We start from the raw sequence: 144179 nt of genomic DNA, 5'->3' as shown, positions 1-144179 counted from the left end.
AGGGGTGATAACCTCATTCCTTAAGTCTTTATAAAGAGTGCAAGCCAGAAGGGCGTACGCCACCAATTCAGTACTGCCATCTCCACAGGGACATAAGCGCTTTTTGTGGAATGATCCCAGAATGTCCCTATTTCGCCCGCTAGTACTGAATTTGGGCAAGAGGATGAACCGGTGTCTGTCCTGACCGACTGCGGTTGCAAATGCCTGTGGCTGTGAAGGAGCAACCCGTTTCCTCTCTGTGGCCTCTTTGGTTGTTGTTTTTTAAATGCTTTCTTACATGCTCTGTTACTTCCGGGCCACTGTGGAATGCAACCTGAAAATATTTAAGCTGAAGCGTATTCATCCCGAGGTATGACTGTAAATATTATTTTTTTTAAAAGAGAGAGAGATGCATTATAAGTAAAAGGACACATTCTGCTCATGTAAATACACCAGGCAGGCCCCACAAATAACCCAGAGATGCATATTAAATAAAAGGACACATTCTATTCATGTAAAAACACGCTGATTCCCAGACCGTCCGTGGGCCGGATTGAGAAGGCGATTGGGCTGGAACCAGCCCCTGGGCTTTAGTTTGCCTACCCATGCTCTAGACGGTCCAGAAGGATGTTATGGTCGATGGTATCAAAGGCCGCTGAGAGATCCAGCAGAACTTATACTGTAAATCTATACTGTCTTCCACTTCTCTAGAAGGTTGAGGATGAGGGGGGACAGTCTCCACCATACCTCCTCAGCCCAGTCCCTGACACCTTGTCTCAACAGGTTTTTGGGAACAACTGATTTTAATGAAAGGGCTGGTACCATGCTGTTTTTATCATAATGATGGCTTTAATAGATTTTATATCTGTATATCGTTTCGATCCTATCAATGCCCAATTGTTTTCTAATTATTGCTTTACAGTGGTACCTCGGGTTACATACGCTTCAGGTTACAGACGCTTCAGGTTACAGACTCTGCTAACCCAGAAATAGTGCTTCAGGTTAAGAACTTTGCTTCAGGATGAGAACAGAAATTGTGCTCCAGCGGCGCGGTGGCAGCAGAAGGCCCCATTAGCTAAAGTGGTACCTCAGGTTAAGAACAGTTTCAGGTTAAGAACGGACCTCCGGAATGGATCGCCGTATTTTTCACTCTATAAGACGCACCAGACCACAAGACGCACCTAGTTTTTGGAGGAGGAAAACAAGAAAAAAAATATTCTGAATCTCAGAAGCCAGAACAGCAAGAAGGATCACAGCACAGTGAAAGCAGCAACCCCTCCTGCTGTTGTGGCTTCTGGGATAGCTGTGCAGCCTGCATTCGCTCCATAAGACGCACACACATTTCCCCTTACTTTTTAGGAGGGAAAAAGTGAGTCTTATAGAGCAAAAAATACGGTAAGTACTTAACCCGAGGTACCACTGTATTGTGATTTTAGCTGCTCTTGTTTTTATCTGTAAGCCGTCAAGGGACAATGTGGGGTATAAATAAATATACAACAACAACAACAACAACAACAACAACAACAACAACAACAACAGCAACACAATTCTAAGCAAACCAAATGTTCCTCCAAACCTAGCTGCACCCCTGTGGTATTTATCCTTCTCCAGCCCCGAACCCCAGAGTTAACCTGCCGCTGGTGTTTTTTGTTGCTCTTTTTAGCTCATGAACTTTATTCAGCAGCAGTCCTTGCTTTTGCAGCTCTGGCCCTGAGACAGCATGGGGGAGTTGCTATCTCTTATCCCCAGTCCAGGGGTCTGTTTCAAATGCAGCTACATTGATAAACGGCACTCTAATTTTGCTCCATAGCAGGTGCGAGATTAAGCAATAGGCTGAGAGCTGCTGCTGCGGCTGCCTGCCTTGGAGCTGGAGTTACAGTCCTGAGGACTTTTCTAAAAGAATTCTGAATTGGTGCGATAGCATCCCTGCACAGGTGGGACAAAGGAAGGGGGGGTGTCGTGAGAGAGAACTGTGCAGCAGCCAGCTTCCAGGGACTGAAGCGGCACTAAGGATACAAGAATAGAAGAAGATGGATGTCCAACTAGGTAAAGGTAAAGGGACCCCTGACCATTAGGTCCAGTCGTGACCGACTCTGGGGTTGCGGCGCTCATCTCGCTTTATTGGCCGAGGGAGCCGGCATACAGCTTCCAGGTCATGTGGCCAGCATGACTAAGCCGCATCTGGCGAACCAGAGCAGCACATGGAAACACCGTTTACCTTCCCGCTGGAGCGGTACCTATTTATCTACTTGCACTTTGGCGTGCTTTCGAACTGCTAAGTTGGCAGGAGCAGGGACTGAGCAACGGGAGCTCACCCTGTCGAGGGGATTCGAACCACCAACCTTCTGATTGGCAAGTCCTATGCTCTGTGGTTTAACCCACAGCGCATGTCCAACTAGCCATTTGCAAAAAACAACAACACCTTTGTCCAAAAAAGCTCCACAACTCTTGTGTCCGGATTATTCCTTTTTAAAAGCCATCTGCTCTGCATGAAGCAGGCATTTTTCTTGGGAGAAAAGCAATGACAAACCTAGACAGCATCTTAAAAAGCAGAGACATCACCTTGCCAACAAAGGTCCATATAGTTGAAGCTATGGTTTTCCCAGTAGTGATGTATGGAAGTGAGAGCTGGACCATAAAGAAGGCTGATCGCCGAAGAATGGATGCTTTTGAATTATGGTGCTGGAGGAGACTCTGGAGAGTCCCATGGACTGCAAGAAGATCAAACCTCTCCATTCTGAAGGAAATCAGCCCTGAGTGCTCATTGGAAGGACAGATCCTGAAGCTGAGGCTCCAATACTTTGGCCACCTCAAGAGAAGAGAAGACTCCCTGGAAAAGACCCTGATGTTGGGAAAGATGGAGGGCACAAGGAGAAGGGGACGACAGAGGACGAGATGGTTGGACAGTGTTCTCGAAGCTACCAACATGAGTTTGACCAAACTGCGGGAGGCAGTGGAAGACAGGAGTACCTGGCGTGCTCTGGTCCAGGGGGTCACGAAGAGTCGGACACGACCAAACGACTAAACAACAACAAAGCTCTGCATGAAGATGTACAAATGATCCTTGCTGTCTAACCTCTCCATAAACAAAACACAGCATATACTGAATAAACGGCCGCCCTTGTCAAATCTCCCTGCAGTATTTGTGCAGACAAGTCAACACGAATGATCAAGAAAGCAAACAATTTGGAAAGGGCCTGCATTTTACAACTGAATGTGTGTGTGGGGGGGAAAGCTAAACCCTTCCCCATTTTTCCTGCCTGCGCCCTGACGCTTGGAGCACTTTCTGCTCAGCCCAGCTCTGATGGGAAGTGGCTCTGAGGTTATTCATGCTGCAAGTTGCAGGAAGTGGAGAGCTCAGTTCCTCTCCCCAATAGGCACCACTGCTCCACTGGGTTAGGATGGAGAAACACAGTTTCCCCCAGGCTTTGTGGTCAAGGTACAACTAAGGGCAGGGGTGGAATTCAATTCAGCTCACATTCAAAGGAAAATACATGAATCGAAACACAGCCACTCTTCCCAATTCGGGAGTCCCTGAATTTTGCAGTGCCCTTCGCCTGCCCTCTGATAGGTACAAAAAATGGAACTGCTAGGGTAAATTGTGCATAGAAATGTGAATATTAATAGTAACATATAATAACAATTTATTATTTATACCCTGCCCATCTGGCTGGGCTTCCCCAGCCACTCTGGGCGGCTTCGAACAAAATATTAAAATACAATAATGCATCAAACATTAAAAACTTCCCTAAACAGGGCTGCCTTCAGATGTCTTCTAAAAGTCTGGTAGTTGTTGTTCTCTTTGACATCTGGTGGGAGGGCGTTCCACAGGGTGGGTGCCACCACTGAGAAGACCCTCTGCCTGGTTCCCTGTAACTTGGCTTCTCACAATGAGGGAACCGCCAGAAGGCCCTCAGTGCTGGACCTCAGTGTCTAGGTAGAACGGTGGTTAGTGAAAATAATCAAAATAATTAGTGAAAATAACACGCAGAAATGCATTATATAAGGAGAAGTAGCTTTGCAAAAATGTGCATATCAAGTGGAATTGCGTATATTAGCAGAAATTCGCACTAAAATGCTAATGAATTCTCATTCGGTTTTTTAAATAAAGGTTATTGCAAATCACTGCATAAACATAATGCAAGTGGCAAAATGAGAAAATGAAACCAAAACTGACAGATTTGCCCCACTTTAAATACAGCCAAATGGTAGTCGAAGTTGCCCACCTGTGAAATGATGCTTCTCTCCCACAAACTTAGTTTCTGAAGTAAAATTCGAATGGGACTGCAATGTCACAAACATAGGCAATTCCTAGAAATCTGCTGCCTGTTGAGCAGGTGAGATAAGACCTGGGTGCTGAGCCTCTCCTCCCTTGGTCTCCTTCTTGCAAGAGGCCAGGCCCGTCACTTCCCAGAAAGAAAGGCTGCCCCACATAAGAGCCACCAGAGAACAAGGCAGACATATGAATAAATGAACATTTAGGTCCTGTCTGCACCATACTCTGAAAACACATGGCTTCATACACTGAATCCTGGGAACTGTGGTTTGTTCAGCAAACCGGGAATTCTAGCTCTATGGGAATAAACTGCATTTCCCAGCAGGGCCTTCTTAAGCATATCCGGTGCCGTGGTGCAAAGATCCCTCCAGCGCCCCCCCCCTTTCCCAGAGTTGTCAACCTTTTTAGGGCTGGAGGAGGCGGGCAGTGGCTGTAGGGCAGCTCCTCTGGGGGGGGGGAGGTGGAGGCTGGACGCAGTGCCTCCCGGCTCAGCTGGACGCTTCGTGCTACAGTGGCCATGGCAGGCAGCACACCGAGTAAGCGAACCTGCGCCGAGCGAGCGAGGGTGCGTACACTGCTCCTGCTGAGTGCCGGCTTAGTTTTTCCCCTTTTAGCCTTCTGGCGCCCTGCAGAATTCGGCGCCTGCAGGCTAAAATGGAAAAAACCCTAGCTGACGCTCAGCGGGAGCGGCACACGCATCCTCGCTCACTCAGCGCGCTCGTTCGGTATTCCCTGGCGCCCTCATGAACTTGGCGCCCTGGTACCCAGCGCCACTAGCCTCTATGGGTAAGACGGACCTGTTTCCCAGTACAGTGGTACCTCGCAAGACGAATGCCTCGCTAGATGAAAAACTCGCAAGACGAAAGGGTTTTTGGTTTTTTGAGTTGCTTTGCAAGACGAATTTCCCTATGGGCTTGCTTTGCAAGACGGAAACGTCTTGCAAGTTTGTTTTCAATGCATTCCTATGGGAAACCGTGCTTCGCAAGACGAAAAATTCGCAAGACGAAAAAACTCGCAGAACGAATTAATTTCATCTTGCGAGGCACCACTGTATTCTTTGTGGGAAGGAATGTGCCTTAAATGCATGGTCTGAATGCAACCCCAGTTGCATCTGCTTCGGTCCTGGGCCTTACTGGCGAAGGAGAGAGGGGAGGAAATCTGGGTGCATGAGCAACAACTGTTTCTAGGCTGGGTTTTGAATCATAACGAAAGCATATTGGGCTTCTTGGGAGTGTCACCCAGCTGCAAGAAATTCCTCTCCTCCAGCCCCCTTTGATGGGTCCCCAGCCCTCTTTGTGTTACACTCGGCTAAGGACCACATGCCCTTCTGAAGTGCGGCCATGCTTGAATTACTTCATCTGCGTATAAATTTCATAGTTATTTGAAACACATGCAAAACGCAGATACCAATGTACTCTAAAATTGATTAAATATCTGCCTCATTAAAGTATAAAACCTGCAGCGTAAGAGGCCCCTCTGGAGTCTTCACTTTGCATTAAGGCTGCTAACCTTTGCCAGCAAAATACTATTCTCATTTTGGCCGGGGTTTAAGGGTGCCACATCCGCACTCTAACAGCTGCCTCTTTCCATGAGAAATGGGCGCACAAAAAGCTCGCAGAGAGAGGCCACGACAATACTTTGGCTCGCCTTTGAGTAGAGCAGGGGGTGAGGGAGGTTTCTTCAATCCAAGGGCCATTTTACCTTCTGGGCAGCATCCCGAGAACCATGTGCCTAGAATAGGCAGGATTAGAGGCAAAAGTGGGCAGAGGGTATTTTAGGGACGTGGGTGGTACTGTGGTCTAAACCAGTGTTTCCCAACCTTGTGCCTCCAGATGTTTTTGGCCTACAACTCCCATCATCCCTGACTAGCAAGACCAGTGGCAAGGGATGATGGGAATTGTAGGCCAAAAACAGCTGGAGGCACAAGGTTGGGAAACACTGGTCTAAACCACTGAGCCTCTTGGCCTTGCCGATCAGAAGGTCGGCAGTTCGAATCCCTGCGACGGGGTGAGCTCCCGTTGCTCTGTCCCAGCTCCTGCCAACCTAGCAGTTCAAAAGCACACCAGTGCAAGTAGATAAATAGGTACCACTGCGACGGGGAGGTAAATGGCATTTCTGTGTGATGTTCTGGTTTTGGTGTTCCGTTGTGCTGCCCTTGCAGCTGCGGCTGAACCTGGAGCACAAACTCTGGTTCCAGAGCAACCAGCTCTCTCTTTCAGAAACAGGACTCAGGGATCCTCAATTAAGGTTCTGTACGCCAATCCATAGCCTCTTCCTGGCCCTGACGTAAACAATGCCACGGTTTTATTTTGTATTTCTGGAGGGGGAAATGCAAACGTAGAGAAAAGCACATTTTGCTTTCATGATTCTTATTAATCTAATGTTCTTATTGGCATACCACGATGGTCCGTGAGAAATTTAGAGATGTGGTCAGTGGCCCCCCCAAATCTTTGGGGTGGTGTGAAAACGGAACTGAAATGAAAATATCTGGCAAACCCCCAATCTGAGTGTACCTAAACTCTTCTCTGGAAACTGAAATGAGTTCTAAATTAACTTCCCCCGGTCAAATGCCAATTTTCCTGGAGCCCGATTCCCCCAATAAAGCAAAGCAAAGCACTCAGGAAGTAAAGATGGAGAGCAAAAGGAAAGCTGCAAAATTAAATGGCTATTCCTTTGCATGTGGAATTTGGTGCAAAATACTTCCCTATAAATAGTTGTCCATAAACACAACTGCAGCAAACGTATTTGGTAAATGCCGGGGTCAAAGGTCTTCAATGTTTATAGCCTTGTAAACTCAAAGGCAAGTGAATTTATTGCTCGAATGAGTTTCTGAGTATTGGCCACCATAAAAACCCTCCACTCCAGGTACGAGAGGCCTCATCAATTCTCTCCGCAGCTATTGCAGGCTTGGGGAGCCACCATTTGCTCAGAAATTCAAGCAGCTATCTAGCCAGGTTTGCCATTTTGAATCCATCCTGGGCTGCCTGCTCAGTCATTGGCCATTTCCTGGGTAGAGATGCACCACTAGGTGAGCAGCTATAGGGTTTCCCTTGGATCTGGTCCTATAGCTACAAACCCACAAAGAACCTTCCGTCAGCCATGGCTGATACAATCATAGCTGTGACTCCTCCAGGATAGAGATAGACCTCAGTTCTTCATGCCCTGACAACATCTGGTTTGGACTACTGTAATGTGTCAAACATGGGGCTGTCCTTGGAGACCACTCAAAAGTTCAACAAGTACAAAACACAGTGTCTAGATGCCCAGGGTCAGCAGAAGACCTTTTGCTGCTAGAAGTGAAGGAGAAGGAGGTGTCTCTTCCCATTGCACACACAGAAGCCAACAGTAGTGGCAGCTGAATCTTGTTCCAAGCCATAGGAACCAACTCTAGGAGCTGAGGTCCCTTTAGCCACCTGCAATAAATTATTTGAGGGGCCCACAAAGTTGGTGGGCATTGCCATTCAAATGTTTTGCATGAGCCACATCTTGCAATTGATTGTACAGGGTGGGGCTTATCCTCCAATATTTTACTCAAGCGGGTACCCCTGTTCTAAACTAGCAATTGGGTAGCATCTTTCCCTGCACCTAAGAGAGCAGACCAGCTTAGGGTTGCCCAAGATAGTCTATGTAGTATACAAGGTAAGGGATGTGGGTGGCACTGTGGTCTAAACCATGAAGCCTTGCCGATCAGAAGGTTGGCGGTTTGAATCCCTCAACAGAATGAGCTACCATTGCTCTGTCCCAGCTTTTGCCAACCTAGCAGTTCGAAAGCATGCCAGTGCAAGTAAATAAATAGGTACCACTCCGGCGGGAAGGTAAATGGCGTTTCCATGCACTCTGGTTTCTGTCAAAGTGTCCCATTGTGCCAGAAGCAGTTTAGTCCTGCTGGTCACATGACCCGGAAAGCTGCCTGTGGACAAACACTGGCTCCCTTGGCCTGAAAGTGAGGTGAGCACCACAACCCCATAGTCGCATTTGACTGGACTTAACCGTCCAGGGGTCCTTTACCTTATTTCTTATTTCTTTACCTATGTAGTATATACAGCTCTGTCCTCCAACAAGGGGGAACAGCTGAGGGAGAGCTCAGGAAAAACCATGGGCATCATCCGTCAGAGAAGGGCAGGACATACTGCTAAATGTGGATGTCAAAGTTATGATGGGCATGCTTTTAATTCAACGGGCAGAGAGAAGAGAAAGGACCAACTTTCCCATTCCATTCAGTCATTTGCTTTCTATGATCAACTGAAGTTTCTGCATCCATTTTTACAGAATCTTCTCACTGGGTTCTGAGGCTACCTGTAAGCAATTTATTTGGTTATTTCTTGAGAATGTCTCAAGAGTCTACTTCTGAGGAGGACCATATTGCTCAAAATGTGTAAGGCATTCCTTTTTTGCTTTTACCAGCACCTCAGACCCCCTCTGTGTGTGTTGTTCCATAAATTTTTGGACATGTTTTAATTGTTGTAACCCATCTTGGGACCTTAGGGTGAAGGGCAGGTAATAATGATGAACCCTTTTCCTGATGTTTAGTCAGAATCTCCTTTCTTGTTCAAAACATCTGGAAAGCATCAGGCTGGGGAAGGCTGTTCTAGAACACTCAGCACTCCACTTGCCATCAAACACTGGAACTATTGGGATTTACTTTCCAGTAAAACCATCACTGAGCAAAACCCAGCTACTGTGAATCATAGCAGGGCCTGCTCAGTGATGGCACCTTGTGCTCCCACAATAAGGTAGGTTGTAAACTGCCCAGTGATCACTGGATGAAGGGTGGTACATAGATTTAATTAATAAATATTAATAATAAGCTCAACTGGGCAGCAGGGGTCAGCAAACCTTTTCAGCAGGGGGCCAGTCCACTGCCCCTTAGACCTTGTGGGGGGCTGGACTATATTTTTTGGGGAAATGAATGAATTCCTATGCCCCACAAATAACCCAGAGATGCATTTTAAATAAAAGGACACATTCTACTCATGTAAAAACACGCTGATTCCCGGACCGCCTGCGGGCCGGATTTAGAAGGCGATTGGGCCGGATCTGGCCCCTGGGCCTTAGTTTGCCTACCCTTGGGCTAGAGCATGGTGCTGATAACGCCAAGGTTGCAGGTTCGACCCACATAATGGACAGCTGTATATTCCTGGATTGCAAGGGGTTGGACTAGATGATCCTTAGGGTCTCTTCCAAATCTGTGATTCTCTGGATAAGGCAAGCTCTGATTTAGGCTGGTTATCCATTCCTGCTAAAAACATTCCCCTTCTGCCAGGCATTTTGAGTCAGGATTATTGCCACATCCACGGAAGCGGGGCAGATCCATGCTTTTCCTTTGTGAAATTGTGCACGTTGTGATCCTGTACGGTTTTTGCGATTGTTTCTCATGGTTTTTTACCCATTCTGTGTGCCGCGGCCCACGCTGGAATTGTTTTTACAGCATAGGAAGGGATATAAATCTGGGAAATAAATATAGGCTGTTTTGACACGGATCAGGAATGTAGTTCACGGGGAGTTTTTCGGCTATTTTATGGGCAGACTCCCACCTCGCCTGCCCTTCTTCATGTGCTGGTCTGCATGCTTGATTGAACTGAAATCAGGTATTCCACAGGCGACGGCAGCCAACATCTCAAAACATTTTAGGACTTTCTTTCCTTTTTTTTTTTAAGGGCATGAAAAATCAACCTTATAAATCAAATTCACAACACTGTAGATTTCAGGCGGCTTTGTGACACCTCCTGGAGAATATCGGTACCGCAAACGGACATGTACGATCTCATCTCCTCACAAAGAAACGTTTGAGACCTACTGGAGCAAAATCTAATCTTTCCTCCGGTATTTTAATAGGAGGGCAAAGAATGCGTTTCCTGCTTTAATCCAGACAGAATTTTGAATAAGTCTCTGTGTGGAGAAATTAATCCCTGTCACTTTTGGTTGTCTTTGCATTTTAAATCGCCGCCGATAATGCACCGAGTTCCAAGGCGCACCAGATAATAGAACTTTGAGGTGGATTCCCAACTCCCCCTTCCCCCCTCCCACATCAGCCCCCCCCCCAATTGCGTCAGCACGGCATGTTGCGAAGGATTATCAGTGGGGTGGGGTGCACTCACAGTTTGCAAAAGATGCCAGCAGGCTTAGTGCCCTGCGCAAAACAATGGTTTATTCCAATACGGGGATGGCGAACCCATGGCTTTCGCAAATCCCATCATCCCTGACCATTATCCATGATGGCCAAGGTTGATAGGAAATGGAGTCCACCTTCTGAAGGGCCAGAGCTCCCCCATGCCAGCTCTAATGGACAGCTGACTGGGTGCAGCCTCACCCCAGCCTAATGGGAAGAGGAATTCGGTGAGGAAGAGTAGACATTGCCGTTGCTTGCTTAACCTAGGGAACTTGGTCTTGTAGGAGACCGTGGGGCCCACAGTCTTGGAGGGTTTCAAAAGAAGATTAGGCAAATTCATGGAGAAGAGGGCTACCAACGGCCATGATGGCTCTGCCTCCACAGTCAGAGGCAGCAATAATAATAATAATAATAATAATAATAATAATAATAATAATAATAATTTATACCCCACCCATCTGGCTGGGCTTCCCCAGCCACTCTGGGTGGCTTCCAACAAAATATTAAAATACAGTACAGTGGTACCTCAGGTTACAGGCGCTTCAGGTTACAGACTCCGCTGACCCAGAAATAGTACCTCGGGTTAAGAACTTTGCTTCAGGATGAGAACAGAAATTGCGCGGCGGCAGCAGCGGGAAGCCCCATTAGCTAAAGTGGTACCTCAGGTTAAGAACAGTTTCAGGTTAAGAACAGACCTCCGGAACGAATTAAGTTCTTAACCTGAGGTACCACTGTAATGCATCAAACATTAAAAGCTTCCCTAAACAGGGCTGCCTTCAGATGTCTTCTAAAAGTCTGGTAGTTGTTCTCTTTGACATCTGGTGGGAGGGTGTTCCACAGGGCAGGCGCCACCACCGAGAAGGCCCTCTGCCTGGTTCCCTGTAACTTGGCTTCTTGCAGTGAGGGAACCGCCAGAAGGCCCTCGGTGCTGGACCTCAGTGTCCGGGCAGAACAATGGGGGTGGAGACGCTCCTTCAGGTATACTGGATTGAGGTTTCTGAATCCTAGTTGCTGGAAACCTCAGGAGGGGGGAGATGCTCTTGTGCTCTTGTGCTGTGCCTCAGGAGGGGGGAGATCCTGTTTGCTGGCTTCCCAAAGGCATCTGGTCGGCCACTGCGAGAACAGGATGCTGGACCAGATTGGCCCCTGACCTGATCCGGAAGGCCCTCCACCTGTCCCACCAGGATCTGAAGCACAACTGGCAGGAACTTCTCTGTGGTGGCTCCTCATCTTGTCTCTAATGACCCTTCTCTGTCAAAAGGATGCTTTCTTTTATTTAGCCAGGGCTATGGTCCACAAGTAGTAGTTTCCCAGTAGTGATGTATGGAAGTGAAAGCTGGACCATAAAGAAGGCTGATCGCTGAAGAACTGATGCTTTTGAATTCTGGTGCTGGAGGAGACTCTGGAGAGTCCCATGGACTGCAAGAAGATCAAACCTCTCCATTCTGAAGGAAATCAGCCCTGAGTGCTCACTGGAAGGACAGATCCTGAAGCTGAGGCTTCAGTACTTTGGCCCCTTCATGAGAAGAGAAGACTCCCTGGAAAAGACCCTGATGTTGGGAAAGATGGAGGGCACAAGGAGAAGGGGACGACAGAGGACGAGGTGGTGGGACAGTGTTCTCGAAGCTACCAGCATGAGTTTGACCAAACTGCGGGAGGCAGTGGAAGACAGAAGTGCCTGGCGTGCTCTTCTCCGAAGAGTTGGACACGACTAAACAACAACAACATGGTCCACAAATTGACTTGTAAATATGTAGACGTGGTTTTAGCTGGCTATCTGTACTGAGTTCATACAGTAGCAACTCACCACTGGGGCAGAGCTTCCTGGCAGGTGATTCGCTGTTGCTTACAGGGCAAGGCAAGTGGGCAGGTTGGCGTGGTTCCAACGCATCAGCAGAGCCAATCTGGTGTTTCTGCTGTCGTGTTTGCACAACACCGACCTCCTCCCCACCTCCCAAGCAGTTACTGTTGCAGCTCCACCTCACCTGGTGAGCCATTTCTGAGTTTATAGTGAAATATACTCCGAGTCGAGAGTGGATTTCATGCTCTTTATTCAGCTCATAGTGGTGAGGAGGAATGAAAGTTCCCCCAAAATATCTGCTTTATATACATTATTTACACAATAGGCCCCACGTGATTGACTAATTCCGGGATTCTCCTGTAGGCCAATCAGGTTGCGGATTCACTTCCACCTGGAGCTGGATTGGGTGGCTCCTGCGGACCAATCATACTGCTGCATTGTTCTAAGACCAATCAGACTGCTGCATTCTGAATCCTATTGTTCTAGGACCAATCAGACTGCTGCATTTTGGATCCTATTCAACTCAGTACATAACAATAGGATGTTTTAGCTGCATTATAATTAATTATAATTATAATTGTTATGCAGCAATAAAACTGCTAGCACATTTGCAAAGCTAAGCAGGGTCCGGTATGGTTTACAACTGGATGGGGGACCGCGTGTTGAGATTCCTGCATAGCTGGGGGTTGGAAGAGATGACCTTCAGACTCTACGATTCTATTATTATTACCTGTCCTTCACCAGTAGGCCCCAGGGCAGGTCCCAACATATTAAAATCAGTTTAAACTTGATTACAGTCACATCTCAGGTGTCAAAGGCCAGGGCAAAAAGGTGGGTCTTCTGCAAAAGTTATATGGTGAAGAAGGCAGATGGGCATCTATGAGGAGTGAAGCCCACAATGTGGGAGCTGCTACCAAGGAGACCCTGTCTTGGGTCACCACCCCTGGACTTCTCTTTGCAGACTTGGGAGGATCTGTAACTAACCTGAGCACCTTTAATTGGGGCTGGATATGGACTGGCAACTGATATGTGCTTTCTTGCTATACCATTCGGTGGGGAAGTGGGGTACAAATTTAAGTATGCAAATATATGACCCCACCAGGCCAAATTCTTTGTGACTGCCATAAAACTTAGAGAACAAGCCGTGCTACCTTAATGACTGGGACGCGGGTAGCACTGTGGGTTAAGCCACTGAGCCTAGGGCTTGCAGATCAGAAGGTTGGCGGTTCGAATCCCCGCGATGGGGTGAGCTCCCGTTGCTCGGTCCCAGCTCCTGCCAGCCTAGCAGTTCGAAAGCACAGAGTGCAAGTAGATAAATAGGTACCGCTCCGGGGGGAAGGTAAATGGCGTTTCCGTGCACTGCTCTGGTTCGCCAGAAGCAGCTTAGTCATGCTGGCCACATGACCCGGAAGCTGTACGCCGGCTCCCTCGGCCAATAAAGCGAGATGAGCGCTGCAACCCCAGAGTCGGTCATGACTGGACCTAATGGTCAGGGGTCCCTTTACCTTTACCATAATGACTAACGCTTTAAATGACAAATTTAGGTTATATTTTAGTGATTAAGATTTAACTGATATGTTTTTAACTGCTGTTATATCTGTATTGTCCCTGTTATGCCCTATTGCAACTTTAAATGTATCCCTATCGTGTGTTATGACTTCCCTGATATCGTATGTGAGCTGGAACTGGTCTGTGACCGAAATAATAAATCGACGACCCCACCAGCGCCCCCTCTCATGCGCTGTTTGAACCGGGATGGTTCCAAACGGTGCCACCAATTGCGGCCGTCGTCGTCTCTGCTTCCCATTAAAGCTGGTGCAGCCTCCACAAAACGAAACATACAATATTGCCTTATTAGTAGATCTTCTATTATTCCTCTGGTCAGTGCATCTCTCTCCACAGGTCTAAGCGTTCCCTCTGGATGCAAGCGAAGAGGTAATAAACATATTTGTTTCATTACAACGTCTTTTAAAATCATATATATATATATATATATGCCAGAAAAACACCACTCAACCAACTGTAAGCTGACCTCCAGCCAAAGTACACATTAATTATCCAGCTTAAGTCGGGCGGATGCTCAAGGGAAGGGGAGATAAAGTTACCCCCAGCTGAATACTTTGTAGTTAGCACAAATGTAATATAAAGCGAACCAGAGTTTGTCAAGTGTCTGTCTGGATTTTCAGTTTTCATTAGTGCCCTAATTAAAACCACATTTCTCGACTATATTACCTATAACAAGAAAGGAATGAGAAATGAGGTTGTCAAGGTCAGCCTCTCCCTGCTCTTAACGCTGAGGATCTGCAGGCCACGGAGCTGGATTTTGGTGTAAACCAGAGCAGGAGGGGTGGAATGTCATGTTGCAGCCGAAACCTTTCTGCGGGCGAAGAGGCGAGCCCATGAGATCACTTCCTCCTCATCGCCAACAGAAGGCGTTCATCGGGACGGTGCTTCTGAGACAGGGAGGTGGGCAAGGGTGGTGGCGGGCAGAAATGACAGGCACCCTGGGCCTGTGTCTCGTGACCCCCGTAGACTCAAAAACGGGGAGCAGGCCAGGCGTAATTTGGGCTGTGCCTCACTACGGGTTAGTCCTAGGACCAGGGCCGGATTTAGGTTTGATGAGGCCCTAAGCTACTGAATGGGATGCGGGTGGCACTGTGGGCTAAACCACAGAGCCTAGGACTTGCCGATCAGAAGGTTGGTGGTTTGAATCCCCGCGACGGGGTGAGCTCCCTTTACCTTTAAGCTACTGAATGTAATGGGGCCCTTGATATGTCCAGCTGTCAACAAAATTTTTTTGTGTGTTTAATATATGCTATATGGTAATTTATGGACCTAATAGGTATCTATAGCCATTTGCACATAACAGTCTGTGCAGAATGTAGGCACCCTATATATAGAAATGAGCAAACCTGTTCTTTGTGTTGAATATATGCTATATGGTAATTTATGGACCTAATAGGTATCTCAAGCCATTTGCACATGTGGCCATGCAACCAGTCCATGCAGAATGTAGGCACCCTATATCTGGAAAGGAGCAAACCAGTGATATTTGAGGGAGCAGGCTAGCAGGCGGGGCCCATGACTTACATCATAGGAGCCTACACAACACAAAACACTGTTGCTGTATGTAGGTTTCATTTTATTTGTTTTTAATCCTATATTTTGGAAATGTACACCCAGGCTTTTTTCCCCTTTAATTTTCTTGGGGGCCCCCAAGAGAGTGGGGCCCTAAGCTATAGCTTGTTTAGCTTATACGCAAATCCGGCACAGGTATTATGGCAGGGTGCCAGACAGATACAATGAGAGAGAGAGAGCTGCCATTTGGGTGCTAACCTCAGGCGGCAGAAGCGCTCAGCAAAGACTCTCTGGTGAAGATCTTCATTGTGGTTCTTCAACGCCTCTTGCCTACTTCTCCCTTTGGCTGGAGAATGAGAGATGTTACGTACTGAAGTTCTCACCCAGGGCCAGCAGGGGGATACTGTAGATAGTTTTCACTCAGGTCCACATATGCAAATAAGGGATTGAAAGTGACGTTCAGTGATTGGATAGTTACAGAAAGTGGTTACTGTTGCATTGTAGTACAGCTCTATATAAGCAGGCTGGCTGAACCCTTCAGTTCTGTTCTGTTCTGGCCTGTGAATAAATAAGAGCTGTTTGAAGAATCGCTGTGTCGTCTGATATGTTTGCCCACAACTTAACAAGAGGCAAGGACCCTGCTTTGCATATAGAACCACAGGTATACAGAGCTGGAAGGGACACAAAGCACCATTTGGTCCAACCCCTTGGAATGCAAGAATCATATGACTGGGGAAGGGTAAGCCATCCCATCTACTTAGGTATGGTCCCAGTAGACCTGAAGGAGCATCTCCACCCCCCATCATCCAACCCAGACACTGAGGTCCAGCTCTGAGGGCCTTCTGGCAGTTCCCTCCTTGTGAGAAGCCAAGTTACAGGGAACCAGGCAGAGGGCCTTCTCGGTGGTGGTGCCCGCCCTGTGGAACGCTATCCCATCCAATGTCAAGGAGATAAAGAACTGCTAAACTTTTAGAAGACATATGAAGGTAGCCCTGTTTAGGGAAATTTTTAATGCTTAATTTATTTATTTATTTATTTATTTATTTATTTATTTTTATTATTATTATCATTCTATTGGAAGCTGCCCAGAGTGGCTGGGGAAACCTAGCCAGATGGTTGGGGTATAAATAATAATAATAATAATAATAATAATAATAATAATAATAATATTAAAACAGACTCTAGAACAAGGGTGTGGTGTTGTGTGTGATTCATCTCTTTTACATTTTCATTCTTAGCAGGTACAGCAAATTATCCCAACCCGCAGACATCTGTATGTGTTTGCAAGGCACTAGGATTTGATGCATTTTTTAAAAAAACAGGACAATGTTTTGTTTGCAAAAAAAAAAAGCCATGAAATGGGAACCATAAAAAAAAAGTATTCCTTTTTTAAAAAGAAAAGAAACCCAGGCAAATGTTTCTTTTTACAAATGGTGGCTTGCTTTTAGAAAGTGTCAAGGGCAAGGTGGGAAGAGAATGTCCCGTGTGTCCCTCTCTGCTTGAACCTCCTGGACGTTGGTTGTTACCGGCTCTCGGGCGAAGGGGGTGCTGGGCTGGGGAACCGGGTTTCTCTCCCAAATGTCCTTTTGGCAGGCAAGAGGCCCTCCGTCCCAGCCGGCTCCAAGACCACCACAAGAGACAGCCGTGTGGCCTCAGGTGCCAGCAGGAAGCTCTCGGGGGCCCAGATGTTCTTCCTGGGGGGGGGGAGAGAAAGAGCAGGAGGCTGTGGCATCTGGAAGCGTCAGCTGCCAAGTGGGGGCTCCTCATCTGCCGCTCGCAGGTGCTGCAGTTGCTGCTGGCACGCGAGGAGAGCGGAGCGAACCTGACACCCCGGGAGGATGTGTTTTCGGCTTAGCACAGCACAGGCCGCCCAGAGGCAGGGGCTGCTTCGAAGCATCCCAGATGTTCCTGCCGGCCCTTCGGTCCAGGGTCTGATGAATGCCTTAGGGCTGCGGAAATCCACAAGTCTCTCTCTCTGTGTATGAATGAATGAATTTATTAATACGGTCACAGACCAGCGTCAACACACACAATATCATAGATCATAAAAAAAATCAGAAATACAAGGGACAATATGAATATAACAAGGATTTAAATATAGAAAATTAAAATTAATTATTAGCGTGCCCCCTGTAATTAACATTTAGGGGTTTGGTCATTATGGGATACCACTTGCTTCCTGCGATTGATTGCAGACGCACAGAATTTAGCTACATTTAATGTAGTCTTGGGATTCTTGTCCTCTAGCAGTAGTTTTAAACTATGGTATTCCGATTCTTTCCTGGACTTTTGCAAAACAGGTGTAATAAAAGTCAAACGTATATCCTCATAAAGACGACAACGTAATAGTACATGGGAAGCAGTTTCAACTTCCAACGAGCCACAAGGTTTACCCTCAAATCTGCCCTGAAGTAAGGCAGAAGGGAGAACGTTAAATCTGGCGAGGGTAAAAGACCGTCTGTATTTGGGTACCTGAAGACCTGACAGATAATTAGCTGGTGAGAAACCTCTCCCTCTCTGTGTATGTGTATGTGTATGTGTCTGTTTCTCTCCCTCCCTCCCTCCCTCCCTCCCTCCCTCCCTCTCTCTCTCTCTCTCTCTCTCTCTCTCTCTCTCTCTTGCACAGGGGCTCTCGAGATCCCTTTGCCTCTCAGATCTTTCGTAGCCAGGGCCGGATTTAGGTTTGATGAGGCCCTCAGCTCCTGAAGGTCATGGGGCCCTTGCTATGTCCAGCTGTCCTTTGCCAGCAACAAATTGTCGCTGTTTATTGTGTTGAATATATGCAATATGGTAAAACCTAAAGGTAAAGCGACCCCTGACCATTAGGTCCAGTAGTGGCCGACTCTGGGGTTGCGGCGCTCATCTCGCTTTATTGGCCGAGGGAGCCGGCGTACAGCTTCCGGGTCATGTGGCCAGCAGGACTGAGCCGCTTCTGGCGAACCAGAGCAGCGCACGGAAACGCTGCTTACCTTCCCGCCGGAGCGGTACCTATTTATCTACTTGCACTTTGACATGCTTTCGAACTGCTAGGTTGGCAGGAGCTGGGACCGAGCAACGGGAGCTCACCCCGTCGTGGGGATTCGAACCACCGACCTTCTGATCGGCAAGTCCTAGGCTCTGTAGTTTAACCCACAGCTCCACCCGCATCCCTTTAGATACCTATTAGGTAAAACCTAATAGGTATCTAAAGCCAACTGCACATGTTGCCGTGCAACCAGTCCATGCAGAATGTAGGCACCCTATATATAGACGGCTTTATAGGTCAAAACCAGCACTTTGATTTGGACCTGGAAGCTAACTGGTAGCCAGTGCAATCGGACCAGGATCAGTGTAATATGCTCAAACTGTCTTGCTCCAACGAGCAATTTGGTCGCTAATTTCTCCTCTATTTATCTGTCTGTCTATCTATCTATCTATCTATCTATCTATCTATCTATCTATCTATCATCTCTATCTATTTGACCAGAGTGGCTGAGGCAACCCAGTCAGATGGGTGGGGTATTATTATTATTATTATTACTTCCCCACCCGTCATCTGGCTGGGTTATCCCAGCCACATGACAGGGACTCAAGTCAACTTGCAGCCAAATTTTAATTTCATTCCGTTTATCTGTGGAAGGCGCTGTACACGATCCCTTCCCTTGCACGTTTTTCCTCTACAGCCATTCTGTGAGGCAGGATCAGTGGAAAGGTTGCCATCGGCTCAAGGTGACAGGTGTCGACGTGTGTATAATGTCGATGTGCTGCGAGATCCAACAAGGGAGAAGCTTTGTGATGTAGAACGGGATGACCCTTTTAAATCAGAGAAATATTGGAGGGTTTGGAATGCTGTCTGCACAGGCCTCGATGCCCACTAGGGCCAAGGGACTGCCACCTATAGCCCTGGGATGGGCAGCCCTCTGGATCTGCCAGGCTTGGTGCAAATGGTAAGCGAATCGCCTCCTTCGGCTCACACAATTCTGGACTCCCAGGAGTGCCCTAATGAACATTCAGAGGGTGCAGCCTTCGAGTCTAGATTACAGTACTGCCACCCACAGCCCTGGCACAGCCTAGTCACATCATACATGCATGGAGGGGACACATACAGTGTTTTCTGTAACGTGGACCCAAAATTCTGCCATTCTTCTGCCATCCGGAAAGCAAATTTGGGATGAGTATTGAAAGCCAACAGCTCCCCCTGCTGGCTATTTTCAATATTATTGAATATTACTCTATTTGTGATAGGTAAAGGTAAAGGGACCCCTGACCATTAGGTCCAGTCGTGGCTGACTCTGGGGTTGTGGCGCTCATCTCGCTTTATTGGCCAAGGGAGCAGGCGTCCAGCTTCCAGGTCATGTGGCCAGCATGACTAAGCCACTTCTGGTGAACCAGAGCAGTGCACCGAAATGCCGTTTACCTTCCCGCCGGAGCGGTACCTATTTATCTACTTGCACTTTGATGTGCCTTTGAACTGCTAGGTTGGCAGGAGCTGGGGCCAAGCAACGGGAGCTCACTCCGTCGCGGGGATTCGAACCACCGACCTTCTGATCGGCAAGTCCTAGGCTCTGTGGTTTAACCCACAGCGCCACCCGCGTCCCCTATTTGTGATAAGTTGTCTATTTTCAAGTTATGTTTTTATGATGACATGTTCGTACTGGATCAGATTGTTAGAAGGTCTACGGTCTTCATTGTTTCTGCAGCTTATAAACTACCCTGTGTATGGTAATATAGAAAGGTAACCTACAAATTAAAAGTGAAATGAAATGAAGAGGAATCACAATTAATCTATGATTCTATGAGAGTTTAGTATTCCTCCCCCGCACAGATTTTTAATGGTCCGCCTTGCACTCACCCAGCTAATTTAGACTAATGGTCCTAGTTTCTTAAGAGCGCTTTTGCACTGCAAAGGACTGAGCAGATCACCCAGCAAAGAGCATTTCTTTACGGAATTGCAATATTTGTGGATGAACCCGCTTCCTCTCACATCCTTCGTCCTCTAGCTTACAGGAAGAGGAAAGCGCACGATGCGGGTGATGCGAGACCCGTCGACCGGCCGCTCATCTCCAAAGACCGAGGAAATCCCCATGTCTAAACATGGATCGTTAAACTGTAACATCTGGAAGGCAGGCGAGCTGTCCGCTGCAGAAGATCTCATCAAAGGACCTCGGATAACGTGCAAATGTGTCCCTGAGGGCCCTCTGGCCTTCCAGCTCCTGCGCCGCGAGACGCGTGATTTAGAGAGACGATAGCGCAGCCTCCCTCCATCTGCGGGGCTGACAAGGAGGCCTTGGGAGAGCATTAATGCAGAATTAACACACAGAGGCAAATGCAAAGTGAAGGGTTTGTCCCGGCCAGCACGTGTGAGGCCGCTGATGTATCAGTTTGGGAAGTTACAGTCCAAGTGGGGCCATGCATCAAATCCAGGGCAAAATTTAACACAGTGTTCCTCAAACTCAGGTCTCCAGCTGCTTTGGGACTACAACTCCCATCATCCCTAGCTAGCAGGTCCTGCGGTCAGGGGTGATAGGAATTGTAGTCCCAAAACAGCTGGAGACCCAAGTTTGGGAAAACCCATGCAGTTTCGATGTAATGTATCCATTCTTCCTCCTCTCCAAAGTAGATCCATTCAAATTGATGACCAACTTAGGTCCACTAATTTCAGTGTTGATGCTTTTGAATTCTGGTGCTGGAGGAGACTCTTGAGAGTCCCATGGACTGCAAGAAGATCAAACCTATCAATTCTGAAGGAAATCAGCCCTGAGTGCTCACTGGAAGGACAGATCCTGAAGCTTAGGCTCCAAGACTTTGGCCACCTCACGAGAAGAGAAGACTCCCTGGAAAAGACCCTGATGTTGGGAAAGATGGAGGGCACAAGGAGAAGGGGACGACAGAGGACGAGATGGTGGGACAGTGTTCTCGAAGCTACGAACATGCGTTTGACCAAACTGCGGGAGGCAGTGGAAGACAGGAGTGCCTGGCGTGCTCTGGTTCAGGGGGTCACAAAGAGTTGGACATGACTAAACAACTAAACAACAACAATTTCAGTGGGTCTACCTTAAGAACAAAGTAGTACTCTGAATACAATACAAATATGCATTGACAAATAGCAATGACTGATGTCTGACATTGGCATTTTCTGTGGAGGGCACTGACTGTGACAAAATGTGTTGCTACAGAGCAAAATGGTTGTCTGGTTGCTCCTCAATGATAAACATTTGAATTTGAGCTGCAGAAAGGGTGCTTTCCAATAAGTTCAAATCTCCCACTTCTTTTTGAAATCCACATATTGGCATAAACCCTAAGAAATTGTCTTTTGTTTCCGGTGCCTTTGCAAAAGACAATAGAATTCCTCCACCCACCCCCAATTTTTTTTGTTATAAATCTTTTAAATAAAGAAAATAAAAGCACACAGGGGTGGGTCCCGTTCAATCAGGAATCACATGGTGACTGGTATGATGTCACAATACTGCAATTGACATGCTGATGTCACAGGAGGTCAGAGAATAGAAGCATGCAAGTCAACACAAGTGACCAGATACTGGACTCAGCTAGGCTAGTGAAGAAAAAGCGTTTTATATGCATTATAACAATGTGACAGCAGAGGGTGCTGTGGAGTTCCATCTTCGGCCAATGTGATTTCCCACTGAGGTTTATAATGCGTTTTCCTGAAACGCTTTTTTGATGTGTCTAGATCCAGCCTTGACTGAGGATGCTGTCATCGAAGGCTACCGAGGACATGTTAAAAGAATAACAATCTTTTTTTCTTGAGTACACAAAAAGGAACCTAAGAAGAGTTTTCCTGGATGAGGCCAATGGCCCATCTAGTCCACCATTCTGTTCTCACAGTGGCCAACCAGATGCCTGGAGAAAACCCACAAGCAGGTTTCGAACACAAGAGCATCTCTCCCCTTCTGTGGTTTCCAGCATCTGGTACTCAGAAGCATTGTTGCCTCCAACAATGTGCCGGTGTGATGTAGTGGTTAAGAGCAGTGCACTCGTAATCTGGTGAACCAGGTTCGCTTCCCCGCTCCTCCACATGCAGCTGCTGGGTGACCTTGGGCCAGTCACACTTCTCTGAAGTCTCTCAGCCCCACTCACCTCACAGAGTGTTTGTTGTGGGGGAGGAAGGGAAAGGAGAATGTTAGCCACTTTGAGACTCCTTCGGGTAGTGATAAAGCGGGATATCAAATCCAAACTCTTCTTCTTCTTCTTCCAACCATGGAAGCAGAGGATAGCAATCGTGGCTGGTAGCCATCGATAGCCCTCTCCTCCATGACTTTTTCTAATCCTTTAAAGACATCTAAGCTGGTGGCCGTCACTGCCATGTCCTCCAACATTTCTCAGTAGAAATTTGGGACGTGTGTCAGCCTCCCCTGCCACAGCCCCTGCCTGGCAGCTGCCCACTCTCTTCCAGTGCTGGATTTACATATAAGCAAAAGAAGTAATTATTATTATTATTATTATTATTATTATTATTATTATTATTATTAATTTATACCCTGGCCATCTGGCTGGGTTTCCCCAGCCACTCTGGGCGGCTTCCAACAGAATATTAAAATACAATAATCTATTAAACATTAAAAGCTTCCCTAAACAGGGCTGCCTTTAGATGTCTTCTAAAAGTCTGGTAGTTGTTTTTCTCCTTGACATCTGTAGCTCAGGGCCCCACTCTCTTGGGCCCCCCCCAAAAAAAATTAAAGGAAAAAGACCTGGATGTACATTTCCAAACTATAAGATTAAAAAAGAAATAAAATAAAACCTACCTACAGCAACAGTGTTTTGTGTTGTGTCGGCTCCTATGATGTAAGTCATGGGCCCCGCCTGCTAGCCTGCTCCCTCAAATATCACTGGTTTGCTCCTTTCTATATATAGGGTGCCTACATTCTGCATGGACTGGTTGCATGGCCGCATGTGCAAATGGCTTGAGATACCTATTAGGTCCATAATTCCAGGTGGAAAAATCGAAATTAGAGACAGAACTGTTGGAACCTAAGACCAAGGTACTTTCGAGAATGTATAACTTGCTGCTTAAATGGAACACTCAAGATGAGACAGTTAAATCAGCCATGATAAAATGGGCTCAGGATATTGGGTATAACATTATGTTTGAAGACTGGGAAAGGTTATGGACCACTGGAATGAAATTCACGGCATGTAATGCCCTGAAAGAAAATATTATGAAAATGATATATAGGTGGTACATGACCCCAGTCAAACTTGCTAAGATATATCATCTGTCTGATAACAAATGTTGGAAATGTAAGGAGGCTGAAGGGACATTCTTCCACCTCTGGTGGACCTGTCCAAAAGTGAAGGCTTTCTGGGAAATGATTTATAATGAGCTAAAAAAGGTATTTAGGTATACCTTTCCCAAGAAACCAGAGGCCTTCCTCCTGGGCATTGTCGGCCAGAAGGTGTTAAAGAAGGATAGAATTTTTTTTATGTATGCAACTACAGCAGCAAGAATTCTTATCGCAAAACATTGGAAGATACAAGATCTACCCACGCTGGAAGAGTGGCAGACGCAATTGATGGACTATATGGAACTGGCTGAAATGACTGGCAGAATCCGAGATTTGGGAGAAGAAACAGCGGAAGAGGACTGGGAAAAAATTAAGGACTATTTACAAAAATATTATAAGTTGTATGAATGTTAAAAACTGCACGATTTGGAAGTTTTAGCTTCAGCAATTAGATTTCTGAAACAGGAAATTAAGTTACAAGTAAGAAAAGGTTGAAATTTAAAGTATTACTATGGTCGACTTAAGGTACAAGTAATTGACAAAAAGTATTTTAAATTTAAAAATATAATATTTGAAAGGTACAAAATAAGATGTGAAAAAAGGTAATAACTTGCTGACATTTTTTATTGTAAAAAATGCATGGTAGGGGAGATGTGAGGAAGTCCGGTTGGTTATGTAAAAATGTTTTTTGAAAATTGGATTTTTTTCTCTTTTTTTTCTTTGTTTCTTTTATTTTCTATCTATGGCTTTTATATCTTTGTTTGTGTATCTGAAAATGTAATAAAATATTATTAAAAAAAAGAGAGAGATACCTATTAGGTCCATAAATTACCATATTGCATATATTCAACAGAAAAAACAGTGACAATTTGTTGTTGACAAAGGACAGCTGGACATATCAAGGGCCCCATGACCTTCAGTAGCTTAGGGCCTCATCAAACCTAAATCCAGCCCTGGCTCTCTTCCTTCCTTGCGCCCTTCCTTCGCCTATGACACACGTCATGCCGCCATGACAGAGGTGGCAGCTTTGGTGGCATAGCTGTCAACTTTCAGATTTGAAAATAAGGGATCAGCAGCCTCATCTGACCCGGGGACAGTCTACGGGATATCTAACAATCCAGGATAGCAGCGGGAAGCAGCGGGAAATGGCGCAGGAATGAGGGAATTTCCCACAAAAAAGAGGGAAGGCTGACAGCTGTGTTTGGTGGCGGCTGAGAGGGGCGGCAAGAGCCTTACTCATGTCCGCTGCCCCTGCTCCGGCGGGAAAATGCCTTCCCTGTGCACAAGAGTTCCGCTTCGCACAAGCGCTGGCTCATGCTCCTCCCGTGTCTGGTGGCAGCGGCACTGGATGGGGAGAACGGGACATTCCCAGATTAAATCAGAAGCCGGGGGAAGCTTGTCTCGCAGTTTGTATGTCAATTTCTCCAATTCTACAGAGTCCATCAGTTTCCCTTGCCACTGTTCTTTTCTCGGGATTTCCTCATTCTTCCATCCTTGTGCTATTAAGACTCTTGCTGCCATTGTCACATACATAAATAGATTCTTTATTTTCCTTCACAGGTCTTTTCCTACAATCCCTAACAAAAATGCTTCTGGTTTGTTTTTTTTACAAATGTTAATTTAAACATTTTCTTCAAATCATTATATATCATTTCCCAAAATTTTTAATTTCTCTACATTCCCACATATATGGTAAAAAGTCCCTTCTTTTTCTTTACACTTCCAGCATACATTTGACCCGGTTTTGTACATTTTTGCAATCTGTACTGGTGTTTATATACCATCTAGACATCATTTTCATATGATTTTCTTTCAAAAGAGAACAGTCTGTAAATTTTAAATCTACTCTCCACAATTTTCCCCAGTCTTCAAATTGTATATTATGTCCTGAGTTGGACTCCTTGGCAGGTTTTGAATAAACATACACAAATTTATTGTTTGTTAACATAATGGTTGGATAGTGTTCTCGAAGCTACAAACATGAGCCTGACCAAACTGCGGGAGGCGGTGGAAGACAGGAGTGCCTGGCGTGCTCTGGTCCATGGGGTCACGAAGAGTCGGACACGACTAAAAGACTAAACAACAACAACAACATAATAGGCAGGCAATTTAAGGATCTTTACAATTTTACAATATGCAGAGAATAACCTGTGTTGGAAAACCAGAGAGAGGAGCTGAGGGAAGTCCTGGGGGAGGGAGGGAGGGATCTTCTGGGGAGGGGGGAGGGGAAAATGGGGGGGATGAAGATGATAGTTTTTGATAATTTGTTATGTTAAAATTCTTAATGTTGTTGTTGTTTAGTCGTTTAGTCGTGTCCGACTCTTCGTGACCCCATGGACCAGAGCACGCCAGGCACTCCTGTCTTCCACTGCCTCCCGCAGTTTGGTCAAACTCATGCTGGTAGCTTTGAGAACACTGTCCCACCATCTCGTCCTCTGTCGTCCCCTTCTCCTTGTGCCCCCCATCTTTCCCAACATCAGGGTCTTTTCCAGGGAGTCTTCTCTTCTCTTGAGGTGGCCAAAGTCTTGGAGCCTCAGCTTCAGGATCTGTCCTTCCAGTGAGCACTCAGGGCTGATTTCCTTCAGAATGGAGAGGTTTGATCTTCTTGCTGTCCATGGGACTCTCATTCTTAATAAAATAATAAAATAATTCTTAGTAAAAACTATTTTTTTTAAAAAAAAAAGAAGCCAGGGAAAGCTTCTGTAATTCCACGAATGTCCCGGGAAAGCAGGGACACTTGACGGCTATGCACTGCCTCCTGGAAGAGCAAGGTGTTTTTTAGGCCCTGTCAGAAAAGCTCACAGGAATCATCCCGTTAATTCCGCCTCCCTCCTGGCGCTTAAGAGAACTCCCTACCCTGAAGATGCGGCCTCTGCGTCTTATTTGCGTCTCTCCATCTGCTTTCTCTCTCTTTGTGTGTGAGCGCACGTTCGGCGGCCCCCCAACTGCGCTCTTGAACCTTGGCGCCCGGCCAGCGCAGGGGCCCCCCCGCCCACTTTTTCACGTCTCGCTTCCAATTTCCATCTTATTAAAGACATGTCCTAACTTCAATGTGTGTAACATAAACAGTATCGCAAAGAGGAAGAATTAAAGCAGGCTGTCCCTGAGTGTAGCTGCGAGGGCTGGCGGAGGACGGGGGAGAGAGAGGAATTTCACCGCATGCTTATTTCATCTTGAGGGGGCGAGGAAAGGGGGGCTCCAGCACAAGATGAACCCCATGTTGCTTTTTCCACAACGCATTTCGGACCCCTTGGCCCGAGCCCCTCAGGAGTTTCCGCCCGTGTTGTTCTTCTCGGCGAATTTGTGATATCGTACCCCACTCCCGCCTATCTCCCGTAATCCTCTCTGTCAAGCCCGCCGCGTCCATCACGAGAGAAATTTGGAGCGGTGCTGTGGCGGACATCTGGAGAAGGTTCGTTTGCTTGAAAGCGTGAGCCTCTCTCTCCTTAATGCACCCCTGAGAAAGGGCCTGACGGGCCGCATACTTCTGCAAACCGTTCCCAGAAAGACCTAATTTCCTGGCGTCCCATGTGGTGTCAATAACAGAGCCCTGAGATGTAGCAGGCACTTATGAAATATTAAATCTCCATTCGGGCTTTGCCCAAATTCAGACCACCTGTGAGCAAGTGGCTCGCTGCAAGGAGGACTCCAAACGTCGGAAACTTGGGGCATATGCGACCGATAAGGCATAATCAATATCTTTCGGAGAGTTTGGCACAAGAAAAGTCTTGACAGTAGTGTGTCAGGAATCTGGGGTAGGGGAGTGGCTGTGGAGCCCACGATTTGGTAGGGGGAGGTTTCAGACACATTGCTCCATTATTATAAATCTTTTAAGGATTCAAACAGTATCGGGTCATGGAGATTATTAAATTTACTGTCCTTGGCTGCAAAGAGGTCTTTATTATTCATCCATCCGTCGAGGAGGGGACCAGAGATGGCTGACGTTTCGTGACATTTGAATTAGATCATGTTGGCCCATGCCAATGAAAACAGCCTCTCAGTGTTTTAATGTCATGATTTAATTCCTTCATTGATACTGGGAGGCAAAGGCGAGGGACCCAGTGGAAAGGCTTCAGTCAGGGCTGGGGGGGGGGTACCTTAAATCACTCAGCTCCACACCCACCCACACCCCGTCGGAGGGCAATATCACAGGACCATCACGTCTCCAGTAGGGGGGTTCTACACGCAGCAATGTTTTTACGTTGCCAGATCTCCGCTGTTTTTCTTTCTTTCTTTCTTTCTTTCTTTCTTTCTTTCTTTCTTTCTTTCTTTCTTTCTTTCTTTCTTTTAATGAAGTACAATAAATTTGGGCGCCAGCCTAAGCAAACAGAGAAACATCTGGGATCTTTTCTGCTGGCAATTGCTGGTGGACGTTTGACCTCAGAGTGGATTCCAAGATCCGAGTGTTAATTAGGGGCGCTGTTTTACGGCTTGCCAATGTTTGGACATCTGGGGAAGGGCACTTCCTGGAAGGTGGAGGAATTGATGCCGTGGTTGGGGAAAAGCTTAAGTACCTGAGAAACGTTAGGGTGGAATTCTGCTTAGCTGCAAAGCTCACAAACGATTAAGGGACGTTGTTTCCCAGCCAGCATTGCAATGAAAGAGATCAGACCAAGCTCAGATCAGCGGTCTGTCTCCGCCAGCATTCCGGTGTGCCTTTCTTTTAATATGCCGTATTTTTCGCTCCATAAGACACACTTTTTTCCTCCTATAAAGTAAGGGGAAATGTATGTGCGTCTTATGGAGTGAATGTGTGGTCCCTGGAGCCAAATTGCCCAGGGGCGAAAAGCAGATCATGCTTTTTTTATATTTAGAAAGAGGGAAGGAGGTGTTGAAACGAAGCTGCTGAGCAGCTGATTGGCAAGCGGTCGGGAGGGAGATAAGAGACGCTAGCGATAAAGGAGGCTGCCTGGGAGGGGGGAGATAAAGACAGCGAGGAGAGGAGAGCAGACAGGAATACTAAAACAAGCAATGAGGAGAGAAATTAGAAGGAGCAAAAACCTGCTCCAGCTAAGGAAAAGACGCTATTTTTGCAAAAATGTTCCCTAACCTAATGCATTTTTCATGTTGTGTTCATGCTGTTGTTGTTTAGTCGTTTAGTCGTGTCCGACTCTTCGTGACCCCCTGGACCAGAGCATGCCAGGCACTCCTGTCTTCCACTGCCTCCCACAGTTTGGTCAAACTCATGCTGGTAGCTTCGAGAACACTGTCCAACCATCTCGTCCTCTGTCGTCCCCTTCTCCCTTTCCCAACATCAGGGTCTTTTCCAGGGATTCTTCTCTTCTCATGAGGTGGCCAAAGTATTGGAGCCTCAACTTCAGGATCTGTCCTGCAGCTTCAGGATCTGTCCTGCAGTCCTCAGGGCTGATTTCCTTCAGAATGGATAGGTTTGAACTTCTTGCAGTCCATGAGACTCTCAAGAGTCTCCTCCAGCAGCATAATTCAAAAGCATCAATTCTTCGGTGATCAGTGTTCATGCTAGTGGCGTAGCATGGGGGTGGGTGCAGGGGTGGTTGTTCCAGGCACAATTTTCTTAGAGGTGCAAAATTTCAACACCAGGTGCTGCCTCAATACAGCTGGGTGCTTCTGTCGCTGGGCTTCATTGAAAACGGCTTCTCCGTGCGAACCAGGCAGTGACCTCTCTGGACAACGGAACGGCTCTTCTTTATCTTATCTCTGCGGCTGAGATCTCCTGGGTGTTGTGGATGCCATTAGGCAGTTGAATGCGCATCTGTACTCTATTTATTTGTTTCCCTCCCCTCTGTTTAGCCCTGGGTGCTGGCAACCCACGCTATGTCACTGGTTCATGCTGCAAAATTACCTTATGCTTGTTTTTGCACACATTTTTGGGTTGGAGGGTGTATCGTGAAATCTGGGAATGATGTTCCCGCTGTCAATGTAGGGCAAATTTGCATCAAGCCCACCCTGAACCCCTCCACCAACCCCACTTGAACTGGGAAGACACTTAAGGGGCAAGGGAACCCTGCTTTTCATAGTCCCAAATATTCCTGCTTTGTTGCACTGTAGCGCTGGAGTTCCCCTCCAGGTGGCAGTAACATGATGGTGTTTGGGAAGAACAGCATCCCCCAACATCACCATGTAGCAAAACAACATATGTGGGCTCTCCAGTAGAAATCCATCACCTGCTCACTATTACAGTAGTACCTCGAGTTACATACGCTTCAGGTTACAGAGTCCACTAACCCAGAAATAGTACCTCAGGTTAAGAACTTTGCTTCAGGATGAGAACAGTAATCGTACTCCGGCGGCATGGCAGCAGCGGGAGGCCCCATTAGCTAAAGTGGTACCTCAGGTTAAGAACAGTTTCAGGTTAAGAACGGACCTCCGGAACGAATTAAGTACTTAACCCGAGGTACCACTGTATTGCAGGGACGCGGGTGGCGCTGTGGTCTAAACCACAGAGCCCAGGGCTTGCCAATCAGAATGTCGGCGGTTCAAGTCCCCGCAACGGGGTGAGCGCCCATTGCTCGGTCCCAGCTCCTGCCAACCCAGAAGTTCGAAAGCACTCTTAAGTACAAGTAGATAAATAGGAACCGTTCTGGCGGGAAGGTAAACGGCATTTCCGTGTGCTGCTCTAGTTCGGCAGAAGCGGCTTAGTCATGCTGGCCACATGACCCGGAAGCTGTACGCTGGCTCCCTCGGCCAACAAAGCGAGATGAGCGCCGCAACCCCAGAGTCGGCCACGACTGGACCTAATGGTCAGGGGTCCCTTTGCCTTTACCTTTACCTTTACCACTGTATTGCACTCAGTGACATGTTGCAGAAGATACCTGCAGAAAAAACCACTCATCTGAAAACTTTTTCTATTATTCAATTAACACCATATAATTAACAAATTGTCAGCAAAACAATTACAATCTATAAAACACTGTTAATAAGCCAGCGACAAGAAACAACAACAACCACAGACTAAACATCACAGTTGCAGCATAAGGCATAATAATAATAATAATAATAATAATAATAATAATAATAATAATTTATTATTTGTACCCCACCCATCTGGCTGGGTTTCCCCAGCCACTCTGGGCGGCTTCCAAGGCATGGTTAACAAATCATCAATAAAACATTTATAATCTAGAAAACCATATGAACAGAATAGCAACTGAAAAATGAGCTGAACATTGTTTTGGTGTTCATATACTCTCTCTCTCTCCTCCCTTTTTGTAAAGAGAAATGTGTGGACATTGGTATAAGCCAGATATGGGGAATCGGTGGCCTTCCAGGCGCTGGTAAACTAAAACTCCCATCATCCCCGACCATCGGGAATGCTAGCTGGGGCTGATGAGGTTCAAGATATGGAGTGTCAGAACTAATAATAATAATAATTTATTATTTATACCCCGCCCATCTGGCTGGGCTTCCCCAGCCACTCTGGGCGGCTTCCAAAAAAATATTAAAATACTGTAATACATCAAAAATTAAAAGCTTCCCTAAACAGGGCTGCCTTCAGATGTCTTCTAAAAGTCTGGTAGTTGTTGTTCTCTTTGACATCTGGTGGGAGGGCGTCCCACAGGGCGGGCACCACTACCGAGAAGGCCCTCTGCCTGGTTCCCTGTAACTTGGCTTCTCGCAGTGAGGGAACTGCCAGAAGGCCCTCGGAGCTGGACCTCAGCATCTGGGCAGGACGCTGGGGGTGGAGACGCTCCTTCACATATACTGGACCGAGGCTGTTTAGGGCTTTAAAGGTCAGCACCAACACTTTGAATTGGGCTCGGAAACGTCCTGGGAGCCAATGTAGGTCTTTCAGGACCGGTGTTATATGGTCTTGGCGGCTGCTCCCAGTCACCAGTCTAGCTGCCGTGTTCTGGATTAGTTGTAGTTTCCGGGTCACCTTCAAAGGTAGCCCCACATAGAGTGCATTGCAGTAGTCCAAGCGGGAGATAACCAGAGCATGCACCAGTCTGGTGAGGCAGTCCGTGGGCAGGGAGGGTCTCAGCCTGTGTACCAGATGGAGTTGGTAGACAGCTGCCCTGGACACAGATTTGACCTGCACCTCCATGGACAGCTGTGAGTCCAGAATGACTCCCAGGCTGCGTACCTGGTCCTTCAGGGACACAGTTACCCCATTCAGGACCCTGTCCCTCAAAAACAGTACTTCTGTCTTGTCAGGATTCAACCTCAGGCATCGGTGTGTATATCCAAGGACACAGGGCTGTTGTGCAGGTCTGAGGCAATAATCTCCAGGTCTTAATGGTGTCAACAATCCCTCTTCGATTCCAGGGCCGTCATTGGTCAGGTTGCTTTAGTAAAGTATGACACCATCGCCACCCATATCACAATGGAAGCCCCGGCTGTGTTTGCTTTCCACTCGGGCTGCAGTCCTGTGCACGTTTACTTGGGAGTAAGCCCCCTTCAACTCAGTGGGACTTACTTCCGAGTAAACATGCACGGGCTTGCCCTGTTACTTGGCTCCGAGTTCCTGGCAAAGCTGTGAGACAGCCCTTTGGCCTGTGAACTGGTGTGATAGTTGACTGACGTCGTCCATCATGGATGTATCTGGTGACTTAAAGACAATGAGAGGTAGGTGAGGCAGTCATTCTGAATTAGCCTCCCCTGAGCTGTTTTGGCCAAGAATTCACATCATTCCTACTTATCACATCTTGATCCTTGAGGAATAGCAGTGTCCACTTTGACAATCAGGAACTATTTTCTTTAAAAAAAACACAACCCCACGCTTTACTTACCATATTTTTCGCTCCATAGGGCGCACCAGACTACAGGGCGCACCTAGCTTTTGGGGGGGGGGAATAAAGAAAAAAAATCCCCCCCAGCCCCCAAAGAGCAAAGAAGCCAAGACAGCGAGCCGGATCCATCTTGAGGAACAGGAGCTTGTTGCATTCATGGTTCTTCAAAACCAGCAGATCAGATACGCACACCCATCAGTGACAACCAGTACAATGACCCGTGTTGCCTTTCAGAAATTTACAACTACATCTGCTGCAGCGCTGAGCAAAATGCCGACCTGGCTGCCCAAAGTCTCATCCAGTGGGCCGGACCACCGAACATTGATGCGGCCATCCATGTGTTAGTGGAGATGCTGAAGGAGGTAGGAACAGAATTGACATCATATTTGGGTTGTATCAAAGCCCTACTCAGAGCAGATGCGCCAAAGGTAGCAGGGCGTGTCGAATTTTTAAACTTCCAAATTCCCAAAATGAGTGGTGCTTATAACGCGACATGGGAATTCAAAATATATTTTGGTTACATTAATATAATTTAGTTTTGCTTGGTAAGTAAAACATGTGTAAAATTGCACAGCATCGTTTAAAAATGATTGCAGAGTACTTGCAGTTATTATTGATATTATTATTTAGCATAACCTTCCAGTAGGCAAAATTAAAATTCTTTGGTTTTCCGAAAGCAGTTTTTTGCTTCTTCATCAAACTTCATTCACTGAGAGCCAGTGTGGTGTAGTGGTTAAGAGCGGTGGACTCGTAATCTGGGGAACCGGGTTCGCGTCTCTGCTCCTCCACCTGCAGCTGCTGGGTGACCTTGGGCCAGTCACACTTCTCTGAAGTCTCTCAGCCCCACTCACCTCACAGAGTGTTTGTTGTGGGGGAGGAAGGGAAAGGAGAATGTTAGCCGCTTTGAGACTCCTTAAAGGGAGTGAAAGGCGGGATATCAAATCCAAACTCTTCTTCTCACCAAGCTAAATATTGTCCAGTCCATAGACTCACCAAGCTAAATATTGTCCATAGACTCACCAAGCTAAATATTGTCCAGTCACAAAAATAATAGCAGATTTGAATTCCTCACGCACAAAAAAATATTTTAAAGACCCCTCACATATGCAATTTGCAAAAATTATGTTTCGCCGCCTTAAATGACATGCTCTACTAAGGCAGTCAATTCCAATAATGTCAATGAGAACATTTGAAGTAGGAGGAATGTTGACTGTAACTCTTTAATCTGAATATCTCCACAAGAATTTTCAGGGACCTTTCTGGTTAGTTAAGAGTGACTGTTGTACAAAATCCTGTTTCTTAGAGTAGGACTGCACATCTCAAAGAAGAGAGAGTTGCCCTTGTAAATGACAGCCTTGTGTCTGACTCCCTATCCCATCTAGTTAGGGCTACATTTGAGACCTTTTAGTTTCTTCTTCTTCTTCTTTGGCGATCCCTCTTAGCTGAGTAAGATTGTCTTCCATGAACACGGTCTTAGCGGTGTGTCCGTAAGTGACTGTGGAGGCCAATTCTGGATCCACACATCCTTCCACAGTGGGGACATAGGTTCCTGGGCGGGAGTTGATCACGGTGAGGGTTTGCCAAGCGTGCCTTCCTCTTAGCACATTTCTCCCTTGCGTCCTGAGTTCGAGTGTCTTCAAAGCCCATGACACCTTTGGTAAAGGCTGTTCTCCAACTGGAGCACTCGCAGGCCAGTGTTTCCCAATTGTCGGTGTTTATATTACTTTTTTTTTTTAGATTTGACATGAGAAAGGCTTTAGACCTCTATTGTTGACCACCAGCATTACGCTTTCCATTCTTAAATTTGGAATAAAGTAGTTGCTTTGGAAGACGATCATCAGGCATCCGCAAAACATGACCAGTCCAACGAAGTTGATGTTGAAGAACCCTTGCTTCAACACTGGTGATCTTTGCTTCTTCTAGTATTCTGGCATTAGTTCGCCTGTCTTCCCAAGTGATGTGTAAAAATTTTCGGAGACATAGTTGATGGAATCTTTTAAGAAAAGGTGACTAAGGCAATGGAAGAAAGGCCAGCCATGACTTAGTTGTAGTTCTTCCAACTTAGATCATTCTTTGGGGGTGCTGAAGAAAAAATTAAGTGGCCAGCTCAGGTCATTGTCTTATACAGAAGCTTGTCTGTATAACCTCCCCCCTTAGATCCCAACCCTCACTGGGCACAGAAGGCCAAGAACTGGGCAGCATAATCCAGACTGACCGCCACAAACCCACAAGACTTTCTGCTTCCTTAGAAAGATGCGTCTGGGAGAATCGTCCAGCAAGCCAATGATGTCCTCCTATCTCTGGCAAGCTCTCTTTTCAATGACGTGATGTACAGACTTCAACAGAATGTCAAGACTGGGATCCTCCCTCACCACATGGTCTTCAGGACCCTGGGCAACCTGGCCTCGCGCTACGGTAGGGCTCCCTCCAGTTCTTCACTGTTGCATGTTCTCCCATTGAAGGGAAAAAGGGCTTGATTCCCATCTCAGATAGGATGCAATTTACATATGGGGTGTGGGGGGAAACACTGAGAACTAGTGATTTTTTTTGGTAATAATATGTTATTCTTCTTTCCGTATAGAAAATCGCATTTGTTACTCAACAATTATATTCCAGTTCAACAAAGCTAGTGACTTCCCACTTGCCCGTCATCGCTGTTTATAACTCAAAATACATACAATTGCATTTTAGGGTTCCATCTTAATTTTTTTCTGCTGTTTTCTTACACTTTAAACCCTGCTGTGGTCTTCGCATATGGGGAATAACTTTTTATGTAGTCAGGAAAAGAGTTTCCAGTCTTCTTTAAAAGATTCTAAATTTGATAATACAAAAACCAAAAAATATAAGCCAGAAACAATGGAAATGTTTAAATGATTATTTATGTAGACAGAGATTAAATGTAAGGTATTGGTTGTGTTTAGAATAGATTTATGAAAGATTTAGAAAACTTATTGATTAGAATATTTGTGTGAGATAGTATGGGAAAAATACGGAATAAAAGACACAATCTTGCTTAAAATGTATATAGGAAGTGCAGTGTAAGCGATGGAAGTCAATCAATGAAATTTTATTATTCATTTCATATTGAGATATTTGTAGAATAAATTTGGAAGAAATTCTTCCAACTTTTCTTCTTCCTTTTTCCTCTTTATTTTTTCTTCTTTTTTCTTTTCTTCTTTTTAATCTTTTGTTCTTTTGTTCTTTTTATATATGTGTGTGCTCATCTGAAATATGTATTTATTTGCAATATGTTGCTCATATTTTGTAATAATGATGTTAAATAAATTAAATATTTTTTTTTAATAAATTTGTATATTCTATCAGCTCCATCAATTTCACCCTCTCTGCATCTTCCAAGATTTCCATCAACCATTCTTCCTTTGGAAAGAATGCTTCCTAGCACGAAGGATTTTGGCCTCTTGGGAAAAGTCACTTTAAATATTTTCCAAATTTTCTAAATCGTCAAAAAGATTTTTCTTTTATTTTCCTGAGGACTAGTGACTTGACAAAGCTGGTTCTGCTTAATTTCACCCAGGGCACGCTAGGGGATCTAACCTCAGGAAGGGCCACACTGCAACAGAAGATTGTGTGTTTGCATACCAGAACCAGCTGAAGTTCAGTCCCATATAAAAGCATCTCCAACAGAAGGGCAGCCCAGAGTTCGTGATCCTAAATTGTAATAAATCATTACCGTCCTCTAACGAAAGGTTGCTTGTGTCTCTTCACTCAGCACTCAGGTGTATCCCATTTTTGTCTCTGACCTGTCTGTATTTAAGGGTGATGATTAAGTGGCCCATGACGAGCCACATGAAAGAAGCAATATGTTATGGTGAGTGATACTTTTTCTTTTTTGGGCGGGGGGAGGGGATGGAATATCATCATCTTCCATTCCAGTATAAGCCCCTACAACTGCTAACTGTTCCTTAAAGACCATCATCTGTGCCGTTCTCTGTGCGCCCCTTCCAAGAGAAGTTTGGAAGGCAATGAGACAATGGGGCCTATTTGGTGGTGGCCCCCTGATTGTAGAATGCTCTTCACAAGGCGGTTCGCCTGGCACCATTGTGGTCCTCCTTCCAGTGCCAGACTGTGGGGGAAATTCCGCTTTGTTCAAGACAGAAGTACTGTTTTAGGGGGACAGGGGTCGGGTGGGTGTGGAGGACTCCCTGGTCCTGAATGGGGCAACTGTGCCCCTGAAGGACCAGGTGTGCAGCCTGAGAGTCATTTTGGACTCACAGCTGTCCATGGAGGCACAGGTCAATTCTGTGTCCAGGGCGGCTTTCTACCAACTCCATCTCGTACGCAGGATGAGACCCTCCCTGCCCGCAGACTGTCTCGCCAGAGTGGTGCATGCTCTAGTTATCTCCCGCTTGGACTACTGCAATGTGCTCTATGTGGGGCTACCTTTGAAGGTGACCCAGAAACTGCAACAAATCCAGAATGCGGCAGCTAGACTGGTGACTGGGAGAGGCCGCCAAGACCATATAACACCGGTCTTGGTATGATGGACTATGCGGAACTTGATAAACTAACAGGAAGGATCCGGAATTGACGTGACCAGAAGACTGGAGGAAATTTACAGAATATATGCAAAAAATAAGTGATAATCAGATAACGTTTGTAAGCTTTAATGAAGTTCTGTGAAAAGAAAAGTTAGGAATATGGGTAAAAATAAGATAAATTGAAAAATATTAGTGTAATTTTAATTTAAGAAATGTGGATAAAGTAAGTAACTTGAGGGATTTGCAGGTGGGCTGAGGGAAGTCAACAAGGAGAAATTGGAGGTAAATAAGATGTTTTGATTGTATAATTTTGTATAGGAAAATGAATAAAAAATATTATATATATATATATATATATGCAGGTTTTGGTGTCCTCGGGTATCTTCCCGTGTAAAAGTTGGGGTGTCTAGGCGACGTTTCGACGAGGTCTCACTCGTCATCTTCAGGCTGGTGCTTTCGGCTTCTTGTTACTGGAACAGAGCAGGATCTCAGTGTTTGAGTTCCTATAAATACTGTTGAGGAGGTGTGGCCTCCAATGTTCTGGGCAGAGAGGAAGTTCCCAGGCTAGTGTGCCTTTTCTTCTTTTGTTCCTTAATTGCTTGAGGGATATCTTGAGTGATTTCTTGAGTGATATCCTGAGTACCACTTAGGTGGGTCATTAGGTGTGGATTAGTTGCTAAAGCCTTTGTGTCTTGACCTCTTGAACTTTGTGAAGAGTTTTTCTGAGAGGATGGGTGTACTACATTTAGTTGTGCTCTGGCTTGGCTTCGTGTATAGGGGCGAGCTGTGGTTTTGTGGCCTGTGCCAGCCAGATCTGTGTAGGGATTGCAGGGGGGTGCAGCATCCGGAGGTGCCACCATGGTTTGGCTACTGGATGGTGTCTGTAATTTATCTGTGGAGAGGGTCTGGGTTTGGGTCTGGTGTGGTTGATTGGTGATGGCGTTCTGTGTGCCTCTGGATCTGGTGTCAGTTTTTGTGGGGAGGGCTAATTTCCAGATGTCTGGCAAGCGGGATGTGTCGTCACGCTTGTTCATGTTGTGAGGGTGTTTCTCTATCTCGATGGCTTCCATGATTATTCTTTTGTGGTGATGTTCCATGTTAGAGAGCAATTTGGAATCTGCAAAATTAATTTCGTGTCCTGTTTCTTTCATGTGTTGGAAGAGAGAGGAAGTTTTTTCTTCTTTTTTGACGGCATTCTTGTGTTCTGCGATGCGTGCATTTATTCGTCTGTTTGTTTGTCCAATGTACGTGGCTGGGCAGACTTTGCAGGGTATTTCATAGACCCCTTGGTTTTCCAACTGGATTTTATCCTTGGGGTTTCTGAGGATATTGGCTATTTTTTGGTTGGCGCAAAAGGCTGTTTTGATATTGTGTTTATGGAGGATTTTGCTAATTTTGTCTGTAGTGCCCTTAGCTTCGTAACCCTGTTTTGCTGGTATCCATTGGCAATTAGCGGTTGGTGTGTGGCGATAGTGTGTCTACCGGAAAAAACCACACACCAACCGCTACTTACATGCACAATCACACCACCACCCTGCACAAATAAACTCCGTAGCCAAGACTCTCATCTCCAGAACCAAACGCCTGGCTGACAAAGACCACTTGACAACTGAGTTACAGAATCTCTCAAATGTGTTAATTGCCAATGGATACCAGCAAAACAGGGTTACGAAGCTAATCCAAAAAGAAACACCCCCCAAAAACCAAGACACAGAAGAAAACAATGGCATGGCCCTCCTTCCTTATATCAAGGGCACTACAGACAAAATTAGCAAAATCCTCCATAAACACAATATCAAAACAGCCTTTTGCGCCAACCAAAAAATAGCCAATATCCTCAGAAACCCCAAGGATAAAATCCAGTTGGAAAACCAAGGGGTCTATGAAATACCCTGCAAAGTCTGCCCAGCCACGTACATTGGACAAACAAACAGACGAATAAATGCACGCATCGCAGAACACAAGAATGCCGTCAAAAAAGAAGAAAAAACTTCCTCTCTCTTCCAACACATGAAAGAAACAGGACACGAAATTAATTTTGCAGATTCCAAATTGCTCTCTAACATGGAACATCACCACAAAAGAATAATCATGGAAGCCATCGAGATAGAGAAACACCCTCACAACATGAACAAGCGTGACGACACATCCCGCTTGCCAGACATCTGGAAATTAGCCCTCCCCACAAAAACTGACACCAGATCCAGAGGCACACAGAACGCCATCACCAATCAACCACACCAGACCCAAACCCAGACCCTCTCCACAGATAAATTACAGACACCATCCAGTAGCCAAACCATGGTGGCACCTCCGGATGCTGCACCCCCCTGCAATCCCTACACAGATCTGGCTGGCACAGGCCACAAAACCACAGCTCGCCCCTATACACGAAGCCAAGCCAGAGCACAACTAAATGTAGTACACCCATCCTCTCAGAAAAACTCTTCACAAAGTTCAAGAGGTCAAGACACAAAGGCTTTAGCAACTAATCCACACCTAATGACCCACCTAAGTGGTACTCAGGATATCACTCAAGAAATCACTCAAGATATCCCTCAAGCAATTTAGGAACAAAAGAAGAAAAGGCACACTAGCCTGGGAACTTCCTCTCTGCCCAGAACATTGGAGGCCACACCTCCTCAACAGTATTTATAGGAACTCAAACACTGAGATCCTGCTCTGTTCCAGTAACAAGAAGCCGAAAGCACCAGCCTGAAGATGACGAGTGAGACCTCGTCGAAACGTCGCCTAGACACCCCAACTTTTACACGGGAAGATACCCGAGGACACCAAAACCTGCATTCCTGTACCCGTGAAAATCTACGAAAGCATATATATATATATATATATATATATATATATATATATATATATATATAAAAATAACACCGGTCTTGGAAAACCTACACTGGCTCCCAGTACATTTCTGAGCACAATTCAAAGTGCTGGTGCTGGCCTTTAAAGCCCTAAACGGCCTCGGTCCAGTACTGTATACCTGAAGGAGCATCTCCATCCCCATCGTTCTGCCCGGACACTGAGGTCCAGCTCCGAGGGCCTTCTGGCAGTTCCCTCACTGCAAGAAGCCAAGTTACAGGGAACCAGGCAGAGGGCCTTCTCGGTAGTGGTGCCCACCCTGTGGAACGCCCTCCCACCAGATGTCAAAGAGAAAAACAACTACCAGACTTTTGAAGACATCTGAAGGAAGCCGTGTCTAGCGAAGCTTTTAATGTTTGATGCATTACTGTATTTTAATATTTGGTAGGAAGCTGCCCAGCGTGGGCGGGGTATAGATAGTAAGTTATTATTGTTGCTGTTGTTGTTGTTTGCCCTCTCCCCAACCACCTTCGGCCAGCCGAGCACGTCACCATTTTTCATCCAACTACAGCCCATGAAATACAACTGACTCAACCCATTTTTCTTTTTCCTGTACATGTCAGAACCCTCCTTGTACCTTATACAGAGTTGCTTTTCACTTTAACAGTCAGCCATTAGTTTCCCATTTAACTGGTTCTTGCCAATCTTGCGATGAGGTCCCATTGCTGTGCCCGTGACACTTTTCTGAGTAATAACAGGCCTAACAGTATTTCCACCGCAAGACAAATACAGTGGTACCTCAGGTTACATATGCTTCAGGTTACGTACGCTTTAGGTTACAGACTCCGCTAACCCAGAAATAGTGCTTCAGGTTAAGAACTTTGCTTTAGGATGAGAACAGAACAGAAATCGGTGGCACGGCAGCAGCAGGAGGCCCCATTAGCTAAAGTGGTGCTTCAGGTTAAGAACAGTTTCAGGTTAAGAATGGACCTCTGGAATGAATTAAGTACTTAACCCGAGCTACCACTGTATTTTTTTAACCCCACTCCAAGGAATTGGGACAGAGCGAAGGGTCAGTCTTCCATTGTGGCCAAGTGTGGACCCACAACCTCCGACTTTCGGTTGCTTCAGTGCCAAGCCATCACTTCTCAGACGCTCTCTCTCTCTCTTTTTCAACTCATTCAGTTATGGAACATTTCTGTGCGGCAATAAACTATTACTACAAAAACTGGAGAGCGTGTTCGTTCCCAAGAGAGACAGAAGCTCAGCTTTGCAGCCCCGTCATTCCCATCTATCAACGCTTGGCTGGCGATTGGCTGAATGACGAGGAACCGAAGGTGAGAGCCAGGAAAGTTTCATCTTATCACATCCGCTCCCAAAGCAGGGAGTAGCTCCCCTTCTGGGCCGCTGGGATTAGCTTGGAGGGAGGGGGGCGCTAAGTGGCTAGGGGGCAGCAGGGGGCGCTGGAGGTATAAATGAACTGTCAGACTTTGCAAAGCTGGTACCTCTGGGTCAAGTTCATCAATTCTGTTGAATTAATTGTTTTTAATACTCGATTGGGAGCCGCCCAGAGTTCCTGGGGAAACTCAGCCAGATGGGCAGAGCATAAATAATAAAAAAAGGTAAAGGTAAAGGGACCCCTGACCATTAGGTCCAGTCGTGGCCGACTTTGGGGTTGCAGCGCTCATCTCACTTTATTGGCCGAGGGAGCCGGCGTACAGCTTCTGGGTCATGTGGCCAGCAGGACTAAGCCGCTTCTGGTGAACCAGAGCAGCGCACGGAAACACTGTTTACCTTCCCGCTAGAGTGGTACCTATTTATCTACTTGCACTTTGACGTGCGTTCGAACTGCTAGGTTGGCAGGAGCAGGGACCGAGCAACGGGAGCTCACCCCTTCGTGGGGATTCGAACCGCCGACCTTCTGATCAGCAAGTCCTAGGCTCTGTGGTTTAACCCACAGCGCCACCCGTGTCCCACATACATAAATTATTATTATTTATTAAACTAAATCGTCGCCATTGGGTTTTGAATAAATGTGTACATCGCCCTTCATGCATGGATCTCAGGGCAGTTCGCAACATTGCAATACAAGACAGCTGCTCCAGACAGACCTGGTGGTCGATGGTTATCGGAAGCCACTGAGAAGTTGAGGAGAATTAACAGGGACACATTGCCCTATGTTTCTCCTGAAAAAGGTGGTCATACACAGTGATCAAAAGCAGTTTCTGTGCCAAAATCGGGCCCAAACCCCCATACGATATGGATCTAGAAAATCAATTTCTTCCAACAGCACCCCGATCTGGTGTGTGACCACCCATTGGAGAACCTTTGCACCGGTTTGAAAGCAGCTCTCAGCTCCACGGAAAATCTTTCCATGTGTGTCCTTTTGCAGGTGAAGGAAGCCTTGATGAAAGCTCAGTGGCCTATGCTAGGAGCTCTGGTCCGCTGCAGAGCAAAGCAAGATGAGATCATCAGGAAGATCCCGCAAGTCCTCCGAGACAGCAAGATTTTGGATTCTTTCCTCATTGCCAAAGTAAAGGGAGATTTATATACAGTGGTACCTCACAAGACGAATGCCTCGCAAGACGAAAAACCCGCTAGACGAAAGGGTTTTCCGTTTTTTTAGTTGCTTCACAAGACGATTTTCCCTATGGGCTTGCTTCACAAGACGGAAACGTCTTGCGAGTCTTGCGATTTTTTTTCCGCTTCCCCCCCCCTTTTTTCTAAGCCGCTAAGCTGCTAATAGCCTTTTAGCCGCTAAGCTGATAAGCCTTTAATAGCCGCTAAGCCGCTAATAGGATTGCTTCGCAAGACGAAAAAACCGCTAGACGAAGAGACTCGCGGAACGGATTATTTTCGTCTTGCGAGGCACCACTGTGTGTGTGTGTGTGTGTGTGTGTGTGTGTGTGTGTATATAACACACAACCAATTTTATAAGTTGTGTGTCTTTGCTTTTCAATTTGTGTTATTTTCTGCACTGTGGCTTGCTGTTGTTATTATCAGTTACATTTTAGAACTTATTTATTGTAATTGCTAAGAGTGAATTTCTGTTATTATTATTTGCTGATGTGTAATTTTATTGCGCACTATTGTATCCTAATGGATTATTGAGTACTACTGTAATGGGATGATGAGCTACTTGTGCGTAAAATGCAAGTCCCTCAGAGTTTGGTCAAGTCCTCAAACCTCTGCCTACGACGGAGCCCCTCCAGCATGGCTCCGTCAGTCGCTAGCAGAATCCGAAAGTGGTCTCTTACGGAATCTCTTCCAGCATAAAAGCTCCTTAACGGAAACACGTCTTCTGGACTCTCGGCGCGACAGTTTTCGGCGAGGAGTGGGTGTCCCTATAGGAGGTCTTGAAACCTCCCCACTGTTTTCGCTGGAAGTGTCTCTGAGCCATCCCTCCGAATCACTTTCCCCTGGAGCCCCTCCTCTCCCCCTGCTGGTTCCCTCTTCAGCTGCTAAGTCTGTCTCAACCTCAGGGAGCCCTTCCACCTCCTGTCCTTCCGATGGCAGTTCCCTGACATCCACCTCCCCTCCAGGGCTCCCTTCACCCCCTCCCGTCCCCTCTCCTATGGGCGGTGAGGAAGCAAAGCCCCTGAAAGAACCTCCCTCATCTTCCGAAGTCTCGAACACTTCCCTCCACCGGTTGCTGTTCCTGGTCCCCAAGTACTCCTCGTCATCGGAGTCAATTCCTTCTTCCAGCTCCGATTCCGTGAATCCTTCCAGTTCCTCCTCCTCGTCGGTGGTGCCGAAGTACTCCCTCCTGAACCTTGCTACAGGCTGAGGTTTCCTCGGGAACCTTTGGTGGAACGTTTCTATTAAGACCTCGTCATTGACATCCTCTGCAGTTACCCAGGTGTTTTCTGACTCCGGTTCCCCTTCCCACGCCACCAAATACTCCACCTGATTCCCCTTCCACCTGGAATCGATGATTTCCGCAACATGGCTGCTGCGTTCCCTTTCTTCTAAGGCAGGTCCCCTGGTGGATTCCCCTTCACGTCCCCCCCTATACGGTGACAGTAAGGACCTATGGAATACTGGGTGCAATTTCATGTGGTTGGGTAACCGGAGTTTGAAAGCCACTGGGTTGACCTGCTGAATGACCTCAAAGGGTCCCAACCTTTTGGGTCTCAACTTCTTGCAACCCCCTTTAAACGGCAAGCCTTGGGTTGACAGCCACACCTGATCCCCCACCCTTACGGCTTCACCTTCCCTTCTGTTCTTGTCTGCCTGCCTCTTATATTCTTCTTTGGCCCTTTCTAAGTTGAGCTGGAGCTGACGATGGATCGCTTCCATCTCTTCTACAAAAAGTTCAGCCGCCGGGACACTCCATCTCTCCCCTCCTCCCCCTGGAAATGCCCTGGGGTGACACCCATAATTGGCCAAAAAGGGGCTCATCCCTGTAGACACATTCTCCGCATTATTGTAGGCAAACTCTGCCAGCGCCAACTTTTCGACCCAATCGTTCTCTCTGTCATTGACATAACACCTCAGGTACTGCTGGAGGATACCGTTTGCTCTTTCCACCTGCCCGTTGGTTTCAGGGTGCCGGGCAGTCGAAAAATTGACCTCCACGTGCAGTAAGCTCATGAGCTTCCTCCAGAACCTGGACGTAAATTGTTTGCCTCTGTCTGAGACCACCCTCAAGGGGGCGCCATGCAACCGAAAAATGTGTTCAACAAACAATTTCGCTGTCTCTTCCGCTGTGACTGCATGTGAGCATGCTACAAAGTGGCACATCTTAGTTAACAGGTCTACTACTACCATGATGGCTGTTTTCCCCTTGGACTTCGGCAGATCCGTCATGAAATCTATCGATACCGGGGGTGGGTAAGGGTTCTAATAACCCTGCCGGCGCCCGCCTTTCCCCTTTGGCTCGCTGGCATTGGTCACACCCTCTTACATACTCCCTCACATCTTCCCTCACCTTAGGCCACCAAAATTCCCTGGTAACCAACCACATGGTCTTGTGTTGGCCAAAATGCCCCGCTGTGGGGCTGTCGTGCAGCTGCTTGAGTACTCTCCCCCTCAATTCTCCTTCGGGTATATACAGTGCCCCTTTGTAATACAATGCCCCATTTCTTTCCTCAAAGCCTCCGGGGCTCTCTCCCTCCCCCCTGAGACCTCTGAGCTTATCCTGGGCATATTCATCATTCTCCGTTTCCTCTACCAGTTCTCTTTGCCCCACCAGTGCCGCCCCACACACCCAGCGGTCCTCTGGGATGACATGTCTCTCTTCGGTTGCCCCCTCCCCCTCCAAATACTCAGGTTTGCGTGAGAGAGCGTCCGCCCTGACGTTTTCTGGGCCTGGCACGTAACAAATTTCAAAGTGGAATTTGGAGAACTCCTCGGCCCATCTCACTTGTCGTTGGTTGAGCACTCGTGCTGTTCTCCAATACTCTAAATTCTTGTGGTCTGTCACACTTGCACCTTATGTTGTGCACCAATCAATAAATGCCTCCATCTCCGGAACGCTTCGTGAATGGCGAGTAGTTCTCAGTCATACACCGTGTAGTTCCTCTCGGACTTATTCAGCTTCCGCGAGAAGAAGGCACACGGTCTCCACTCCGACTTACTCTTCCCCGGTTGTAGAAGCACCGCCCCTACCGCCCGGTCTGACGCATCTGTTTCCACTCTCATAGGTTTTTGTAAATCCACATGCAGGAGTTGTTCTTCCGAAGCGAACGCCCTTTTCAGTGCTTCAAATGCTCGCTCCGCCTCCGCCGTCCAAACAAATTTCTTCTTGCTGCTGAGACAGTCAGTGATGGGAGCCGTCAGGTGGGCAAAGTTCTTTATGAACTTCCGATAAAAGTTTCCAAACCCTAAGAATCATTGCACATCCTTCTTCGTTTTCGGTGTTTTCCATTCCAGTACCGCTTGGACCTTGCCTGGATCCATGGCCAATCCCTTGTCTGACAAGCGGTACCCCAGGAATTCCACCTCCTTGGTATGAAACTGACACTTCTCCAGTTTCACCCACAGCTGGTTGGCTTGCAGCTTGCCCAACACCTCGCGGACGTCCCTCACATGCTGCTCTTCATTCTCTGAATATACCAACACGTCGTCTAAGAAGGCTACACAATTCTTGTAGAGCAAAGGCCCCAGGACGTGGTTCATAAACGATTGAAAACACGCTGAGCCCGCTTGTAGACCGAAGGGCATAACGAGATATTCAAAGGCCCCCAAAGGGGTGAACATGGTGGTTTTCCATTCATCCCCCTTCCTTATTCGTATCAGGTTATACGCCCCCCGCAAGTCCAGTTTTGTAAAAATCTTTCCCTTCCTCACCCTGGTCAAAATGTCATCAATTCGGTGCATAGGGAAAGCCAGAGGTTCTGATACTGCATTTAGGGCCTGAAAGTCCACTACAAGCCTCGGTTTATCTGTGTTTTTTTTGTCCACAAAAAACACTGGGCTGCCCCCCACCGCTCTGGACTCTCTGATGAAACCTCGCTTCAGGTTTTTGTCAATGAACTCCCTTAACTCCCGCATCTCCCTGTCTGACATGGCATACAGCTTGCCCACTGGGAGTTGGGCCCCAGGGAGTAGATTGATTTGACAGTCAAAGGGTCTATGCGGCGGCAGTTTGTCTGCTTCCCTTTCGCTGAATACGTTGCTTAGATCAGGGTATTGTGGGGGCACCTTCCCTTTGTCCGTTACTTCCGTCCCTGCCAGGGTGGCTCTGGTCCCTTCCGGAGCCCTCCCCTCTTTGCAGTGTTCTAGGCAATGCGCTGACCCAAAGGAGACCACTCTCTGATGCCAGCCCACTAGCGGATCGTGCAGCGCCAGCCAGCTCATCCCCAAAATAATGGGCGCCCCTCCCAAGGTAGCCACATTGAACGCTATTCGTTCGGTGTGCCTTGCCACTTTCATTATCATTGGAACCGTCTGTTGGCTGACTTCTCCTCCCAGTAGCTCCCGCCCATCAATCGTGGTCACCTGCAAGGGGTTACTTAAAGGGACAGATTGTATCTGGTGCTCAGCTGCAAACTCCTTACTCGTGAAATTACAGGAGCTGCCTGAGTCCAATAGCGCCTTTATCTTCAGTGGGTGTCCATTTGGCAGCTCTAGTAACACCTCTATCACTAAAGCAGGTCTTGGAGGTTCCGGCGTGGGCACTTTTACTGCTCTTTGGCCTGGCTGCTGTGCCCCGACGGCGGCAGCCAGGCGTTGGCTTTTACTTGCTCCTTGCCTTCCTCCTCCTTTTCCCCAACAGCTCCCGCCATCCCTTGCCATTCCTTTCTTTGTGGGCAAACTCTGGCAAAGTGACCTGGCTGTTGGCAGAGATAACATTTCTTGGCGCTCTTCCCCTCCTTCTTCCGCCCTTCACTGGGATTTGAAACTGCGCGCGCGCGCGCTGTGCCAATTTCCATCGGCTCTGCCGGCGGGAAAGGTAGCTCTGGAATCTCTGGAATGCGGAAATCCCTCCAGCGCTCCCCTTTCCCTTCCCGCTTTTCCAACGCTCTCACCTCCTGCCGTGCTCCTATGGTCAGCGCGGATTTGGTCAGCTGGTCCATAGACTCCGCCCTGGGCGCCCGGGAAAGTTCGTCTTTCTCCGCCGAAGAAAGCCCTTCTTCGAAAAGCATTTGAATGGGCTCCGCCGATAGATCCCACCCCAATTTATGGATCAACATGGTAAACTCAGTCCAGTACTCACGGACAGATCGGCTCCCCTGTTTGCAAGCCATTAACTGTCTGCGCACCACTCCCTGCTCAATGTCGCTGGAAAACATCAGGTCCATGGCGCGAAAAAACTTCCTCGTGTCCTTTAGGATCTCATTATTCACTGCCATCAGGGGTCTAACCCAGTCTTCGCCCCCGATTCGAGATGGCCAATCACAAAAGCCACTCGCGACTCCTCGTCGGGAAAGTCATCAAACTGCAGATTGAGAGCATATTGCATCTCTGTCCTAAAGGCGTGATAGTTCCTGGGATCCCCCCCCCAAACTTCTGCACCAATCCTGGCACCTTTCGTGCGAGCGGGGTGGTTTTTCCCTTTTCTGCATCCTGAGCCCTCCTCTCCTCGAGCCTCGCCGTCTGCAGCGCTAGCTGGACCTCCAACACCCTGTACCTTTCTTCCAGGCTTGGACCCGCTCCAGCTCCTCCTGCTTCTCCGGTTTCGGCTGGGTTGCTCATGATGCCTCCCCTTGCACAAGCTGCTTTCAAGGACTTTCGGATTGCTGTAATGGGATGATGAGCTGCTTGTGCGTAAAATGCAAGTCCCTCAGAGTTTGGTCAAGTCCTCAAACCTCTGCCTACGACGGAGCCCCTCCAGCATGGCTCCGTCAGTCGCTAGCAGAATCCGAAAGTGGTCTCTTACGGAATCTCTTCCAGCATAAAAGCTCCTTAACGGAAACACGTCTTCTGGACTCTCGGCGTGACAGTTTTCGGCGAGGAGTGGGTGTCCCTATAGGAGGTCTTGAAACCTCCCCACTGTTTTCGCTGGAAGTGTCTCTGAGCCATCCCTCCGACTCACTTTCCCCTGGAGCCCCTCCTCTCCCCCTGCTGGTTCCCTCTTCAGCTGCTAAGTCTGTCTCAACCTCAGGGAGCCCTTCCACCTCCTGTCCTTCCGATGGCAGTTCCCTGACAACTACATTGTTTGATATAAGTTGTTTATTTTAAAGTTATGTTTTTATTATGACATGTTTGTATTGGATCAGATTGTTGTAAGGTGTGTGGCCTTTTTTCTTTCTTCAGCTTGTATTTTTTTAAAAATAATTTTTTATTGGTTCTACATAAAGGTTGTACACAACAAACATAACAATTCCAAAAATAAATAAGGTTCCTTCGAACCTTCAGACCTCCTTCCTTCCCTCCATGGATTCCATTTCTTAAAAAAAAAAAAAAAATCTGCATCTTATACGGTAATCTATCTATTATATAATCATAGTATCCAAAATTCATGTTACATTACAAGTGTCCTTGTATTCCTGCCAATGATTTCAACAGTGGTCTCTCAAATATGTTAAAAAGTTATTCCAGTCTTTTAAAAAATACTTGGTCTTCCTGGTTTCTGATCTTTCCCGTCAGTCTTGCCATTTCTGCATATTCCGTCAGCTTGGTCTGCCCCTCTTCTGATTCGTAAAGGTAAAGGGACCCCTGACCATTAGGTCCAGTCATGACCGACTCTGGGGCTGCGGTGGTCATCTCGCTTTATTGGCCGAGGAAGCCGGCGTACAGCTTCCAGGTCATGTGGCCAGCATGACTAAGCCGCTTCTGGCGAACCAGAGCAGCGCACGGAAACGCCGTTTACCTTCCCGCCAGAGCGGTACCTATTTATCTACTTGCACTTTGACGTGCTTTCGAACTGCTAGGTTGGCAGGAGCAGGGACCGAGCAACGGGAGCTCACCCCGTCGCGAGGATTCAAACCACCGACCTTCTGATCGGCAAGTCCTAGGCTCTGTGGTTTAACCCACATCGCCACCCGCATCCCTTTTCTGATTCGTACTTCTTCTTTTTCCTATCTCTGGGCTAGAAGCATCCTTGCTGCTGTCATTGCATGCATAAACAGTCTTTTGTTTTCTTTTGGTAGTTCAGCGCCTATAATACCTAACAAAAAAGCCTCTGGTTTTTTTTTAAACAAAAGCTATCTAAAACATGTTTTCCCTAACTCATTTAATAATAATAATAATAATAATAATAATAATAATAATAATAATAATAATTTTTATTTATACCCGGCCAGAGCTGTGCTCAGAGCAGCTAACACCAGAAAAATTACAATAAAAACATAATAGGGGAGAAAAAAACAAATTTAAAACACAGGTTAAAATGCAATATAAAATGCAGCCTCATTTTAATAATAGCCCATAGATCAAAACCATAAGGGGAGGGAAACATAAGGGTCAGACTGAGTCCAAACCAAAGGCCAGGCGGAACAGCTCTGTCTTGCAGGCCCTGCGGAAAGATGTCAAGTCTCACAGGGGCCTGGTCTCTTGTGACAGAGCGTTCCACCAAGTCGGGGCCAGTACTGAAAAGGCCCTGGCCCTAGTTGAGACCAATCTAACCACCTTAAGACTTGCATTTTAACCTGTATTTTAAATTGGATTCCCTCCCCCCCCTATTATGTTTTTACTGTAATTTTACTGGTGTTAGCTGCCCTGAGCCTGGCTCTGGCCCGGGAGGGTGGGGTATAAATAAATTTATTATTATTATTATAATTATGAGAGAAAGATGGCTGTGTGACTCAGCTCTTTTATGGAGTGAGCCAGAGTCACGCCCATCTCCCTGGTCACACGCAGGGGGAGGACGCTCCAGACCTGTGGAACAGGAAGTTATACTGGTTGGAGTAACATCCCCCTGCCTGTGTCCAATTTAGGGAAACAAGGAATGCTGTATTTGACTGCACCAATGGATAGGTAAAGGTAAAGGGACCCCTGACCATTAGGTCCAGTTTTGACCGACTCTGGGGTTGCGGCACTCATCTCGCTTTATTGGCCGTGGGAGCCAGCGTACAGCTTCCGTGTCATGTGGCCAGCATGACTAAGCCGCTTCTGGCGAACCAGAGCAGCGCACGGAAACGCCGTTTACCTTCCCGCCGGAGTGGTACCTATTGATCTACTTGCACTTGATGAGCTTTCGAACTGCTAGGTTGGCAGGAGCAGGGACTGAGCAACGGGAGCTCAGCCCATCGCGGGGATTCGAACCACCGACCTTCTGATCGGCAAGTCCTAGGCTTTGTGGTTTAACCCACAGAGCCACCCACATCCGCGCCAATGGATAACATCCCACAATTACAAATGTGGCCATGTCATAGATGTTTATAAGGGCAAAAAAAAAAAAAAAATTATTGGAAAAAAAAAAGATGCTTATAAGGGCATGAACTGATTCTTTTTCTTTTTCTTTTTTTAGAGGCTCAATATTTTTTTGGATGTCTGCGAGGAGTACAAGCCCCCAATCCCAAAGAAGATATCCCAGGCAGTTTGTGACTTTGTATTCAAGCAGGTAAGACATCAGGGAAGCTGGTGGTTTTTCAGATCCAAGTGACCTTTGTAAACTTTAGCACCGCAGGCCCATGTCAAGCGAGAAGTCGCCAATCGTGTCACTTTTGGAAATGACCTGGGTGCTCTGTACACTTGTCGTTTGTGCAAAGGGGTGGTTTGGGCCAATTTTATCCCTACAAGAGAGACCTCAGAAGAGTCAACATGGCCTCCAGTTCCATGAGTTGACAGCCCAAGAGCTGCCCCTACTGGGAACCTCTCAGCCAACATGGTAAAATTAGCACCAGAGTCCGTGCTGGGAATGCGAGCTGGGGGTGGTTTCAAAGCAACCTTTGTTGTAGTTGTTGTTTAGTCATTTAGTCGTGTCCGACTTTTTGTGACCCCATGGACCAGAGCACGCCAGGCACTCCTGTCTTCCACTACCTCCCACAGTTTGGTCAAACTCATGCTGGTAGCTTCGAGAACACTGTCCAACCATCTCGTCCTCTGTCATCCCCTTCTCCTTGTGGCCTCCATCTTTCCCAACATCAGGGTCTTTTCCAGAGAGTCTTCTCTTCTCATGAGGTGGCCAAAGTCTTGGAGCCTCAGCTTCAGGATCTGTCCTTCCAGTGAGCACTCAGGGCTGATTTCCTTCAGAATGGAGAGGTTGGATCTTCTTGCAGTCCATGGGACTCTCAAGAGTCTCCTCCAGCACCAGAATTCAAAAGCATCCATTCTTCGGCGGTCCGCCTTCTTGATGGTCCAGCTCTCACTTCCATACATCACTATTGGCAAAGCAACCTAGGTACCGACGTTTCTTGATCTCTTCCAGGTTGTCCCACGCAGTACTTCAGGGCAACAGAAGATAATGGAAAGGTTCAAGCACCAACGGTTCACGGTGGAAAGACAAATCCAAGACGGAGAATCGTTCCCATGTCATCTGGTAGCTTTCATAAGAATCTGCCTTATCCTGAATCAGCTCACTGGTCCATCTAGCTCAGTATTAGCTGATGGCAGGACAACTTCAGAAAGGGCTTCCCCAATTCCCCAAATCGTCTTTACTTTTTTTGCTTTCCCCCAATTCTACCTGGAGGTGCTGAGGACTGAAGTGGAGCTGTCCTTGAGACTGACCCAGAAACTCCAGCGGGTGCAGAATGCCGCAGCGAGATTCCTTACGGGGTCCTTGCCGCGGGATCACATTCACCCAGTGCTATACCAGTTGCACTGGCTCCCGGTGGAGTACAGGATCAGGTTTAAGGTGCTGGTTTTAACCTTTAAAGCCCTATACGGCCTAGGACCCTCGTACCTACGGGACCGCCCCTCCTGGTATGCCCCACAGAGGACCCTACGGTCTTCAAACAAAAACATCTTGGAGGTTCCAGGCCACAGAGAGGTTAGGCTGGCCTCAACCAGAGCCAGGGCTTTTTCGGCTGTGGCCCCGATATGATGGAACACTCTTTCACAAGAGACTAGGGCCCTGCGGGACTTGACATCTTTCCGCAGGGCCTGCAAGACGGAGCTGTTCCACCAGGCCTTTGGCAAGGGCACAGTCTGGCCCCCTCTCTCCTTCTATAATCCTCATAGAACTCTAGCCGAATGGTTGCCATTAATTTGACTCTGAATTGATTTTAGAATGAATTGATTTTAGACTGTATTTCAATTAATTGATTGTGATTTTATGTAAACTGTGTTATTTTACTGTTGTTAGCCGCTGTGAGCTCAGCTTCGGCTTGGAGGGCGGGATATAAATAAATTCTTATTCTTATTCTTATTCTTATTCTTATTCTTATTCTTATTCTTATTCTTATTATTTGAAGTCCTTCCTTTGTATGCACAGCCAATGCTCTGCCACTGAATTTTGCCACTGAATTTTGTTGCTATTTATTTATTTTATTAATTAATGGGCTTTTAGACCTTTTTTTTTAAAAAAAGCCATGCATATTGAAAGGAGCTTTTGCAGGAGATACAAAAGCGATTCAACATTGTAAGAACACACACACACACACACACACACAACACATTTAAATAAAACAGCAACAGCACAGTAACCAAAGGTAACAGGAACTAATGCTAGTGATCAGCTTGAATGATAAGTTTTTAGAAGCACCCCATTGTTGGTGCCTGTCTGATCTCAACATCCCACATGGCAGGTGCCACAGCGGAGAAGGCCCTGCCCTGCTCCATATCTCCACCAAACAGAGCTCTGTACATTCTTATTCTTATTATTTTTAATAATATCTGGATGGCTTTCCCCAGCTACTCTGGGCAGCTTACAGCACATTTAAAAACATACTAAAAGGTCAAACATTAAAAAAACTTCCCGATACAGGGCTGCCTTCCGATGTCTTCTAGATAATGATAGTAACAATAGCTGCAGCTGCCAAACCAAACCTAAGGGCATGGGTAGGCAAACTAAGGCCCAGGGGCCGGATCCGGCCCGATTGCCTTCTAAATCCAGCCTGCGGACGGTCAGGGAATAAGCACATTTTTACATGAGTAGAATGTGTCTAATAATAATAATAATAATAATAATAATAATAATAATAATAATAATTTATTATTTATACCCTGCCCATCTGGCTGGGTTTCCACAGCCACTCTGGGTGGCTTCCAACAGAACACTAAAATACAATAGCCTATTAAACATTAAAAGCTTCCCTAAACAGGGCTGCCTTCAGATGTCTTCTAAAAGTCTGGTAGTTGTTGTTCTCTTTGACATCTGGTGGGAGGGAGTTCCACAGGCCGGGCGCTACTACTGAGAAGGCCCTCTGCCTGGTTCCCTGTAGCTTTGCTTCTCGCAGTGAGGGAACCGCCAGAAGGCCCTCAGCGCTGGACCTCAGTGTCCGGGCAGAACGATGGGGGTGGAGACGCTCCTTCAGGTATACTGGGCTGAGGCCATTTAGGGCTTTCAAGGTCAGCACCAACACTTTGAATTGTGCTCGGAAACGTACTGGGAGCCAATGTAGGTCTTTCAAGACTGGTGTTATGTGGTCTCGGCGGCTGCTCCCACTCACCAGTCTAGCTGCCACATTCTGGATTAGTTGTAGTTTCCAGGTCACCTTCAAAGGTAGCCCCACACAGAGCGCATTGCAGTAGTCCAAGGGGGAGATAACTAGAGCATGCACCACTCTGGTGAGACAGTCCGCAGACAGGTAGGGTCTCATCCTGCATTCCAGATGGAGCTGGTAAACAGCTGCCCTGGACACAGAATGGACCTGCGCCTCCATGGACAGCTGTGAGTCCAAAATGACTCCCAGGCTGCGCACCTGGTCCTTCAGGGACACAGTTACTCCATTCTGGACCAGGGAGTCCTCCACACCTGCCCGCCTCCTGTCCCCCAAGAACAGTACTTCTATCTTGTCAGGATTCAACCTCAATCCATTAGCTGCCATCCATCCTCCAACCAAGCTGGATGACCTTCTTCCATGACTGGCCCTTTCCTGATCTGAAAAGATGGTTTCTTCAAGCCAGCAGCCTATTCCCTCTTTCTTCTTACAGTCCTCTTCTGAACACCGGGAGCTCTGCATGGATCACCGGAATGTCCTTATGGAAGCCTTTGCACACTTGGGTAAGAGCCGGAGCAGGAATAGAGAACCTGTGCCCACCCCCTCCCCAAATGCACCCACCAAGTGTTGCCTGACTCCAGCTCCCACCACCCCTAAATATCCTTCCTTCCTTCCTTCCTTCCTTCCTTCCTTCCTTCCTTCCTTCCTTCCTTCCTTCCTTTTGTATGCCATTGTTCCACAGTTGAAGCCATGCTCAAGGAAGCTTGCAGCATGGGGGGAAAAATACATTGCAACAAAACAATAAACAAAACATTAAAGAAATACTCAACCAAACTGAGCTATTTCCACACGAAGCACACAAGGTCTAAAATAAAGATACGAAAAGACAACAACAAAGCCAGATATTCACTAGGCCATGTTGGACTGATGGGAGTCCTACAACAAGAGAGGGGGCCGGCTGCTCCATCCCCAGACCAGAGACCTGAAAATATCATTTCCTTCTTGGTTTTCCTCAGAAATGTCAGGTCTTAGGTCTTGGATGAATCTGTCAGTTGTAGTTTCTGTCAGTTTCTCATTTTCCAGTCTTCATTTCTCCACATTTCCACATCAGACCTATCTCTATCATCTATCTATCTATCTATCTATCTATCTATCTATCTATCTATCTATCTATCATCTATCTATCTATCTATCTATCATCTATCATCTATCATCTATCTATATCATCTATCTATCATCTATCTATCTATCTATCTATCTATCTATCTATCTATCATCTATCTATCTATCTATCTATCTATCTATCTATCTATCTATATCTATCTATTTATCTATTTATCTATCAATCATCTATATCTATCTATCTATCTATCATCTATCTATCATCTATCTATCATCTATCTATCTATCTATCTATCTATCTATCTATCTATCTATCTATCATCTATCTATCTATCTATCTCTATCTATCTATCTATCTATCTATCTATCTATCTATCTACCTATCTATATCTATCTATCTATCTTTCTAGTGCTCACAAAATTCACCATTTTAGTTCACATTTCTCCTAATGGACACATTTTTGCATTCACAATTTGACCTAATAACACACCTTGACAAAGCTATGTCCCCAAATACATTTGTGTATCTAATTTTCATAATAATAATAATGATGATGATGATAACAACAACAATATATTATTTATACCCCACGCATCTGGCTGGGTTTCCCCAGCCACTCTGGGCAGCTTCCAACAAAATATTAAATTGCACAAATGTGTGCATTTTGAAGCACACTTCCCTGCGATAGATGCATTTTTGTACACACTGCTTGGCCAGAGAACTACATCGCAAAATTCAGAGAAGGGCAAAAGATTGCTACGTCTTGGTGTTCTCATCTTGTTTCAGAAACGGTGAATCAGGTTGGCTAGCTTTTAAACGTGAGCTGAATCAAACACACACATACACACTTGCAAAATAATGATAATGATGGTTTGTAAGATGATGGGATGATGGGAAGTCTGACTTGCCCAAATTTGCCATTCCTTTCCTCGCAGTCGGCTGCTGTCCCGTCGATGCTCTGGACTTTTTGCAGGCTCAGATGAAGGAGGACTCCGAATATATCCGTGTGGGGTTCTTAGTGCATCTGAAAATGATTGTTGGCAATGACGGCCGTAAGTAGCAGCGTCCACGATCCATATAACCGGCTTAGGTGCATAGAAGAGTAATATTAGCATTTACAGAGCGTTTTCAGGTAGGGTTGGTCAGGCTTCAGTTTTGCATGATTTGCTTTGTATTTTTTTAACCCCACCTACCACGGATACTGTAAGTAGCCCATGGCCTGAACCAGGAAGAGGTCGGGTACCCCTTGAGATGCCTTCAAACTTGATGATCCAATGCTCCTAGCTCCAGTTCAGCGTGTGGTTTGGGACCATTGGGATGGGCAGATAGAGCTGGGAATGGGCTGGGCGGGTTTTCCAAGGAAGGGCGCATCATTTTTTGCAAGAAAGGACACATCTTGAAAGACCTACACTGGCTCCCAGTACATTTCCGAGCACAACTCAAAGTGTTGGTGCTGACCTTGAAAGCCCTAAATGACCTCAGTCCAGTATACCTGAAGGAGCGTCTCCACTCCCATCATTCTACCCGGACACTGAGGTCCAGCACCGAGGGCCTTCTGATGGTTCCCTCACTGCGAGAAGCCAAGTTACAGGGAACCAGGCAGAGGGTCTTCTCGGTAGTGGCACCCGCCCTGTGGAACGCCCTCCCACCAGATGTCAAAGAGAACAACAACTACCAGACATTTAGAAGACATCTGAAGGCAGCCCTGTTTAGGGAAGTTTTTAATGTTTGATGCATTACTGTATTTTAATATTTTGTTGAAAGCTCCCCAGAGTGTCCAGATGGGCGGGGTAGAAATAATAAATTATTATTATTATTATTATTATTATTATTATTATTATTATTATTATTATTATTATTTCACGGATGCTTTTATGAGATGCAGCTGACAAATGTCCATGTTGGAGCCCCACTGAAATCCTCTCTCCATCTCCTGCCTCTTCTAGCGTGTGAGAGCAGAAATAAGAAACAGCCAATTGTGGAAGCCGTGAAATGTCTTCTAGACGACCACCGCGAAGGGGTAAGACCAGGGAAGGGGCTCTTTTTGAGTTGCTGAAATGCTGGAAGATTCGGAACAGATACGGTAAATGTTACAGCTTTCTTCTCCCTTCACTGTTTGAGATAGAATTTCTCTGAATACCAGTTGCTGTGGTTTCCATGAGGAAGTTCCATAAGTTAACTCTCTGCTGCATGAAGAAGCTCTTTCTATTACCTTTCCTGAATTTTCCATCATTCCATTTCATGGCATGTCCACAAGTGTTATGAGAGAGGAAGAAAAACTTTCCTCTACCCTCATCATCCATACATAATTCTTACAAACTTCCCTCATTTCTCCTTTTACATGCTTTTTCACTAAACGCCCCAAACCCTGCAACCTTTCGTCGTAGGGACGTCAACTTCCATCCCCTTGATCATTTTGGCGGCCCTAACCTTTTCCAACTCCTTTGGGAGCCCAGGCGACCAGAACCGCACACACAGGATTCCAAATGCCGTCGCGCCCTAGATTTGTAGAATGGCGTTGTGGTATCGCCTTTCGAAAGGTGAGATGACTTTGCTTTCCCCACTGCCACAGGTGAGAAAAGCACTCCTGCATTTCATCAAAGAGCTTCTTTGCTCTCAAAACGTCGAGGGCTGTCCTGTGTGGGAGATGGTTGTCTACATCTTCAGCCAGTTCACTGTGCACATCAGCCATCAAGTAAGTCGGGAAACATGCTGCTAAAATGCTCTGACAATATAGGAGACTAAGGAAGTCAGATTATCCTCCACCAGGGCAGGGCCTTCTCAGTGATGGCTCTGACCTGGTGGAATGCTCTGTCCCAGGCGACCAGGGACCTGCAGGATTTAACTTCCTTCCGCAGGGCCTGTAAGACAGAACAATTCCGCCTGGCTTTCAATTTGAACTTAGCCTGATCTTTTATTCCCCTTCCTTCCCTTCCACTCCCCTTTTTATGAAGATTACCCGCTCTGGGATCCCACAGCTAATTCTCCCACGGTCTCCTCGCTGGCCCAAATACGACTAATTTAGCCAGCTAGCCCTGAGGATTATCTAATGTTTATTGGATGCATTTTCCCCCTAAATTGATTTTTTAATTCTGAATTTATTGTTATTCATGTTTTATACTGTATTTTATACTGTTTTTTGTTGCATCAATTAAGTGTTTTAAATTTGTTGTTAGCCGCCCTGAGCCCGATTTTCTGAACGGGGAAGGGCGGGGTATAAATAAAAATTTATTATGTTCTTATTCCAAGGCAAAGTTCACAAACCAAAACACCTCCTTCCGGGTTTGCAGCGTTCTTAATCCAAGTTGTTCATAAACTAAGCTGTTCTTAAACCAAGGTGCCACTGTATTTGCCTCTCTTGCCAAAGCACGGGAAAGACCCCGCAGTTGAGCAGAAGGAGAAAGAAGAACGGATTCAGGAACTCTGCATCGACGTCTTGGAGAATTTGAATACCTCTGCGGAAGGGATGAGCAAAGTGAGTGATTCGTATGAGTTTTTCATGGGAGAAGACCCCTCCTGGGTCACAGCACAGGTCTGTGAGAGCTCCTTGCCACATACCGCAGAGGAGACGTTCAGTTCGGCTTGCATGTAAAGGCTAACCCATGGGTAGGCAAACTAAGGCCCAGGGGCCGGATCCGGCCCAATCGCCTTCTCAATCCGGCCCACAGACGGTCCGGGAATCAGTGTGTTTTTACATGAGTAGAATGTGTGTTTTTATTTAGAATTCATCTCTGGGTTATTTGTGGGGCATAGGAATTCGTTCATTTTTTTATCTCCAAAATATAGTCCGGCCCCCCACAAGGTCTGGGGGGACAGTGGACCGGCCTCCTGCTTTAAAAGTTTGCTGACCCCTGGGCTAACCGATCAAATTAGCTCTTTCTGATGCAAGGTGCAAACCGAAACTCACATATCCTTTGAAAATGCTCGTGTTAGGGTGAAGTTTGCCAAAGGACGGTTAGGTGGTAGTGAAAATAACATTTAAAAATGCATTGCGTTCGGGGAAATTGCTTGCAAAGATGAGCACGTTTGTCAAAACTGCATACAAAATGGGTTCATCGGGAGAAATTCGCACCCAAACGCTGATGAATTTTCACGAGGTCTTTAAAAGAAATTGCAAAATGTGGAGGACTGAATTCGAGACTGGAAAAAATGAGAAACCCCTCCTGTGTTTCTGTTTAGATTAGTTTCTTTTATCTTTGATTAAAAAATGGTATTGGATACTTAAAATCAACCTTTGCATATTTTCTTTCAAACTTTAATAAAATCTATTAAAGAAAGAAAGGAAGAATGAGAAATGGAGAAAAGCGAAATGGACGGATCCAGTCTGAGAGCCACATTCTGCCTGGACACTGAGGTCCAGCTCCGAGGGCCTTCTGACAGTTCCCTTGCTACGAGAAGCCAAGTTACAGGGAACCAGGCAGAGGGCCTTCTCAGTGGTGGCACCCGCCCTGTGTAACACCCTCCCACCAGATGTCAAAGAGAAAAATAACTACCAGACTTTTAGAAGACATCTGAAGGCAGCCCTGTTTAGGGAAGCTTTTAATGTTTAATAGGTTATTGTATTTTAGTGTTTTGTTGGAGGCTGCCCAGAGTGGCTGGGGAAACCCAGCCAGATGGGCGGGGTATAAATAAATAAATTATTATTATTATTATTATTATTATTATTATTATTTCCTTATGAGGATCCTACTGGGGGCCGCACGTCAGTGGTGGGCGGGGCCCAAGGCATAAGTGGGTGGAGCATTGCACAGAGGCATCTACGAACCCCCAACCTCTCTCCATCCTCTTTCGGGGCAAGCAAGAGGCAAAAATCACTCCAGGAGGGTGTGGCTTCTGGGAAGGGGTGGGATTTGAGCTCCAAGGCCTGAACTTCTCCACACCAACAGAGGCAGACTTTGTTAATATGATGTCCTGAGCAAGGACAAAGTTTACCCTCGCCGCCAAAAAATATTTCTTATTTTCACAATAATTCATTTTGGTACTCACTGGGCCTAACTTTGAGTAGTTACTCGCATAAATATCGGTACAGTGGTACCTCGGGTTAATTCGTTCCAGAGGTCCATTCTTAACCTGAAACTGTTCTTAACCTGAAGCACCACTTTAGCTAATGGGGCCTCCTGCCGCCGCCGCGCCGCCGAAGCATGATTTCTGTTCTCATCCTGAAGCAAAGTTCTTAACCCGAGGTACTATTTCTGGGTTAGCGATGTCTGTAACCTGAAGTGTCTGTAACCTGAAGTGTCTGTAACCCGAGGTTCAGTGGAACCACAGTTTTCGAGCATCTCCGAAGCCAAATGATTTGGAACCCGAATGCCAAAAACCTGGAAGTAATTGTTTCCATTTTCAAACGCTTCTTGAAATTTGAACAGCTTCCGATGTGCGTTTTTCTCCCCCCTCTCCATTGACTTTGCAGCCAGCCCATTGATCCTCGGTTTTTGAACATTTCGGAAGTCAAACGGTCTTCCAGGACGGATTACGTTTGAAAACCAAGGTTCCACTGTATTATTATTATTATTATTGTTATTATTATTATTATTATTATTATTATTATTTGCCTCCTGTGCAGGGGAACCACCCGAAATCTGGCATTGACCCCAGCTGCTGAGTACAGTGGTACCTCGGGTTAAGAACTTAATTCGTTCTGGAGGTCTGCTCTTAACCTGAAAGTGTTCTTAACCTGAAGCACCACTTTAGCTAATGGGGCCTCCTGCTGCTGCTGCGCCACCGGAGCCCAATTTCTGTTCTCATCCTGAAGCAAAGTTCTTAACCCGAGGTAACATTTCTGGGTTAGCGGAGTCTGTAACCTGAAGCATATGTAACCTGAAGCTTATGTAACCCGAGGTACCACTGTATTGATCTCAGCCCTAGCTGAGCCTATCACCACAGTGGTTCCAGTAAAACAGGACCCAGCGCCAATGGGAGCAAAAACCAAATTGCGTCTCCCTCCTCTTTGCAGGCTCTGTGGCCACGGCTCCTCTTCTTCGTTGTACCAGCTCCATACACCCCGACTCTGACCCCGCTCTGTAGATGCCTGAAAGAAATGGCCCTTGGCCGAGAGGACGACGCGACTCTATTCCTTGGCTCTTGCAAAGGAGGTTTGTGGAAGGAGGTTGTCAAAGTTAGGATATTTGTGTTCCACCTTAAAAGGGTGTGAGATGCCTGTTGTGTGTCACATGCCTGTTTACTTCCTGCTCACTGGGAGTTTCCGTTTTGCATATAGCTTTTGTTCTGGCTGCTGTTTTCCTGGACACGGATGCAAGCAGTCATGTTTTTCCTTTGTTCTGATCTGCGTTGAATAAAGCTGTGAATATGCTCTGCTGGCTGAATCTTCCGTTGTGGAAACTGTGCAGAAAGGGTGTGCACGAGTCTTGGAATGTGTCTGAGGCTCGTGTCGCTATTTGACTGATGCTGTTCTACGGGAGACCGGAGATTGTCCGGAGACGACGTGGAGGTCTGCCTGATGCCTCCGTCTCCCTGGCAGTATCCCAACAGTCAAAGGCCGGTCCATGTGCTTGAATGAGAGCAATGCGCCGAAAGGCACCCTCCACTCTCCTCCTGTTATGTACTGAAGTTCTCACCCTGGGCCAGCAGGGGGATACTGTAGATAGTTATGCAGATAAGGGATCGAAAGTGATGTTCAGTGATTGGATAGTTTTAGAAAATTGTTACAGTTACGTTGTACTGGAGCTCTATATAAGCAGGTTGACTGAACCCTTCAGTTCAGTTCTGTCCTGGCCTGTGAATAAACATGAGCTGTTTGAAGAATCGCTGTGTCGCCTGATATGTTCACCCACAACTTAACACCTCGCACCAGTGGGCCAATGTGGGAGCTATATATGAAGCCAACGGCAGAAAACCACGTCGTCCTTCCAAGCCTGCCGTACTGAATTTTCTTCTTGTTTTTCTTTTTAGTTGGCCTTCCAAGCGCCCACGGATTGGTAGCAAGGCTTCTGGTGAGGAATGAGTAAAAAAAGCAGGGTTTTGTCCCCTTGAAAAATAAAATAAGCAAGTGTGACGCATTTCAGTATATCAGATCCCCTTCCCCTGGGTATTTATTGATCATCAATATAGGAACTTCAATTTAAGTGTACTGCCAGGGCCGGATTTAGGTTTGATGAGGCCCTAAGCTACTGAAGGTCATGGGGCCCTTGATATGTCCAGCTGTCCTTTGTCAACAACAAATTGTCACTGTTTATTTGTGTTGAATAAGGGATGTGGGTGGCACTGTGGGTTAAACCACAGAGCCTAGGGCTTGCCGATCAGAAGGTCGGCGGTTCGAATCCCCGCGACAGGGTGAGCTCCTGTTGCTCGGTCCCTGCTCCTGCCAACCTAGCAGTTCAAAAGCACGTCAAAGTGCAAGTAGATAAATAGGTACCGCTCTGGCAGGAGGTAAACGGCGTTTCTGTGCGCTGCTCTGGTTTGCCAGATGTGGCTTAGTCATGCTGGCCACATGACCCGGAAGCTGTACGCCGGCTCCCTCAGCCAGTAAAGCGAGATGAGTGCCGCAACCCCAGAGTCGGCCACGACTGGACCTAATGGTCAGGGGTCCCTTTACCTTTACCTTTAAGCTACTGAAGGTAATGGGGCCCTTTATATGTCCAACTGTCCTTTGTCAACAACAAATTGCCGCTCTTTATTTGTGTTGAATATATGCTACATGGTAATTTATGGACCTAATTGGTATCTAAAGCCATTTGCACATAACAAAATATGTATTTTATCAAATTGATTGTTGAACTGAAATACAATTAAGAAGAAGATATTAATACAGTAGTGAAATACAATTAAGAAGATGTATATTAGGAGGCCCCAAAAAAGTGTGGCCCTAAGCTATAGCTTGTTTAGCTTATACATAAATCCGGCACTGTGTACTGCACAAACGTGTTAGGTATAGTGCCAGATAGTGACTCTGGAGCCCCAAACTCCTAAATTGAAGCTTCCATGAATTTTGCAACCTTAGCTGTGATTCCTGCACTGCGGGGCTGGACTAGATGACTCTTGGGGTTCCATCACACTCTACGGTTCTAGGAGTCTGTGATTCTATGAACTGTTTGCTGTGAGCCATAGATGGAGGGGCGAGTGCTCAGATCCTGGTTCCAGAGCCCTTCCTTGTGCTTCCTCTCTGTAAGATGTAAGCAGTGGCTCCGACCTAAGACCCTTAATCCCACTCCTTCAAATACAATCTGAACAAAATTGGTGAAGCAGCAAAGAGTTTATTGAATACAATATGTTCTTGCAAGAGCGGGTGTCCAAAGTAGTTTACATTTCCTTAACCTGGCCACATTATTCCTCCCTCTTTTCTGGCTGGATACTCAGAAGTTTACAACCTATCCTGAACACCTAATTATCTGACTAAGCTCCCTGCCCCTGTTAATGTTGTTCCATTAAACTTGATTTTGAGGACCCCTGTCCCCCTTGTTTACCATATTCCTTATTTGGTCTATGTTCCTATGCATCAACATACAGCGGTACCTCAGTTACAGACGCTGCAGGTTACAGACGCTTCAGGTTACAGACTCCGCTAACCCAGAAATAGTACCTCGGGTTAAGAACTTTGCTTCAGGATAAGAACAGAAATCATGCTCTGGCGGTGCGGAGGCAGCGGGAGGCCCCATTAGCTAAAGTGGTGCTTCAGGTTAAGAACAGTTTCAGGTTAAGAATGGAGCTCCAGAACGAATTAAGTTCTTAACCCGAGGTACCACTGTACTGGTGCAAGTGACAGCCACATCCTGTAACTAGTTGTCCCAGTTACAGGTGTAAGGGAGTTCTATACCTGCTCAAGCCTACAAATAAACCAGGGGTAGGCAACCTAAGACCCATGGGCCACAAGCAGCCCACAGGGGTCGTTTAACCGACGCACAAGCCGCCCCCAAATCAAGCCGCCCACTCAGCGAGTCCCCACGCACGCTGCGCGGGAACTCGATTCCGCGGTGCCAGAAATTGCGTCTGCACAGACGTAGATGTTGGAAATTGCAGCCTACAATCCAGCCCACAGAGGGATCTCTGCTGGAGTCAACTGGCCCAGGTGAACCTTGCTGACCCTGAAATAAACCATATTCCAGCTGCAAGCTGCCTTGTTTACAAGCAATCTAACCACAAGTTTGTTCTAACCAGGAGCATAAGCAAGTCTGGGCTGCCTGGGGTTGTCTAGCAGTTGCAGCATTGTGGGGAAAACAACATCCTCATTCCTCACGCTCTCCTGCCGACAGGTCTTGGCGTCCAATCCGAACCAAAGAGGGAGCTGGGCGCTGCAACTCTTACACGCCCTGCACTGCAACATCCACACGGCCATCATCAAGTTGTGGGCCAAACAAATCCCATTCCTTTGGGAATCCTTCTTAAGCAAGGCGATGATACAAACAGGTAAATCTCCTTTGCTCATGGCCACTGAGAAACAATTTCGCCCTGGCCAGATAGACAGAACCACAACCACCAGTGGTGAAGCTTCATGCTCCGGCACTGGGGGACAGAGAGCAGGTGGGGGCAGGGCTGGCGCATGTCCTGGGGGCACGGGCAAGGGATCAGCCATGATGGCACCCCACCGGGATCACGCTGCCAGGGGCGGTGCGCTCCCCCCGCACTCCTCTTCCTCCGCCAGTGGCAACCACCCTTTTCTTTTTTACATGGGAGTAAAGTTGAATATCTGGCTGTCAGGTGGCCATATTTGCCTGTCTAATGTGTTTATAGGGACACGGGTTGCGCTGTGGTCTGAACCACTGAGCCTAGGGCTTGCCAACCAGAAGGTTGGCGGTTCGAATCCCCATGATGGGGTGAGCTCCCATTGTTCAGTCCCAGCTCCTGCCAACCTAGCAGTCCAAAAGCACACTAGTGCAAGTAGATAAATAGGTACCGCTCCGGCGGGAAGGTAAACGGCGTTTCCATGCGCTGCTCTGGTTCACCAGAAGTGGCTTAGTCATGCTGGCCACATGACCCGGAAGCTGTCTGCAGACAAACGCTGGTTCCCTCGGCCTGTAGAGCGAGATGAGCACATAACCCCAGAGTTGGTCATGAATGGACTTAATGGTCAGGGGTACCTTTACCTTTACTTTAATGTGTTTATATACCACCTTCTTCTCAAGGTGGTGTACATGGTTCTCTGCTCCCCATTTTACCCTCTCAACAGCCCTGTGAGGTAGGTTTGGCTGAGAGGCAGTGACTGGTCCAGGGTCACCCAGTGACTTGTAAGATCAAGTCCTTACAATAGCGGAATGGGTATTTTGTGGCCTTTGCAACAGATGCTGGTATTTACCTTTAAAGTCCGAAATGGCCTGGAATGTTGAGACCCAAAGGAGGTTTTAGAAAACAAGCAGATTTCCATGTTCTTATTATGATGTTATTTTGCTGTTAATTCGGTGGTTTCATGTTTCAGCTCAAATGGCACAATTTCCTCCCCTTTTTCTCATAGAAAGTACTGAGATCAGGAGCCAGGAATGGGAGAAACAGCTGCTGCAGGTAAGGAAGTGCTGAGATTTCACCTGCAACAGGTGGGGATGTGGTAGGGCAGGTCTGAAGATTTAACAGGCCTGGATACTGGCTGGTTATCCCTTCATTTTAAGCCAGTGATGGCCAGACTTGGCCCTCCAGCTGTTGTTGGACTACAGTTCCCATCATCCCTGACCACTGGTCCTGTTAGCTAGGGATGATGGGAGTTGTAGTCCCAAAACAGCTGGAGGGCCAAGTTTGGCCATCACTGATTTAAGCTCTTGAGTCAAACTATTGGTCCAACCAGCTCAGTTTGTTGCTGGGCTCCCAGCTCCCAGCAGTTTGAGCAAGCGTGGCCAATGTTAGGTAATGATGGGAAGTATAGTCCTAAAGACTTGGGGTAGAAATTCTGCAGTATCCATTTGCAAGGACACAGCTTCCAGGGACGCGGACTTATAAAAAATATTGGGGGGGCCCGGGAAAGCTCATGAATAATAAATAAGCTCATGAATATGCAAATAAAGTGGCGCCGCCTCCTCGTGAGCGAATAGGGGAGAGCGTGCTGCGCCTAGCCCCATGGAGTCGGCGCCTATGAGAGAGCCAGAGAGAGAGAGAGAGAGAGAGAGAGCCCGAGAGAGAGCGAGAGAGAGAGAGAGCGCAGCCAAGCCCCCTTCACCGCCTGCCCCCTCTCCCCTCCTCCCTAGGCGGCAGCTCCGCCATGACCACAAACGGCGGCGGCAGCAGCAGCAGCCGCTCGCGGCCCGGGCTCCCCTCGCCGGCCGCGGGAGCCAAGGCGCGCGATAATTTGCTTAAATTATGTCAGCGGCGCCCGGCAGAGCAGCCCTCTCGGCCACGGCAGCCCGGCTCTCCCAGCCCCCGGGGGCCGCCCTCCTCCCTCGCGCAACCGCAGCGTTCCCGCCCGGGGAGGCGGCGCCCCCAGGAGAGGCGGCAGCAGCAGCCGCGCGCGGCCCGGGCTCCCCTCGCCGGCCGCGGGAGCCAAGGCGCGCGATAATTTTTTTAATTATTGGGGGGGCGGAGCCCCCCCAATAAAATTTTTGAGGGGGCTCGGGCCCCCTCAGGCCCCATGGGGTCGGCGCCTATGACAGCTTCACTACAAAACCTATATAATTTGGGTTGAGTAACTGTAACTCTCCTGAGGCTCCAATACTTTGGCCACCTCATGAGAAGAGAAGACTCCCTGGAAAAGACCCTGATGTTAGGAAAGGTTAAGGGCACAAGAAGAAGGGGACGACAGAGGACAAGATGGTTGGACAGTGTTCTTGAAGCTACCAGCATGAGCTTGACCAAACTGCGGGAGGCAGTGGAAGACAGGAGTGCCTGGCGTGCTCTGGTCCAGGGGGTCACGAAGAGTTGGACACGACTAAATGACTAAACAACAACTCTGCTCTGGTCAGACCTCACCTGGAGTACTGTGTCCAGTTCTGGGCACCACAGTTCAAGAAGGACACTGACAAACTGGAACGTGTCCAGAGGAGGGCAACCAAAATGGTCAAAGGCCTGGAAACGATGCCTTATGAGGAACGGCTAAGGGAGCTGGGCATGTTTAGCCTGGAGAAGAGGAGGTTAAGGGGTGATATGATAGCCACGTTCAAATATATAAAAGGATGTCACATAGAGGAGGGAGAAAGGTTGTTTTCTGCTGCTCCAGAGAAGCGGACACGGAGCAATGGATCCAAACTACAAGAAAGAAGATTCCACCTAAACATTAGGAAGAACTTCCTGACAGTAAGAGCTGTTCGACAGTGGAATTTGCTGCCAAGGAGTGTGGTGGAGTCTCCGTCTTTGGAGGTCTTTAAGCAGAGGCTTGACAACCATATGTCAGGAGTGCTCTGATGGTGTTTCCTGCTTGGCAGGGGGTTGACTCGATGGCCCTTGTGGTCTATTCCAACTCTAGGATTCTATGATTCTATGATTCTAACTGTTTTCAAGGACTATGGTGGGAGGAAGAGAAGGTGAAGTGCTGGAGAGGCAGAAGGTGGTTGGTTGGAGAATAAACAGCCAAATGATGTGTTTTTCCTACATAAGGTGGTTTGCATTCCTGAATTAAAAGCCTGACTAATCTGGTGTGCGCCCCCAAATATTGAACCCCCCCCAAAGAGAATTTTCTCCCACAAGGGTTCTTCATCCCAGTTTTTCAAAAGGGCATCTCCCTTCTTTGCAAATGTAAGGTCACCATTCCAGACAGAAAGGTTGTTGAGCTTGTTTTGCAAAAAGAAATTGGATGTTTTGGAGCTATTTTTGAGTAAAATGGGCAAAAACGGCACTGCCTACATCGGTTGCCATACGTTCAGATTTCCCTGGACGTTTGGGAAGTGATGGTAGACAACATATTTTGTTCCTGCTTTTGTTTTTTGTCCATAGTTCCTGAGAAGGACCCTGGAAACCATTGATGACAACACTTGGACCCAGAATCTGAGCAGAGAACTGGAAAGTCAGATGACGAGCTACGCCCAGCAGTCCCCCGAAAGGGTGTGTATCTCTCCAAAGGCATTTGTCCTTGTTCCTTTGCTAATTAGTTAATAAAAGGCATGAAGTCTGGATTAGGGTTGGGCAATATCCGGTTTTCAGCATCATGATATATCACCAACTAAACATCATGATATATCATGATGTCTGAAATATGGATGGAGTTACTTAAGGACATTGATAGGCTTCCATTGATAGGCTTCTGGACACGTTCCAGTTTGTCAGTGTCCTTCTTGAACTGTGGTGCCCAGAACTGGACACAGTACTCCAGGTGAGGTCTGACCAGAGCAGAATACAGTGGCACCATTACTTCCCTTGATCTAGATGCTATACTCCTATTGATGCAGCCCAGAATTGCATTGGCTTTTTTAGCTGCCGCGTCACACTGTTGGCTCATGTCAAGTTTGTGGTCAACCAAGACTCCTAGATCCTTTTCACATGTACTGCTCTCAAGCCAGGTGTCCCCCATCTTGTATTTGTGCCTCTCATTTTTTTTTGCCCAAGTGCAATACTTTACATTTCTCCCTGTTAAAATTCATCTTGTTTGTTTTGGCCCAGTTCTCTAATCTGTCAAGGTCATTTTGAAGTGTGCTCCTGTCCTCTGGGGTGTTAGCCACCCCTCCCAGTTTGGTGTCATCTGCAAATTTGATCAGGATGCCCTTGAGTCCATCATCCAAGTCGTTGATAAAGATGTTGAATAAGACCGGGCCCAAGACAGAACCCTGTGGCACCCCACTAGTCACTCTTCTCCAGGATGAAGAGGAATCCTTAGTAGAGCATCTTCTTTGCTTGTAAAAGGTCCCATGTTCAATTCTCAGCATCTCCAGTTAGGACCGAGAGAGCACCCACTCTGACACCTTGGAGAGCCTCTGCCAGTCAGTATAGCATAGGCGCCAACTACCCAGGTTCCCTGGGTGCCTAAGCCCCCACAAAATTCCCCATGAAGGGGCCAGGGCCATGCACACTGCGTGGCACCAACGGTCCAGGGCACCCACAGTCACTGAGCCAAATTGGCACTCCTGCAATGCAGACAATACTAAGCTAGATGGGTCAATGGTATAACCCAACTTCCTTTGTTCTTCTCTCAGTGTGGTGTAGTGGTTAAGAACAGTGGACTCGTAATCTGGTGAACCAGGTTCGCTTCCCCGCTCCTCCACATGCAGCTGCTGGGTGACCTTGGGCCAGTCACACTTCTCTGAAGTCTCTCAGCCCCACTCACCTCACAGAGTGTTTGTTGTGGGGGAGGAAGAGGAAAGGAGAATGTTAGCAGCTTTGAGACTCCTTCGGGTAGTGATAAAGCGGGGTATCAAATCCAAACACTTCTTCTCTTCTCCCATGATGCACCTACTATGATCCGTGACATCAACATCTAGCCCAGGGGGCGGCAAGGTTTACCTCACCTGGGCCGGTTCACTCCAACAGAGATCCCTCCGCGGGCCGGATCGCATGTGCTCCCATGATTTCTGGCGTCTGCACATGTGCAGGTGTGATTTCCAGCACTGCAGAAGTGAGTCCCCGCACCATGCTGTGCTGATTTAGCACAGCGCGCAGGGACTTGCCGAGCGGGTGTGTGATGGCCTGGGATTCGGAGGCTGAACCTGAGGAATCCCCGCCTGCACAGGATTCCCCGCCTCCAGAACCAGCTGAGCCGGGGCTGGGGCCTGAGCCTGAAGGGTCCTCACCTGTGCTGGGTCCTCAGGTGCAGGCATCAGCTGAGCCTGCTCTGGCTCCTGCTGTGGTGATGGAGGACCCATTGCCTGCAGGTGCTCCACTCTCAGCCCTGTCAGGGGAAGGTGAGGTTGTCTCTGGGTCCGGTAACCCTCCAGCCTCTCCTGAGCTGCAGAGGCTCAGGGCAGAGAGGCGGAGGGAACTAAGTTCCCACAGGAGGAGTGCTCGCCTCCAGGCCAGGAGAGGCGAGTCACCTGAGGATTGCGGCCGCCCTATGCCTCGGGGGAGATAAAGGCCGGCCAGCCCCTGTCCCAGGTTGCGGGAGCAACATTTGTTGGTAGTCTGTTCCTGCCTGAACCCTGTCCTGCCGGAGCTCCTGACCTCACCCGACTCCCTGCCTTGGACCCAGCTTCAGCCTTGACGGACAGCCTCCATACTGCACCCTCGACCACGGACTGGACTCAGACCTCGCCTCATGGTTAACCCATGGGACCAGCACAGGGTGGCTCAGTTGGGGGTGGCTCGTGGGCCAGTTTAATGACCCCCGTGGGCCACTTCTGGCCCATGGGCCTTAGGCTGCCGACCCCTGACCTAGCCTATCCTTTCCTTATTCTTCCTTTTCAGAGGTTCCTCTATAAATCTCTGGGAATTGCCCTGACCTGTTGTGAAGACCCAGCCTTTGTTCAGAGTCGGATGAAGCACTTGATAGAAAACGCAAACTATATGGAACAGCTAGAGAGAGAGGTGCGATGCTGGTGGGACCACTTCTGAACCCTTCAAATGTGATTTCTTTGCTTTGTCTCTTTGCTACATTCCCTGCTTCTCAGACCAGAACGGGCTCCTCAAACCGTCTGCAATTAACATCCACACAAAAGTACAATATTACTAGCAGCAGTTTCTTCCAACGCCCCCTCCCACCAAAAATTCAGTGGGTGGTATAATCCAGGCTGTCAGATTGCATTTCTTAGTGCAGAAAGTATTGCTCTGATGTGTAGAGATCCTTCCTATTCTAATTCATTCAAGAGGGTCCTGGAAGCTTCTCTGTGTGAAAGAAACAAGCAGAAGGTTCGTGATGTTTGGGTTATTTCTTATGAGAAGCTGAGTACAGCTGGCTTAAACTGGTTCTCTTATCTCTTCTTTCAAGGCCATGCTGACTATAAAAGTAAGGCCAGAAGGAGCCTGGGTTTCACTTTCTGTCTCTCTATCTTTCTGGTGTGGTGTTCTGTATATAGTGTTAAGGTTTATAGACTTACTATAAGTTATTGTAAGTTTAAGTCTGCTGCAACTGGATGTCTTATGGACAGCGCCAACCCTGAATGTATTGGATCTGTGACCATTAAGCTCATTTGCCTTCCATAGCAGTAGCAAACTCTGCTGGATGAAACACAATTGCCTCTGGTCTATTTTTTGGGAACCCTGCAACGTGTTTAAGTTTTTACTCTGCTAACTATACATTGGAGTTCTGCTCTGGATCAACACTGAGTTGAATTTCATGACCCAGGCAACTCCCATTTTTGGCGCAGCCGACATGTGCGCAATCATGCACAGACGCACAGCGTCAAACCAGGAAGTGATCTGGAAAAGCCATAAAGACATCACCAAAATGTTTGACCTCAAACTCATGGCATCCATTTTTGTCTCTGGGATTAGTATGTATTTCATTTTATTTATTTCAGATGTTTCTGTATTCTCTTCCTCACCCAAGCTCCTCAGCAGAATACATAAAAATTGCAAAAAATAAAATAAAAATTACAGTGTATAAAAATCACTTAAAACATAAAGGTAAAGGGTAAAGGGACCCCTGACCATTAGGTCCAGTCGTGACTGACTCTGGGGTTGTGGCGCTCATCTTGCTTTATTGGCCGAGGGAGCCGGTGTACAGCTTCCGGGTCATGTGGCCAGCAAGACTAAGCCACTTCTGGTGAACCAAAGCAGCGCACGGAAACGCCGTTTACCTTCCCGCCGGAGTGGTACCTATTTATCTACTTGCGCTTTGACGTGCTTTCGAACTGCTAGGTGGGCAGGAGCAGGGACCAAGCAACGGGAGCTCACCCCGTGGCAGGAATTCGAACCGCTGACCTTCTGATCAGCAAGCCCTAGGCTCTGTGGTTTAACCACAGTGCCACCCGCATCCCAAACATAACTAAACATAAAAACAGAAAGCACTGAGACCTGACAAGGCTGGCCAGCTGATTCTTTTCTATTTCTATTCTACTTTACAGAAGATCATCCAGATCCTTTCTTTCTCAGCCGTGGGACATTTAGATCTGACCTTAGCCACGTTGCAGGAATTTGGAGCTGGAATGGGTCTGAAAATTAAGATGTCCTCTATCATCAGCCGCTACAAGGTAATGGAAGAGAGACTCCTCTCCTGGGTTAAACGTCGCGGGTTTAAGAACTGCCTTACAAGAAAGGAGATTCCGGTTAAACACCAGGAAGAACTTTCTGACAGTAATTGCAGTTCAACAGGGGAACAGACTCCCCTGGGAGGTGGTGGACTCTCCTTCCTTGGAGGTTTTTAAGCAGAGTTTGGATGGCCATCTGTCATGGATGCTTGAGCTGAGATTCCTGCATTGCAGGGGGTTCGACTAGATCAGGCAAACTCGGCCCTCCAGATGTTTTGGGACTACAACTCCCATCATCCTTGACCACTGGTCCTGTTAGCTAGGGATAATACAGTGGTACCTCGGGTTAAGTACTTAATTCGTTCCAGAGGTCTCTTCTAAACCTGAAACTGTTCTTAACCTGAAGCACCACTTTAGCTAATGGAGCCTCCTGCTGCCGCTGCGCCACCGGAGCACGATTTCTGTTCTTATCCTGAAGCAAAGTTCTTAACTCGAGGTACTATTTCTGGGTTAGCGGAGTCTGTAACCTGAAGCGTATGTAACCCGAGGTACCACTGTAATAATAAAATTTTATTTATATCCCGCCCTCCCCAGCTGAAGCCAGGCTCAGAGTGGCTGACAACAATAAGAGTAACACAGTTTACATAAAATCACAATCAATTGAAATGCATTCCAAAATCAATTCATTCTAAAATCAATTCAAAATCAAATTAATGGCAACCATGGGACTAGAGTTCTATGAGGATTGCCAAAGGAGGGGGTCAGACTGTGCCTTGCCCAAAGGCCTGGTGGAACAGCTCTGTCTTGCAGGCCCTGCGGAAAGATGTCAAGTCCCGCAGGGCCCTGGTCTCTTGGGACAGAACATTCCACCAAGTCAGGGCCAGTACTGAAAAGGCCCTGGCCCTAGTTGAGACCAATCTAACCACCTTGCGACTTCGGACCTCCAAAATGTTGTCATTTGCAGACCTTAAGGTCCTCCGTGGGACATACCAGTACGAGGGTCCTAGGCCGTATAGGGCTTTTAAGGTTAAAACCAGCACCTTGAACCTGACCCTGTAATCCACCGGGAGCCAGTGTAGTTGGTAAAGCACTGGATGAATGTGATCCCACAACGACGACCCCGTAAGAAGCCTCGCTGTGGCATTCTGCACCTGCTGGAGTTTCTGGGTCAGTTTCAAGGGCAGCCCCACGTAGTTGTAGTCCCAAAACACCTGGAGGGCCGAGTTTGCCTATGCCTGGACTAGATGAGCCTTGGTGGTCCCTTCCCTTCTATGATTCCGACTCCAATCTCTATTTCTTGTTCCTTTACAATGGTACCTCGGGTTAAGTACTTAATTCATTCCGGAGGTCCGTATTTAACCTGAAACTGTACTTAACCTGAAGCACCACTTTAGCTAATAGGGCCTCCTGCTGCCGCTGTGCCACCGGAGCACGATTTCCGTTCTCATCCTGAAACAAAGTTCTTAACCTGAAGCACTATTTCTTGGTTAGCGGAGTCTGTAACCTGCAGCTTATGTAACCTGAAGCGTATGTAACCCGAGGTACCACTGTACTATTGTTCTAGGTTTGAGGGCTTCCCCCCTCTTCAAATCCCTTTTCTCATCTGACATTTCTTTCCGGGCTGCCTTAGAAGGCACAACCCTTTTATCTCTGTTCCCTTAAACTGCTTACTCTGCCTCCCAAGAACTCCTCTCTCCCCTGCTGCTTCTTTCAGCTTTCCTCCTTCTAATTCCTCCTCAAGCCCATGGCCTCCCTGTCAGCATTTCTGCTTTATCTCTGCACAGTGCCAGGAGAGACAGGAGCTCCCACTTGCCCAGACCTGGTTTGCTGCCAGTGGAGCGTCCTGCATGGACTTACAGAGGCACGACACCATCTCTGTTTCTTCCTCACACTTCCTCTTTGAAAAACCTCCTTTGGGGTGTCATTTGGGACTTGCTGAGGGAGAGGATAAAGTTGCTGTGGTGTGTTAACAAGCTCATTTTAGTGAAGGCTGTTGCATGTTTTGCAGAGATTCATGAGGTGCTTTACCCCTCAGAAATTCAGATGAGTGAGCTTGTGGAAATAATCCTTAAAATAAATTCATGGGTTTGGGGTTTTTTAAGAAAAGAGGAGATCAGTTGTTGATGTTGTTGTTGTTGGTGTGTGTGTGTGTGAGAGAGAGAGAGAGAGAGAGAGAGAGAGAGAGAGAGGGAAAGGGACGCAGGTGGCGCTGTGGGTTAAACCACAGAGCTAGGACTTGCTAATCAGAAGGTTGGCGGTTCGAATCCCCATGATGGGCTGAGCTCCCGTTGCTCGGTCCCTGCTCCTGCCAACCTAGCAGTTCAAAAGCACGTCAAAGTGCAAGTAGATAAATAGGTACCGCTCCGGCGGGAAGGTAAACAGCGTTTCTGTGCGCTGCTCTGGTTTGCCAGAAGCGGCTTAGTCCTGCTGGCCACATGACCTGGAAGCTGTACGCCAGCTCCCTCGGCCAATAAAGCGAGATGAGCGCCACAACCCCAGAGTCGGCCACGACTGGACCTAATGGTCAGGGGTCCCTTTACCCTTACCTAGCACTGAAAAACCATAAAAAGCATTTGCCAGTTTGCATCGAGAAAGCTGGTGCTTCAGTTCTTTGTTGGCTGCAAAAACAATAGCCGCAAATCAGGTTGGCAAAAAATAAAGGAGGTCAGGGCTGAAAACACTGGGTAGCAAGAATCTGGCAACGGTGTGGTCTAGATTCTCTGCAAAAAGTGAAAACAAGGCTGGTGATTTCAGGTTTAAAGTTAAACAGCTCATGCGGAGGCAGCCAAAATGGAACAAGAAGCAGCCATGCCCAGTAATTTTTTCTGTTGCTCAGGACTACCAGCAAGGCAGACGGGGTCACGTCCACCAAACGCTGATGCTCACCTACGGCAAGGTTGCTCTCCAAGCCCCTAAGGAGCTCCTCCTGCCCAGGGTGGAGGCCGACATAATGAAGAATGTCCTCTGCTATTACCGGAAGAGCTGCCAGGCAAGTGCTTTAAAGGAGAGGGTGGTCTTTGCCACAGAGCTGGTTCCAGAGGGTGGCAAAGTTCAATGGGCCTTAGTCAAGGACCCATCGTCCCTGCCAGCACTAAGAGGTCCTTCAAAACCTTCGTTGTAGGTCTTTGTGGAGGGCAGGATGGAAAGCTCACCCAAAAACCTATGTTCTTTTAAATGTGCTTGTGAGAAGGGGTTTATTGGTTTATTTGTGTATATTATTGTTTTCGTTGTGTATTTTTTGGCTTCTCATTTTGTACTTTTATGTTGTGAACTGCCCTGTGACGTTCAGGTGAAGGACGGTATACAAATTTTAATAATATTAATAGTAACAGTAATAATAGAAGATGATGATTATGGGCTGACTGTTATGCTGTGTTTGTTATTTGGCAATTTGTCCATTTCATTTGTCCAGGTTTTGGGCGTCAGCATTGAAAATAAGGTGAGCAAGGAATTATCTGACTTGGAGTCTTGAACAGGTAAAGGGCGCCTGGATAGTTAAGTTCAGTCAAAGGTGACTATGGGGTTGCGGCGCTCATCTCGCTTTCAGGCCAAGGGAGTTGGCATTTGTCCACAGACATCTTTCTGGGTCATGTGGCCAGCAGGACTAAACTGCTTCTGGTGCAATGGGACACCGTGATGGAAACCAGAGCGCATGGAAACACTGTTTACCTTCCCACCACAGCGGTACCTATTTATCTACTTGCACTGGCCTGCTTCGAACTGCTAGGTTGGCAGGAGCTGGGACAGAGCAATGGGAGCTCACCCTGTCGCGGGGATTCGAACCGCCGACCTTCTGATTGGCAAGCCCAAGAGGCTCAGTGGTTTAGACCACAGCGCCGCCCTCGCCACCTAGCCCAACACCCCGTTCTCACTGGGGCCAACCAACTGCCCCCAATGGAAAACTTAAAAGCAGCACTAGAGCTTTCTCCCCTTTGTGCAAATTCACCCAAATTTTATTGAAAATTCCTCCATATACAAACATTTTTGCATACTATATCCGTTTCTTCGGAGCAATGTTTCCTAATATAATAGTTTGGGGGTTTTTTGCATGTTTTCTTTTGGCAACGCAGGACTCCAATCTCAAGCTGGCCTTTGTTGAGAGCGCAAAAGATATCTGCCAGGCTATCTGCGAGACCCAGGACTTCCAGAACTTCACCTTAACTTGCAAAAAGGAGCTCCTGGACATCTTGTTGGTGAGGAACCTGACATTCTGCCTGAGATTGTGGCAGCCCCCATCACTCAGAGAGGCCTTTGCGTGAAACTTTTTAACAAAGGTGCAGAACCTCTCATAGGATTGTAAGGGGGTAGGTTTCCTGATGACATCATGGGCTCCCAGCCAATCGGCACTGTGCACAGCCAGCTCCTGCTCCAAATTTGCAGAGCGGTGTTATTTTCCCAGAGGTCAGCCCCGTAGTGCAAATGTACTTTTGTGGCTAAATGCAGCGGCGACCGTTCAAAATCCACCTTGGTGCTCCTAAAATGTCGCCTCTGTATCCTTCCCTCATGGATTGATTGCCCCTTAGCCTTTCAGGTAAGTTACCGTATTTTTCGCTCCATAAGACGCACTTTTTTCCTCCTAAAAAGTAAGGGGAAATGTCTGTGTGTCTTATAGAGCGATTGCGTGGTCCCTGGAGCCAAATTAAGGTAAAGGTAAAGGTACCCCTGCCCGTACGGGCCAGTCTTGCCAGACTCTAGGGTTGTGCGCTCATCTCACTCTATAGGCCGGGAGCCAGCGCTGTCCGCAGACACTTCCGGGTCACGTGGCCAGCGTGGCCACACGGAACGCCGTTTACCTTCCCGCAAGTAAGCGGTCCCTATTTATCTACTTGCACCTGGGGGTGCTTTCGAACTGCTAGGTTGGCAGGCCCTGGGATCGAACAACGGGAGCTCACCCCGCCGCGGGGATTTGAACCGCCGACCATGCAATCGGCAAGTCCTAGGCGCTGAGGTTTTACCCACAGCGCCACCCGCGTCCCCCAGGGGCAAAAAGCAGATTGTGAATTTTTTATTAGAAAGAGGGAAGGGGTTGTTGAAACAAAGCCGCTGAGCAGCTGATCGGCAAGTGATCGGGGAGGGAGATAAGGGACGCTAGCGATAAAGGAGGCTGTGGCCACAGCATGAACCACAAAAATCATACATCCAGTTTCATTCAGAATATTTTTTCCCTTGTTTTCCTCCTCTAAAAACTAGGTGCGTCTTATGGTCAGGTGCATCTTATGGGGCGAAAAATACGGTAATCACTGGCTTAGCAAAGAGTGCTCGATCCTTTCTTGGTATCCTTTGGAAATCATAGAGGCCGTGGCATGTCAGTGGATAAATCTCTCTGCCCCTCAAGGGTTTTCCCCCACCCTCAATTCCTTTTGCCCTTTGCCCGTCTTGTGTTCACAGGATTTCATCAAGGAGGAACCACTGGACTCTCTGAATACTGCACTTCGTCCCCATGCCATCACTGCCCTGGCATTCCTGAGGTAGGTGTGTTTCCTAGCAGTTTTCCACATAATTTATTTTCACAGAATCATAGAGTATAAAGGGACCACAAGGGTCTTCTAGTCCAACCCCTTGCAATTCAGGAATCTTTTGCTCAGTGTGGGATTCGAACCCATGACCCATGAGATTAAAGAGTCTCACGTTCTCTCAGTTGATCTAGACCTCTTGGGATTCTGTCTGGGTTGTTTAAGAGACTTTGGTAACAGCCATCGCTCCCTCTTGTGGGAGCAAATGTTCCATAACCAACCTGAGGTCCAGCCTACTATTCTTCCGATGTCCACAAGTCTCTCCTGTGTGACTTATCGGTCCACCTTCCTCCTGCCAGCAAACTGAAGCCATGTTTGGCCATGGAGGAAATTCGCAGTCTCCTCGATCAGAGCATCAAAAGTTTGTTTCCTCTTCCTTCCCTGGAGCAGCTGAAAGAGACAGCGTGGGATGCTCTAAAGACCGAGGTAGGTGGCAAAAGTTTATTTCCAGATCTTCTTTTCTCATCCACATGGGGGTTTCCTGGATGCATCTGATTGGCCACTGCCTGGATCATACCAAAGAGCGGGACCAGGGCCAGATTTAGGTTTGATGAGGCCCTAAGCTACTGAAAAGGGACGCGGGTGGTGCTGTGGGTTAAACCACAGAGCCTAGGGCTTGACGATCAGAAGGTCAGCGGTTCGAATCCCTGCGATGGGGTGAGCTCCCATTGTTCGGTCCCTGCTCCTGCCAACCTAGCAGTTCGAAAGCACATCAAAGTGCATGTAGATAAACAGGTACCGCTCCGGTGGGAAGATCAACAGCGTTTCCGTGCGCTGCTCTGGTTCGCCAGAAGCAGCTTAGTCATGCTGGCCACATGACCCAGAAGCTGTATGCCGGCTCCCTCGTCCAGTAAAGTGAGATGAGCGCCACAACCCCAGAGTCGGCCACGACTGGACCTAATGGTCAGAGGTCCCTTTACCCTTTACCTTTAAGCTACTGAAGATAATGGGGCCCTTGACACGTCCAGCTGTCCTTTGTCAACAACAAATTGTCGCTGTTTTTTGTGTTGAATATATGCTATATGGTCATTTATGGACCTAACAGATATCTCAAGCCATTTGCACATGTTGCCATGCGACCAGTCCATGCAGAATGTAGGCACCCTATATATAGAAAGGAGCAAACTAGTGATATTTTAGGGAGCAGGCTAGCAGGCGGGGCCCATGACTTACATCATAGGAGCCTACACAACACAAAACACTGTTGCTGTATGTAGGTTTTATTTTATTTGTTTTTTTATCTTATATTTTAGAAATGTATCCAGTGTTTTTTTTCCTTTAATTTTTTTTTGGGGGGGGGCAAGAGAGTGGGGCCCTGAGCTATAGCTTGTTTAGCTTATATGTAAATCCAGCACTGGGTGGGAGTTCAATTTAGCTCACATTTTAATACAAGTTTCCCAGAGAGAGAGAGAGAGAGAGAGTCATTCTCACCTCTCCAAATTTCATGGTGCAGTTATTCAACCGAGAATTCACACAAAAATTCGCATACTGCGTATAATGAATGTGGGGAAATGCATTCCACAGGATGCGGAAAATGTTAGGATATTTCCATTCCACCTTAAAAAGGGAGCAGGCAGTTGTGTGTCACAAGCCTGTGTACTTCCGGCTCACAGGAAGTTTCTGTTTTGTATATAGCTTTTGTTTTCTCTCTGTTGCCTCGACACTAAGGCAGGCAGTCATGTTTTTCCTTTGTTCTGACCACCGCTGAATAAAGCTGTAAATATGCTGCTCTCCTGGGTGAATCTTCCGTTGTGGAAACTCTGCGAAAAGGGCGTGCATGAGTCCTGGAATGTGGACAGCTATTTCTGAGGCCCGTGTCGCTAATTGACTGATACTGTTCTATGGGAGACCAGGAGACGACGTGGAGGCATGACGGCCTTTGTCTCCCTGGCAGTATCCCAACAGAAAATCCTCTTCTGCTCATGTCCTGCTTGCACACTTCCAAGAGGCATCTAGCTGGCCACTATGAGAACAGAATGTTGGACTAAATCAGCTCTCTTCGGTCTGATCCAGCAGCCAGACTCTTTCCAGTTTCAATCTCTAGCACCTCCAAGTAGGAATGCAGACCTAGGCTGGATCTCCACTGATTGTAAAAACGCTGTAAAAACACACACATAATAATAGATGACAATGCAATTTCCCCTTGACGACAGATTGCTGCCCTACAGCACCCTCTGGTGTCACATTTTTATAATGCACTTCTAACGTTAGAACTGACCAGTGTAGACCTACCGCTACTTGAGATTGCACAACTCTGGGACATGATGTTGATGGGCAACTGACAAGCCCTGTCCACAACAGCCGCACAGACAAGAAAATCACTGCTTTTCAATCAACCTGGCATAGTTATATTACGCATGTGACATTGCTAGAACATGGTTATAGGCAGTGCTCTTTTCCTGGCCCACAGCACAATTTGGAGCACATGAAGAACATATTTTAAATATTATTATTCTCTCCCCCCCCCCCTTCTGCTTTTGTATAAACCTTGCAGACCAGCACTGCTGCAGATACAATATATCTTTTGAGCTGTGGACAACAGTTCAAGCAATGGAGATTGTTTTGTCTTATTTTTGTGTTTGTTAAATTTGTGATGATATTAGCATATCCACTTTGAGTATTCGGAAATGATTCTTTGACTGTGTGCAATCGTTTTATCTTTGATTGTTTTTTTAATTAAAAAATAAAAAATAAAAGTGTGCCACTTACTGTACCAACTTCATGGTGCGTATCGGCAACATTTTCCCCTTTAAAAAACCCCCCAAAAACACTGGTTATAGGCCTCCAAGGACTTATGGAATGCTAAAACTGAAATGACTTAAACGTTAAATGAAATTATATAGCCATTTGGCGCTTCTGCTGGGTGGGTGGGATTGTTGAAGACTGATGGTTGCTTCTTGCAGAAATAAGTGAAAACGATAAAGTATTTTGGAGGAAAGAATGTCTCCTGTCTGAAACCTTGGGGAGCTGTTATCAGTTGAACAATACTGAGATAAATGGACCCAGTGTCTGAGTCAGTGCAAGGCAGCGTCCTATGTCCCGACTGGACCTCTGCAGCTGCTTATTAGAGCATTTTAAAAAAAACTGCTGCCAAATCCAGTCATGGATCTCCAGACGTCCCATCTAGCTTGGCCCTCCGATCTCCCGACTTGCATTGTGCTTTCAGTCCCTGTACTCTTGCGCCATGGACGCCCTCAGGAAACTCGTGACGAGCATCGTAGAGGAACACCCCACACCTGAGCTGATGGTCGAGATGTTCCAGGTGAGCCGCAGGAGAAACTCTCTCTTTTTTATATAATAATTTTTATTAATTTTAACATATAAATTATGATACATACCACAAAACCTCATCAGTTATACAATCTTTTTTTGGACTTCCCTCAGCACCTCTGATGATCCACCATTTTAACCACTTCTTACGCATTTCTTAAATTCTTATTACCTTTAATTGTCATAACTAATCCTCCTCCCCCTTATCCATTTTTGCAATAATTCCAATAAGACTCCTCACAAAACTTCTTGCAAGCCTACAAACGTAGTCTGGTTATCACAAATATTTTTCAAATAATCTGTAAATTTACTCCAGTCTTGTGTGAATTTCTGGTCCCGCCGATTTTGAATCCTTCCTGTTAGTTTATCCAATTCTGCATAGTCCATTAATTTCATCCTCCATTCATCTTCCGTCGGTAATTCTTCTTGCTTCCATTTTTGGGCCAATAACATTCTTGCTGCCGTTGTTGCATAGAAGAACAGCTTACATTCCTTTCTATTTATATCACTTCCTACAATGCCCAATAAGAATGCTTCTGGTTTCTTCATAAATGTATATTTCAACATTTTTTTCATCTCTTTATTGGCGTTCAATAGTTTGGATTAGGCAACCAGTTTAGAGACCTTTTCAGGCAGCTGGAGGTGCTTCAAAGGCCTCCGCCACGATCGGGATCACTGCTTTCACAGGTGCCTGCTAAATCCACTCAGGAATGAATTGCCTTTTTTATTTTAGCTTCCAGACTGTCTTCCAGGGGAGACTCACCTAGAGAACATTGCAGTCGTCTTTCTGCCGGGTTATCAACTCATACACCTGTCAGTTTGCATTTCTTAGTGCAGAAAGTCTTGATCTGATGTGTAGAGATCTTTCCTATTCTGCTTAATTGAAGAGGGTTCTGGGAGCTTCTCTGTGTGAAAGAAACTTCATGATGTTTGGGTTATTTCTTCAGAGAAGCAGAGTACAGCTGGTTTAAACTGGTTCTCTTATCTCTTTCTGTTGAGGTCATGCTGACTATAAAAGTAAGGCCAGAAGGAGCCTGGGTTTCACTTTCTCTTTCTATCTCTTTTCCTTCTGGTGTGGTGTTCTGTACATACTATGTTTAGCGTTAAGGTTTTAGACTTACAGTGGTACCTCGTGTTACGGACGTGATATGCTCCAGAGGCCCGTCCATCATGTGAAATGCTCACAACTCGAAACACTGTGTCTGTGCAGGAGTGCGGCGCAATTTGGCGCTTCTGCGCAAGCGGGAAGCATGATTTAGCACTTCTACGCACGCGCGAGTGGCAAAACCCGGAAGTAACCCGTTCCGGTACTTCCAGGTTGTCACGGGACGTAACGCGAAAAGACGCAACATGAAGCGGACACAACACGAGATATGACTGTATTATTAGTTATTGTAAGTTTAAGTTAAGTCTGCTGCAACTGGATTTCTTATGGACAGCAGCAACCCTGAATGTAATGGATCTGTGACCATTATGCTCATTTGCCTTCAGTAGCAGTAAAGCTCTGCTGGATGAAATACAATTGCCTCTGGTCTATTTTTTGGGAAACTCTGGAACGTGTTTAAGTTTTTACTCTGCTAACTATACGTTGGAATCTGCTCTGGATCGATATTGAGTAGAATTCCAACGACAACATCACGGTGGCAAGGCCCTGTGTGAGAATAGCCATAGCTAATGTGGTGGACAAAATTGGCACTGTATTTTTATATTGCAAACTGCCCTGTGACTGTCAGATGAAGGGCAGGATAGGAATTTAACAAAAATAGATTTTCTAATATCAGTTGTGTTTGCCTTCCTGCTCTGCCAACAGCTCATAGACCCCTGGTTCACCGTATCGGACTGTAGCAGGGAGAGAGCGCTGCAGGCAAGCTCCCAGACCCTCGCTGCCTTCCAGGAGAACTTTCAGCTCCCCGTGAGTTTCCTTCTCTTCACCTTCTTGCCAGCTGCTCAGTCTGCACATCTCTGCCCACTATCCCAGAAACTCCAGCAGGTGCAGAATGCTGCAGCGAGGCTCCACACGGGGTCTCTGCCATGGGAGCATATTCACCCGGTGCTTTTCAAGCTGCACTGGCTCCCGGTGGAGTACAGGGTCAGGTTCAAGGTGCTGCTTTTGACCTTTAAAGCCCTTCACGGCCTAGGACCCTCGTACCTACAGGACCGCCTCTCCCGGTATGCCCCGCGGAGAGCCTCAAGGTCCTTAAATAGCAACACCCTAGTGGCCCCGGGCCCTAAGGAAGTTAGATTAGCTTCAACCAGAGCCAGGGCCTTTTCAACACTGGCCCCAGCCTGGTGGAACGCTCTGCCTCATGAGACCAGGGCCCTGCAGGATCTGATTTCTTTCCGCAGGGCCTGTAAGACAGAGTTGTTCCACCTGGCCTTTGGCTTGGAGCCAATTTGATTCCCTCCCCCTCTTTCTTTTTTCTTTTTCCTTTCTCCTCCTGTGATGAGGCTGCATTTTAATATTTTAATGTTTCAATATTTTAATTGTTGTATTTTAATTTTGTTTTTAAGTTGTATTCATTCAACTTCTTTTTATTATTGCCTGTTAGCCGCCCTGAGCCCGGCCTTGGCTGGGGAGGGCAGGGTATATATAAAAATTAATAATAATAACAACAACAACAACAACAACAACAACAACAACAACAACAACAACAATATCTGTAAGCAACACCATTAAAATGTAATCTTAAAAATGACTTAAAACACTCACAGAAACGAATTGCGAACGGCTCTGAATGCACACATATTTGCAAGGATTTCCCCCCCCCCACCAAAAAATATATATAATACATTTTCCCTGTTACTTTCACTGATATGTCCATGTTTGCACAAACTTCCCCCTAACGTTTCCACGCTTGTACACATTATTTGGTCAGAGAATTTCAGTGCAAAATTCAGAGCAGGGTGACTTATGAAAGTTCACGCATTGGTTTGAGAGGGGCAAATCAGGTAGCTTCTCGTTGAAAGTCAATCAGAATTAGATTTCTCCCCAGCCCTGGTCACCATCCATCTCACAAGTGGCGTGGAGGGGGGACCCCCTGTCAGGAGGTCCTACACATGAGTAGGTGTCCGGCAGAGACACATGCTCGACTGGCATGTTCTCTCCCACCTGGTCGGTTGTTCGGGAGCTTCAAAAGCTTTTTCCAGCCCAAACATCACACCGACTGATACCAAGAGACATCAACACACTTCGGATCAGCAGAGTATAGGCAGTCAGCATTCAGACTCAGTAGCACAGCTTTTCGGCTAAACTACATTTTACATATACCATATTTTTCGCTCTATAAGACACACTTTTCCCCCTCCTAAAAAGTAAGGAGAAATGTGTGTGCGTCTTATGGAGCGAATGCAGGCTTTGTGGGCTCTCCCAGAAGCCAGAACAGCAAGAGGAAGCCCTGCACAGTGCTCCCTCTCACTGGTCTAGCTTTTGGCTTAACCGTGTGAAGCCTCCACAGAGCAGTGGGGAGCCTTCATCCCGCTGCCCTGAAGAGGCTTTGCGCAGCTATCCCTGGCTTTTGCGGGAGGTGGGTGAAGGGACAGAGCGTGCGGCTCTGTCCCTTCGCCCACCTCCCAGAAAAGGCCCCAAGAGCCGTGCTCCCTTTAAAGAGCACGCGGCTCTTGCGGGAGGTCGGGGGAAAGCCAGGAGGCTTGCTTTCGCTGAAGCTAGGAGGGCAAGAGGGATCGGTGCGCAGCGATCCCACTTGCTCTCCTGGCTTCAGGGATAGCCCCGCAAAGCCTCCCGAGCGAAGAGGGAGGAGCGCTCCCTCTTCGCTCAGGAGGCTTCTTATTTCTTGTTTTCCTCCCCTAAAAACCAGGTGCGTCTTATGGTTGGGTGCTTCTTATAGAGCGAAAAATACGGTACACACTCGGAGCATCTTGACTCAGCTCCTTCCTCTTCAGCATCAGAGAGCAAAGAGAGAGAACAAATGTCCTACAACACAGTAATAAAAACATCCGGTCTCCTTCACTTCCTACAATGTGGAATGAAAACATACGCCGTCATGTGATATAAACAATCCCATGACTGCAACACGGGGAAAGAATCCTAACACACACACACACAGGTCATAAAGATCAGGCAGGCACAAATGAACAGATTTTTAAAAAAACTTTCTTTTCCTGTAGGATGGAGAAAATTTTCAGCAATTTGGGTCGCTGGTTGCGTTCCTTGCCCCCTACACCTGTGATGGCTCCTTCAGATGCCGGCAGTGGGCTGCCCAGTGCATTAGTTGCCTTTTGCACATACAAGGTGAGACTAAAACCATAGAATCATAGCAACGCCTCCTTTCAGCAAAATCTATCCAGCCAGAAATGAACTGGTCAGGAAATAGATCCATCACTATTCTCTCCCCCCCTTGCCAGCTCAGACAAAAGTCACAGCAGAGGAGGAGGAGGAAATGCTGTCTGCCTGTTGTGACCTGAAAGCTGAGGTCCCCAGCGCTCTATTCGAAGCTTCGTGCAGAATGGCCAAGGTGAATTTCCCAATCCTTTGGCTAACATCTGTGGACCAGATTTCATTAAATCACAGAACTACATAGTTGGAAGGGACCCCAAGGGTCATCTTAAGGTCCATAAATAGCAACACCCTCGAGGTCCCAGGCCCTAAGGAAGTCAGATTAGCCTCAACCAGAGCTAGGGCCTTTTCAGCATAGGCTCCAGCCTGGTGGAACGCTCTGCCTCATGAGACCAGGGCCCTGCGGGATCTGATTTCTTTCCGCAGGGCCTGCAAGACAGAGTTGTTCCGCCTGGACTTTAGCTTGGAATCAATTTAATTCTCTCCCCCTCTTTCTTTTTTCCTTTCTCCTCCTGTGATGGAACTCCTATTTGGGGACTTCCCTGGCTTTTTTCTGGCCCATGTAGGACCAGTCTGGATAGTTAGCCTTGGTGAAGACTTGACGTTTTCATCCCCCCCCCCCCCCAAATTTTGATTTGAGTTTCTACTGAAATTGAGGCTGCATTTTAATGTTTTAATGTTGTATTTTAATCTTGTTTTTAACTTGTATTTCAATCAATTGTTTTTATATCGGGTATTAGCCGCCTTGAGCCCGGTCTTGGCTGGGGAGGGTGGGGTATAAATACAAATTATTATTATTATTTTAATTATTATTATTTAGTCCAACCCCCAGAAATGCAGGAATCAGAGATGAAGAATCCGCAAGAGATTTCCATCCAAGCTCTGTTTTAAAATCTCCAGCAAAGGAAAACCCGCCACCTTCGAGGGAGTACAGGCCACTTCCATTTCTTTGACGATTTCCCTCTCTATGGTCAGAATGAATCACAGTTGCATTTCAGTGCAACTGTTATTGTGATCATAGGTTCACAAACCTTTACTTTTGGCGTTTTCACAGGTGGTCAGCGTGCATTTCCCACCAGATCAAGCCCTGGATTTCATCGAGGTCATCCTGGAGGACCTGGTGTCCGGAAATGAAATGTGCGCCATTTCTGCTGGCCGCTGGCTGCTAACCATCCTTTGGGATTCTGGAGATGCTATGGGAGCCCAGGTGATTACTTGCCACAATGGGGGGGGGTGGCTTTTATAAGCTTTGTTTGACATGTGTCAGACAGGCCTCCAAAGGCACCCATCTACAATTGGTTGTTGGAGCAGGCTTTGGCTGGTGTGGAAGGTTGGCTTTAGCTTTTGAGCAGAGGCAGGGATCATCATCAACAACCTTTTATTCGACCGTCAGTCAGAAAAAAGTACATTTGTCAATACACAGTTAAAACATCCAGGAAGATTTTAGAACTTAGCCAACACTAAAATGGGCTAAACAGATAGCCCCATATCAATACAGTCAATTATAGTCTTGCGACGCTTAAAAGCTAAAAAAAGAAATTTGGCCACCAAGGAAGGTATAGCTCTAGTGACATTATTCAGCAAGTGTAAAACCTGTTTTTCTCCGGGTAGGAAGCTAAATTGACATAGGAGTGGGTCTATAAAATTTTGTCTAAGCTCTGCATAAGAAGGGCAAGTCAAGAGAATGTGTTCGGTGGACTCAACCACGCCCATGGCACAATGACAGGTTCTCTGGGCGTATGGTACTCCCCTGTACCTTCCCCACAATATCGCAGAGTCAAGGACATTTAATCTAGCCTCTGTAAGAAGTCTGCGGTATTCCACATAGTGGATTTCTGCAAGGTAGGGGGCTGGTATGGTCCGATAAATCTGGTCCCCTAGGAACATCCCTGGTTTTACCTGGGCTATGTCCTCTTGTCTGGCAATGTCACTCAGTCTCCGGGAGATCACAGCTCTAGCTTGATTGTACGTCATAGACTCAAAGTAAAGGTGAGACAATCCGCAGGATTGAACCTCGTTAATGACCTCCCTTTCCCAAGATGATTGGAAATCGTCCCTCAATATCAAGGGGGCAATACCCACTGGTTTAAAACAAAGCTTGAGCCATAGCCAGAGCTTCGTCTTCAAGGCCACATACCGTAGAGCTTGCCAGCCAACCTCTAATCTCATAACCGCACCCGCTACCGAGGGGGGAATCCTAAGGATGGCTCTAAGGAATCGCGTTTGGATAGAATCCAGTTTCAAAAAATCCCTGCGGGAGCCTAAAGAGATGCCCGCCAAAAGAAGGGGGAGGCAGAGGCAGGGATCGTGTTTCATAGTCCTTCGGGGGGGGGTACATGCCAGTTGTGGGTGGGGCTGGATGGGCAAGTTGGCTGAGTGATGGATGCGACTCTCACCTTTGCACATTCTGCCCATGCAAAAGGATGCTCTTCCTACATGTACCCATCACTCCAAAGATCCAGCCAAGTAAAAGCTCTTGCAGAGGACACACAGCAGGGCCAGGGAGGGGTGTGGCCTTGTAGAAGGGGGTGTGGCCAAAGAGAGCCCTGGTGGCCAGGTAGAGAGGCTTGAGGCTGCATGTGGCCCCCATGGCTGAAGTTCCTTACCCTTGTTTTCGAGCAACCAATGAACATAAACTGAAATTAAATTTTGACCTAACCAGCTTAGCACAGCAGAGCACCACTGGGTCCTGAATGAAGTACAGTCGTACCTTCGTTTTCAAACGGAATTCGTTCCGGAAGTCCGTTTGACTTCCAAAACATTCAGAAACCAAAGTGTGGCTCCTGCAGCCAACTGGAAGCCGCAGAAACCACGCCGGATGTTCGTCTTCCAAAAATTATTCAAAAACACTCACTTCCGGTTTTTGATTGTTCGGGAGCCAAAACGTACGAGTTCCAAAGCGTTCGACAACCAAGTGTGATGGCTTGGGAATACTCTCCGCAAGAAATGCTTCTGCTCAGTCAGAGGTACATATATACATCCTTTATTTTACATATGTACAAGCAGCACACATAATCATGCGTCCGAATCCTGTGAGTCAGATTCCCAAAGTGACTTACGTCCGCCCCTTTTCCAGCAGAAGAGGCGAGGCATTCTCAAGTGATGTCTCTCCCCCTGCGCTTTAACCCTCTCCTTTCCTGAGCAGAAGGAACCGGCACTGCATCACTGTCAGTGCCAGAGCTTCCTGTGCGGGGTTGAGGCTCTGTTCCAGCACCTGAGAGCCTTCCCTCCTCCTGACTTCCCCTCCTTTCCTGCACTGGCACTTCCTGCCCCCCCTTCCTCTGCTTGTCTCTCCTCCTCCTCCCCTGCGTTCTCCGGCAATACCATGACACCAAGGTACGGCTGAACTTGGTTTTACTTCTTCAAAAACAAAGCAGGTACTCTTCCATTGAGCTACAGCCTTTCCCCCAAATAAGATTGCAATGTTAATCTGTTCGTGGTGCGCACATTCCTTGGACCAACCTTGGGCTGTATAAGGCCGTATAGAAATATAGGGCTGGGGAAATGCCTCTCTCTGAAACCCTGGAGAGCCATTGTGAGTATGATAGAGAGCCAGCAGGCCTGGTGGCCTGGCTCAGGACAAAGCAGGTTCTTATGCTCCTTTGTTCAAAGAAAGCAGAGTAGCGTTAAATTTCTAAGAAGGTATTTGGAATTTCTAGAATGCAATTGACTCATATGAGTGGGACTGCTGATAGCAATGCATGCACCTGAATTGCTCCTGTCAGGTTTCAGAGATCCTGGACATTTTCTACAGCCGCTTGCCCACCATCAAACAGGAAGATCTGCGGCAGGTCCTTGTGGAAGCTGTGGCTGCTGTCTCCCATTTTCACCTGGACACTGTGATCGAGAGCCTATTCTGCCGCCGCCTCCCGATGGACAGGTGCATGCCAGCATTAAGCTGAGGCTTTTGTACATTTGGGGGGATACTCCAACTGCATTTCAGCCCACAAATTGGACCCACTGGGTTTAAGTGAACGGTGCTTGTGGGAAAACAAATCCTCTTCAACTTGTGTGTTGTTGCATTGCAGTGAAACGGGTGAACTCTGGAGGTCCCTAGGCAAAGACCCTTCCCAGGCCTTACTGATTTTATGCAAGTTAGCAGCCAGGGTGGCAGAGCCTTCAAGTCTGGAAGCCCCTTTCTCCTCAGGCAGCAATGACAGCGTGGAATTTGCAGATGAAGGACCTCTCAAGGTGAGCAAGAAGAAGTGAGGAGCAGTTGAGAAACAGGGAGGGATTCTTAGAGCGGAGAGATTTCAGCTCGCTTAATGTAGACTGAAACAACATAAGAGTATCAGGAGAGCCTGGCTACTGGGGTAGCCTCTCATGCACCAGAAATCTGATGGGGGTTGAAGAGGAAAATATAGGTATATATGAAAAAGAGAATTCCAGGATGCCTAAGATCCAGGTTTGGGGCAAGTACTCTTTTGTGAGAGAACTCCAGCAAAAAAATTTCCCTTCTAAGTTGTTTCCAAAGTCCCTCTCTTCTCTCCTAGCATAGAAAGAGACCACACATTTGGTAAGTTAAAAATGCTTTACTTACAAACTCTTCCAAGGTCACATTCATGTGCTTTTCCATACAGCAGTCAGAAAATCAGGCAGTTTTGGAAGGTGGACTCTCCTTCATCAGAGGTTTTTCAGCAGAGGCTGGATAGCTGCCTGTCAGCGATTCTTTTGCTGTGATTCCTGCATTGCAGGAATTTGGACTAGATGTCAGGGACTGGGCAGAGGAGGAATGGTGGAGACCGCCTCCCCGGCCTGACCCTTCCAGAGAAGAAGAAGACAGTTCAGAATGACAACAGGGGTTTGAGGGAGATCACAGCTCAGAGGCAGATGAGGGGGGAGGGAGCTGGGAAATAAAGGGAGATGAGGAAGAGGAACCACCAGGAGGACAACAGCTGATGGACACAGTGTCCTTAGAAAGCATTCCAGACCCTCCCCTCCCAGAACCCGGCGAGCCTTGAAAGTAGGAGAGATAAGAGCTCAGAAGCAAAGGGCCCTCAGCACCACCCATAGAGGAGATGATGAATGAGGAAGTGGGAGAAAAAGGGGGTGGAGAGTCACTCAGGACACCGCCATTACTCCAAGAGGCTGAGTTCCAAGCCTCTCTCTGTAAATATTGAATAAAAATCAGATGGTAAGGACTTTTCCTTGTCTTATCCATTCCTGGCAACCTGCTGTGGGGTTGTTTCCTCTGCCGCTTGATACTAGATGTTGTTGTTATTATTTTTATTATTTTTATTATTTTTATTATTTTATTATTTTTATTATTTTTATTATTATTTTTTATTATTATTATTATTATTATTATTATTATTATTATTATTATTATTATTTTATTTATACCCCGCCCATCTGGCTGGGTTTCCCCAGCCACTCTGGGCAGCTTCCAACAAAACACTAAAATACAATAACCTATTAAACATTAAAAGCTTCCCTACACAGGGCTGCCTTCAGATGTCTTCTAAAAGTTTGGTAGTTATTTTTCTCTTTGACATCTGGTGGGAGAGCATTCCACAGGGTGGGTGCCACTACCGAGAAGGCCCTCTGTAACTTGGCTTCTCACAGTGAGGGAACCACCAGAAGGCCCTTGGCACTGGATCTCAGTGTCCGGGCAGAACGATGGGGGTGGAGATGCTTCTTCAGGTATACTGAGCCGAGGCCATTTAGGGTTTTAAAGGTCAGCGCCAACACTTTGAATTGTGCTCGGAAACCTACTAGGAGTCAGTGTAGGTCTTTCAAGACCGGTGTTATGTGGTCTCAGCGGCTGCTCCCAGTCACCAGTCTAGCTGCCGCATTCTGGATTAGTTGTAGTTTCTGGGTCACCTTCAAAGGTAGCCCCACGTAGAGCGCATTGCAGTAGTCCAAGCGGGAGATAACTAGAGCATGCACCACTCTGGTGAGACAGTCTGCGGGCAGAGAGGGTCTCAGCCTGCGTACCAGATGGATCTGGTAGACAGCTGCCCTGGACACAGAATTGACCTGTGCCTCCATGGACAGCTGTGAGTCCAGTATGACTCCCAGGCTGCGCACCTGGCCCATTCAGGACCAGGGAGTCCTCCACACCCGCCCGTCTCCTGTCCCCAAAAACAGTACTTCTGTCTTGTCAGGATTCAACCTCAATCTGACCACTGGAACTCCTTCTGACTCTACAATTCCGTGATTCAGTTCTATGACGGCCGTTTTACTGGAAGACGTCCTCTCACACACCCAGGTGTCCTTTCATTCTTTTGCTGTTTCTCTGTTCAGGCCACTTGCGCCATCTACGAGGTCCTGTCTGTGCTACACACCGAAGAGGGCATCCAGGAACTGTTCCCAGAGCTGTTCTGCACTCTCCTAAAGCAGGTCAGCAAAACCCTGGAGAAGAGGATGCCGTTTTACGAGGGTCGCCGGAGGCTGTTTCTGAGAGAGCAGCATTTGTCTGAAGGCAACCCTTGCAGGTCAGTCTCCCATTTGGCCACCTCTTTTTTGCAAGGGCCTCCTCTGGAAACATAGAGATCTTGGGTCTGGGCTTTGAATTAGAAAATATGTTAAGAATCTCATTTATTAGGAAACCAGAAGCATATCTGTTGGACATTGCTGATTCAGATATTCCTTAAAAATTTAAAGATCTTTTTTCGTATGCAACAGTGGCAGCCAGAGTTCATATAGCTACAAGGTGGAAGAGCGACAGAATTCTTTCTAGACAAGAGTGGATACAAAAATTGACTGAATATGCTGAATCAGATAGTCTATCTGAAAAAAAAATAAACAAATAAACCGAGAATTGAATTTGTATCAACATGGGAAGCCTTCAGAACATATCTTAAACAAAATTATACCAGGTTAAAATCTGTAGCAGCTTTTGAGTCATCCCAACGGTTTTTGTTAATTGGTTATATAAATATAAACATTTATAAATTGTGAAAATGTTAATATAAAAAATAGAATTTTGATACGGCAGTAAATTTATGTAAAAAGAAATAAGGAATAAATGGGAGGTCAGGTATAAAAGGTAATGAGATTTTTATTTTTATTGTAACGTGAAATTGCAATCACAAATTTATGTCATAATTTTTATCTTATTAACAGATTGTGTAAATTTTATTTTCTTTCCTTTTCCCTCCCCTCTTAAGCTGTATCCCTTTTCAGTATTGGTTTTTTTGGGGGGGGGGGGTTGTATGTAATAAGCATGGAAATAAGCATGAGGGGAAAAATAAATCAATAAAATAAATAAAATAAATGAATAAAAGATCTTGGGTGTGGGCACCAAGCCTTATGAGGAACAGTTGAGGCAATTGGGTCTGTTAAGCCCAGAGAAGAGGAGACTGAAAGGTGATATGATACATGTCTTCAAGTAACTGAATGGCTGTGTCACATGGAAGGTGTGATGGCCTGGGACTGGGGCTCAGACTCGGAACCAGAGGAGTCTCAGTCTGCACCGGATCCTTTGCCTCAGGCATCATCTGAACCAAGTCTGGTGCCTGATCCTGAAGAGCCCCGGTCTGCACAGGTTCCCCTGCAACAAGCACCAGCTGGGCCGAGTCAGGGGCCTGAGCCTGCCCTGGCTCCAGATGCGGGGATTACCTTGTTGCCTTCAGCTGGGCCATCACTTACAGCTGCTCCACTACCAGTTGGGTCAGGGGAGGCTGAGGCGGCCCCTGGGTCTAGTAACCCACCGACGTCTCCTGAGCTGCAAAGACTAAGGTCTGAGAGAAGGAGAGACCTGAGTACTTGCAGGAGGAGTGCTCGCCTTCAGGCGAAACAGGGAGGTGAGTCACCAGGGGATCAGGACCAGCCGTTACTCCAACAAAGATAACAGGCTGTTGGACCCTGCCCCAGGTTGCGGGAGGAACATTGCTGTATGCCAGATCCTGCACCTATCCTTGCCTGGTTTCCTGCCTCATGTCCAGCCTTGGCCCTGTGGGACTGACTCCTAGTAGAACCTCTGGATTCTGGACCGGTCCTGGACCGCGTTTCACGGGTTACCCCTGGGCCTAGCACAGAAGATGGAGCAAGATTGCTTTCTCTTGCTGTGGAAGGTAGGACCCAAACTGATGAATTCAAGCTACAAGCAATAAGATTCAGAAGAGAGGAATGGACTCACTTGGGATAGAATCATAGAATCATAGAATCCTAGAGTTGGAATAGACCACAAGGGCCATCGAGTCCAACCCCCTGCCAAGCAGGAAACACCATCAGAGCACTCCTGACATATGGTTGTCAAGCCTCTGCTTAAAGACCTCCAAAGAAGGAGACTCCACCACACTCCTTGGCAGCAAATTCCACTGTCAAACAGCTCTTACTGTCAGGAAGTTCTTCCTAATGTTTAGGTGGAATCTTCTTTCTTGTAGTTTGGATCCTTTGCTCTGTGTCCACTTCTCTGGAGCAGCAGAAAACAACCTTTCTCCCTCCTCTATATGACATCCTTTTATATATTTGAACATGGCTATCATATCACCCCTTAACCTCCTCTTCTCCAGGCTAAACATGCCCAGCTCCCTTAGCCGTTCCTCATAAGGCATCGTTTCCAGGCCTTTGACCGTTTTGGTTGCCCTCCTCTGGACACGTTCCAGTTTGTCAGTGTCCTTCTTGAACTGTGGTGCCCAGAACTGGACACAGTACTCCAGGTGAGGTCTGACCAGAGCAGAATACAGTGGCACTATTACTTCCCTTGATCTAGATGCTATACTCCTATTGATGCAGCCCAGAATTGCATTGGCTTTTTTAGCTGCCGCGTCACACTGTTGGCTCATGTCAAGTTTCTGGGGATGTTGTGGACGCTCCTTCCTTGGAGGCTTGTAAGCAGGGATTGGGTGGCCATCTATCAGGTTTTTTTAGCTGAGACCCCAGCATTGCAGAGGGTTGGACTAGATGACCCTTGGGGTCCATTCCAGTTCTACAGTTCTATGGTTTCCTGTGACAGCAGCCCTTCTGAACTAGTAAATTTGCGTATACAGAGGCCTCTCTTGTCGGCCTGCAGGAACTGAACTAACAACCCCTTGAACATAGCATACAGATGTGCAAACCTTGGGCTTCCTCTTAGACAGCTGCACATGCAGAGTTCCCTCTTTATGACTTCTTTCCATGGAAAACAGTCTTTTTTATTTTTATTTTTTATTTCTATCCTGCCCTTCTTCCCAATGGGAGCCCAAGACAGCAAAAAGCTAGGAAAGCAAAATGCTATAAAATAAAATAAAGACATTTAGTACATCAAGAAAAAGTTAAAACATCAAGTACATCAACAAACATTTAAAAACAGTCCCATAGCCCTCACAGCTATTAATTTCCAGGTTGCCAGGAGCCATAGCTTTCGGCCATCAAATCTCCCAAATGAATAGAATTGTGTGTTGTTTTTTAATTGCTCCTGAATGTTAATAATGAGAGAGGCAGACACATCTCACCAGGAAGAGGGTTCCACAAATGGGGAGCCGCCACCAAGAAGACCCTGTTGCAGAGGGTGGCGCAATCAAAAAGGCCTCCCCTCTCCAAAATGGCTGGTATTGGGAAAGGCAGGTTTAGGTAGCTGGATCTCAAGTCATTTATGGCTTTGCACGTTAATCCTAACCCCTTGAAATAAGCCCAGTTGGTCACCCACAGCTGCTGGCTCAGTGCTTTTAGGGCCAGAGGTGACCAGAGGTGGCAGACCATTTTCAGTTTGTATTGGCCTGTTCTTCTTCAAGTATTCGACTTTGACCTTCTTCCGATTCAGATGCCCTTTCTGTGCCCTTTTGCTCCACAGACTTTCTGTGGCAAGTCTGAAGGCTCTCGTGTTGAAGCTTACCACTGATCCCTCACTGGCAGAGTTTGGAGAGGTGAACATCTGGACTTCACTTGGTGATCCTAGAACCCACCAGGAGGGGGCTTCTCTACTGGCCAGGTGAGGGACTTGGGATTTCTTAGTGAACTAAGTCCTTCATTTGACGTTTGCCACACTTCCCCTTATATTCCGGAGCAGTGGACTATGGAGCTGCGGAACTGCCACATTCCTTTGTTATCCTATACAGAGTTCAGCAGACCATCAATGAAGCATTTCAGGCTATCTGCTATATATTGGGGAAATCGTTTGCCTATTGGCTATGCGTTTGGTCACCTTCTAAGAGATTGCAATCAAATTATGCAGGATGCTTCCTGAGATCAAGGAGCAGATTTTTGGACAATGGCCCACCAGAGGTTATATTTTCTGAGAATCCTCTGGAAAAACAATCTCTCAAAGGACCTGTTGATGGCATTTTACCATTCTACTGTTGAAAGTGTATTAACTTATGGTCTGTGTGTGTGGTTTGGGAGCTGCACCGTCAGGGGAAAAACAATGCTGTCCAGGGTTGTAAAGACTGCAGAGAGAATAATTGGGTGCACTCTCCCTAAGTAAAGAGACCCCTGACCATTACAGCCAAGTTACAGGGAACCAGGCAGAGGGCTTTCTCGGTAGTGGCACCCACCCTGTGGAACGCCCTCCCACCAGATGTCAAAAAGAACAACAACTACCAGACTTTTAGAAGACATCTGAAGGCAGCCCTGTTTAGGGAAGCTTTTAATGTTTGATGTATCACAGTATTTTAATATTCTTTTGTAAGCCGCCCAGAGTGGCTGGGGAAGCCCAGCCAGATGGGCGGGGTATAAATAATAAATTATTATTATTATTATTATTATTATTATTATTAGGTCCAGTTGTGACCGACTCTGGGGTTGCGCACTCATCTCGCTCTATAGGCCAAGGGAGCACTCTTCCCACCTTGGATCAAATCTATGCTTCCAGGTGCCATAAGAAAGCTGCAGAGATAGGGCAGGATAGTGCACACCCCGGAAATGATCTCTTTCAGCTTCTGCCTTCTGGAAGAAGGTACAGGGTTATAAAGACTAGGACTAGCCGCCTGAGAAAGAGTTTCTATCCAAATGCGATTCAGGTTTTAAACGCAGTGTAAGGTAGTCTCCATGGGAGTATATTGTATTTAATTATGAGGTATTGGAGTTTTTAGGGGGCTAAACAGGCTGGGATAGCTGGGATAGCAGGCTTGTTGGTTTTTGAATGTCTGATGTAGAGTTTCAATTTCGTTGTTCTGTATGGGACAATGACAATAAAGATTATCGTATCGTATTGGGATGAAGCTGCTCTGAACTAGGGGAGCTCGTATTTTGAATGACCCCAATTCAGACTCCCTCACTCGCCCACACAGCTGTGGAGGTGAGCATCTTGTAATGTTCATTTTTCTCTTATAGACATCTGTTTCAGAATAGACTTTTGGACCAAAAGATCATTGAGAAGGCCCTCCCCTGGATGACTTCAGAGTCCGAAAAGCTTCAGCTGACAGGAACTGCCTTCTTTTCAGAGGTAAGACATGGGCATCTCAGGTGTTGCTTTCAAAAGGTGCCGTGGTATTTGAGCATAAGAACGGAGGCCTCTGGCTTGTGTCCAGTGCTAGTCCTAATCAGTGTAGACCCATTGAAATTAATGAACTTAAGTATGCAATTCCCATCCCCTTCATGGATCACTGCCTTGCCGTGGCAAAGGGGCTTGAATAACTCAGAGAAGCTATGAACTATGCCGAGCAGGGCACCCAAGATGAACAGGTCATAGTGGAGAGTTTTGACCAAACGTGATCCACCTGGAGGAGGAACCGGCAAGCCACTCCAGTATCCCTGCCAAGAAAACTCCATGGACAAAGACAACAGGCATATAAAAGTTATGACACTGGAAGATGAGCCCCTCAGGTCGGAAGGTGTCCAATCCATTCTGAAGGAAATCAGCCCTGAGTGCTCACTGGAAGGACAGATCGTGAAGCTGAGGCTCCAAGACTTTGGCCACCTCATGAGAAGAGAAGACTCCCTGGAAAAGACCCTGATGTTGGGAAAGATGGAAGGCGCAAGGAGAAGGGGACGACGGAGGATGAGATGGTTGGATGGTGTTTTTGAAGCTACCAGCATGAGTTTGATCAAACTGCGGGAGGCAGTGGAGGACAGAAGTGCCTGGCGTGCTCTGGTCCAGGGGGTCACGAAGAGTCGGACACGACTAAACGACTAAACAACAACAACAACAATTAGTATTAATTTCAGGGGTTCTACTCTGAGTAGGACTAGCACTGGATGTGGTCCACTGTTTCCTGGAATGGCTCTGTGTTGTCATTGCGTAGGGCAGTAGCAGAGAGAAAACAATAGCAATGAACATTTCTGGTTTGGCAAGAGGAATCACAAGGACTTCCGTAATCGAAAGTGTATCTCTCTTCCTGAGAATGAGGAAATCCCAACGAAAGAACAGTGGCAAGAAAAACTATGCGGAATTGGCCAAGTTGACAAATAAACTGCGTGACAAGGACAATCGTGACTTCAAGGAAGAATGGGAACTTTTTACAAATGATTTAAAAAGACAACAAAATGATTTGGACTCCTTGGCAGCTTTTGAATAAACATCCACAAATTTATTAGTTGAATATATGATAGATAAGGCAATGATATGTACAATTTTACAATATGCAGAGAACAATATGTGCAAAGAAACCAGAGAGGGGAGCTGAGGGAAGTCCTTGGGGGGGCGAGGGGGGAATAAAAAAGGGGGGCAAATGTAAATGGATATATTGATTGAAAATATGTTTGTTAAAATTGTGTACACACACACACACACACACACTGGTATCTCAGGTTAAGAACTAAATTTGTTCTGGAGGTCCATTCTTAACCTGAAACAGTAACAGTGTTTGGTGTTGTGTAGGCTCCTGTGATGTAAGTCATGGCCTGCTAGCCTACTCCCTAAAATATCACTGGTTTGCTCATTTCTATATACAGTGGTACCTCAGGTTAAGAACTTAATTCGTTCTGGAGGTCCGTTCTTAACCTGAAACTGTTCTTAACCTGAGGTACCACTTTAGCTAATGGGGCTTCCCACTGCTGCCACCACCGCACAATTTCTGTTCTCATCCTGAAGCAAAGTTCTTAACCCGAGGTACTATTTATGGGTTAGCCGAGTCTGTAACCTGAAGCGACTGTAACCTGAAGCATCTGTAACCCAAGGTACCACTGTATATATATAAAGAAGAAGAAGAAGAAGAAGAAGAAGAAGAAGAAGAAGAAGAAGAAGAAGAAGAAGAAGAAGAAGAAGTATATAAATGCAACAAAATACGGTAAATAAGTAAATGAAATTGTCTGTTTATTTGCAGGCGATTCGGGACCCCATGCTAGGAGAAAGGGTGCGTTTGAAATCCATTCTTCCCCTCCTGATGAAGAGGGCAGGGGACCATCACCTGGGCACCCGCCAGATGGCAATCAAGGGCCTGGCAAACGTTCTCCTCGTGGCTGCAGACAAGGTGAGGCGGCGTTGCTCTTTAAAGGTGGCGTTATTGCAGGACGCCCGTGCGTCAAAGGCATCCGCTGAGTGTGGCAACATGAGACAGGGCCTTTTCTGCAGTGGCTTCCTGCTCGTGGAATGCTTTCCCCGGGGAGGCTCACCTGGCGCCTAAAGAAAGGCAACGAAGACGCCAGGTGAAAATGTTCCTCTTTAGCTAGGCATTTGGCTGATTAACATCCTATGGCTTTTTTAAATGTGCTCGTAGAAGGGTTTGCTTTTTGTTTTGCTGTGTATTTTGTGGAATTCGACATCCTGGTCTTCTGATCGTTCTGTCTGTGCAGGCTGGATAGTTCCGTTGGTTAGACTGTGGTGCTGATTTCACCAAGGTCGCAGGTTCAAGCCCCATACGGAACATATTTCTGCATTGCAAGGGGTTATACTAGACCAGGACTAGGCAACCTAAGGCCCGGGGGCCAGATCTGGCCCAATTGCCTTCTCAGTTTGGCCCACGAATGGTCCAGGAATCGGCGTGTTTTTACATGAGTAGAATGTGTGCTTTTATTTAAAATGCATCTCTGGGTTATTTGTGGGGCACAGGAATGCATTCATTCCCCCACCCCCCAAAATATAGTCCAGGCCACCACATGGTCTGAGGGACAGTGGTGTTGGGATACTGCCAGGGAGATGGGGGCATAAGGTAGGCCCCCAGCTGGCTGCAGCTACCGGCCGGCAGCCGGGCGATCACCGGTCTCCCTTGGAACAGCATCAGACAGCAACACAAGCCTCAGATACATTTAGAGACTGGGCACGCTCTATCAGCAGAGTGAATAAATCTTCTTGCAGCAGAAGTGGCGGACAGAGCCATGTGTAAGCATATTTACAGCATTTATTCAGCATAGTTCAGGAACAAAGGAAAAAAACATGTCTGCTTCCCTTCGTCTCCAGCAAACAGCTAAAAGCAAAAGAAATATACAAACGGAAGTTCCCAGCAAGTGCGACACACAACAGTCATGCCTGTTCCCTTTTGAGGTGGAACGGAACTACCGGTATATCCTAACAGGTGGACCAGCCCAAGGCTGAAAAATGTTGCTGAACCCCTGTACTAGACCACCCTCTGAGTCCCTTCCAGTTCTACAATTCTATGATTCCAGCATTTCGGCTTGCCAGAGAGAACAATCCTCTTTCTCCCCCTGCTCCAAGCACTGCACTGGGGCTTCTCCAGACACCCCCCCAAGCCAGTTTGGGGGGGTGCATGTGGGAAGAAGGGGGGGAAGTCCCATTGTGCGAATGGAAGTCCTTGCTGGGGGCTTCAGCTGACATGGGGAAGCCTGCCCTGTATTTCAAAGTCTTTATGGAAGGACCAAATGATTCATTAGAGCAGTGGGAGAATTTTATTCAATACGATGTTTCTGTATACAGTGGTACCTTGGGTTAAGAACTTAATTCGTTCCGGAGGTCCGTTCTTAACCTGAAACTGTTCTTAACCTGAAGCACCACTTTAGCTAATGTGGCCTCCCGCTGCCGCCGCGCCGCCGGAGCACAATTTCTGTTCTCATCCTAAAGCAAAGTTCTTAACCCGAGGTACTATTTCTGGGTTAGCGGAGTCTGTAACCTGAAGCGTATGTAACCCGAGGTACCACTGTATAAGCTAAGCAAGTTATAGCTTAGGGCCCCCACTCTCTTGGGGGCCCCCAAAAAATTTAAAGGAAAAAAAATCTGGATGTACATTTCCAAAATATAAAATAAAAAACAAATAAAATAAAACCTACATACAGTAACAGCGTTTGGTGTTGTGTAGGCTCCTGTGATGTAAGTCATGGCCTGCTAGCCTACTCCCTAAAATATCACTGGTTTGCTCATTTCTATATACAGAGGTACCTCGGGTTAAGTACTTAATTCATTCCAGAGGTCCGTACTTAACCTGAAACTGTTCTTAACCTGAAGCACCACTTTAGCTAATGGGGCCTCCCGCTGCCGCCATGCCACCGGAGCACAATTTCTGTTCTCATCCTGAAGCAAAGTTCTTAACCGAAGGCACTATTTCTGGTTTAGCAGAGTCTGTAACCTGCAGCGTATATAACCTGAGGCGTCTGTAACCCGAGGTACCACTGTACTGCAGGCAAAACCACGGCCGCTCTAAACTAAGCCAAGAGGCAGTTGAGGTTATTTGAGAAGCCACATATGTATTGACTTAGACTTAATTAGACTTCATTTTTTTCCCCAGGCATATTTACTAAGAATAAATGCTAAAGTGTATCTGTGTGCTTGCTGGTCAATATATTTAATTTGGCCTCGTAAATTATTTCACATAATGGATTATGGATTTTATATTCCCCCCTCCCCGTTTTTGTTCTGTATATCATCCGTCATGAAGATAAAACGAGTATTTTGAAAAAGGACTCTTGCCCGTCTCCCATATCATGGGCGCTCATCATGGGAGCCAGTGCGGTGTAGTGGTTAAGAGCGGTGGACTCGTAATCTGGGGAACCGGGTTCGCGTCTCCGCTCCTCCACATGCAGCTGCTGGGTGACCTTGGGCCAGTCACACTTCTCTGAAGTCTCTCAGCCTCACTCACCTCACAGAGTGTTTGTTGTGGGGGAGGAAGGGAAAGGAGAATGTGAGCTGCTTTGAGACTCCTTCGGGTAGTGATAAAGCGGGATATCAAATCCAAGCTCCTCTTCTTCTTCCTCCCTTCCAGGTGAAACAGCAGAAGAGGACCATTGTGGCTATTTTCCTGGGAACGTTGTACGACGCAAATGTGGTGCTGGAGGGTCTCAGAGCCCTTGCCCTGGTCTTTCCTCACCTAAAGAGGCAGGATGTGGGCTTCATGTTCAAAGACATCTCTACGAAGACCACCACCTACCTGAGTGATGTAAGCCAGTGATAGAACCCCAACCCCACCCTTCAAATTTTCCTGCGATCCGGCTGTGTGTTTCAAGTTACCTTACCATGATGAACATAGGAAACTGTCTTGCAATGAATGAGTCAGACTATGGTTCCATCTACTTCAATGTTGTCTGCACCGACTGGCAGCGACTCTCTGGGGCTTTCAAGCCAAAAGGCTCTCCTACACTGCCTGGAGACACCAATGGGGAATGAACCTAGGACCTTTTGCTTGTGAAGCAGATGTTCTGCCAATGAGCTACAGCCCTTGCCATTGCTTGCTGCCAGCTCATCTCTGCTATAGGGAAGGGATGCTCTGCAGTGATGTTGCGCAATGGACCCTCCAGGAAGCTGTGGATTGGTCTTGGGTGGTAGTTAAGGGACACAGGTGGCGCTGTAGTCTAAACCACGGAGCCTCTTGGGCATGCCGATCAGAAGGTTGGCGGTTCGGATCCCCACAACGGGATGAGCTCCTATTGCTCTGCACCAGCTCCTGCCAACCTAGCAGTACAAAGCACACCAGTGCAAGTAGATAAATAGGTACCGCTGTGGTGGGAAGGTAAACGGCGTTTCCGTGCGCTCTGGTTTCAGTCACGGTGTCCCATTGCACCAGAAGCGGTAAAGTCCTGCTGGCCACATGACCCGGAAAGCTGTCTGTGGACAAACGCCAGCTCCCTTGGCCTGAAAGCGAGATGAGCGCCGCAACCCCATAGTCACCTTTGACTGGACTTAAACATCCAGGGGTCCTTTACCTTTAAGCATGTGAGCAAATTCACTCAATGCTCTTAAGCCCATGGTGGCCAAACTCGGCTCTCCAGATGTTTTGGGACTACAATTCCCATCATCCCTGGCCACTGGTTCTGTTAGCTAGGGATGATGGGAGTTGTAGTCCCAAAACATCTGGAGTGCTGAGTTTGGCTACCACCTTCTTAAGCAAACCAGTCTCTCACCATCTGCAATATAGGGGAAAGAATAACACTGGCCTGCTTTACAGGGTTGTCGTAAAGGTTACTGAGAACTTTTAAAAAGTGCTTTGAACTGTCACAAAGTTTATTTCAGAAATATGAAGGTCTCTGGAGGATTTTTGTTTTTCTTTTCCAAACTTTCCCACTACACCACGGAGAGCTAATTTTCTGCAAGCTACTGGAATTAAGAGGTTGAAGATCCTGTCTCCCCAACCATCCCTTTCAGATTAAGAGTTTCACATTCTTCCTACTGAGCTATATTTGCCAGTTTGCTAGGGTTACCCCCTAGTTGCCTACTCAACCACTTTGATTGGAGAACTTAGCACTGATACAGGATAGGAGATAAGATAAGGAGTAATTGATGACTCCTGATTCCCTTTCTCTTTTAGAAATACCGCTATCTAAAGCAGATACATCACCTTGCCAACAAAGGTCTGTATAGCTCATGCTATGGTTTTCCCAGTAGTGATGTATGGAAGTGAGAGCTAGACCATAAGGAAGGCTGATCACCAAAGAATTGATGTTTTTGAATTCTGGTGCTGAAGGAGACTCTTGAGAGTCCCATGAACTGCAAGAAGATCAAACCTATCCATTCTGAAGGAAATCAGCCCTGAGTGCTCACTGGAAGGACAGATCTTGAAGCTGAGGCTCCAAGACTTTGGCCACCTCATGAGAAGAGAAGACTCCCTGGAAAAGACCCTGATATTGGTAAAGATGGAGGGCACAAGGAGAAGGGGGTGACAGAGGACAAGATGGTTGGACAGTGTTCGCGAAGCTACAAACATGAGTCTGACCAAACTGCGGGAGGCAGTGGAAGACAGAAGTGCCTGGCGTGCTCTGGTCCATGGGGTCACGAAGAGTCAGACACGACTAAACAACTACAACAACCCAGTTGCTTGGGGGATGCGGGTGGCACTGTGGGTTAAACCACAGAGCCTAGGACTTGCCAATCAGAAGGTCGGCGGTTTGAATCCCCGCGATGGGGTGAGCTCCGGTTGTTCAGTCCCAGCTCCTGCCCACCTAGCAGTTCGAAAGCACATCAAAGTGCAGGTAGATAAATAGGGACCGCTCTGGCAGGAAGGTAAATGGCGTTTCCATGCACTGCTCTAGTTCGCCAGAAGCGGCTTAGTCCTGCTGGCCACTTGACCCAGAAGCTTTCTGCAGACAAACGCTGGCTCCCTTGGCCTCTAGAGCGAGATGAGCGCCACAACCCCAGCGTCATCCGCGACTGGACCTAACAGTCAGGGGTCCCTTTACCTTTTACCCAGTTGCTTAAAAAGCTGGCATGAATTGTAACCTGTTTCAGCAGTTTATTTTCGTCTTGATTTTATTGTTTCGTCGTTTTGTAAATAGTTTTGATTGTTGTTGTTGTTGTTTAGTCGTTTAGTCGTGTCCGACTCTTCGTGACCCCCTGGACCAGAGCACGCCAGGCACTCCTGTCTTCCACTGCCTCCTGCAGTTTGGTCAAACTCATGCTGGTAGCTTCGAGAACACTGTCCCACCATCTTGTCCTCTGTCGTCCCCTTCTCCTTGTGCCCTCCATCTTTCCCAACATCAGGGTCTTTTCCAGGGAGTCTTCTCTTCTCATGAGGTGGCCAAAGTATTGGAGCCTCAGCTTCAGGATCTGTCCTTCCAGTGATCACTCAGGGCTGATTTCCTTCAGAATGGATCGGTTGGATCTTCTTGCAGTCCATGGGACTCTCAAGAGTCTCCTCCAGCACCATAATTCAAAAGCATCAATTCTTCAGCAATCAGCCTTCTTTATGGTCCAGCTCTCACTTCCATACATCACTACTGAGAAAACCATAGCTTTAACTATACGGACCTTTGTTGGCAAGGTGATGTCTCTGCTTTTCAAGATGCCGTCTAGGTTTGTCATTGCTTTTCTCCCAAGAAGCAGGCATCTTTTAATTTTGCGGCTGCTGTCACCATCTGCAGTGATCATGGAGCCCAAGAAAGTAAAATATCTCTATGCAGTTGCTGATTTCTTTTACTATCATGCAGTGTATACATTTTATGAAATTATAAATAAAGAATGATAATCGGTTGCAGGTTGTTTCTTTTCCTGCCTACAGTTTGATGCGGAGATTCGCGAGGCGTCATTCCATCTCTTTGGCATCCTGGCTGACTTGCCGAAATTCAGATACAGAACTTTTTTTGCCGAGCAAGCGAGGAAGAGTTTGGTGCCGCTTCTGATTCACCAGTGGGACCCCAATCCCAAGGTGTCTGAGGTAAGACCCAGAGCCCCGTCCATCCCATCTGGGTCGCTGAATACCAAAGGAAAGTGATAGTTCCTTAGTCGTTGCCTCCTGGCAAAGTCACGTTACGATGGCACAGAGTGAGGCCCAAAGTAGAGGTTCCTGCATAATTTGATCTCTGAGAGATCTCTCATAATAACTGTCTAGACTGGCACCTCCTAGATCAGTGCAATCCTAAATGTGTCTACTCAGAAGTAAATCTGTCTTGCTCAATGTTTATGTTATAGGAATTCTGAGGTCTCTCATATATAAATCATATGTCCATAAATTTACAAGGCAAACACATACATAAGTGTGTCTGAAATAGTACAGGAGAGCAATCCAGAAACCATTTTGACTCTCCCAAATTGACCTCAAATGTTTCTCTGCAAGGAGGAAGGAAATGGGAAAATTTCCTCCCCTTTGTCTCTTTGCTCACAAATCCTGTCTTAAGGGCGTATCTGTGTATGAATAAGGTGAGCCTGTAACCTGGATTCAGGAACTGAGTATTTAACATCACAAAAGAATGGCCAGGATGCCCAGGTAAAAGCAACCAGTGACCGTTATCGGGTATCCTGGCAGACAGGTTTTCTGCTGTAGACTGCATGTATGATGTTTTGGGGTGGTGGTCTTGAGCTACAGGGGAGGCAATTTTCAAATGTCTATATAAATGCTTGCACACCATTGTTCTAGGTTGCTCTCCTCCCTCCCTGCGTGGGGTGAGTGGGGGACCCTGTTGCAACAGTTTAATAAAGATCAGGCTTACTAGCTGCTTTCCTTCTCAATATTCTCTGGTTGACCTCTGTTCACAGCTGTCAACCGTCCCTTATTTGGCGGGAAACTCCCTTATCCCAGCGCCGTGTCCCGCTGCTGTCCCTTATTGATGGTCCCTTAAATTTCCCGGGTTTCAAAGGAAGCAGCTCCTCTCCCTCCCTTCCTGCCGGCCAGGGAGTAGGGAGGCTCCAACTGTGTTGCTTGGCTGTGTTGCTCACCCAATAAGGAGTCTAAGAACGACTGGGGGGTGGAGCTTGCATGCCTTGTGCCGATCAAATCAGCCGCGTTGCCTGGGGACTCGCCTTTGCTCAGCGCTTCCCAGGGGAGAGGTGATGGTGGTTTTCCTTGCTGCATCCCCTTTGCTGGGTTGCTGCGCTGTGGGAACCACCGCTTGAGGCTTCGTTTGGCTGCTGGCTGGGCTTTCTGCCTTTGGCTTGAAGGGGCTCAGAAGTCGAACATACCTGTGCTCTGAAATTCCCTTATTTTGGCTGCTGATCCCTTATTTTTGAGGCTGCTGGTCCCTTATTTTCAAATCTGTAAGTTGACAGTTATGCCTCTGTTATTTTTCTCCTTCCGATAGATACTTAAGGACTCTATCCTGGCTCTTAGATACCCCATAAGGGAAAGGGAGCACTATTTTTCTTACAACTGTAAATTATTATTATTTTCCTGCAGTGCATTCACGTCCTTGAAGGAGCCTATCGATAATTCTGAAACTGCACAGTTCTGCTTTCCCCACACACCCTCTCTCTTCTTTCTTGCAGGCCTGCAGAGCTGCATTTCTACACTCGGTGCCATTTTTGGCCAAAGGGAAGTTGAGGGTCCATCTGGAAGAACTGTACACCACCAGCAGTTTGGGGCTCCCGAATTTACGCATGCACATATGCAAGCAGCTGGTGAGAGACAAAGAGATCCCTGAATGAGGAGGCTATCAGTCAGGCACAGGCAAACTCGGCCCTCCAGATGTTTTGGGACTACAACTCCCATCAGTGGTCAGGGGTGATGGGAGTTGTAGTCCCAAAACATTGGGAGGGCCAAGTTTGCCTAGGCCTGCTGGAAGTGCAGTGTCCTTGTGGCAGAATGGCAGGAAGGCGGCAGTGAAGTCGAGAAATCATAGAAACGTTACCGAGTTGGAAGGGACCCCGCGGGGTCATCTAGCTCAACCCCCCTGTGATGCATGAATCCTGCTTCTATGGTTCCTAAGAGTAGAGGAGGCCTCACGAATTCAGAAACTGGCCACTCCACACCCAATATTACGGAAGTGGGGGGGACAGGGAAGAGATGGGAAATGCCTGTTCATTTTGTTTGTATATTTAATTTCTATAAAACGCACAGCACCGTGTTTGGTCATGAAACTCAAAAGAGATATTTGTCACAAAAGGCACTACAGTGTGATCTATCAGCTATTAAAATTAAAATTAAAATTAGTCGGAGCCAAACAATATAAACTTAAGGCCTTTGCAGATGACCTGGTTTTGACATTACAGGAGCCAGAATCTAGTATGAAATGGGTTTTAGAACTTATTCAAGAATTTGGTCGGGTGGCAGGATTCAAATTAAACAAGCAAAAAGCTAAGGTTTTGGGGGGAAAATGACAATTATGGAAAAGGAAAGGTTTCAGAAGGAGACAGAGTTAAATGTGGTTAAAAAGGTGAAATATTTAGGGATTAATATGACGGCTAAAAATCTGAACCTATTTAAAGATAACTGTGAAAAATGCTGGTCAGAAGTCAAAAAGGATCTAGAAATTTGGTCAAAACTGAAGCTTTCCTTGTTGGGTCGAATCGCTGCTATAAAGATGAATGTATTGCCAAAAATGCTCTTTTTGTTTCAGACTTTGCAGATTGTGGACAAGATGGATTGTTTCAAGAGGTGGCAGAGAGATATCTCTAAGTTTGTTTGGCAGGGCAAAAAGCCCAGGATAAAATTTAAAATACTGACTGATGCTAAAGAAAGAGGGGGGTTTGCCCTGCCAGACATGAAACTGTATTATGAATCAGCAGCTTTCTGCTGGTTGAAAGACTGGCTGCTTCTAGAGAACACTGATATCTTGGATCTGGAAGGGTTCAATAATGTGTTTGGGTGGCATGCATATCTTGGTACGACAAGGTGAAAGCTCATAAAGCATTTAAGAACCATATTGTCAGGAAAGCAGTGTTTAATGTCTGGACAAGATATAAAGATTTATTAGAAAACAAGACCCCAAGGTGGTTGTCACCAATGGAAGCTAAGGCTCAGAAAAGACTCAATATGGAGGCCAAGTGGCCGAAATATTGGGAGATACTAGAAAAAGAAGGAGACATATGGAGATTGCAGAGTTTTGAGAAATTAAAAGATAAAGTGCGAGATTGGTTACATTATCATCAAATTAGGGAGGTCTTTAATATGGACAAAAAAATAGGCTTCCAGGTGGAAAAATCGAAATTAGAAACAGAATTGTTAGAACCTAAAGCTAAGATACTTTCAAGAATGTATAACCTGCTGTTAAAATGGAATACCCAGGATGAAACGGTCAAATCAGCTATGATAAAATGGGCGCAAGACATTGGCTATAATATTATGTTTGCTGACTGGGAATGGTTATGGACCACTGGTGTGAAATTCATGGCATGTAATGCCTTGAAAGAAAATACTATGAAAATGATATACAGGTGGTACATGACCCCAGTCAAGCTTGCAAAAATATACCATTTGCCAGACAATAAGTGTTGGAAATGTAAAGAAACTGAGGGAACATTCTTTCACCTTTGGTGGACGTGCCCAAAGGTCAAGGCTTTCTGGGAAATGATCTATAATGAACTGAAAAAGGTATTTAAATATACCTTCCCTAAGAAACCAGAGGCCTTTCTTTTGGGCATTGTTGGCCAAATGGTGCCAAGAAAGGACAGAACTTTCTTTATGTATGCAGTAACAGCAGCAAGAATACTTATCGCAAAACACTGGAAGACACTAGATTTGCCCACTCTGGAAGAATGGCAGATGCAATTGATAGACTATATGGAATTGGCAGAAATGACTGGCAGAATCCAATACCTGGGAGAAGAGCTAGTGGAAGAGGACTGGAAGAAATTTAAAGACTACTTGCAAAAGCATTGCAAATTGTATGAATGTTAGAATGATGCGGGACATAAAGAAAATATGGTATTAGTGATATACTTGAAAGGAGTATGTAAAAAATGGTTTTCAGAACAAAGGTGAAGTCAGAATAATATTATGTCAAATTTAATCAAAATGAAAAAATGGGGAAAACTGAAGGCATAATAGTTGAAATGTATAATATGAAATAAGATTTAAAAGAAGGTGAGGCATTGCTGAATAAGATTGTGTAAAAGGGAACACAGAAAAGGGAGACGCGAGGGAGTCTGGAAGGAGGATTATGAGAATAATATTTGAGAAACTGGTTTTTTCTATGTCTTTTTTATGTCTTTTTTCTTTTGCTTTTCATGAGGGTATTTTTACTGTGCTTTTTTGGTTTTTGGATTGATGGTGATGGTGTTTTTTCTTTTTTCTTATTCTGTTTTGTGAAGTTTGTTTTATTGTTTGAAACTTTAATAAATATCTTAAAAAAAAAAATTAAAATTATTTATACCCTGGGCGGCTTCCAACAAAATATTAAAATACCATAATACATCAAACATTAAAAGCTTCCCTAAACAGGAAATTTAAATTTAAATTTTTAAAATTTTTAAAAATTTAAATTAAATTTATTAAAATTAATATTAAGAGAGCCATTTTGTCATATCACTATTCTCTCTTTTTATTTTATTTATCTTTTTTCCGGCAGCCAAGGAAGCTAATGAGAATGTTGTGTTTGGTCAATGTCAGGTAAACAGCCACCCAGCGATGAGGAGGGAGCTCTTGAAAAAGACGAAAGCCTATTTCCAAAGCAGGTGGGAAGAGATCCAGATCAGAGCCCTTGAGTTGTCAGGTGAGAGGCCAGGCCGCCGGGGCTGATGGGAGACGTAGTCTTCTCTGTCCGCCTGTGAACACGAGTTGTTGGTCTTTGCATGAGAACGTCGGTGTTTCATGTGAATGGTCCATGGTGTAATGTAATTATGTTTAAGTTTTTAAATGCAAATCACTTGGAGACTTCAGATAGCCAGCTACTAATAAGTCTAATGATTGATTGATTGATTGATTGATTTGATTGATTTGATTGATTGATTGATTGATTGATTAAAACATCTGCAAGGCACCAGGTTAGATATGATTGTTCTAGTCATATTGATGTATGCACACAGAGAGACACACACATGGGGGAGAGAGGAAATAAGTTTCTGACTTCTTCAGCAGACATGAAATCTTCATGGAAATTGGTGGTTATTGTTAAATATTTGAAGTACTTCATTTGCACCTTCCCCCTTAGACGGAGTTTACAGGAGGGTCCTCATCAGATTTACAGTATGACAAGTCCAGGAATCTCACACTCAGGTTACACTATTATACCGCATCGTGTTTTTTAAAGAATATTTTATTTATGATTTTCAGTTTTATACATTTCAATCACTTTAACAGTTCAAAACTTGATTTCCTTCCCCCTCTTTCTTCAGTTCCTTAAATTTATTTATTAAATTTATTAAATTTATTTTTAATATTTTCTGCATATGCAAATTAAATCAATTTGCTCGTATATTCATCTCCTTTAAATACATACTCTTATAAAACTGCAGGTTATTACAATTATGCTGCCAATGTTCTTATCTGTCTACAGTTTGTAAATATTCAGTCAATCATTTCCATTCTTTTATAAAAAAAGCTTGTTATCTTGATTTCTTATTTTCCGGTAAGTTTCACTATTATACCCCTTTGGGCTCCCCAACCCCAAAGAATTCTGGGAAGTGTAGTTTGGGACAGGCGCCGTGAGTTGTTGGCCAACCCCTGCTCCCCTTCCAGAACTACAATTCCCAGAGTTCCATGGAAAGGGCTATTGACTGTTAAACCACTCTCAATTTTACCTGTGGACTGCCATCTGTCCAGATTTTCATTTGCTCTGAACTAATTTTAAGATGTATTTTAATTAATTGACTGCCTGTTTTCATGTTCTTATGTTCTTTGTACAGTGGACGCTCGGGTTGCGAACATGATCCGTGCGGGAGGCACGTTCGCAACCCACAGCATCCGCAACTTGCAGCGCCGCGTCTGCGCACATGTGGGTTGCGATTTGGCGCTTCTGCGCATGTGCAAAGCGTGATTTAGTGTATCTGCGCATGCGCGAGCACTGAAACCCGGAAGTAACCCACTTCCAGGTTTCGGCGCATCCGTAACCCAAAAACGCGCAACCTGAAGCGTCTGTAACCCAAGGTATGACTGTATACTGTGTTAGTTTTATGATGTTAGCTGCCCTGAGCCCGGCTCTGGCCAGGGAGGGCGGGGTACAAATAAAAATTTATTATTATTTTTATTATTATTAAACCACTCTGGGGATTTTATAGCTAAGATGGCATCAGATACCTGACCTGTCCTTGTTTGACTTCTTTCCTCCAGGAGTCATTCTGGACTGCATGCAGCTCACAGAATTAGACGAGACTTTGCGGCTGCTACTGCTGGCCTGTAAGTCACCCAAAAGTCACCTCTGCAGTGGTTTCCAAGGAGGGCAGCAGCAACTCTGCTTGCGAGACCTGCTCCAGGATATGCTTCTCCTCCTTCTCCCTTCCATTGTAGGGGTTTTCTAACAATGCAAGTAGTGAATGGCACAGAAAATATGTCGGAATGTTAAGGATGGTCGGAGAGGATGTATTGATTCAATATTATCCTTCCTTCACTCACACTAGAGAGTCATGTAGCAGAGCACATTCCTCTCTTTCCCCTCTCTCTCTCTCTTTTGATAACATATTATTAATTTTCCAAAAATAACAAAAATAAAAAACAATAATAATATTCACATCCATAAATTTAAACCATAAAACTTAATTGACTTCCCTCGACTTCCCCTCCTGGTTCCATTATTTTACTCTTATTCATGCACGTCCTTAAAAAAACACATTCCCCTCGATACAGCAGGAAGCTAGTTTGCAGTTTCGTTTGAACCTCGTTAATTAAGCAATCCAGTCTGGCTTGATCATTTATGGAGTGAGCCAGAGTCACGCCCATCTTCCTGGTCACACGCAGGGGGAGGATGCTCCAGACCAGTGGAACAGGAAGTTATACTGGCTGGAGTAACACCCCGCTGCCTGTGTCCACTGTAGAGAAACAAGGAATGTTGTATTTGACTGCTCCAACAGATAACATCCCACAAAATACTGTATTTTTCTGTGTATAGCACGCTCTCATATATAAGACGTCAGCTACTTTTGGGGATTCCAATTTAAGAAAATGGGGAGGATTGTCCAAAGTTGTTGAGCCAAAAATCACTTACCCGACTGACAAACGCTGCCCATCGCAAGCATCACAGAAGAAAACAAGCGTCTGACTGCTCGCCACCACCCGCCGCCAATCGCACGCACAATTGCCACAGCGGTAGCCAATCCACAGCAGCCCTTGCCGCAGTCGCCAATCACCCACCCAACTGTTAACATGCAGAGGGCCGGGAGGCTAGCTGATAAGCCGTCTCCTTCCATCGGCCCGTGCTCCGACGTACATCAGCGACCTGAGCTTCAAAAGCCAGGGCACGCTATTAGCAGAGTGTACTGTGCACACAGAATAGGTGTGAGGCTTGTGAAGTCATACTATACCTACAGATTTATTAATCATAAATCAGAACAAAGAAACATGTCGTCTCTCTCTCTCATGTCATCTCAGAGAGAACAGCAAAAGCAAAAGCTATACACAAACGGAAGTTCCCAGCATACTGTGCTGGAATGTAAACAGACATGTGACATGCAACAATTCCACGTGCCTGTTCCTTAAGATGGAATGGAAATGTCAACAGCAGCCGATCCTAAGCAGCCCTTGCCGCAGCCACCAATCACCCACCCAATCGCCGCTGGAAAGCTCCTGATCGCGGCTGCAACCAATCGCCTGTCCTGCATATGCACTATCCGTGTATAAGACGCCCGCAGATTCTTAACATTATTTTAGAGTAGAAAAAAACCTGTCATTTTATACCTGGAAAAGTACGGTAGCTACATATTTGAAAACAAGTTGGGTGTCTTCGCACATGAGACTTACTACAACGAACACAAATACATTCAGCCAGAATGTTCCTTCGCTTGGCAACCGCCTCTCCTCCATTGTTACGCAGTCGTGAATGACAGCCGCATGTTAGAATCAAAGAATTGTAGAGTTTGGGAAGGGGTCCCGGGGCTCACCTAGGACAACCCCTGCAATCCAGGAATCTCAGCATGTGGTCCTCCATCCAGTTTGACCCCCTTGGGTGCTGAGATTGGCAGAGGGGTCCCTCTTGGAAGATCCACCTCCCTCAGAGGTGCAGGGGTGGTGACCCAGGAGAGGACCTTCTCTGCAGCAGCCCCTAATGTGTGGACTTCCCTGCTCACAGACAGGCCCGTCTTATCCATAGAGGCTAGTGGCGCGAGGGCGCGAGGGCGTCAAATTCTGGAGGGCGCCAGGCGTGAGTTTGGGGAACACTGAACAAGTGCACTGAGTGAGCAAGGGTGCGTGCGCCACTCCCGCTGAGCGTCGTCTCGGTTTTTCCCCTTTTAGCCTGCAGGTGCCGAATTCAGCAGGGCACCAGAAGGCTAAAAGGGAAAAAACTGAGCCAATGCAGCAGCAGTATATAGTAGTAGTAAAAGGTAAAGGGTAAAGGGACCCCTGACCATTAGGTCCAGTCGTGGATGACTCTGGGGTTGTGGCGCTCATCTCGCTTTACTGGCCGAGGGAGCCGGCGTACAGCTTCCGGGTCATGTGGCCAGCATGACTAAGCCGCTTCTGGCGAACCAGAGCAGCGCACGGAAACGCCGTTTACCTTCCCGCCAGAGCGGTACCTATTTATCTACTTGCACTTTGACGTGCTTTCGAACTGCTAGGTTGGCAGGAGCAGGGACCGAGCAACGGAAGCTCACCCCGTCGCGGGGATTCGAACCACCGACCTTCTGATCGGCAAGTCCTAGGCTCTGTGGTTTAACCCACAGCGCCACCCGCGTCCCTTATAGTAGTGGTAGTTAGGTTCTATTGGCATATCGGCTCTTGTTGCTTGAAGAGTTGGTCCCCTGACACATCTGCCCCTCCTGTTTCAGCGCTCGATAAGCTTGAGGAGGCGCCCAGCCATGGCGTTCAAGTGGCAGCTTCTGAAGTGACTGCTTGCCTGCTCAAGAAGTGGGGCGGAGATCTGCTGAGGAGGAAAGTTGCCGGCCGAAGCAGAAGCAGCATCACCCAAAGGTCTGCCTCCATGTGGGGGCAACCCAGCACCATCATGGAAGTCGCTTCCGTCCAAGAACTCTACGAGTGAGGTTGGTCCCGTAAGTACCTCTCGCAGCTGTTGGAGAACCACCTTTCAATTCACGCATGGGAAGTTTGCATTGGGATTCAGAATTTGCAGAGATCACATTCCTTGAGCATCCCTCTTTGGAAGCAAGAAAGCAGGGGAGAGCAGAAGGGGCAATGCAATTGTTCTTTCAAAATTGGTTTGTTTGTTTTAAAAATCTTGAATCGCCCTTCAGATACCATTAAGTTGTTGTTGTTGTTGATGATGATGATGATGATTTATTTATACCCCACCCATCTGGCTGGGTTTCCCCAGCCACTGTAGGGACACGGGTGGCACTGTCATCTAAACCACTGAGCCTCTTGGGCTTGCCGATCAGAAGGTCGGCAGTTCAAATCCCAGTGATGGGACGAGCTCCTGTTGCTCTGTCCCAGCTCCTGCCATCCTAGCAGTTCAAAGCATGCCATTGCAAGTACAGTGGTACCTCGGGTTACAGATGCTCCAGGTTACAGACTCCGCTAACCCAGAAATAGTACCTCAGGTTAAGAACTTTGCTTCAGGATGAGAACAGAAATTGCATAGTGGCGGTGCAGCAGCAGCGGGAGACCCCATTAGCTAAAGTGGTACCTCAGGGGAAGAACAGTTTCATGTTAAGAACACACCTCCAGAACGAATTAAGTTCTTAACCCGAGGTACAACTGTAGATAAATAGGTACTACTGTGGTGGGAAGGTAAATGGCGTTTCCGTGCGCTCTGGTGTTCTGTTGCGCCAGAAGTGGTTTAGTCCTGCTGGCCTCATGACCCAGAAAGCTGTCTCTGGACAAACGCCGGCTCCCTTGGCCTGAAACGAGATGAGCACTGCACCTCATGTTTGCCTTTGACTGGACTTAACTGTCCAGGGGTCCTTTACCTTTACCTCAGCCACTCTTGATCCAGAAGGGATAGGCTATAGCAGGCATAGCCATTGTGCATGCCCTTCAACATCTCTCCAATGAAAATAGGGACATCCTGTTTTTGTTTTTGGTTTTATACCCTGCTCATCTTACTGGGTTGCACTAGCCACTCCGGGCAGCTTCCAACATATATAAAAACATAATAAAACATTAAACATTAAAAAAAACTATACAAGGCTGCCTACAGATGGCTCGGGGGTCAGTTAACTCCATACCCTCCAACTTTTCTCCAATGAAAACAGGGACGTCCTAAGGAAAAGCAGGACATTCCGAGTTCAAATCAGAAACCAGGACAGTAAATCCAGAACTGTCGCTGGAAAATAGGGACCCCTGGAGGGCCTGAATGTGGTGCCATCCATTTATAGAGATCCCTTTGCCCCTGACTGTTTGCCATGCTGTCTGAGACTGATGGAGTCTTATCTAGAGGGCATCTGAAATATACTCAGAGTCGAGAGTGGATTTCATGGTCTTTATTCAGCTCATAGTGGTGAGGAGGAATGGAAGTTCCCCCATAATGTCTGCCTTATATACATTATTTTCACAATGGGCCCCACGTGATTGGCTAATTCCGGGATTCTCCTGTAGGCCAATCAGGTTGTGGCTTCACTTCCACCTGGAGCTGGATTGGGTGGCTCCTGCGGACCAATCATACTGCTGCATTGTTCTAGGACCAATCAGACTGCTGCATTTTAGATCCTATTCAACTCAGTACATAACAGCATCAATTGGCATCAGATGTGGGAGAAGGAAAGAGAGATTAGGGTGGTGGGTAGAGAGCACTTTTAAGGAGAATCAATGGGTTTATGGGAGGGTGCATAACCTTGCCACTTGAACATAAATGGTAAGTTGCATGTTCTCCTTTTGCATTCTGTGTCAATACATGAGCTTTGTATCAAATCAAAGTGTCTCATAAACACCAAGGAAGTGTTGTTTTAAAATGCTGGTGCATGATTTTATTTCTTTATTTAGGCACATAGCATGCAGTTCTGTCCTAAGAAGGCCTGGGCAAAATGAAGCTGTAGACTGAAGTAAGAATGGGGAAGAAAAGCAATTTAATTCACAATGATAAGCAAATAATCCCAATTTGCACTTTCTGAAACAAGACGCGAACCAAAATCTCAGCCATTCTTTGAAATTCAAACCTCCACAGATTTTGCTATGTGGTTCTCCAGCCAAGTGATGTGTACCAAAATGTTCATAGGAGATAAACAGTGCGCGCGGGGGGGGGGGATGCATTTCATGCTAAGGGACACGGGTGGCGCTGTGGGTTAAACCACAGAGCCTAGGACTTGCCAATCAGAAGGTCGGCAGTTCGAATCCCTGCGACGGGGTGAGCCCCCCGTTGCTCGGTCCCTGCTCCTGCCAACCTAGCAGTTCGAAAGCACGTCAAAGTGCAAGTAGATAAATAGGTGGGAAGGTAAACGGCGTTTCCGTGCACTGCTCTGGTTCGCCAGAAGCGTCTTAGTCATGCTGGCCACATGACCTGGAAGCTGTATGCCGGCTCCCTCGGCCAGTAAAGCGAGATGAGCGCCGCAACCCCAGAGTCGGCCATGACTGGACCTAATGATCAGGGGTCCCTTTACCTTTACCCAACCTGTAGACACGATTGGCTTGTCATCTTGAGATTTTAAGAAAACGACAACCTGTTGGTCTCTGTGCAATAGTCTTCCTTTCTCTCTGCTCCCAGGCCATCTGGAGTGACAAAAGTCCCTGCCACTCACAAGAGAAGGGCCAGATTTGGCCCACAGCAGAAGAAGAGACCTCATCACCCCTCCAAGAGCGAATGGCTCTCAGCGTTATCTGGATCAATATATTCCTCACTGTTGTGGTTCTCTTGCCTCTCTGCCTAACTCCTTTGTCAAAACAAACAAGCAAAAGTACTTCTAGCAATCTCCCACTCTGCGTGTCGGCAAATGAGCTGTGGACAGGTTCGAAGACATGAGCGTCAAGATATGCCAGTAGCAATATCTGTGGAGAGGTGAGTTTTGCTGAAGAGTCTGTTCAAAAAGTGAGTGCTGTGTTGAAAGGGCAAACCACCCTTTCAGGCCAGAAATCGCCACCCAATCTTCTTTCGGAGGGGATGGGAGATGGAGGGGCTGAAGATGAAATTGTAGAGCAGACATGGGAGACCTCCAGCCCACAGGCGAGTCCCAATTTAGCCCTTGTGGCTGTTTCCCCCAAGCCACCTGCCCCACAGCTGACACCATATGTTCCCCCTTTGGCTGGGATCATATGACGTCAGGTGTGGTACAAGTGAAAGCACAGCTACCGTAGCCTTATTGGAGTTCACCGATTGGGTCTGCATTGCTCCCGGGAGGGAGGGAGGAAGTCAAATGACACAGAGGTTGATTCAAAGAAAGAGTTTATTCTGCTCTCCGGATAGCAGAAGGCACTTGTGTGGTCAGTCCACAGCAAGTCCAAAGAAATGAGAAGAGAAATTTTATGCAGTATATATATCCTCCAGGCACCCTCTCCCCCTTCCCCAGAAATCCAAGCACGTCAGCTTGTACACGCAGGTTGACATCACAGATGTTCCTGCTCCGGCACTTTTAACCATAAAAGGGTTTTCCTTCCTGTACTCCTGACCATAAAAGGGTATTTCTGTTCCTATATTCTTATCTTGGAGTAAGACGGTCTCCTGTCGCTGTTCCCGGACTAGGTCTGTGCATCAGAGTGAGGTCAGGACGTAAGATAAGACCTAGACATGTCATCCCTGTTCTACTGGAACAGCCAAGGTCATCCTTGCCGTCATGAACTGATAAAGGAGAGGGCTTTGAGCACTTGTTTATACAGCCGGGTTTTTGTTTATACATTGACTCAGAGCTCAAGTTAATGGATTTTAGCTAAGGAAAAATAGGGATTTTGGTGCCCGTTTCAAACTGCCTGCACAGTCAGTTTTGGGTTTGGGAAACCCATTCCTTCACCACAGAGTAAAAACTGGCAGGCAGAAAGTACATTCCTGGTTTTTCCTTGACAATCAAGGCTTGTGTTTGGTGCCTTTTAAATTTGTAGGCTCTGCTGGGACTGGATCCATTCTGGAGGTTCTCCATGTTGGATCCAGTCTCTGCAGAACGTGGGGTTTTCTGACAGGTCCTCGTTCCACACAAGCCTTCTGAGAAGAGCAAAACACCCACAAGACGTAACACGAAAAGAATATTATCTGTAACACAATTTAGAATGTTATCATGGTCATACTGTGATCCCTGATTGGCTGGGAAAGAGGAAGGAGATCCACCCAGGAAATAAAAGTGGGGCAAAAAGCTGCAGGTGAAACAATAGTTGACAGCAACACATAGCCTTGAAGGAATGTGGCTGTTAAGGGATTCCCTTCCACGCACACCAGGAAAGATCCCCCCCTCTTCTCAGAAGCTCTAATTGCTGCTCTAATTAAACTAGGCAAACATTAGTAGACTACTGCCTATTAATGGTCTTCTTCTGCATGCAAAGACAAGCTCCCGTGGATTGAAGATACAAGACCAATAGGGAGTTCAATGATCAATAAGGTGGTTTCTGCATTCAAATATACTCAGAGTTGAGAGTGGATTTCATGCTCTTTATTCAGCTCATAGTGGTGAGGAGGAATGGAAGTTCCCCCAGAATGTCTGCTTTACATACATTATTTACACAATGGGCCCCACGTGATTGGCTAATTCCAGGATTCTCCTGTAGGCCAATCAGGTTGCGGATTCACTTCCACCTGGAGCTGGATTGGGTGGCTCCTGTGAACCAATCAGACTGCTGCATTCTGGATCCTATTGTTCTAGGTCCAATCAGACTGCTGGATTCTGAATCCTATTGTTCTAGGACCAATCAGACTGCTGCATTCTGAATCCTATTGTTCTAGGACCAATCAGACTGCTGCATTCTGAATCCTATTGTTCTAGGACCAATCAGACTGCTGCATTCTGGATCCTATTGTTCTAGGACCAATCAGACTGCTGCATTCTGGATCCTATTCAACTCAGTACATAACATGCATGTTTTGAAGACGGAAATGGGGGGCAGATGGGGCTTCTCAACCTGGGAAGGGAGCCCACTTAGCAGAAGGATAACTCTTATCTAACCCGGAAGATCTGAATGACTTTCGTCCAGTAGCACTCACACCTATAATCATGAAGTGCTTTGAAAAGCTGGTACGAAATTATGTCATTGCCTGCCTACCAGAGGGACTGGACACATTCCAATTTGCTTATAAAACGAAAAGATTGACAGAGGACGCTGTGGCGATTGCCCTCCATGCCGTTCTTGCACATTTGGAGCAGCGGGGGGGGGGGGTTATGCCAGACTGCTTTTTTTAGATTTCAGCTCGGCATTTAATACCATTCTACCACAATGTCTGATGTCTAAACTGGAAGATCTGGGGCTTCCGTTATCACTTTGTGGGTGGATATTGGACTTTTTGTCAGACCGCCCCCAGAGGGTTCGGTTGGGCCCTTATACCTCTAGTATGCTTAAGACTAACACAGGAACACCACAGGGATGCGTACTCAGTCCGCTCCTATATATTCTCTACACATACGATTGTGTCGCTGCTCACCCTAGTAATAGGGTTGTCAAATTTGCAGATGACACAACCGTGATTGGGCTCATCTCTGAAAGGGAGGGTGAAATGGACTATAGAGATGAGGTGGAGCGGCTGACAGAGTGGTGCAGAGCTAACAACTTGCTCATAAATACAAGGAAGACAAAGGAGCTTGTGGTGGACTTCAGGAGACAGAAGAGCAATGTCCAGCCACTTTTGATTGATGGGGTCTGTGTGGAGAGGGTAACAACGTTCAGATTTTTGGGCATTGAATTACAAGAGGATCTGTCCTGGAGTGTCACCACAAGGGGGCTTGTGAAGAAGGCGCAGCAGAGACTGTACTTTTTGAGAATTCTAAGGAAAAACCATCTTCCGCAGAAACTGCTGCTTGCCTTCTATCACTGTGCCATTGAGAGCGTGCTCACTTATGGCTTATGTGTGTGGTACGGAAGCTGTACTACCCAGGACAGGATGGGGTTGTGCAGAGTTGTTAAGGCAGCAGAGAGCATTGTTGGCTGCCCACTCTCCACCTTAGAGCAGATTTATGCCACAAGGTGCCATAGGAAGGCACTGGACATAGTAAAAGATCCATCGAATCCTGGTCACTGTCTCTTCGAGCTCCTGCCGTCGGGACGGAGATACAGGACGATGAAGACAAGAACGAGCCGTCTTAAGAACAGCTTCTTCTCCAGAGCGATCTCGGCCCTGTGTGGAGTGCCCCCTACCTGGGTGGATGGAGCAGCCAAGTAATTTCGTTGTCCCCGAGAGGGGGCAATGACAATAAAGATATTATTATTATTATTATTATTATTATTATTATTATTATTATTATTATTATCCTAAACCTCCGCTGCCTTGAGGGATATCTTCAGGAGAAGAAAAGGTTTTGGAGTAAACCATACCAAAATCCAGAGTGGAGTTCTAAAGACCGTGGGATGGCTCCGTGTACGCCTCCTCCTCCTGAAGCCCAGCTAGTGCCAAGCGTCTTGCCCTGCTTTCGTTTGGACCCCATCAGCGAGGCCAAGGGGGGGGGGGTCTTGTCATCTGGGCAGCACCGAGGTTTGTGCCCCGAGGAGGTCCCTTCAGTGCTGCTAAACACAGCAGTTTGACTTCACCCCCGGAAGCAAACTCCATTGCCTCTTGCGGCAGGCGGTTGCCAGCCTATTAATGTGTCACAAGAGCCAGGAGATGGCAGCAGTGCTCTTACTATCCTGGAACGAATCCCTTGCTTGCCTTCTGTTCCCTTGAAAGGGGCCTATCTGTGCCAAGAAGTTTTCCCAGAGCTGCCATTTAAAATTTCTTGCAATTAGTGAGTGGAATGTGGCCTGCACAGCTTTAGGAAAAGTTGCTAAGGGGCTAAGCACCATTAAACTCCAAAGGTCTTTGAGTAGATTGTGGACCATTGCACTGTTAGACCTTTGCCTCCAGGTAAGTCCAGGAGGGATGTGGGTGGCGCTGTGGGTTAAACCACAGAGCCTAGGACTTGCCAATCAGAAGGTCAGTGGTTTGAATCCCCGCGACGGGGTGAGCTCCCGTTGCTCAGTCCCTGCTCCTGCCCACCTAGCAGTTCGAAAGCACATCAAAGTGCAAGTAGATACCTTCCGGCGGGAAGGTAAACGGCGTTTCTGTGCGCTGCTCTGGTTCGCCAGAAGCGGCTTAGTCATGCTGGCCACATTACCCGGAAGCTGTATGCCGGCTCCCTCGGCCAATAAAGCAAGATGAGCGCCGCAACCCCAGAGTCGGTCACGACTGGACCTAATGGTCAGGGGTCCCTTTACCTTTACCTTTAAGTGCAGGAGTGCAGGGAATCCATTATCCTAAATATGCCACTAGTCCAGGGGTCTGCAACCCACACCTCCGGAGCCGCATGTGGCTCTTTTACACCTTTGCCACGGCTCCGGGGCGGATACTAGCGAGGGGAGGAGGCGCATTGTGCGCCCCGACACTCCCCACTGTGGCGGGTGCTGTACTGGCTGTGACGTCTCATGGGGGCGGTGCGTGCGTTAGTCATGCACCGTCCCGAAGTCACCTTCCCGCCCGCCCGCTACATTGTAAGGGGCATGTACGCTGGTCACTGCATTGAAAGGGGGCATGTACGCTGGTCACTGTTTTGAAGAACACACACAAAGGTAACTTGTTAATTTAACATTTATTTCTATGAGGAGGAGTACCGGTAATTCTGAGGGGTCAAACAAATAAATAAAAAGTGACAAAAAAGTTTTTTTTATAATGACGAGTTTTGCGGCTCCCAGTTTTTTTTCCTTCAGAAACGGGTCCAAGTGGCTCTTTTTGTCTTAAAGGTTGCAGAGCCCTGGACTAGTCAGTTCCCTTCTCCAAGGGCCGACGCTTGTGTGGTCAAAACCACACCATTCACCCGCAAGAGAGAAATGATAGAAAACTCAGAGAAACCCAGCCATTCAAAGTAGTACACAAAATATTTGGGAGCCGAAGAAATCCACCAAAGAGCAAGCAAACCCCCCACAGCCCAACCAGGAATGAGCATGCTCAGTGGCCAGCGATTGCTGGAAAGATAGTCAGAGAACCACAGAGGAGAGGGAACAGAATGGAGTCGCCTGGAAATGGGCATAGCTGAGTGGCTGGCTGGAGCCAGAGCCCTCCATGCTGTATTCATTTGAGTTCAGGTCCCACTTTTCTGTCTATGAATCCATTTTTCAGGCAGAGAAAGTCATTGCTTATGAAACCAAGACACCACCTCTCAGGCAGGCTGGTGAAACTTCAACGTTTGTACTGATTGACATTTCAGTGGGGAACAAAAAACAGGGGAGAGGAGGAATGGAATGGAGTGTCCTGGAAGGGTAACAGGGTGCCAGCCAGCCACACAATATTGTTGCGCACTTGTACAAAATTGACCTTTTACTGAGGCAGCGCCTACCCTCGGAACTCCCTGCCAATTGACATAAGGAAGGTGCCTTTGCTATATTCTTTTCAGCACCTGCTTAAAACACTTTTGTTTAGGCAAGGCTATCCAGGCATGCAAGCTGCGGGTGGCGCTGTGGTCTAAACCACTGAGCCTAGGGCTTGCCGATCAGAAGGTCGGCAGTTCGAATCCCCGGGACGAGGTGAGCTCCCGTTGTACAGTCCCTACTCCTGCCAACCTAGCAGTTCGAAAGCACACCTGTGCAAGTAGATAAATAGGTACCGCTCTGGCAGGAAGGTAAAATGTTTCCGTGTGCTGCTGTGGTTCGCCAGAAGCGGCTTAGTCATGCTGGCCACATGACCCAGAAAAACTGTCTGCAGACAAACGCCGGCTCCCTCGGCCAGTAAAGCAAGATGAGCGCCACAACTCCAGAGTCGTCCGCGACTGGACTTAACGGTCGGGGTCCCTTTATCTTTACCTTTATCCAGACATGCAGATGTTGGCGTGTTTTAATCTCTCTTTAGTTTTAATTGTTTTTACTTGGGTGTGTTTTTATTTATTTATTAAAGATTTCTTGGGTTACAAAAGTATGTGCAATGTCTCTTTTTTCGAGTTACATATTCTACAGATCAGTTTCATTTGTTGAGACATTAGTGTTACATTAGGAAGAAAAGGGGGGGAGAGGTGGAGGGGGGAGAGGCGAGTGGGGGTGTGGTCGGGTGGCGATGTTCCTATTTCACTCAATGTATGTGTGGGGTTTTGTGTCAGCGTCATTTGTGCAGGTTCTCTTTGCTATTCGCTTGTGTTCCTTTGGTGGTGAGAGAGGTTGGGGTTGGCCTAGGGCAGGGGTCTGCAACCCGCGGCTCTGGAGCCGCATGTGGCTCTTTTACACCTTTGCCGCGGCTCCGGGGCGGATACTAGCGAGGGGAGGAGGCGCATTGTGCGCCCTGACACTCCCCACTGTGGCGGGTGCTGTACTGGCTGTGACGCCGCATGGGGGCGGTGCGTGCGTTAGTCACGTACCGTCCCGACGTCACCTTCCCGCCCGCTGTCAGATCGCGGCTCCGGAGATATATTTGTTTTAAATGTCGCAATGGTTTTGCGGCTCCCAGTTTTTTTTTCTTTGGAAACGGGTCCAAGTGGCTCTTTTTGTCTTAAAGGTTGCAGACCCCCTGGCCTAGGGTGTGGTTGTTCATTTGTGGTTGGCTGTGGTGGTCTTTGCTTTCATGTGTGAGTGGGGTGGGTGGGTGTTTTGGATCAGGTTAGCCATATTGATCCGTATGCTGTTGGTGGATTCTTGTCATTGTCTTGTTGTGCTGTGTATGTGATAAAGGGGAGCCATACCGGGGTGAAGGTGTCTTCTTCCATTTGTCCCTATGTCAGTTTCAGTTTATTGGTTAATTTTTCTAGTAGGGCTGTTTCCCATACTATTTGGTACCATTGGTCCATCCTTACTCGTGACAGGTCTCTCTAGTGTCTGGTTATGGTGTTTCTGGCTACTGAGAGTAGGTGGGTTATGAGTTCTTTGTGATGTGAGTGGGCATTGTTGTCTTGGAAGATGTTTAGTAGGGCCAGTTCTGGGGTGATTTCTAATACTTAGACGTTCTTAACCGTTTTTATTGGCCATTGTAAATCACTTAGAGGCGTGTGCATTTTGTTCAACCAACCAACCAACCAGTGAACAGGACAACTCAGCGATACAAGGTCTTGAGACAGACCCACTTATAAGAATAATAATAATCATCATGTTGTTGTTTAGCCGTTTAGCCGTGTCCGACTCTTCGTGACCCCCTGGACCAGAGTACACCGGGCACTTCTGTCTTCCACTGCCTCCCGCAGTTTGGTCAACTCATATTAGTAGCTTCGAGAACACTGTCCAACCATCTCGTCCTCTGTCGTCCCCTTCTCCTTGTGCCCTCCATCTTTCCCAACATCAGGGTCTTTTCCAGGGAGTCTTGTCTTCTCATGAGGTGGCCAAAGTCTTGGAGCCTCAGCTTCAGGATCTGTCCTTCTAGTGAGCACTCAGGGCTGATTTCCTTAAGAATGGAGAGGTTGGATCTTCTTGCAGTCCATGGGACTCTCAAGAGTCTCCTCCAGCACCAGAATTCAAAAGCATCCATTCTTCGGCGATCAGCCTTCTTTATGGTCCAGCTCTCACTTCCATACATCACTACAGGGAAAACCATAGCTTTTACTATACGGACCTTTGTTGGCAAGGTGATGTCATGGAACTCCTTCCCCATAGATATGTGTCTCCCACCCTCATTGCATAGCTTTTGGAGAATGTTGAAGATGCCCCTCTTTCCCTGGCTTTTGACACTTGAGGTGGATATTTTTGGGACCCAACTTTTTAAAGAAAATAAATAAATTGCTGTTTTATTTAAAATTGCATTGGAGAAGTTTTAAAAAATAGTAGCTGAATGGGAGCCCTGCTGGATCAGACCCAGGGTCTGTCTTATCCAGAGTCCTTCCCACGGAGTGGTCAGCCAAATCTTTCAGGGAAGTTAACATGCAGGCCATGGAAGACAACAGCTCTTTTCGCTTAGAAACTAAGCGGCTCCTCCCGGCTGACATTGTTCAAAATATTGCACCATCCCTATATGTAAATGGTCTTGTAATAAGTCTTGTCGAACACCGTCGTCGATGACTCGGTTAACGGAGAGGCGATATATTTTCGTTCCAGCTGGCAGTGTCTGCCGCAAGCTTCAAAACAGGCAAATGGAATACAGATTTGCAAAACGGAGAGGAAACTTTGGGGATTGTTTGGAGGGAAGAATGGAAATCTCTCCAATTCATGTATCTTTATACAAGTGCATAAATTTGGATTTCCGGTGCCAAAACCTGATAGCTCTGCTCAAACTACACATTTGTCTGTACAGTGCGCAAGCTTGCATTTTACACGAGGGTTCAGCTCCGGGGGTCCACGTGCAAATTGTGCAACGTCAGGAACCTCCGGGAACCCCCAGCCCACCTCGTGCCATGAGACAGAGTGCTGCTTACCAGGGTCTGGGAAGGTCAGGCTAACCAGCATCGGAGATGCTGCCAAAGCCCTTGGCCCCAGTAAGTGAGTAAAACCTCCTGAATGAGGTTAAAATTTATTTATTTTCCCCAACCCCATATAAACTGTCTTCGATTTGGCGATCCCTCGTAGCCAAGTAAGATTGTCTTCCATAAACACAGTTTTAACAATGAGTCCGTAAGTGACTGTGGAGGCTAATTCTGGAGCCACACGTCCTTCCACAGTGGGGACATTGGTTCCTGGGTAGGAGTTGAACACGGTGAGGGTTTGCCATGCGTGCCTTCCTCTTAGCACGTTTCTCCCTTGCGTCCTGAGTTTGAGTGTCTTCAAAGCCCATGTCACCTTTGGTAAAGGCTGTTCTCCAGCTGGAGTGCTCGCAGGCCAGTGTTTCCCAGTTGTCAGTGTTTATACTACTTTTTTTAGATTTGCCTTGAGATTCTTTAAACCTCTTTTGTCCACCACCAGCACTACACTTTCCATTCTTAAGTTCGGAATAGAGTAGTTGCTTTGGAAGATGATAACCAGGCATCCACACAACATGACCGGTCCAACGAAGTTGAAGTTGAAGAATCATCGCTTCGACACTGATGATCTTTGCTTCTTCCAGTACACTGGTATTTGTTCACCTGTCTTCCCAAGTGATGTGTAAAAAAATTTGGTGACACTGTTAATGGAATCTTTCGAGGAGTTGGAGATGGTGTTGGGAAGTGGTCCATGTTTCACAAGCATACAGTAAGGTTTGGAGTACAATAGTATTGCAAACAAGCATTTTGGTTTGGTCCCGGTCCTCAAACACTCTCCACTTCAATCAGGAGAAAGCTGCACTCGCAGAGCTGAGGATTTCACATAAATTGTGACCAGTAAGTGAAAGTGGTAGGAGAGGGAATGTTTCATTGCACATGTAGAAGTCCTCAAGTCAATGAGATGATTTTGTTAGCTGCAACTCAAAGGGAATTATTTTCTTTTTAGGTTTTATTTTAAAGATTTGTTTATTGGTTTTATGTAATGCAACAGACATCAACAAGACTGGGTCCCCCCCTCTTCCTTTCCCCTCCTGGCAGAACCCAAACATAACCCATCAAAATAAATGCATGCATTAGAAAAGGAAAATCACTTCCAAACGATATTTTGTATGGCTGGAAAGGAAAATGGTGGAATGTTTGAAAAATTATTATAAGGAGCTCAAAACATTAGCAGGATTAGAATAAATTTAGTAGTAGAATTAAAAACTGAGGGGAAAATTGTAAAAGAAATAATAAGGAATAATTAGAATATGCAGCAGTAAAAGAAAATTGAAAAGAACCATGGAAGGGGGGAATTCAGTGTTAAGTGTAGGGATTGCTTTCTTTGATGTGTGTGAATGTTGTAAAATTGAAAATTATGAATAAAATTTATTTTTTTTAAAATCGTTCCAGTCATTCCTAGAAATTATTTTCTAAAACCTCATTTCAGTCCCAGAACACAAATTAATGCCAGGCCACCTTCTGTAACCGTGACCAGAAGTGACTGGTCCCATCTGACATTTTTTCACATGTGGTGGGATTGTAAAATTATAAAGAAATATTGGGAAATGATCTATAATGAAATGAAGAAGATGTTTAAAATAAACTTTGTTTTTAAAAAACCAGAAGCTTTCCTACTAGGTATTACAAGAGTGGACTTACCAAGATCCCAAAAAAGAAATTATTAATATATGCAACTATGGCCGCACGCTGATAGCACAACATTGGAAAGAAGAAAGTGTCACAGCTAAAGAAGATTGGCAAGTCAAATTAATGGAATCTGCTGAAATGGCAAAAATGACAATGAAACTAAGAGGAAGAGATGACAATGAATTTAAGGAAGAATGGAAGGCGTTTTGTTGTGCACCATACTTTTCGCTCTATAAGACGCACCAGACCATAAGACGCACCTAGTTTTTGGAGGAGGGAAACAAGAAAAAAAGTATTCTGAAGCTCAGAAGCCAGAACAGCAAGAGGGATTGCTGCGCAGCGAAAGCAGCGATCCCTCTTCCTGTTCTGGCTTCTGGGATAGCTGCGCAGCCTGCATTCGCTCCATAAGACGCACACACATTTCCCCTTACTTTTTAGGAGGGAAAAAGTGTGTCTTATAGAGCAAAAAATACGGTATATACAGAAACATCGTACAGATGTTAACACATTAGCAGGATTTTAGGACTACTTTTAATTTTGTTATAAATAGGTAATTTAAATGGTTTTCAAACTTAACAATGGACATGCGGTATGTTGATAAATAATGAAACCAAGGAAGGGACTAGGGGGAGGTCAATTTGTTTTGTTTTGTTTTGAATTTGTATTTTTGGAATTTGTTTTTTGGAAAATTAATAAAATGTTATCAAAAAACCGAAACAGAAGTGACTGGTCCCATCAGTCCGTGCTCCCTTTATAGCCTCATCTCAACATCTTTTTGTGATCGTGGCTTTGCTCCCGGTCACGATAATCCGCCCTTTGCTTTAATTCATCCGGGATCTATCTGAACTTGATCGACTGCCCTGTCATTTCCTTGCCTGTGCACTTTTCACACCTCCACTCCCTCCATCTGTCTGAATCGAAGCTCTGATCTCCTCGAGGAAACAACGAGAATCAGCAGGCGCCAAAGTACAGCTACAATTGCCATTAGCAGACCTGGGCAGAGATCCAGGGGGCTATTTGGGTAAGCCCAGTGGGGTTTCCTGCGCCATCCTCTTAAATTAAGATGACGGAGATTGAACTCCACATCTCCTGCATGCAAAACGATTGCTCTATCACGGAGCTGTGCTTGGGGAGAACCTCTTAGCTTCAAAACTGATTTGCCACGTAGCATAAAGGACCACCATCTGTGGAGCAACAGCTTAAAGCAGCTCTCCACTACCTGTTGCTCTCCCGGTATTTTTAAATATACAGCAGTACCTCTGGATACGAACTGGATCTGTTCCGGAGCCCCGTTCGCATCCTGAAGCAAACGTAACCCACGTCTGCGCATGTGCAGGTCGCGATTCACCACTTCCGCACATGCGCATGACGTCATTTAGACTGCGCATGCACGAGCAGCGAAACCTGGAAGTAATGCGTTCTGTTACTTCCGGGTCGCCGCAGAGCGCAACCCAAAAGCTCTCAACCTGAAGCAACTTTAACCCGAGGTATGACTGTACAGTGGTGTCTTGGTTCTCGAACTTAATCCATTCCGGAAGCCCGTTCCCAAGCCAAAGCATTCCAAACCAAAGGCGCTCTATCCCATAGAAAGTCGTGCAAAACGGATGAATCCGTTCCAGACTTTTAAAAACAACCCCTAAAACAGCAATTTAACATGAATGCTACTATCTAAGAAGACCGCCGATCCATAAAATGAAAGCAATAAACAATGTACTGCCGTCACACAATTAATCAGTAGCTGAACTGGGTTCCACACAGTCACAAAAAGAAAACAAAAAAGCCGCAAAAACAAACATGCAAAAGAAATAGCAAAAACAGACAGACCTCAGCATAACACTCAAATCGGAAGCGTGGCACTCAAAACGGAGCGTGTTCAGCTTCCGAAAAATGTGCTCAAACTGGAACACTTACTTCCGGGTTTGCAGTGTTTGGGTTCCAAGTTGTTTGAGTACCAAGGTGTTTGAGAACCAAGGTACCGCTGTATACTACAAGTTCCATCATCCCTGACTATTGGCAATGCTGGCTGGGGCTGATGGGAGCTGTGGTTCAAAACATCTAGAAGACAACAAATTGGGCAAGACTGAGCTAAAGCGTGAAGTGACCACGTGTTAAATTCTACAGAGGACAGCTCTCTGTTTGGAAGGCTGTGTGCCAATCCAAATCTGGTTTAAAGATGAAGAACTCTAAGGAGGAATAAAAGTTAGGAGGGCTTGAAGTTCCTCAGGAACAGGAAATAGCTGGTCACCATTTTGCTTCACACTATGGTGTGATAAAGACTTAAACCATGTCAATTTTAAAAAGAATCTTTTAAGTTTTTCTCCTATGTTAACTCAATTGAACGGCCCACTAAACCCCCTGTTCTATAGATAAGCATCATCAGCATACTGATGGCAGCCCAACCCAAAACTCCGGACAAGCTGGGCGAGGGGGCGCATAAAGATGCTAAAAAGCATCGGGGAGAGTATCGCACCCTGTGGCACTCCACACACCAAGGAGTGGCGCGATGACAATTCCCCCCCAAGCACCACCCTCTGTCCCCGACCAGAGAGAAACGTGCGCAGCCATTGAAGGACTGTGCCCTGGATCCCCACGTCGGCAAGGCGGTGGTCCAGGAGTTCGTGATCGACCATGTCGAAGGCTGCTGACAGGTCTAGAAGAATCAGCAGCCCCGACCCGCCTCGATCCAGCTGCCTGCGGAGATCATCTGTTAGGGCGACCAGAGCCGTCTTGGTCCCATGACAAGCGTGGAAGCTGGACTGGAATGGATCCAGAGCCGATGTTTCATCCAGAAACCTACCAGCATGACTAAGCCGCTTCTGGCAAAACAGAGCAGCGCACAGAAACACCGTTTACCTTCCCACTGGAGTAGTACCTTTTTATCTACTTGCACTTTGATGTGCTTTCGAACTGCTAGGTTGGCGGGAGCAGGGACCAAGCAATGGGAGCTCACCCCGTCGCGGGGATTCAAACCGCCAACCTTCTGATCAGCAAGTCCTAGGTTCTGTGGTTTAACCCACAGCGCCACCCCGCTACCTTTCTATCGGTGGCTGGCCAGAATGGTTCTGCTCTTCTTCCACAGTTGGAGGCAGTGGTGCTTCTGAATGCCAGTTCCTGGAAACCACAGAAGGAGACAGGACTCTTGGGCTCACAGGCTTTCAACAGGCATCTAGTTGGCAACTGTGACAACAACATGCTGGACTATGTGGGCCACTGGGCTGCTCCAGCAAGCTCTTAGGTTTTTCGGTGTTGTATCCAAAGGGGTGAGAGGAGCCACTCCGGGTGGAAACAGCGGTTTCAGCTCTCTGCAAACTTCTGGAGAGGTTTGCAGTTCATCGCCTGCAGTCAAGAACGCCTTCGTTGCAAAGGCAGAAGAGAGCAGATCCCCATATCTTTCCCTTGATGAATTGGCATGGTAATTTGCTCGATGTAGCAGAAAACGCCGCACTTTCCCATTCCTGTCTCCCTTTATGACTTGCACATCCTCCGAGGACGTGGCCAAGGTCAGGTGTGCGATGGTGAGAGACTGGGAGGCTTCGCACGTACAGCACCACGCAGAAACTGGATGGGAAATAAACTGCAGTCAAGGATGCCACAGATCTTTTAGGAACACAGTGCAGAAGCTGACCTCTTAATTCAAGGACCAAGTAATCTTCAGATCAGAATATGGAACATTTAGCATTTTGGATCGCACCACACACTTCTATGGGTTCTTCATAGAATTGTAGAGCTGGAGGGGATGCCCAAGTGTTATTTACTCCAACCCCTTGCAATCTAATTGTGCTGGGCCCGGGGGTAACCCATGAAACGTGGTCCAGGACAAGACCAGAATCTAAATGTTCTGCTAGGAGTCAGTCCAGCAGGGTCAAGACAGGACACGAGACAGGAAACCAGGCAAGGACAGGTACAGAATCTCAGGCAGGATCTAGCATACAGCAATGTTGCTCCCGCAACCTGGGGCGGGGTCCGACAGCCTTTTATCTTTGTCGGGGTAGCTGCAGGTCCTTATCCCCCGGTGACTCACCTCCCTGTTTCACCCAAAGGCGAGCACTCCTCCTGCGAGTACTCAGGTCTCTCCTTCTCTCAGACCTCAATCTCTGCAGCTTGGGAGACGTCAGTGGGTTACTAGGCCCAGGGGCCGCCTCAGCCTCCCCTGACCCAGGGGACAGCCTTCCCTGACAGTGGAGCAGCTGTAAGCGATGGCCCAGCTGAAGGCAACGAGGGAATCCCTGCATCTGGAGCCAGGGCAGGCTCAGGCCCCTGACTCGGCCCAGCTGGTGTTTGCTGCAGGGGAACCTGTGCAGACTGGGACTCTTCAATTTCAGGCCTCAGACTTGGTTCAGACGCCGCCAGAGGCAAAGGATCCAGTGCAAACTGAGACTCCTCTGGGTCTGAGCCCGAGTCCCAGGCCATCACACTAATGAATCTTTGTTTAAAAACCTCCAATGAAGGAGAGTCCACCACCTTCCAAGGAGGTCCATTCCAGCTTTTACCATCACAAAGTTCTTCCTAACGTTTAACTGGACTCTCCTTTCTTGTCATTTGAGCTCATGAGATCCTACCCTCCAGAGCAGCTGAAAACACGCTTGCACCCACCATCCATGACACAGTCCTTTGGATATTTGAAGGTGACCATCATAGCATCTCTCAGTCTTCTCCAGGCTCATCCCCAACTCTCTCAACCATTCCTCATAAGACTTGGTCTCCAGACCATTTACCATCTTGGTCGCCTTCCTCTGCATACGTTCACGTTGGGATGTTGTTGTTGTTTAGTCATTTAGTCGTGTCTGACTCTTCTTGCCCCATGAACCAGAGCACACCAGGCACTTCTGTCTTCCACTGCCTCCTGCAGTTTGGTCAAACTCATGGTGGTAGCTTCAAGAACACTGTCCCACCATCTCATCCTCTGTCGTCCCCTTCTCTTTGTGCTCTCCATCTTCCCCAACATCAGGGTCTTTTCCAGGGAGTCTTCTCTTCCCATGAGGTGGCCAAAGTATTGGAGCCTCAGCTTCACAATCTGTCCTTCCAGTGAGAACTCACACGTTGGGATACAGTCAAGTAAACCTACTATATCAATGGGTTACCTCTATAGAATGCTTTGTGTGGCTTAATCCAGCTCTGAATGCCCAGGTGTGCCAAGAACGGGCAATGCTCATCTGCCTTGTTGGCAGATGGCAGGGAAATGTCTTGGGTAACCACCTCCGGAGCACATCCTTTGTGTTTGCCAGGTGACTGGGTCAAGACAGACAGGTTTGGACTTTGCAAGAGCGTGTGAGTCATGTTGTGTCATCTTCTAACCAGGTGAATGAATGCCTCTTTTTTTAGGAACACCAAGGCAAGACAGAACCTGCTCTCTAGCAGACAAAATTGACAGCGTACAGGGTGGTTTTATTGCCCTGAGTAGTAAACTGGCTTGGCTCTCTGAGGATGCTCTTGCAATGGAACCCAACCTATGCAGTCAAGTCCTAGTTGCTATCAGCAGATGCCTCCGGTGACAGTCATATGCTGTGGCTTTCATCAAGATGACATCTAGCCCATCATCCTGTTCTCTCAGGGGCCAAGCAGATACCCCTGGGAAGCCTGCAAGTAGGACCAAGTGTCAGCGACTGGACTGAGGAGGAATGGTATTGATTTAGAACAGTGGTTTGCAGAAGGGCATAGTCCAGAGGGGGAAAGCTGGGAAATACTGGGTGAGGGACAGCTAGAAAAGGAAATGGCAGTAGAGAGACAGCTGGCAGATTCGGTGTCCTTGGACCGCACTCCTGAATCCCCGCCCCCCTTCACTGAAGACTAGACAGGCTTGGAAAGTGATAGAACAGAAAGCACAACGGCAACAACTTCAGATTACCCGATGTAGGAGTGACTTAGATTAATGGGGACAGAGGGGGTAAACCTTTAGTAGGAGCATCGCCATTTTTAGAGAGAGAGAGATGCATTCCTTTGTCTCTCGCCATGATTATTAAAGATGGCTATTTACCATGATGTCTATGCTGTGCCTCGTAGGAGCCAACTCCTAGGGGCCGAGGTTGGAGTCTGGTATTGCTGTTTCATCCAATGCCTAAGCCAATACTACTCACATGCTGTAACCAATAAAGGTTGTGGCCTAATTTTGCCCATTAAACTAAAATAATGTGTCTTTGTGTCTTCTTTATAATCCAGTGCAGGTGTCGGGTCCTCGACTCACAACAGGACACTGGTCTAGATGGGTCAGTGTCCTGATCCAGCAGGCGCGTCTTATGTTCTTATGTTCCCCTTGTAACCACAATGGCTATATTCAAGGCCGTATGCTTCCAAATCCCAGCTGCCAAGAATTGCAAGTGAAGGGAATGCTCTTGCGCGCAGGTCCTGCTTCCAAGCTTCCCATCTGGTTGGCCACTGTGAAATCAGATGCTGGACTAGGTGGCCCCTTGGCCTGATTCAGCAGCCGGGGTTTCTTAAGTTCTCAAATCACCTCCTCACTCATTGCTCCACTGCAAGATAAACAGCCAAGGCAAAAAAGGAATCTGGCTTCGCAACATCCAGGAGCAAACAGAAGAGCTTTCGGGCCTTGCATCAATTTCCAGGCAAACCATGTAATCTCGCAAGTAACTGCTAGTCATACCGTATATCTATCATTGGGCTCTCAATGAATGGTTGTATTTCTCAAAATTATGCTCTGGTGGAGAGTTTTCGGCTGTCAACAAACCAGCTGTGTTGACTGATTTCACCACAATGATGCCATTGCAGGTCCCACCCATCCACCCTCAATGTTGTGATAAGGATGCCCTGCTGGGTGTTGATTTTAGGACATGTGCTCTTCAATGGGGGCAGGGAATGAAGAAGAAGAGGAGGAGGAGGAGGAGGAGTTTGGATTTGATATCCCGCTTTATCACTACCCTAAGGAGTCTCAAGGGACGCAGGTGGCGCTGTGGGTTAAACCACAGAGCCTAGGACTTGCTGATCAGAAGGTCAGCGGTTCGAATCCCTGCGACGGGGTGAGCTCCCGTTGCTCGGTCCCTGCTCCTGCCAACCTAGCAGTTCGAAAGCACGTCAAAGTGCAAGTAGATAAATAGGTACCGCTCCGGCGGGAAGGTAAACGGCGTTTCCGTGCGCTGCTCTGGTTCTCCAGAAGTGGCTTAGTCATGCTGGCCACATGACCCGGAAGCTGTACGCCGGCTCCCTCGGCCAATAAAGCGAGATGAGCGCCGCAACCCCAGATTCGGTCACGACTGGACCTAATGGTCAGGGGTCCCTTTACCTTTAAGGAGTCTCAAAGCAGCTAACATTCTCCTTTCCCTTCCTCCCCCACAACAAACACTCTGTGAGGTGAGTGGGGCTGAGAGACTTCAAAGAAGTGTGACTGGCCTAAGGTCACCCAGCAGCTGCAGGTATATAAACATTTTAAATTCCTTGCCCTGGAGCTCAAGACCACCCCCAGAAACATCATACCTACATCACAGAAAAGGTGGTCTACAACAGAAATTTGAATGTTGTTGTTTTTCCTATCTGCCAGGTTATCTGATAATGCCTTATCTGATTGCCTTTCCTGGTAGTCTGGCCATTCCTTTGAAATGGTGATTACCCAATTCCTGAGACAATGGGAAGGTTCCCTCACCCCCTCCCTCCTTGCAGAGAAAACATTTGGTCAGTTTGGGAGTCAAAATGGTTTCAGGTCTGTCTTCCTGTGCTGCTCCAGACATGTGGTCCCTATATCTATGTACGTGCTTGGTTGGTACATTTATGAACATTTATTATCTATCTAAGACCTTAAAATTCTTATTACACCTCAAAGCATACAAGAAGAAGAAGAAGAAGAAGAAGAAGAAGAAGAGTTTGGACTTGATATCCCGCCTTTCACTCCCCTTCAGGAGTCTCAAAGCGGCTAACATTCTCCTTTTCCTTCCTGCCCCACAACAAACACTCTGTGAGGTGAGTGGGGCTGAGAGACTTCAGAGAAGTGTGACTAGCCCAAGGTCACCCAGCAGCTGCATGTGGAGGAGCGGGGAAGCGAACCCGGTTCACCAGATTACGAGTCCACCACTCTTAAACACTACACCATGCTACAAACTACCCAAATGCCCAGCATAGGGGTTCTTGGGGAACAGTACAAAAGTTGCTCTATACATCACAGGCAGACATTCCCAGGGAAGAACATATAAGAAAAGCCTGCTGGATGAGGCCAATGGCCCATCTAGTCCTGGCTTCTGTTCTCACAGTGGTCTATTCTGCCTTGGCCAGAACTCACCTGGAGTCCTGTTCTGCACACCACAATTTAGGAAGGATATCGACAAGCTGGAACGTCTGAAGAGGAGGGCAACCAAGACGATCAGGGTTCTGGAAACCAAACCTTATGAGGAATGGTTGAAGGAGCTGGGTATGCTGTATGGAAGTGAGAGCTGGACCAGAAAGAAGGCTGATCGCCAAAGAATTCATGCTTTTGAATTCTGGTGCTGGAGGAGACTCTTGAGAGTCCCATGGACTGCAAGAAGATCAAACCTCTCCATTCTTAAGGAAATCAGCCCTGAGTGCTCACTGGAAGGACAGATCCTGAAGCTGAGGCTCCAATACTTTGGCCACCTCATGAGAAGAGAAGACTCCCTGGAAAAGACCCTGATGTTGGGAAAGATGGAGGACACAAGGAGAAGGGGACGACAGAGGACAAGATGGTTGGACAGTGTTCTCGAAGCTACCAGCATGAGTTTGACCAAACTGCGGGAGGCAGTGGAAGACAGGAGTGCCTGGCGTGCTCTGGTCCATGGGGTCACGAAGAGTCGGACACGACTAAACCACTAAACAACAACAACAGAGAAGACTGAGAGGTGATAGGAGAGCCATCTTCAAATATCTGACAGTCTGAGTTGTTCATCAGGGGAATGTTGAACAAGCTGGCTTGATACTCCCACTGTTGGCATCAGAGGCTCCACAGCCCCAAATAAAAGACAACACAATACAAACAGGACCTCCAGCCAGGGATCACCTCCAGAAGAAGGTGCCTTTGAGAGGCAGGTGTTTTATCGGAGAGGAAATGTTCTGTCAACTCGCTTCCGATGAGGAAGAGGGCACTTCGGAAGTGTGGGTCCTTCTCTGCAACACAGGATGCTTCTCTCCTGAAATATCCAAACCAACTTAATTGTGATGTTCTGGGATTCGGACTCGGATGCTGAACCTAAGGGATCCCAGACTGCAGATTCCCCGCCTCCAGAACCAGCTGAGCCGGGGCTGGGGCTTGAGCCTGAAGGGTCCTCACCTGTGCTGGATCCTCAGGTACAGGCACCAGCTGAGTCTGCTCTGGCTCCTGAGGTGATGGAGGACCCATTGCCTGCAGGTCCTCCACTCTCAGCCCCGTCAGGGGAAGCGGAGGTGGCCTCTGGGTCCGGTAACCCTCCAGCCTCTCCTGAGCTGCAGAGGCTCAGGGCAGAGAGGCGGAGAGAACTAAGTTCCCGCAGGAGGAGTGCTCACCTCCAGGCCAGGAGAGGCGAGTCACCTGAGGATTGGGGCCACCCTATGCAGATAAAAGCCGGCCAGCCCCAGTCCCAAGTTGCGGGAGCAACATTGTTGGTTGCTAGTTCCTGCCTGAACCCTGTCCTGCTTTCCTGCCAGAGTTCCTGACCTGCCCTGGCTCCCTGCTTGCAAGCCTGTTCCTGACTTCACCCGACTCCCTGCCCTGCACCCAGCTTCAGCTACTACGGACTGCCTCCACATTGCACCTTTGACCACGGACCGGACTTGGACCTCGCCTCTCGGGTAACCCATGGGACCAGCACATTAATACATCTGGGCACCCTTTGGAGGTCAAAATATCAGTGCTCCAGTCCTTATCACCCAGAGTGATGTTTCAGGTTCTGCATCACACGTACTAAAAGGTTATTCACACTCGCCTGCCATGTCTGGACTTAGCAGCAGTCAGGCATGCAAGTTCTTATCGGGCAGAGGCTTCCAGACTCTTCCTCTCAAACGATCCTGTCTGCATCTGCTTTGGGACTGCAGAGCAGGACGAAAGCCCCCTCTGGGACTCCTCCTATCAGCCAGGTGGAGGGCAGAGGTTGCCATGAGGCTGAAAGCCCCTCTGCCTTCCAGAATGAATATCAAGGCAAGGGGAGACCAGCCTGGTCAGATCTATCAGCCAGAGATCTCACCAGATTCCCCTCACCAGATTCCCTCCTTGCATTGTGTTCCCAGTCTGGAATGTGTCCTTGAACTAGTCACTGGAATGGCGTGGCGAGTTCCTGCCCCCCCCCCCATGTAGAAATAATGACACGTGACACAATTATTAAGGTTAATGGGCTAAAAAAAGGCCACAACTTTATTGGTTACAGGTGATGAGCAGTATTGACTTAGACATTTATCCTAACCGACTATATCTGACTCCAGCCCGTCCGCTGGAAGTCCAGGAAGGGTTAACCACCAGTAGGGGGAGTCCTGCTGGTGCCCATCAACTAGGAACTCCCCCGGGGTCACCAATAGGGGGCGTGCCTTAGGCCCTCACCCCCTCGACTTTGGACAGGGCCACGCCCCCCAGAATCCTTTATCGGACTACCCTTCAATATGCGGGGCAGGTGATGGCGCTACCTCCCCTTTTTCCATCTATAGAACTATTCCAATGCCTAGCCACCAATACCCAGAAAGTTGTGACAATTTGCTACCAGGTAGGCGAAAACCAAGTGGCTGGTGCCATTTTGCCAAGTGGAAAAATTCCTACCAGGCCCCTCAACGGCAACCAACCAAGGTCCATGGCAAGGTCATAGGAAGCAAATCTTTTTTCTTTTCTTTTTAATAATATAATTTTTAATTTTATTTTCAATGCAAAATTACAACAAAAATTACAAACATTGAATCCAAAATAAAACTATACAAACAAGAAAAAGAAAACACAAAAAGGAGGGGGGAAAGCACACATCTACAAATAAAACCATATCTTCATTCTAATCTAGTCATTACATACGCGCATGCGCAGACGCAGCGCACACGCAGACGCGGGTTGCGTTCTGCTCATGATGCAAACGGGGCTCCAGAACGGATCCCGTTCGCATCCAGAGATACCACTGTACAGTGGTGCCTCGCAAGACGAAATTAATTCGTTCCGCAAGTTTTTTCTTCTTGCGAGTTTTTCGTCTTGCGAAGCACGGTTTCCCATAGGAATGCATTGAAAATCAATTAATGCGTTCCTATGGAAACCACTTGCCAGGCTGGCGGTGGGGAGAAGGGCTTTTCTCCCCACCGCAAGCCTTCAGGACAGGTACGGGAACAGAGGGGAAGGCGCGCAGCGCTTTTCCTCTGTTCCTGGGGCTTGCGTGGGAGGAGGGTTTTTCCTCCCCACCGCCAACATTCAGAACAGCATTCTGAATGTTGGCGGTGGGAAGGAAAACCCTTCTGCCACCCCAAGTCTTCAGGACAGCCATCTGAAGCCGGGCGGCGGGGAGAAGGTCTCTCCGCCCCCCCCCCCCCGCCAGGCTTCGGAGCAGCCTTCCGAAGCCGGGCGGCGGGAGGAGGTGTCCCTGCCCCCCCGCCAGGCTTCGGAGCATCCTTCCGAAGCCGGGCGGCGGTAGGAGGTGTTCCCGCCCCGCCGCCCGGCTTCGGAGCATCCTTCCGAAGCCGGGCGGCGGTAGGAGGTGTTCCCGCCCCGCCGCCCGGCTTCGGAGCATCCTTCCGAAGCCGGGCGGTGGGAGGCGGTGTTCCCGCCCCGCCGCCTGGCTTCGGAGGAGGTCCGAGGACAGTGGGGAAGACGCGCTGCGCTTCCCCACTGTCCCGGAGATTTCCCTATGGGCTTTCGTCTTCCGAAGTAACCCCATAGGGAAATTCGTTTTGCGAAGCGCCTCCAAAATGGAAAACCCTTTCGTCTAGCGGGTTTTCCGTCTTGCGAGGCGTTCGTCTTGCGGGGCACCACTGTATTTGCAAAGTAGGAGCTGACTACAATTAAATCCAGAGCCTTCTAGTGGCTAAACTATGTTGATGACGTTATCCACATGCTGCTCAACAGTGGGGTAGGTATTTATTTTTATCTCCAACAGAGCTTTCCCCCCTTCCTTCCTTCCTTCCTTCCTTCCTTCCTTTTTTTGTTTTTTGGTTTTTTGGTTTTTTAGTTTTTTGCTCTGGTCATGTTCAGAAACATTTGCAAACAAGAAAGGACAAGTCAGGCGAAGGGGAAATGAATTGCAACATGCTTTTATAAAGAATTTACAGCTCTGGTTTGAGCGTGGAAAAAAGAGAGAAGCAGAATGTGGAAACTTTCGTCCCTTGAACGATTCCCCTCCTTTTCAAAAGCCACTTGTGTTTGCAAATGCTGAAAGCTTCTTATCGGCATGGAAGGTTTAAACATTAATAAGAAACACAGGGACTGCTTTACAGTTTGCTAACCTTTTGAACTTTCCCCAAAAGCCGCAGCAGCACTTGGTGGTGTGCCCGGTCATTGTTTCTCTCTTAAAATATAACATTTCTATGCTGTGATTTCATAGAATCGAAGAATTGTGCAAGATGTAGGAATCTTTTTTGGCCTATGTGGGAATCGAACCCATGGCCCTGAAATAAAGAGTCTCATGCTCTATTGACTGAACCATTGATCATTTTGATGAATGATTTCTGATATTTTATGACGTTTTTCTGATATTCTGAATTCTGGTCAAAACAAAAAAATTCCTTCCAGTAGCACCTTAAAGACCAACTAAGTTAGTTCTTGGTATGAGCTTTCGTGTGCATGCACACTTCTTCAGATACACACGAAAGCTCATACCAAGAACTAACTTAGTTGGTCTTTAAGGTGCTACTGGAAGGAATTTTTTTTGTTTTGACTATGGCAGACCAACACGGCTACCTATCTGTAACTGAATTCTGGTGACTGTATTGAATCCTGGTGAATTCATCATTTTGAATGAATTTGCTGTTATTTGCTTTATGTATGCGCTGTTGTGTTTGATAGTTGTAGCGATTGTACTGTCTGTTCTTTTTTTTAAATGCTACTGCAACTGTTGTGAGCCGCTTTGAGTTTGGCATTGTCACTGGAAAAGTGGGATGCAAACATTCAATCAAATCAAGTCCATTTCCACTGAATCCATTTCCATTGAACTGCCTCAATGGTCTCTCATGGATTACATATGTAGAACTTGGGCAGTGCCGGATTTACATATAAGCTAAACAAGCTGTAGCTTAGGGCCCCACTCTCTTGGAGGCCCCCAAAAAAATTAAAGGGAAAAAACAACCTGGATGTACATTTCCAAAATAAAAGATAAAAAACTAATAAAATAAAACCTACATACAACAATAGTGTTTTGTGTTGTGTCGGCTCCTATGGTGTAAGTCATGGGCCCCGCCTGCTAGCCTGCTCCCTCAAATATCACTGGTTTGCTCCCTTCTATATATAGGGTGCCTACATTCTGCATGGACTGGTTGCATGCCAACATGTGCAAATGGCTTGAGATACCTATTAGGGCCATAAATTACCATATAGCATATATTCAACACAGAAAACAGCGACAATTTGTTGTTGACAGCTGGACATATAAAGGGCCCCATGACCTGCAGTAGTTTAGGGCCTCATCAAACCTAAATCCAGCCCTGGCTCTCCTGCTTTTGAATTATGGTGCTGGAGGAGACCCTTGGGAGTCCCATGGACTGCAAGAAGATCCAACCTCTCCATTCTGAAGGAAATCAGCCCTGAGTGCTCACTGGAAGGACAGATCCTGAAGCTCCAAGACTTTGGCCACCTCATGAGAAGAGAAGACTCCCTGGAAAAGACCCTGACGTTGGGAAAGATGGAGGGCACAAGGAGAAGAGGAGGACAGAGGACGAGATGGTGGGGCAGTGTTCTTGACGCTACCAGCATGAGTTTGAGCAAAGTGCAGGAGGCAGTGGAAGACAGGAGTGCCTGGCGTGCTCTGGTCTATAACGTCACAAAGAGTCGAACACAACTAAACAAGAACAACAACAACATTCTGCATGGACTGGCTGCATGGCAACATGTGCAAATTCAACACAAAAAACAGCGACAATTTGTTGTTGACAAAGGACAGCTGGACTAATAATAGTAATAATAAATTTTATTTATACCCCGCCCGCCCTGGCCAGAGCCGGGTTCAGGGTGGCTAACCCCAGTAAAATTACAATAAAAGCATAATGCGGGGGGGCACCAATTTAAAATACAGGTTAAAATGCAATTTAAAATGCAGCCTCATTTTAATGGTAGCCCATAGATCAAGACCATAAGGGGAGGGAAACATAAGGGTCAGACTGAGTCCAAACCAAAGGCCAGGCGGAACAGCTCTGTCTTGCAGGCCCTGTGGAAAGATGTCAAGTCCCGCAGGGCCCTGGTCTCTTGTGACAGAGCGTTCCACCAAGTCGGGGTCAGTACTGAAAAGGCCTTGGCCCTAGTTGAGACCAATCTAACCACCTTGCGACTTGGGACCTCCAAAATGTTGTCATTTGTGGACCTTAAGGTCCTCCATGGGACATATCAGGAGAGGCGGTCCGTAGGTACGTGGGTGATAGGCCCATGTTACCTTCAGTAGCTTAGGGCCTCATCAAACCTGTATCCGGCCCTGAAGTTTGGGAAGATAAAATAATAAACATCGCCTCTGAGAACTTGGAGATGATGAAGGATGGGGCTAATGGATGGCTACTGTCTATGCCCTACCTGAGCTGTCAGATACACTGTTTTTCCAAAACAAGGCAAAGGCAGAGAGGGAGAGGGTTGGACTCGGATGCCGCCGGTCCCTGAAATACCACTTTTCTATTTATAACAGCCACACTGCAGGCTGCGCTTGTGTGTGAGCTGACATATCTTTCTCTCGGCCTCACCAGGGAGCCCGCTGGGAGTCTATGCCATCAAGCCAAGTCTCCCGGGAACCGCAAGGAAGTCTCTTCCTCAGCTCTGTGCGTCAGGACAACCAGTGCCTCTTGTGAGCCTCAAATGCACTTTGGGTTCGACGTGGAAGTGCAATTTATTTCATGCGCCTGCTACTCCTGGAACATGAGCAGCGACACCAGCCGTGACTGCTTTTGGACCACGAGGCAATAAAGAAATTTGGATGGATCATAAAATGCTATTTCTTTTTATACATACCGTGTTTTTCGCTCGATAACAAGCACCTGACCATAACACGCACATAGTTTTTAGAGGAGGAAAACAAGGGGGGGAAATTCTGAATGAAACAGTGGATGTATCATTTTTGTGCTTCATGCTGTGGCCACAGACATGTGATTTGATGGTGAGTTTGGGGTAGCCCAATGCAAAAATCCTGAGAATCCATGTGGATCTGTGCTTTGTAACCATGTTTTTGCACCATTGCAGCCCCAGGCAACAGTGGGTACGTGGTTTTTTTGGTGCAGGCTGTAGCCATGGACATGCTATGTGATCTGATGGTGAATTTGGGGTGACCCAATGCGACAGAGGACGAGATGGTTGGACAGTGTTCTTGACGCTACCAGCATGAGTTTGACCAAACTGCAGGAGGCAGTGGAAGACAGGAGTGCCTGGCATGCTCTGGTCCAGGGGGTCACAAAGAGTTGGACACGACTAAACGACTAAACAACAACAACCTCGGGATGTGAACAGGATCCATTCCGGAGCCCTGTTCGCATCCAGAAGCAAATGTAACTAGCGACAGCACATCTGCGTGCATCGCTTTTCGACGCTTCTGCGTGTGAGCGTCTGCGCATGCACGAGCGGCGAAACCCGGAAGTAACGCACTCCGTTACTTCTGGGTTGCCACGGAGCGCAACTCGAACACGTTCAACATGAAGCATATTCAACCCGAGGTATGACTGTAGAGCTTTACAGAGCAGAGCAAAACAAACAAAACAACCAAAGAAGCTCTCTGCTCCAAGCATCTTACAATCAAGGAACACAGGAAAGATGCCTTATACCAAGTCAAACCATTGGTCCATTTAGTTCAGTATTGTCTACACTAACTGGCAGCAGCCCTCTGGGTCTCAGGCAGAAAGTGCTTCCCAGCCTTACCTGGAGGGCAGCCCTGGAAATAGAGGGCTGGCCTCTGTAAAATAGCACACATGACCACCTTATGACGATGCTTTTCAAAGTGTCAGGTGCTTTCCCTTGCATCCAGGGAGGAAGCAGTTACCGTATTTTTCACTCTATAAGACGCACCAGACCACAAGACGCACCTAATTTTTGGAAGAGGAAAACAAGAAAAAAAAATATTCTGAATTTCAGAAGCCAGAACAGCAAGAGGGATCGCTGCGCAGTGAAAGCAGCAATCCCTCTTGCTGTTCTGGCTTCTGGGATAGCTGCGCGGCCTGCATTCGCCCCATAGGACGCACACACATTTCCCCTTACTTGTTAGGAGGGGAAAAGTGAGTCTTATAGAGCAAAAAATACGGTAATTCCGAAGACATGTATTTATTGCAGGGAGCAACAAGGCAGAGATATTAAAGTCTCAGGGCAAAATGCACACTTTGATTCACAGCTGAAAAAGCTGGAAGCTGACATTTTGCATCGAGACTTTAATATATCTGTTTTATTTTATGCACACAACATTGGCCTAGCTTTCATGGTTGCTGTAATGTTGCCAATTGTCACATAATTATCATACAATTATGAGCCTCGGAATGTGTGTGCGATGTTTCGAATGCTCACAGGCAGGCATAGGCAAACTCGGCCCTCCAGATGTTTTGGGACTACAGTTCCCACCATCCCTGACCACTGGTCTTGTTAGCTAGGGATGATGGGAGTTGTAGTCCCAAAACATCTGGAGGGCCAAGTCTGCCTATGCCTGCTCTAAGGGCGTCACAGAGATCCGTTTCCCCCAACCTTGGGGGTCCCAGATGTTGTTGGACTACAACCCCCGTCATTCCTGACCACTGGCCCTCCTGTCTAGCATGGGTGATGGGAATTGTGTTGGACTATAGTCAGAATAGGGACGTGGGTGGTGCTGTGGTCCAAACCACAGAGCCTAGGGCTTGCTGATCAGAAGGTCAGCGGTTCAAATCCCCGCGACAGGGTGAGCTCCCGTTGCTCGGTCCCTGCTCCTGCCAACCTAGCAGTTCGAAAGCACACCAGTGCAAGTAGATAAATAGCTACCGCTCCGGCAGGAAGGTCAACAGCCTTTCTGTGTGCTGCTCTGGTTTGCCAGAAGCGGCTTAGTCATGCTGGCCACATGATGTATTTTTAATCTTTGTTGGAAGCTGCCCAGAGTGGCTGGGAAACCCAGCCAGATGGGCAGGGTACAAATAATAAATTATTATTATTATTATTATTATTATTATTATTATTATTATTATACCTGGAAGGTGTCTTCGGACAAACGCCGGCTACCTTGACCTATAGAGCAAGATGAGCGCCACAACCCCAGAGTCGTCCCCAACTGGACCTAATGGTCAGGGGTACCTTTACCTTTACCTATAGTCAGAATGGCTCGTCTTATGTTCTTACACTCTTTGAGCATCCTTATCCTCTCTCCTCTGTACAGTCTAGATTGGGGGACTTTATCTGGCTCCCGAGTCGTCTTGTGGCTCAGCGCTGAGCCTAATGACAGGCTGGAGAGTCTGCCTTAATGGAAGCTTCCCTGGAGGGATGGCGGAGAGTAGACGGACCACTTTAAAAATGAAAGGGACTCATTCATAATGGAGGAGCCAGATGGGACCCTCCCTTCCTTCTGCTCTCTATTATTCATGCGGTAATGACATTGGACTGCAGGATCTCGGGGAGGTGATCAAAGCCGAAAGGTTCAAGTGTCTATGTTTACACTTAGGCAGGCACGCGGCAAGGAATCCCCCATTAGGGTAACCCACTTCGTCTCCCCCCCATCTTAGTTCATGAGTCCATTCTGTCCCGTTTCCATATGGATCTACGATTTTCCCCCCAAAAAAAATTCCAAATGAAAATGCGTATTTTAATATGTATTTTGAACCTGCTTAATAATAATAATAATAATAATAATAATAATAATAATTTATTTATACCCCGCCCTCCCTAGCCAAAGCCAGGCTCAGGGCAGGTAACACCAGTAAAATTACAGTAAAAGCATAAGGGGGGGCCAATTTAAAATACAAGTTAAAATGCAATTTAAAATGCAGCCTCTTTTTAAAAGTAGCCCATAGATCAAAACCATAAGGGGAGGGAAAACATAAGAGTCAGACTGAGTCCAAACCAAAGACCAGGCAGAACAGCTCTGTCTTGCAGGCCCTGCGGAAAGATGTCAAGTCCCGCAGGGCCCTGGTCTCTTGGGACAGAGCTTTCCACCATGTCGGGGCCAGTACTG

The 144179-nt window shown here is 47.1% G+C and overlaps 1 protein-coding gene across 1 annotated transcript; it reads left to right on the top strand.

The window, feature by feature from the left end:
- Positions 1–31975: 31975 nt before the first annotated feature.
- LOC114585455 (maestro heat-like repeat-containing protein family member 2B) lies at positions 31976–110369 on the top strand. The gene is made up of 40 exons (XM_077917400.1): positions 31976–32009; positions 32408–32535; positions 34423–34588; positions 35904–36002; positions 40675–40826; positions 41882–42022; positions 50345–50437; positions 53911–53980; positions 55476–55592; positions 56487–56560; positions 57113–57217; positions 57878–58015; positions 60494–60632; positions 61450–61490; positions 63747–63870; positions 64931–64989; positions 67342–67449; positions 69739–69858; positions 71337–71462; positions 74296–74448; positions 74872–74898; positions 75530–75652; positions 76848–76927; positions 77272–77398; positions 80139–80234; positions 82053–82154; positions 84368–84491; positions 84605–84714; positions 85591–85743; positions 88262–88416; positions 88565–88727; positions 90783–90973; positions 94255–94392; positions 95733–95844; positions 97664–97810; positions 100490–100663; positions 103715–103870; positions 105415–105546; positions 108476–108578; positions 110135–110369. Exons 1-40 carry the CDS (start codon positions 31976–31978, stop codon positions 110320–110322), a joined length of 4788 nt encoding a protein of 1595 aa, XP_077773526.1. The 3' UTR covers positions 110323–110369.
- Positions 110370–144179: the final 33810 nt, after the last annotated feature.

Source organism: Podarcis muralis, chromosome 1 (genome assembly GCF_964188315.1).
Source record: "Podarcis muralis chromosome 1, rPodMur119.hap1.1, whole genome shotgun sequence".
NCBI classification, from domain to species: domain Eukaryota; kingdom Metazoa; phylum Chordata; class Lepidosauria; order Squamata; family Lacertidae; genus Podarcis; species Podarcis muralis.
This window is presented reverse-complemented; position numbering and strand designations above follow the sequence as displayed.

What these genes read in the sequence shown, in the direction of transcription:
- LOC114585455 (XM_077917400.1), top strand. Translation starts at nt 31,976, where the DNA reads ATGGATGTATCTGGTGACTTAAAGACAATGAGAG. An exon ending in GTGACTTTGTATTCAAGCAG is followed by an intron (nt 50,438 to 53,910) that starts GTAAGACATCAG and finishes TTCTTCTTACAG; the next exon opens with TCCTCTTCTGAACACCGGGA. An exon ending in CAGAGCCCTTGAGTTGTCAG is followed by an intron (nt 108,579 to 110,134) that starts GTGAGAGGCCAG and finishes TCTTTCCTCCAG; the next exon opens with GAGTCATTCTGGACTGCATG.